Source organism: Oncorhynchus nerka, linkage group LG28 (genome assembly GCF_034236695.1).
Source record: "Oncorhynchus nerka isolate Pitt River linkage group LG28, Oner_Uvic_2.0, whole genome shotgun sequence".
NCBI classification, from domain to species: domain Eukaryota; kingdom Metazoa; phylum Chordata; class Actinopteri; order Salmoniformes; family Salmonidae; genus Oncorhynchus; species Oncorhynchus nerka.
The window spans coordinates 45,931,224-46,041,729 of NC_088423.1; the positions used below are offsets into that span (position 1 = coordinate 45,931,224).

Consider the following 110,506-nt stretch of genomic DNA (forward strand, 5'->3'; position numbering starts at 1 on the left):
AGTTTGACGGAAGTTGCTAATAGAGGTCAACAGATTATGATTTTTTTAAAGCCAATACCAATACCGATTATTGGAGGACCAAAAAAAGCCGATGCCGATTGATCAGCCGATTATTTTAATTTATTTGTAATAATGACAATTACAACAATACTGATTTAGATGCACTATTGTAAAGTGGCTGTTCCACTGGATGTCATAAGGTGAATGCACCAATTTGTAAGTCGCTCTGGATAAGAGCGTCTGCTAAATGACTTAAATGTAAATGTAATGTACTGAATGAACACTTATTTTAACTTAATATAATACATCAATAAAAATCAATTTAGTCTCAAATAAATAATGAAACATGTTCAATTTGGTTTAAATAATGCAAAAACAAAGTGTTGGAGAAGAAAGTAAAAGTGCAATATGTGCCATGTAAAAAAGCTAACATTTAAGTTCCTTGCTCAGAACATGAGAACATATGAAAGCTGGTGGTTCCTTTTAACATGAGTCTTCAATATTCCCAGGTAAGAGGTTTTAGGTTGTAGTTATTATAGTATTTATAAGACTATTTCTCTCTATACCATTTGTATTTCATATACCTTTGACTATTGGATGTTCTTATAGGCACTTTAGTATTGCCAGTGTAACAGTATAGCTTCTATCCCTCTCCTCGCCGCTACCTGGGCTCGAACCAGGAACACATCGACAACAGCCACCCCCGAAGCAGCATTACCCATGCAGAGCAAGGGGAACAACTACTTCAAGTCTCAGAGCGAGTGACGTTTGAAACGCTATTAGCGCGCACCCCGCTAACTAGCTATCCATTTCACATCGCAATGCTTAAAGCATTGTGAAGATCTGCTGGCAAAACGCACGAAAGTGCTGTTTGAATGAATGCTTACGAGCCTGCTGCTGCCTACCATCGCTCAGTAAGACTGCTCTATCAAATATCAAATCATCGACTTAATTATAACATAAAAACACACAGAAATACGAGCCTTTGGTCATTAATATGGTCAAATCCGGAAACTATCATTCCGAAAACAAAACGTTTATTATTTCAGTGAAATACGTAACTGTTCGGTATTTTATCTAACGGGTGGCATCCATAAGTCTAAATATTCCTGGTACATTGTACAACCTTCAATGTTATATCATGATTACGTAAAATTCTGGAAAATTCGTTCGCAATGAGCCAGGCTGCCCAAACTGTTGCATATACCCTGACTCTGCGTGCAATGAACGCAAGAGAAGTGACACAATTTCACCTGGTTAATATTGCCTGCTAACCTGGATTTCTTTTAGCTAAATATGCAGGTTTAAAAATATATACTTCTGTGTATTGATTTTAAGAAAGGCATTGGTGTTTATGGTTAGGTACAGTCGTTCCTAACCCTAACCTTAATCACTGAAACTATACCTAACCTTAACTTTACCCTCATTCTTAAACCTAACCTAAAGTAATTTCGACCCCTGTGCCTAAGCACAATTCTCATTGAATATACACTTTTGAATATACACTTCAGTACCATTTACAATAGTTCCATCTCTCCCTCTGTCTCAGGAAAGGAACACAATCTGTGGATCAGTGGAGAGGAACTGTAGCCTTTCATTCTGATTAATGGGGTCAGTTCATGCACTAGCGACTCATTAGAATAAGTTATTTGCAATTCAGAAAGTGTTGAAGTTAAGTGTTTCTGTTTGACTGAAATTATCATAAGATATTTTTTCAGAGTGGTGTCATAAATGCGGATTGGTGTTGATCTCTGGTCAATGTGGAGAATCGTGATGGTGAGCACATCATGGTGAAGAACTTATACATACAGATGAATTAGAAATATTGCCTTTCATACCAAGGAAGCAGTGAAAAACCTTACATCTGCGGAATATGTGGGAGAGGTTTTGGTCATGCTGCCCATGTGAACCAAGATGTACACCATGAGGAGTTAAGCATTCGGCTGTGGGACTTGTGGGAAGAGATTCTGGGGGAACCCAGTTCTGATCTTTTTCCACTAATTGGTTTTTTGACCAATCACATTTCTATTGACATATCCTCTATTGTCGATGTTGCTTTATCTGATCACCACAATGTATTTTGTACTACCTTGATGCCCATAGCGCAGGGTAATACTGAAAGCATTATTAAGAAACACTATCTTACCTCTGAAGTTGCTACAGATTGTATTGAGTGTATGAACAATACTCCACCAGCTATTCTGCCGTCCTCTTGTGATGATCTAGTTGATGACTTTAATAGCAAATTAAGGGCAACATTGATGCCATAGCTCCAGTAAAGTTGAAAAGGGCCACATCCAAACGGAATTAAATTAAAGAGAAACTGCAGAAAGTCCGAGCGGAAGTGGAGAATGTCAAAGTTGCAGGTCCATTATGATATTCTGATAGAACTTGTCATATATAACAAGGCAATTGTCAGAAGGGCACATTTTTATAACTTGATCACTATAAATCAGAATCATTTTAGAGTACTCTTCTCAACCATTGATGGCCTGATAAATCCTTCCCCCTCAAACCTATGTGAACTTTCCTCCACATCTAAATGTGATGAGTTTGCAACATATTTCAGAGATAAGATAACCAACATTAGGCTGGGTATCAGTCAAGCAAGACCTGATGAGAAGTTTGATGATATGTGCCACAGCCCAGGGGTTCATAAACCTGATTCTTCTAATGGATTTTAAATCAATCCACGATTGTGCACCCCTATACATATCAGATATGCTTTTAAGCTATGTACCCAGTAGGTACCTCAGGTTCTCTGGCACTGGCTTTTTAACAATCCAAAAGCCTAGGACCAAGAGGCATGGAGAAGTAGCCTTTAGTTATTATGCCCCCAGCCTCTGGAATAGCCTGCCAGAGAACCTGAGGGGGGCTGAAACTGTGGATATATTTAAAAGAGATCTTAAAACACATCTTTTTAGCTTTGCTTTTCCTTAGGGTGCTTTTTAGTTGTTCCGTTTTTGTAATTCTTTAGTTTTTTATCTTATGTTTGTTGTGTTTTAAATATTTCAGCTTTTATTTTCATTGTTTTTCAATATTTTTTTTCCTGTGAAGTCCATTCTGTTGCATTCCATGTCTGAAATGTTCTTTATAAATACTGTAATGCTTGATTTGATCAGATGTTGCATTTCTTTTGTCTAAACGCAGCCAAGGAGCACCAGAATATCCACACAGGTGAGAACCCATACAAATGTGGGAACAATTTTGGATCAAGGATGTCTCTCTCCAGGTACAGCAGTTTTCACTGAGGTGAAATGCCCTTTATACAGTGGGGCAAAAAAGTATTTAGTGAGCCACCAATTGTGCAAGTTCTCCCACTTAAAAAGATGAGAGAGGCCTGTAATTTTCATCATAGGTACACTTCAACTATGACAGACAAAATTAGAAAAGAAATCCAGAAAATCACATTGTAGGATTTTTAATGAATTTATTTGCAAATTATGGTGGAAAATAAGTATTTGGTCAATAACAAAAGTTTATCTCAATACTTTGTTATATACCCTTTGTTGGCAATGACAGAGGTCAAATGTTTTCTGTAAGTCTTCACAAGGTTTTTACACACTGTTGCTGGTATTTTGGCCCATTCCTCCATGCAGATCTCCTCTGGAGCAGTGATGTTTTGGGGCTGTTGCTGGGCAACACGGACTTTCAACTCCCTCCAAAGATTTTCTATGGAGTTGAGATCTTGAGACTGGCTAGGCCACTCCAGGACCTTGAAATGCTTCTTACGAAGCCACTCCTTCGTTGCCCGGGTGGTGTGTTTGGGATCATTGTCATGCTGAAAGACCCATCCACGTTTCATCTTCAATGCCCTTGCTGATGGAAGGAGGTTTTCACTCAAAATCTCACGATACATGGCCCCATCACAGTAGGTATGGTGTTCTTTGGATGCAACTCAGCATTCTTTGTCCTCCAAACATGATGAGTTGAGTTTTCACCAAAAAGTTCTATTTTGGTTTCATCTGACCATATGACATTCTCCCAATCTTCTTCTGGATCATCCAAATGCTCTCTAGCAAACTTCAGACGGGCCTGGACATGTACTGGCATAAACAGGGGGACACATCTGGCACTGCAGGATTTGAGTGCCTGGCGGCGTAGTGTGTTACTGATGGTAGGCTTTGTTACTTTGGTCCCTGCTCTCTGCAGGTCATTCACTAGGTCCCCCCGTGTGGTTCTGGGATTTTTGCTCACCGTTCTTGTGATCATTTTGACTCCACGGAGTGAGATCTTGCGTGGAGCCCCAGATCGAGGGAGATTATCAGTGGTCTTGTATGTCTTCCATTTCCTAATAATTGCTCCCACAGTTGATTTCTTCAAACCAAGCTGCTTACCTATTGCAGATTCAGTCTTCCCAGCCTGGTGCAGGTCTTCAATTTTGTTTCTGGTGTCCTTTGACAGCTCTTTGGTCTTGGCCATAGTGGGGTTTGGAGTGTGACTGTTTGAGGTTGTGGACAGGTGTCTTTTATACTGATAACAAGTTCAAACAGGTGACATTAATACAGGTAACGAGTGGAGGACAGAGGAGCCTCTTAAAGAAGAAGTTACAGATCTGTGAGAGCCAGAAATCTTGCTTGTTTGTAGGTGACCAAATACTTATTTTCCACCATAATTTGCAAATAAATTCATAAAAATCCTACAATGTGATTTTCGGGATATTTGTTTTCTAATTTTGTCTGTCATAGTTGAAGTGTACCTATGATGACAATTACAGGCCTCTCTCATCTTTTTAAGTGGGAGAACTTGCACAATTGGTGGCTGACTAAATACTTTTTTTGCCCCACTGTATGTACCACATGTGGAAAGAGATTCTGTCTCATTTCTTGAAGACTCATCAGGAGACACTTAAAACAGAAGATGAGGAAGCTTGAAGTGAACTCACGGGCAGGTCCACAGTTTCAGTAGAATTGATTTAGCTTTTCAGGTGAATATATGTAGGCCTACATTGTAATAGATGGGTTCTGAATATGAATACTGATATTTATTAATCAATACATTACATTACCAAAAGTAAAATGTTTTTTTAATTTAATGCAGCCTCTGTATATTAACTTGGGTATAAGTGCATGTCAATAAACATTTTAATGAATTATTATTATACATACTTAAATTGAGTTTATGTATTTTCAAACAGAATATTTTATTTCAAAATCCTACTTTTAGATATCTGTTATTTGACTTATTTTATTGCTGTTTTCTCACAGAAAAAAGTATCTTGTTGACATTGCTTTGCTTAGCCTATAAGCGTGATGTGATGGCTTGAGTGGGTATTGAAAACCCCAAATACTATCACTGTTGCCCTATTTGGTTTATGGTTCTTAAGATTTCTAATATCTAGTTGTTTTTCATGTCTAGATTAAGCTTTAAAACCCTACTTCATCACATATAATTCCCACTTAATGGTTCACAAATCATATAATTGCTCTCCTGCCTTTCCTTCGTTTTCCACATCATAGTCTAATGGCCTTTAATCTGAAATTGTTTTGAGATTACAATGTTTTGAATAGCCAATAGGCCAGTAGATTTCCAAATGAAATAGTATTTTGATTTGGGTTCACTAATAGTTTATTTATCCTGTAACATCAACAACATCTTTAATATGATACATAACACACATTTCCAAACAATAGTTAAAGCTGCAAGCAGCGTGGCCGGGGTTCGGCTGTGTGCCCACTGTGCCACCATCTGTAACGGCTTTCTTCCTGGGAAGGAGAGGACCAAAGTGCAGCGTGGTAAGTGTCCATGGTTTTTTAATAACAGAAACTCAACATGAACACACTACAAAACAATAAACGTGGCAAAACCCAAAAACAGTCCTATCTGGTGCAGAAAACACAGAGACAGGAAACAATCACCCACAAATCCCAACACAAAACAGGCTACCTAAATATGGTTCCCAATCAGAGACAATGACTAACACCTGCCTCTGATTGAGAACCATATCAGGCCAAACATAGAAATAGACAAACTAGACACACAACATAGAATGCCCACCCAGCTCACGTCCTGACCAACACTAAAACAAGGAAAACACACAAGAACTATGGTCAGAACGTGACACCATCAGGACAAATTGGACACATTTCCCTAGGATGAGCTATTTCTGTACTATTTACAACACTTGCCAAATATCAGAACTCAAAATCAAACTGATCATGTATTATAATAGGCTTTTGAAGTATTTTGAACCATTGTCAATTATGTTACTTTAAACGTCTTCTTCTCCAGAACCGCTGGCCAAATCATCACCAAATTTGGTATATAGCAGCTATGGACATATTTAAACACAGTATTTTCCATGACTCTAGCTGAAACAATATGGCCGCTACGAGCCTATGAACTTTTTTTTGGTTGTTTATTTTTGAGCCTATTAACTTTTTTTTGGTTGTTTATTTTTGAGCCTATGAACTTGCATGAATGTTTTTTCCTGACCTATAGTGCCACAATGTGGCCAAACTCAACCATACTTTACAAGTTAGCTAGACTCATATCCTTGAGCATGTATGCCACATTTCATCACTCTGTCCAACAGATCAAGAGATATGAAATGTTGCCTGTTATAGCGCCACCACGTGGTCGATATGAATGTGCTTGCATAGGCTGAGTCTTCACAGTGATTGGAACATGTGTACCAAATGTTGTTACAATACAGATATCCGTGACTGATTTATATGCATTTGTGACAGACCACGCCCAAATGAATATTTATTAGTCTGTTGTGGCCATCTTGTTTGACATACTAGCCTGGATTATAGTGCGTTTACAGACTTTGGTCAATAGATGCCATATATGCAGTTTCGTACAGATCAGCCATTCGGTGAGTAGCATTTTAAGTGTTTTTCGCAAAATTCAAAATGCTGGAAAATCCATCATGGAGGATGTTATGGGTCATTCAGGTACATTTATTCCTTGTGAGGAAAGAGACATATGTATAACAAAGTTCATGACTAGGTCACACGGTGTGCGGTCATGAGCTTTCAATATTAGCATTTTCAAAAGATTGTTATAGCGCCACAATCTGTCCAGTTGGCATGGCATTGCAGAGGGTGTGGCCCATGGCCCTTTACCATCATGCAAATGTTCATCCTCCTAGGTATTGTTATCTCACAGGTATATGCATGTGAATTTTGGCCTTACGGAGGGATAATGGTCCATCTTTAAATGACGTTCAGCTTATAAAGACTTCATAAAGCCTTCATAATGCCTTCATAAGCACTACATAAATGTGTTACAAAGTATCTATCACCATATGTCATGCAGTATAAAGGGTTCATAAATGTGGAATAACTGTGTGACGTAATCACCAATGTCAAATGTGACAACACACTATGTCGAATATCACATAAATATGTGCTTTATAAAGGGTGACATGTTGTACTGAAGGATGGCATACGCTCTAAAGTGAAGTCATGTTGGTCACATTACACCTAATCTCATTCACAGACACTTCCGCCTAAATGTGTGGAAGTTTTGATGGACCAACTCATCAAACTTGGCCTTCATTAATTAGAGTTGGGTTTAAAATCACATTTTATGAAGAGAAATTGTGGAAATGGGCAAGGTTTAGACTTTGTGGCTGTGATAACCAGTGATGACCAGGGGGAATGTTTTTGCTAGCAATTCTTTACTCAGTAAGGTCACTCCCATAGAATGACATGGTCACTCTCACTAAGGCCAGCTTTGAATGGTTAATATCCCAGGCCTGTATGTGCTGTGTGCGTAAAAGCCTGTGGACGACCTAACACCAACAAAAACACTTTACCTTGATGAAAGTCCCCAAGAAAATTGAACGGGGCTTTCTTCTGGAACCAAGTTACAGTACATGTTCCTCAGTACATAAATACACATCCAACAATATAACCGTGCTGTAGCGGACCCATTCACCCACTCCCACACTGACAGATCAGCAACAAAATGTGGGCACCATTGTAACAGGTTGTAATCAAGCCCTGGTCTCCAGCATTGGGAACAGAAGAGGAATACCTGGTGCGGTAATCTCAGGTTGGACTACTCCAAATCATCTTGGCTCTGACAAATACATTACCGCAAGCTTTGCAGGTCCGTTGCAGGTCCGTTAACCCAGGACAGACACTTTATGTTGTGTCCTGTAATACTTAGTTTGAAGTGACACACCTTGAGTCATATCAAAGACATATTTGTACATTTTTAAAACAACGCAAATACATTAAGTTCAAAAAGTCCAATTACATTGAACATTACACAAGGCTGTGAACAGTGTAGCTTGTTCCTGAGCTCGAGGACAAATGGTTGTTGCCTCTCTGCCTGCTGGAGGTACTGCATGTTGTTTCCAACCTTAAAAGTAACAACAAAGAAAGTTACCAGGTCTGTTAGAAAATGCCTTTGTCTCACAATCTGGATAAGTGCATTTCTGTGCTGCCCCAGAAATATTCTAAATGGGAGATGGGAAACTCCATTCAATTCGTATTATTATATTCCTCTTTCATTTACAAATCTCATGACATGACTAAAGAGACGTGGCTGTATCTAGACTGATTTTTCTTTTCCCTGCTAGTAGCTGGCTAAATTTCAGCTAGCTACCAATTACTGTGGAAGCCACAGAAATAATTTGAAATAATGATTGAGGTAGCTACAGTATGAAATCTAACTAAACACTTAACTACTCCAAAACCATTTAAATTACAATAAATAAAGATTAATTTACATTTTTTTCCGCTGTCCACTGGCACCACAAGTGGCCATTTGATTTGTGATCTGATCATGTGTGCTTACTGTGCTACAGAAACACCACTAACCGAACAACAGTGCAGGACATGTAGATATTTCCTATACCTCAAAGTTATCCCCTGATGTGGTTAAAGCATCGTTGTGAATACAGAAAATCCAATTTTGTTGTTTTCTATTAAAAAAGTGAGAAAAAATGGGGGCAAACAATAAGAAAACCTGGAAAAACAGAAATTGGGAGAAATTTGGCCCAAAAAATTCAGACAGATTTTTAAAGGCCCTAACAACATTTTTTTGTTGCTGTTCATGACTGCACTTTAGTGTGTGTGTCATCCTGCAGCACAGAACTTTGAGGAAAGTTGAATTCACATCCAATATTGGCTATGCTCCCAAGAGGGAAAGAGGTTGGGCCATTCTGGAAATGTTTGAGACTAATATAATATATACAATTTAGCAGACGCTTTTATCCAAAGTGACTTAAAGCAATGACTGAATGCATTTTTATGTATGGGTGGTCCCAGGAATCGAACCCACTATGACAGGGTTATAAATGCCTTGTAAAGCCTCAATTTATTAAGCGGTGATTATGCCTCCCTTTATAAACCACAGGTTTAGGTCATATTAGACATTGTGCGTTATTGCACATTGGTGGTTATGTCACATTTATGAACCCTTTATAACTCATGCATACGGTTATAGATGATTTGCAACACATGTATGTAGTGTTTATGAAGCCTTTATAAGCTCCACGTCATTTAAAGCTGCTGAACCCCTAACAATACCTGAGATTGATCATAGCATGATAATGTGCATGTCAACACATGCTGCTTGTAAGTTAATGGCGCGAATGAATCATTTCACATGCAAATATTTTACAATGATCGCTTGTAAACAAGGTTCTCTTGGAATTAGTGTTGTAGATATGCATAACCAGACTGTGTATCTGTTTCTGTGTACAATCCAACAAGCAGAATAAAATGTTTAATTCAACATAATTTACATTTACATATTAGTAATTTATCCAGAGCGTTCATTTTAGCTAGTTGAGACAACCCCGTATCTCAGTCATAATAATAACATTTTTTCCTCAATAAAATATACCAGCAAAGTCAGTGATCGTACGAAAAAGTCAAGTGTTAGTTCACTTATTATCCAGGGTTCTCCAACCCTGTTCCTGGAGAGCCTGTAGGTTTCCGCTCCAACCCTGTTCCTGGAGAGCCTGTAGGTTTCCACTCCAACCCTGTTCCTGGAGAGCCTCTAGGTTTCCACTCCAACCCTGTTCCTGGAGAGCCTGTAGGTTTCCACTCCAACCCTGTTCCTGGAGAGCCTCTAGGTTTCCACTCCAACCCTGTTCCTGGAGAGCCTGTAGGTTTCCGCTCCAACCCTGTTCCTGGAGAGCCTGTAGGTTTCCGCTCCAACCCTGTTCCTGGAGAGCCTGTAGGTTTCCGCTCCAACCCTGTTCCTGGAGAGCCTGTAGGTTTCCGCTCCAACCCTGTTCCTGGAGAGCCTGTAGGTTTCCACTCCAACCCTGTTCCTGGAGAGCCTGTAGGTTTCCACTCCAACCCTGTTCCTGGAGAGCCTGTAGATTTCCATTCCAACCCTGTTCCCGGAGAGCCTGTAGGTTTCCACTCCAACCCAAGTTTTAACGAACCTGATACATTTTTATCAACCAGCTAATTATTCGAATCAGGTGTGTTAGATTAGGGTTGGAGGGAAGACCTAGAGACACTTCAGACAGAGGCAGTTTTAAGAAGGAGGGTTGTAAAAATGTCACCAATCAGAATTTATCCCACATATCTGTGAGACACTTTCATACCTTTCCATCCCCTCCCCCAAACTACACAACAATTATATGATGGTACTACTTTAGAGCATTATAGATTAACAGAGAAAATAATCTGGCCTTTTGTTGGAATGGTCTCTTAATGGAAAATAGTGTTTGTATAAAGAACGTAATAATATCTGTTGTTGTTTTGTCAAGCAGGAACTGCCTACCAAATGTTTGTTTGACTCAGTTCATGAACATTAATATTTTATGGTGGATAATTCACTAGCATATATATTTATTTATTTATTTATATACATCATTTATTAGGAGGTTATGGGCCTAAAGCTTTTTCAGTAGATATTCAGTGTGTTGATTAAGAATTGATTTCTGTGGAAATTACCAATTTATACTATTCAAGCAAGGGTTGGAAATTACTGTCCTCAGCATAATAGGCCTCTATTAGGCTATTTTAGACATTATGCCCATTGACAAACCCAATATAATGTAAAGTTTCAACTAGGGATTTGAGGGGGAAAAAAGGTCTAAATGTATCACACACTGAAGGGTTAATTGTTGTTGAACAAAGTGTTGGAATGCGTTTGCAGGTTATATTGAAACGATTGCATTTTGTTTTCCACTATTCCAGATGATGGGATTGAGATGTCATTAAATGAGAATATCATTTCACCCTTCTTTATGGCCCTCTAGGAGGCTGCACTTTTCCTGAATATGAGAATACATGTAATAACAGAGTAGCAGCCCATTTAGAGTTTTAATTGCAGTGTTTAACTTATTTAATTAAGGGCCTACACGAGATGACGCTGATGAACAATTCAAAGGAAAATGTATTACCACACATAAGGCTATAGAAAAGGAAATCAGTAGGTTAATCATTAAATATTTAACACAAACATCGTTGTATTAATCTAAGTTTTGATATGTCTTCTAAATACCACAATCTACTTTATAGGACATGTAAATTATTAAAAGTGAAATGGAATGTTGCCCCAGCTGAGTCAGAAATTGCACCCCAAAAGTTATTTGCAGAATTTCACTGTTGCAGCAAAAATATAAAAATGAAAATAATGTAAAATACAGTTGGCTGCTTGTCATAGGCTAAGATACCTGTAACTAACTTTCCTCTGTACGTTTCATCGTAGGATATTTTTGTTCAGTATATACAGTGCATTCGGAAAATATTCAGACCTCCTGACTTTTTCCACATTTTGTTACGTTACAGCCTTATTCTAAAATGGATTCAATAAATTAAAAATCTCATCAAGCTACCGCCAATACCCCATAATGACAAAACAAAAACAAAATGGATTCAAAATAAAAAACAGAAATACCTTATTTACATAATTATTCAGATCCTATGCTATGAGACTTGAAATTGAGCTCAGGTGCATCCTGTTTCCAATGATCACCCTTGAGATGTTTCTACAACTTGATCTGTAGTAGCAAAGCAAAAGCAAAAACAAGTTTTTAGAAATGTGTGCACATATATATAAAAACAACTGAAATATCACATTTACATAAGTATTCAGACCCTGTACTTAGTACTTTGTTGAAGCACCTTTGGCAGCAATTACAGCCGCAAGTCTTCTTGGGAATGATGCTACAAGCTTGACACACATGTATTTGTGGAGTGTCTCTGAATCCTCTATGTAGATCCTCTCAAACTCTGTCAGGTTGGATGGGGAGCGTCGCTGCACAGCTATTTTCAGGTCTCTCCAGAGATGTTTGATTGGGTTCAAGTCCGGGCTCTGGCTGGGCCACTCAATAAACATTGAGACTTGTACCGAAGCCACTTCTGCCTTGTCTTGGCTGTGTGCTTAGGGTTGTTATCCTGTTGGAAGGGGAACCCTCGCCCCAGTCTGAGGCCCTGAGCACTCTGGAGCAGGTTTTCATCAATGATCTCTTAGTACTTTACTCCATTCGTCTTTCCCTCGATCTTGACTAGTCTCCCAGTCCCTGCAGCTGAAAAACATCCCCACAGCATGATGCTACCACCACCATGCTTCACCCTAGGCATGGTGCCTGGTTTCCTCCAGACCTGACGCTTGGCATTCAGGCCAAAGAGTTCAATCTTGGTTTCATCAGACCAGAGAATCTTGTTTCTCTTGGTCTGAGAGTCCTTTAGGTTCCTTTTGGCAAACTCCAAGCGGTCTGTCATGTGCCTTTTACTGAGGAGTCGCTTCCGTCTGGCCACTCTACTATAAAAGGCCTGATTGGTGGAGTGCTGCAGAGTTGGTTGTCCTTCTGGAAGGTTCTCCCTTCTCCACAGAGGAACTCTGGAGCTCTGTCAGAGTGACCATCGGGTTCTTGGTCACCTCCCTGACCAAGGCCCTCATACCTGACCAAGGCCCTCATTGCTCAGTTTGGCCGGGCGGCCAGCTCTTGGAAGAGTCTAAGTAGTTCCAAACTTCTTCCATTTAAGAATGATGGAGGCCACTGTATTCTTGGGGACCTTTAATGCTGCAGAAATGTTTTGGTACCCTTCCCCAGATCTGTGCCTCGACACAATCCTGTCTTGGAGCTCTACAGACAATTCCTTCAATCTCATGGCTTAGTTTTTGCCCTGACATGCACTGTCAACTAGGGGACCTTATATAGAAAGGTGTGTGCCTTTCCAAATCATGTCCAATCAACAGGTGGACTCCAATTTGTAGAAACATCTCAAGGATGATCAATGGAAACAGGATACACCTGAGCTCAATTTCAAGTATTTTTATTTCATTTTCTATAAATTTGCAAACATTTCTAAAAACTTGTTTTCACTTTGTCATTATGAGGTACTGTATGTAGATTGATGAGGGGGAAAAAATAATAATTATTCAATTTTAGAATAAGTCTGTAATGTAACAAAATGTGGAACATTTCAGTGCACCTGAAGATGATTAATTGAGAATCTCCAATGTTCATTTGTAAATATCTCACACATGCCAGTGAATGGCAGTGCCTCAAAGAAGCCACAAAGTCACTAATATAAATCTTCCTATATGGCTTGCAAGGAGTGGGGATTCAAAGTAGTACTCAAAGACCTTATAACAAAACACTTTCATACTGTGTTGTACCCCAAAATCCACCTATTCATTTTCGACACGTCAGATAGTGTTTGACGGAATCAATACAGTACTCATGCTTTTACTAACGTACACATGCAACAACAGTTGAGGTAACTGCTGCTCCAAGTAATAACTTTAGTCTGACCTTGATACGATTGTTCTACAGGGAGCTACTTGAGACTACCTGCCGCTTAGCCAACACCCTGAAGAGGCATGTGGTCAACAAGGGTGACCGGTTGGCCATCTATATGCCAGTGTAGCCCATCGCCGTGGCTGCCATGCGTACGTGTGCTCGTATTGGTGCTGTAGACGCGGTAGTGTTAGCTATGTTCAGCTCAGAGGCCCTGGCTGGGAGGATTCAAGATGGTGAGTGATACTGGGCCTGGACTCATGTTTGACTGAGATGAACTCTTAATTTAGGCTTTTACAAATGTTAGGGGTCAAGTCACACTAGCCAAGGTTGCCAACACTGTTCAACCATAATGGTTGGGGCAGGCTGTCATTCTAGCTAGAAACCTTGGGCATGTCACGAGATCTCATGGTCCAGTTGGTAACCCGAGAATGCATTTCAAGGACGTTTGTGTTTTGTATACAGTTGCTGCCTCCATAAGCCCAAACATAACATTTGAATGGTTGACTGAGCACAAGGGCAATAAAGGGCATTTCAATTGTGCATGCCTGCAGCTATTCAACATTTTGAGATTTTAGAGACTGTAATCATAGAAATCGGGACCTAATATTTAAGCTTTGTGCCTTTAAATAAAGCTCCATCATGTTGAGAGTTTACAGTCATTTCAGATGTTCTGTTCAATGGCACAGGATAAATGACTGATGTTTAAACAGTCTTCGAGGTTCTCAGCACTCCCAGGTGAGTCATTATGCATAGAACATGTTCTCGTCCGTTGTAGCTGGGATACGCCAGTCATTGTGAGTCTCTTCCCCTTTTTTCCCAAAATTAACTCCAGTGGGAAACGGTCCTGTTGAACTCAAATGCTTCTAACATCATGAGATTAGACATGGGTTTGTTCAATTTCAAGCTGAATTTTGCGGTCAGACAGAAACCAGGCCAATTACGAAGGCCTGCAGATTAGGAAACGGACTGAAGGATTGGACAGACAACTAGGAGCAACATGTCACGTCAAACATTTATAACATGTACAGTATATACCTCAAACAGAACCAATAGATAACAGCAATTCGGACAATTGTTATCAGCTTCTTGCATTTTCTCAAAGTGCTTCATATTCTCAATTGGACTGTATAGTGGTGTCAGCACGGTCTCAGATCTCTGACCGTGTTCCCCATCTGCAGCCCAGTGTAAAGCTGTGATCATGTGCAACCGAGGTGTGGGGGAGGTCGGTTCATAGACCTGAAACCTACAGTAGATGCAGCAGTGAAGAACTGCCCCTCTGTCCAACATATGTTTGTGGCCCAGAGGACCACTAACCCAACTTCCATGGGCAAATTAGACATCCCATTAGAGGAGGTAATACTTGTTTCTCACACTTTTTCTTGTGCCAGGTGGAGGTAATGCTGAGTCTGAGTAGGACAAGCCAGTAGCAGTCCTGTAAAGGGATCCGTTTGCATTGTAGTTTAGCTCCACTCACAGACGTAATTCGCTAGGTTATTTTGATCGAATGGCTATCGAAATGGTGTTTTACTGGAATGAAGAAGCCTACCGGTAAGCTGCCGCCGGAGACTCTCATCATATAGGTAGGCCACATGCTGATCGGGGCTTACATTTGATTTGATCTTGATTGTTCAGGTTCACCATTAGCAATAGTTTTGGTAGTTATGCTTGAAATAATCAGTGTATATGGTCATTTTTACATATACAGGGTAAAGTTAACGAGGACAGCAATCACTTTTGCTACCGTCACTGCATGGTCAAAGTGGGAGAAGAAGAGAAGCTCACGCCGAGCAGTCAAAACCTCCACTCGGTCTAAACCAGGGGTGTCAAACTCATTCCATGAAGGGCCTACTGTCTGCTGGTTTTGGGTTTGGGGGTTTTCCTTTCAATTAAGCCCAAGACAACCAGGTGTGGGGAGTTCCTTTTACTAATTAGTGACCTTCATTAATCAATCAAGTACAAGGGAGGAGCGAAAACCTGCAGACCCTCGGCCCTCCGTGGAATGAGTTTGACACCTGTGGACTAAACAATTTGATCATGAGATGGGGGTGAAATACAAAGTTGTGCTACAGTACATATTCCTTGGCTATGAAAGCAAACATTGTCATATAGTATGCAGTATACGCATTTCTCCAGTGTTGAGTGACTCATTCACTGAGTTGACAAGTTTAGTCTTGGTTTACTACCTTGGGTTGTCAACTGAAGAGGTACTTCAGAGTTATCAGTTGATTGTTAAGGTTTGTTGTAACTATGTTGTGGTGGGACATCGGCCATTGAGCTCTGTAGCTTTGGCATAATTGGAAATGTCCTGTTCTTCTCTCTGTGCCCGTATTAAGTGGGTTATAGAGACAGGAAGGATATACTTTATTTCTGATGAGTAATAACTATGTGTATGCATGTAGTGGATGGCTTTGCCACGATGACGATCTGTCTCTGTCCCCTCAGGGCGATACTGGGAGACAGTGGAGTAACTTGGAATTAACCGGCTCTACGGTGCTGCCACTGCCATCAGGCTGCTGCTGAAGTACGGTATTAGGAGCGCTGGGTGAAAAAGTATGACAGGTTCTCCCTCAAGACCCTCGGCTCTGGTGAGCGAACCAATGTTGTCAAACCATCCAGCAGAACGTATTATACTATCAACCAGGTGATTCTACCAGATAGATTAAATGACTGATGAACTGTTCTGTATGTAATTTAGTCGCATAGATGCCAATCCAAATTCAAAGTTAATGGCTTTGCGTATTATGGAAACTTGACTTGATTACAGTGATTCCTGTCAGTATTACAATGACATTAACAAAATATGTGTCTCTCAGTTCTTGGCTATAGCTATCAGCATCACATTTATAGACCAAAATGAGAATGAATCAAAACAGTTTAAAAAAAATCATATCTTTATTATTAGTATCTTATAGCTGAAAAGCCCATCAGTAAAAAGGCAGCCCGGATAATACAGCATTTATATGCCTAGAGTACATTTCACAATTTCTTGAACTATCACAGAGTGTAACTGCACTGAACAGATCTTTCTTCATGCAGTGGGGGAGCCTATCAATCACGAGGCATGGTAATGATTCTACAACGTGTGGTCAAATGGAAGATGCCCTTCAGTGGATACATGGTGACAGGCAGGTAACCTCAGGGCTGCTGACTGTCTCGGCCCAGGTTGCCTGGTGTGGTAAAGGCTTCAGCTTTGATGGTCTTAGCTGAATGGCCGAATGATCAGTCTTTTTAAAGAGGCGTCGTAATTTGTAAAGTCTCTAAAGATTTTTATTGCACCACCATGATGGAACAAGCATCATAATACAGTACATAACATGGCACCAGGGGTTTATCAAACGCTTCTAAAAAATCAGGTCAAGTTAGGTTTGTAAGAAGGAGGAGACAATCATACATAAGCAAGCTTATTTTCTGCATCAAATAAATGCTAACGTTAGTGCCGTTGTGTTGCATGCTGCTGGAGGAGAAAGCTCTGCGTCTAAGGCACATCTTGATTTGCTGTGGTAGTTTCTGTGCTGATCTAGCCAGTAAGTCTGTCTGATACTGTTTATCAGTGGTTTAACACTAATTTCCGATTAGCACAAGGAACATCTGCATGCTCCACTGAAAATGAATTAAAATAACCCCCCCCCCCCATCACCCACAACAGACTTACCCCCTTCTCCCTGACTCCCCACACCCCCCAGCGGGCGAGTGGGGAGGGCCATGACCTAATTCCTCGAAAATCACTTTCTGGGGTTTTCTCCATGAGCATATGTGCGAAGTCTTTCGAGGGGGACTGGAGAGTAGGGTTCTTCCAAAGGCTTAATAAGAAGATGAAGTGCAATTTTCTTGTCCAGTACTACAATTCTTTTTTTTATTAAGGTGATTATCACATATGACTAATTTGCCATAGCCACAGGGGTTCCTTTCAATACACCCCACACCACTCTTCCGCGTCAGGAAAACATAGACAATCTGTAGTGCAGCCAGACTTTGGTCAAATACAGTACATGTCAACTACTCTCAATAAGTCAGCATCACATCCCTTTAACCCTGCTTATTGCACTTTTCCATGCATCTCCTGTCTCTCTCCCTGTCCCCACAGACAGTATGTGTGTGTATTGCCCCTCGGCCAGCTGAGGGGCCATAGCCATGAGGCCCTTCTTCGGCATTCGGCCTTCAGCCTGTTTTCATGGAGGAGAAGGTGATCTGTTCCTTGCTTTTTTTTACATGAATTGTGGAGTCTCTAGTTAGTCCCAGTCTTTTCATCTTCAGAACAGAGACTTTAGAACGGAGATAGATAGCTTTATGTCCACCAATCCCTCAGGCTTGACCCGATGTGACCCTGTGGTAGATGGGTCACACCCGCCTTACTTCCTTTCGCAATTAAAACTGGACAGCATATGCTTCCTTTCCTTATTTAACAGATCTACAGGGCTTTGTTGGAGTGGAAATGTGACCTCCCCACTAAACATCTCCTCCACTTCTTTTACTAGTCATTTCAGTAAATAGTACATCTACATGGAAGTACAGTATAATCTCCATGCACTGAATTTGTCTTAAAATCACATTTTATTGGTCACATACACATGGTTAGCAGATGTTATTGCTAGTGTAGCAAAATGCTTATGCTTCTATATCCGACAGTGCAACAGTATCTAACAGGTAATATCTATCAATTCCACAACAAAACCTAATACACACAATCTAGTAAAGGAATGGGATAAGAATATAGAGTATAAAATATATGGATGAGCAGTGACAGGCGGCTAAGATGCAATAGATAGTATAGAATAGATAGTGAAGGACACAGTATACAGTATATACATATGAGATAAGTAATGCAAGATAAAGTGGCATTATTAAAGTGACTAGTGTTCCATTTATTAAAGTGGCCAATGATATAAAGTCTGTAGGTAGGCAGCTGCCTCTCTGTGCTAGTGATGGCTGTTTAACAATCTGATGGCCTTGAGATAGAAGCTGTTTTTCAATCCCTCTGTCCCAGCTTTGATGCACCTGTACTGACCTCGCCTTCTGGATGGAAGAGGGGTGAACAGGCAAGTGGGGGGTTATTGTCCTTGATGATCTTTTTTGCCTTCCTGTGACATCGAGTGTTGTAGGTGTCCTGGAGGGCAGGTAGTTTGCCCCCGGTGATGCATTGTGAAGACCGCACCACACTATGGAGAGTGTGGTGCGGACTATGGGCGGTACAGTTGCCGTACCAGGCGGTGATACAGCCCAACAGGATGCTCTCGATTGTGCACCTGTAAAAGTTAGTGATGTCTGATTTGCTTAATAGAAAGAATGACATGATTTACAGCATTTACTTTTATCCTTTGATACTTAAGTATATTTAAAACCAAATACTTTTAGACTTGTACTTAAGTAGTATTTTACTGGGTGACTCACTTTTACTTGAGTCATTTTATAATAAGGTATCTTTACTTTTACTCAAGTATGACAATTGGGTACTTTTTCCATCACTAATAAAATACATTTCATGATTATGTTAAAGAGTCACTGTACTGTTGTTTCCTGCATGGTTGTCTTCTGTCTTTTAGGATGAACACCCAGCAGTTCCAGGGACTGCTGTGATTGGCAATTCCCATGATATCAAAGGAGAGGGTAAGAATACAAATACACACCTCCAAATCCAAAACCTCTCTATCATCCCACATTAACACACACTAAATATTTTTTTTTACATTATATAATGCGAATCAGGTATTTCTGAAGCTTTAAAATGGCTTCTAAACCGTTGAATCACGGTACAATGCAACCATGAAATGGAGAGCTTCTTAGCTTTGAGTCAACTGACCAGGATGCATCACTCCTTGGCCATGATAGAGATTCTTAGACTCTAGAGACTCCCCCTGGTTTATCTTTCTCTTCCAGTCCTGTTTGCTATCATGAACGTTACAGACTGTTCACCATGTCCTTATAGTCACTGTTTTCCTTCAGTGGTACAATAGGCACTATTTCTCAGCTGTGTCAATACTGGTGTAATCTACTCTAAACTATAGGGGCAAAACCAACAATATCTTAGTATGGTTTGTCACTGAGGTTAATGATCAACCCTGAGAAAGCCCATAGCAGTTTCCTCCTGGTAAACTCTTGACACCCAGCACCACTGTGTGGCTATAAAGGGGAATAACAAGGAATATGTGGCAGACTGAACATGAATTTAAAGGGCAATTCCACCACTTTTCATTATATTCATATTCATTATCTTCAGCACCAAACCAGTGTCTACATGTGTGGTTAAATAGATAATAAGGTCCTAAAAAATGCTTCTCTGTGACATCACAGGGTAGGATTAAAAGTTGTTTTTTTACAGTCATTTTCAAAACCTGCAACAAGTTTCTAGTCAGAGGGAAGGCATGTGCTTTGCTTCCCAGGTCACTGAATCTTGTGTTTGAAAATCACGTTTTTTGATGATGTCATCAGCTAGAACTTTTTAGTTTCATATTTCTTTCTACAAAATATAGAAATGCACAATTTTCATATATGTACACTACATGACCAAAAGTATGTGGACACCGGCTCATCGAACATCTCCTTCCAAAATCATGGAGCAGTCGGCCTGGCTAGCAGTCAGCGTTCCAATTCCTTCTATACCTTTCGATTTTTGTATGGACCTCGCTTTGTGCATGGTAAACTAATATAATTTGGAAATTTTGCACAGAAAATATTTCCCAGTTTTGGGGGGTTATTGCATTTTCTCCCAGATCCCTAAACGTCTTAGCTCTGCGAAAGAATCAGAGATGACCAGAAAACGTTACCAATATCAACTAGACTGAAGCATTCATTCTACAATTTATGACATTATTCTGGTGGGAAAGGGTTTATCTGGTCTTCTATGGCAACATAATGTCAGAAGAGAAGCTGCATGTATCTAATTATAGACAAACAGAACTACAAATAGCCTACCAAAATGTCGGAAATGATCAGCAGAAACATATCTAAATCAGGCAACAACAAAAAATCCTGCAACCCCTGTCAAAAAAAATTGTTCTGCCTTCTCTGACTGTAGCCTAGAGCGCAGTGCATGTTGAGGGTTAGGGTCGGGAGCAGGTCTCAGATTTTCACTTTATCACATACTGTATAATCGGCGGTTGCGGTTGGTTTATTAGCGGGAGATTGCGGGTTAAAAAACAGCTGACTCGCGCACAATGATTTAACCTCGTTTTTTTCCGAGTTCCCAGATCTCTTGAAAGCACCATTATATCTGGAGTCTCGTTCGATATTGATGACGAGTAGCCTACTTTATTCAGAAAATCCCAGGAGTGGACAGTGCTCATCGCCTGACCAGTATGATAAATGGAAAGAAGGAGAAAAGCCTATCAATACTATTGTTGTTTGAGACTCTAAATGCACATGTGAAGCTTGGATATGTGAGGTGGAGTGTGGGAATTGCAAAAGATATGGCCACATGTCAAATGTTTGCAGATGGAAGTTGTATGTTATTGATGAATCTGTAAATGGAAAATGTTGCAACTGTGGTGGGGATCATACCCCCTCCCCCCCCTCAGTCATTAGTGGAAACATTTACAACCTGCAATTAAGTTACGCTATATTGTTAATGTATTTTACCTCAGACGATCTGGTAGTAAGGTTGCTAGCTAGCACTTCGAGTACGCCAGTTACCCCCTAGTAACGGGGGCGGGTTGCCCCCAACACACTCATCCAACATATTACTACTTTACTCTAAAATTATCTAAATGTTTCTCTCTAAACAAGTGGATTATTAAGGCTTTCCAATTTGTATAGTTACCCCAGGGGGCATAGTCCCCTGGGGACACCATCATCCCAGAAGCCCTAGACCCACTCCAGTTCGCATATCGCCCCAACAGATTCACAGATGACTCAATCTCAATCGCACTCCACAATGCCCTTTCCCACCTGGACAAAAGGAACACCTATGTGAGAATGGTGTTCATTGACTACAGCTTAGCGTTCAACACCATAGTGTCCACAAAGCTCATCACTAAGCTAAGGACCCTGGGACTAAACACCTCCCTCTGCAACTGGATCCTGGACTTCCTGACGGGCCGCCCCCAGGTGGTAAGGGTAGGCAACAATACATCTGCCACGCTGATTCTCAATACTGGGGCCCCTCAGGGGTGCGTGCTTAGTCCCCTCCTATACTCCCTGTTCACCCAGGGAGTATAGGAGGGCAAAACACGAATCCACCACTATCATTAAGTTTGCTGACAACACAACAGTGGTAGGCCTGGTCACTGACAGCGATGAGACAGCCTATAGGGAGGAGGTCAGAGACCTGGCAGTGTGGTGCCAGGACAACAACCTCTCCCTCAATGTGAGCAAAACAAAATAGCTGATTGTGGACTACAGGAAAAGGCAGGCCAAACAGGCCCGCATTAACATTGCATTGGCATGGGTCCCCAGATCCTCAAAAAGTTCTACAGCTGCACCATCGAGAGCATCATGACCGATGGCATCACCGCCTGGTATGGCAACTGCTCGGCATCTGATCGTAAGGCGCTACAGAGGGTAGTATGTACTGCCCAGTACATCACTGGGGCCAAGCTTCCTGCCATCCAGGACCTATATACTAGGCGGTATCAGAGGATGACCCAAAAAAGACTCCAGTCACTCAAGTCATAGACTGTTCTCTCTGCTACTGCACAGCAAACGGTACCTGAGTGCCAAGTCTAGGACCAAAAGACTCCTTAACAGCTTCTACCCTCAAGATGTAAGACTACTGAACAATTAATCAAATGGCCACCCAGACTATTTACATACATTTGTCTTTACACTGCTCTTACACGCTGTCTAACATCTATACATAGTCACTTTACCCATACTTACATGTACATATTACGTTGACTAACCTGTACCCCCACACATTGACTAGGTACCGGTACCGCCTGTATATAGCCTCGTTATTGTTATTTTATTGTATTACTTTTTACTTTAGTTTATTGAGTGAATATTTTCTTAAATCTCGCTTGAACTGCATTGTTGGTTATGGGCATGTAAGTAAGCATTTCACGGTAAGGTCTAAACCTGTTGTATTCGGCTAATATGTGACAAATACAATTCGATTTGATTTGATTTAGTTAGCGCCTATTACCCTGAGTACCCTGTTATGGGGAAAGCGGTCGAGGTGTCAAGGATCAGGGCTGTACGGCAGATCTCGTATGTGGAGGCGGCGAAGAGAGCGGAAGGGGCAAGAGGCCACAATGCTGAAGAAGATACTCGACAACCAGTTGCAAATGTTTTATGCCAATCAAGTGATCTGCATAAACTCATTGTGAAGGTGGGTTTTGTAGCATTTTTTAGCCACATTTATTAATTGTAGCCTACTACACAGTATTGTGTAGAAAAGTTTTTGCTCTATAAGCCAATATGTATTCCATATACAGTGATTCACATTGTGTCCAATAGAATGGGGGGAGGCCAGCAACACTCCGTATTATTCAGTGCCCCATGAAATGACACCATATATACATCCTACAGACCCTACTGAGTACTCCCTACAGAACTTTTACTGTGACACCCAGAATATGTTTTCCATATACAGGGATTCGCATTGGTGGAATTTATTTAACTTTGGAACATATTTTCAAACCCAAATGTGATGCAAATGAATCATTGTTCATGTTTAGACAATTGTTTTCATATATCATGAATAAATAGAGGATATTGACACTTTCCTACTATTACATGTGGGACTTTTTTATTTGGAACATTTCTGAAATTCCGTGACCCAGAAGTATGATGAGTCTGTGACAGTAGGAGTGAGGTTTTTGGAAAAAGTGGACCCTTGCCTTTTGGCTGATCTATTTGGGGTTTCAGGGTGGGTGAAAACAGAAGTGGGTACTGTCGAATCGGTGGGGGGAACCAAAAGTGGTCTTGTGATAATTGTTTGTGTTTCCGCTGGTCAGAGGGAGAAGGCGCTCGGCGTTAAACGAATGGGGGCAGAAATGTGAATGGTTTCGCTCTCAAGAAAAGGGCGCCTTTGAAAGGAGTGATTACTGGGGTAGCAGTAAATGTAAAAGTTGACCAACTGAAGGGGAAGATTCCCGGTGTTTGTGATGCTCGTCATTTGGTGCGATGCAGACAGGGTGGCGAGAGTGGGGAAACAGAAGAGTCATTGTCTGTTCTTTGGGGCTGGGGATCAGAAATGTCCAGTGCGAGAGAAGCAGGTTGAGGTTTCCAGGGATAGAGTAGTGCAGAAGTTGTCATATGCTGAGGCAGTAAAGAAAGTAGAGGAAGTTGGGACAAGGGGAGGGATCCTGAGAGGAGTGGTGTGAGTAGTATATCTGTACCAGTACAGAGTGATAGGCCAACAAGGGATATACAGTTGACATCAGAAGTTTACATACACCTTAGCTAAATATAGTTAAACTCAGTTTCACAATTCCTGACATTTAATCCTAGTAAAAATTCCCTGTTTTAGGTCAGTTAGCATCACCACTTTATTTTAAGAATGATAAATATGATTTATTTCAGCTGTTATTTCTTTCATCACATTCGCAGTGGGTCAGAAGTTTACAAACACTCAATTAGTATTTGGTAGCATTGCCTTTAAATTGTTTAACTTGGGTCAAATTTTTCAGGTAGCCTTCCACAAGCTTCCCACAATACGTTGGGTGAATTTTGGCCCATTCCTCCTGACAGAGCTGGTGTAACTGAGTCAGGTTTGTAGACCTCCTTGCTCGTACACACTTTTTCAGTTCTGCCCACAAATTTTCCATAGGATTGAGGTCAGGGCTTTACGATAATACCTAGACTTTGTTGTCCTTAAATTTTGCCACAACTTTGGAAGTATGCTTGGGGTCATTGTCCATTTGGAAGACCCATTTGTGACCAAGCATTACATTCCTGACTGATGTCTTGAGATGTTGCTTAAATATATCAACAATTTTCATACCTCATGATGGCATCTATTTTGTGAAGTGCACCAGTCCCTCCTGCAGCAAAGCAACCACACAACATGATGCTGCCACCCCCGTGGTTCACATTTGGGATGCTTTTCTTTGGCTTGCAAGCCTCCCCCTTTTCCTCCAAACATAACGATGGTCATTATGGCAAAACAGTTCTATTTTTTTCATCAAACCAGAGGACATTTCTCCAAAAAGTACAATCTTTGTCCCCATTGTCAGGACCCGGTTACGAACCCGGTCTCCGGAGTGAGAAACAGTCACTTAACCAACTGAGCCACGAATAGTCGGCAGAACCCAGAAGATGAGGCAGACACAGCAGTACTTGAGACGGTGTATTTAATGTAGTAAAAAGTGAAGTCCTTCAGGAACACATGTAACTCCACAACCTCAAAAGGAATTCCACAAGAACAAAGGTAATCCTCCAAGACAAAAAAGGTAAATCCACAAGGTGGTAGGTATAGCACAAAAAGCCTCAAAAGATACTCAAAAATAAATAAACAAGAACAAAAAACAGAATTCCACAAGAGCGTCCACCGGGATCAACAAGAGTTAACAGAATACTAGGGCTGGGTGCTAACATACAAACACAGAGCAAAGGACTGAGGAAAACAAAGGGTTTAAATACAATCAGGGGAAACGAGGCACAGGTGCAAATAATAATGGGGATCAAGGGAAAACAAAAGGTCAAAAGGCACAATGGGGGCATCTAGTGACCAAAACCGGAACAACCCTGGCCAAATCCTGACACCCATGTGCAAAATATAGTCTGGCTTTTTTTATGGCGGATTTGGAGCAGTGTCTTCTTCCTTGCTGAGCGGCCTTTCAGATTATGTGAATATAGGACTCATTTTACTGTGGATATAGATACTTTTGTACCTGTTTCCTCCACCATCTTTACAAGGTCCTTTGCTGTTGTTCTGAGATTGATTTGCACTTTTCGCACCAAAGTACATTCATCTCTAGGAGACAGAACGCGTCTCCTTCCTGAGCGGTATGACGACTGTGTGGTCCCATGGTGTTTATACTTGCGTGCTATTGTTTGTACAGATGAACGTGGTACCTTCAGGTTTTTGGAAATTGCTCCCAAGGATCAAATCAAATCAAATTTATTTATATAGCCCTTCGTACATCAGCTGATATCTCAAAGTGCTGTACAGAAACCCAGCCTAAAACCCCAAACAGCAAGCAATGCAGGTGTAGAAGCACGGTGGCTAGGAAAAACTCCCTAGAAAGGCCAAAACCTAGGAAGAAACCTAGAGAGGAACCAGGCTATGTGGGGTGGCCAGTCCTCTTCTGGCTGTGCCGGGTGGAGATTATAACAGAACATAGCCAAGATGTTCAAATGTTCATAAATGACCAGCATGGTCGAATAATAATAAGGCAGAACAGTTGAAACTGGAGCAGCAGCACGGCCAGGTGGACTGGGGACAGCAAGGAGTCATCATGTCAGGTAGTCCTGGGGCATGGTCCTAGGGCTCAGGTCCTCCGAGAGAGAGAAAGAAAGAGAGAATTAGAGAAAGCATATGTGGGGTGGCCAGTCCTCTTCTGGCTGTGCCGGGTGGAGATTATAACAGAACATGGCCAAGATGTTCAAATGTTCATAAATGACCAGCATGGTCGAATAATAATAAGGCAGAACAGTTGAAACTGGAGCAGCAGCACAGCCAGGTGGACTGGGGACAGCAAGGAGTCATCATGTCAGGTAAGTCCTGGGGCATGGTCCTAGGGCTCAGGTCCTCCGAGAGAGAGAAAGAAAGAGAGAAGGAGAGAATTAGAGAACGCACACTTAGATTCACACAGGACACCGAATAGGACAGGAGAAGTACTCCAGATATAACAAACTGACCCTAGCCCCCCGACACATAAACTACTGCAGCATAAATACTGGAGGCTGAGACAGGAGGGGTCAGGAGACACTGTGGCCCCATCCGAGGACACCCCCGGACAGGGCCAAACAGGAAGGATATAACCCCACCCACTTTGCCAAAGCACAGCCCCCACACCACTAGAGGGATAACTTCAACCACCAATTTACCATCCTGAGACAAGGCTGAGTATAGCCCACAAAGATCTCCGTCATGGCACAACCCAAGGGGGGGCGCCAACCCAGACAGGATGGCCACATCAGTGAATCAACCCACTCAGGTGACGCACCCCTTCCAGGGACGGCATGAGAGAGCCCCAGTAAGCCAGTGACTCAGACTTGAGGATGAACCAGACTTGTGAAGGTCTACAATTTCCTTTCTGAGGTCTTGGCTGATTTCTTTTGATTTTCTCATGTCAAGCAAAGAGGCACTGAGTTTGAAGGTTGGCCTTGAAATACATCCTCAGGCACACCACCAATTGACTCAAATTATGTCAATTAGCCTATCAGAAGCTTCTAAAGTCATTTTCTGTAATTTTGCAAGCTGTTTAAAGGGACAGTCAACTTAGTGGATGTAAACTTCTGACCCACTGGAATTGTGATGCAGTGAATTATAAGTGAAATAATCTGTCTGTAAGCAATTGTTGGAAAAATGACTCGTGTTATGCACAAAGTAGATGTCCAAACCTATAGTTTGTTAACAAGAAATGTGTGGAGTGGTTGAAAAGTGAGTTTTAATGACTCCAACCTAAGTGGATGTAAACGTCCGACCTCAACGGTATGTTTCAGGAAAAATTGATTTTTAGCATTTATAGCAATGGTTTTCAACTTTACTACAGGGTTGGAATGTATTTCGCAGAACACTGAGGTTGTGGTGGCAGCTGCAGAGAGGTATTTGGGTATGCGAGACTTGACATCAGAAGAGTTACAGGGTGTGTTAAGTGGTGATGTCCCATCTATTTCAGGTTGGCATGAGGTAGGACTAAATATATTTAAATAGTGGTGTAGGATGGTGTTTTATTGATTTTTTAAACATTTGTTTTGTGACTTTAGTGTTAGATGGTAGGGTATTTATATATATATATATATTTTTTTTTTTGTTTTTTTGTTTTTTTGTTTTATGCCAAAGTATAAGGGAGTTGTACTCCAGTCTAGTAGGTGGCGGTAATGCAACACGTTGGAATTCAACTTCCGTTAACACCATCAAAGAAGAAGAAGACCCGGAAGTACTTTTCTATTGTTGTTGACGAGATGCTGGTGTCATCTTGTTGAATGAAATAGTTAGCCAGTGAACTACAATGTGACAGCATCCACTGCGTAATCATAACGTTATATTTGTCTAAATGTAGGCTTTTAAATCTCAGGGAAAATGTCACGTTTAAAGGATCAACTGGCCACCGTCATGAGGCTTTTAGTAAATGCAGCCGTGGTGGAAATAAGTAAATTGTTGGACGAGTGCACGAGTCAAAACGTTTACACCGAGTCACAGAGGCAGTGCACTGGCCCTGGGACTGAGGTAAGTGGGTCACAAGCAGAGTTTACATTTGCCTAGCTAACCAGCCTGCATTGTGTTGGCACGGACGTGTGTGTTACATAGGATAAATTGTATGGGTAGCTAACCTTAATTGTTTGTTTGACATTATTATGTCATGTCTTGGGTCAGAAAATTGTCATTGAGACTAGCTAGCTCAGAAGTTAAGAAAAGAGTCAGTGTCATATGTTTGTGTCTTCTCCATATACAGCTGTCTGCCACCATGAAGAGATTGTGCAAAGAGGCCATGCAAAAAATCATTAGTCTCATAGATGAGGATACAGCTTCTCTGCGTCTGCAAGTGTCTGTGTGTCAGAGAGATAATCAGGTTCTGAAGGAGAATCTCCAGGTGATGGATGGGGACCTGAGGTCGACTGGAGGGCTTGGAGAGGTGGATGCAGAGGACAGGAAGACCCAAGGAAAAGACCTGACTAAATTTGTGCGCTTGTCTGAAGTCAACAGTGGCACGGTAGGCTCCCATATATCCATATCACTGGTCACCAATATCTTGAATATGAATAGGATGCAAATTAGTTGCTATTCAAGGAATGTAGCTAGCCTATGTTAGAGGTCAGAGAGAGAGAGAGAGAGAGTGTGTTTGGGGAAGGATACTTTCCACTGATTTATTATTTCACGTCTAGTCTTCAGAGACGGAGGAGGAATGTGCTGAATGGATCACGTTGAAGGAGGGTACCCTGCAACAGGACACCCAGACAGGACACACACATGAGCACACAGGTAAGCAGTTATGAAGTCACCTTTTAACACGTTCAGAATAGTCTGAATGTAGACAACTGACTGCATTACATCTTATATTCACAACTTAGAAAGTTGAAATGAAATGCTGAAACTGCAGCACAACAGCAGTGATATTAATATGGAATGTCTACTGCCCAGATGGAGAATCCAGGACAGAGGATGGGGAGGATGCTACTATTGAACACAACTTAGAGGAGGAGATTACTACACCACTCTCACCAGCAAAGGCCCAAGATGACCAAGACTTAGAGCCTGCTGTGCCCACAGACATATCCAATGATGCTAAGATGGCGGCTCCCACAGTACGTCAAATGAGACTGCGTGCAGTGAGACGCACCCAGGGCCAGAAATCTGTCAAAGGAGACAAATGTTTAAGCTGTGTACAGTGTGGGAAGGCTTTTAGTAAACTAAGTAACCTGAAAGCCCACCAGGTTGTCCACACAGGTGAGAGGCCATTTAAGTGTACGCATTGTGGGAAGGGCTTTACAGCAAAGTGCAGTCTCAAAGTACACCACGTTATAGTCCACAAAAGGGAGAAGCGATTCAAGTGCACATACTGCGGGAAGATATTTGGCACCCAGAGCCAGCTTAAAGAACACCAGGTGGTTTTCAAAGGAGAGAAAGAGAAAGTATTAAGATGTACTTTGTGTGCTAAGGCTTTCCCTGCCAAATGTAGCCTCAAAGCTCACAGAATAGCTGTACACAGAGGAGAGAAGAGATTCAAGTGCTCTCAGTGTGGGAAAGTTTTTGCCAGGCAGAGAGATATGATCGTACACCAGGGTGTACACACAGGAGAAAGACCATTTAAGTGTACAGCGTGTGGGAAGTCTTTTACAGCTAGACGAAGTTTAAATGTACACGTGCTGACTGTACACAAAGGAGAGCGACCTTTCAGCTGTGACATATGTGGCAATAGATTCAGCCAGAGAAGTGGCCTCAAGGCTCACCGAAGGACCCACACCGGAGAGAAGCCCTACATGTGTGACCAATGCGGAAAAGGCTTCAGCCTGAAAAGTGCCCTTAATACCCACCACGTAGTTCACACTGGTGAGAAAGCATTTAGCTGTGAGATCTGTGGCAAATGTTTTAGTTTAGCGCCTAACCTCCGCAGACACCAGCAGACTCACTCTGGTGTTAAAGGGTTCACCTGTGACATATGCCAGAAGAGTTTCACTCAAGCTAGTCATCTCAAAGTCCACCAGCGCATTCACACAGGTGAGAAAACGTTTGTATGTGACGTATGTGGAAAGAGCTTCAACCAAAAGAGTTCGCTGATGATCCACCAGAAGATACACAGTGGGGACAAACCCTATGACTGCTTAGAGTGTGGAAAATGCTACCGGTCTGCAAACTATCTGAAAAGGCACCAGGTGACACACACAGAGAAAAAAACTCACTCTTGTGAAGAATGCGGAAAGAATTTCCACACCGCTACCAATCTCAAAACTCATCGTCGGGTCCACACAGGCAAGAAGACGTTTACCTGTGATATATGTGAACAAGGGTACAGTTCCCTGAGTTACTATAACGCTCACCGGCTCATTCACACTGAGGGGAAACCATTCAGCTGCACCATGTGTGAGAAGCAGTTCGCCAAACAGCGTTTCCTCAATCTTCACCTACGCACTCACACTGGAGAGAGGCCACATACCTGTGACCTGTGTGGGAAGAGCTTCAGTTTTGCACAGAACCTTGTTCGCCACAAACGCGTGCACACTGGGGAGAAACCGTTTCTCTGCCTTTTGTGTGGGAAGACTTTCAGCCAAGCGAACAATCTCAAGGCTCACCGGCAAGTGCACACTGGGGAAAAACCATACAACTGCTCCAAATGCAGGAAGAGCTTCTCCTGTATGAGAAATCTGAAGGAACACAAGTGTATTGAAGTTCAAGAACAAATAGTGGAAGTGACTGTTGGGAGACTCTCACAAGTACTGTAATAATGTATGAATAATGGCACAATACCAACACACCTGACTAACTGGAGCTGCTTAGCAAAAAATGCTATGAATGTTGCAAATCCATGTAGCAATTATAATTCTAGAATATCTAGCTATTACACAAGCTGCATAAATGACAATGCAAGCCTTCTACTGTACGTCCATGGTCCTTCCATGGATTCCCCCTGATGTTATATTAGGATGGGTTGAAATCTGCATCACTGTTGCTATCATCATGTCTCTCAGGTAACCTGGGCCTAGTCTAATGATAAGTACTACTATGTTATTATATGTATGTAATATGAATTTAGCATTTCCATATTTCAACCCACATGCACCAGTAATGTTGCAGCATGAGTATTTTACAGTATGTTGCAATACATTTGCTCATTTTACAACTCCGGTAACAGGTGTTTGACTTGTGTTTTGTCCCTGTAAATCTGAATTAAATAAATCTACTTAGAATCCAATTATATATATATATGTGTATGTATATATGTGTGTGTTTATTCGTTACCCATGTCGCTGTTCAGTTGAACCAAAGAAAAGGTGTCCTTTAATGTAGGCTTAACTAATGTTGTGAGTTTAAAGATATTCAGTAAAAAATATTCAGAACTTTGAGTTTTTCAATTGAAATGATTATACAAAATTCTTGCAACCAATGTTTATATATATTTATATATATATATATATATATATATATATATATATAAATATGTCATGTGCCTTTTACTGAGCAGTGGCTTCCGTCTGGCCACTAGCATAAGGCCTGATTGGTGGAGTGCTGCAGAGATGGTTGTCCTTCTGGAAGGTTCTCCCATCTCCACAGAGGAAGTCCAGAGCTCTGAGTGATCATCGGGTTCTTCATCACGTCCCTAACGAAGGCCCTTCTTCCCTGATTGTTCAGTTTGGCCGGGCGGCCAGGTCTAGGAAGAGTCTTGGTGGTTACAAACTTTTTCCATTTCAGAATGATGGAGGCCACTGTGTTCTTAGGGACTTTCAATGCTACAGGATGCACCTGAGCTCACTTTCAAGTCTCATAGCAAAGGGTTTGAATACTTATGTAAATAAGATATTTCTAACAGCCTGTTTTCGCTTTGTCATTATGGGGTATTGTGTGTAGATTGATGATTTAAAAAAAAAATAATGTATTCATCCATTTTAGAATAAGGCTAACTTAAACAACATTTGGAAAAAGTCAGGGGGTCTGAATACTTTCCGAATGCATATTTTATATATTTACAAAAAAATATGCACTATCGTTCAAAAGTTTGGGGTCACTTAGAAATGTCCTTGTTTTTGAAAGAAAAGCACATTTTTTTGTCCATTAAATAACATCAAATTGATCAGAAATACAGTGTAGATATTGTTAATGTTGTAAATGACTATTGTAGCTGGAAATGGCAGATTTTTTAAATAGATTTTTTAATGGAATATCTACATAGGTGTACAGTGGCCCATTATCAACATCCAATGGCAAGTTTATAATTTTAAAAGGCTAATTGATCATTAGAAAACACTTTTGCAATTGTTAGCACAACTGAAAACTGTTCTGATTAAAGAAGCAATAAAACTGGCCTTCTTTAGACTAGTTGAGTATTTGGAGCATCAGAATTTGTGGGTTTGATTACAGGCTCAAAATGGCTAGAAACAAAGAACTTTCTTCTGAAACTCGTCAGTCTATTCTTGTTCTGAGACATGATGGCTTTTCCATGTGAGAAATTGCCAAGAAACTGAAGATCTCGTGCAACGCTGTGTACTACTCCCTTCACAGAACAGCTCAAACTGGCTCTAACCAGAATAGAAAGAGGAGTGGGAGGCCCCGGTGCACAACTGAGCAAGAGGACAAGTACATTAGAGTGTCAAGTTTGAGAAACAGACGCCTCACAAGTCCTCAACTGGCAGCTTCATTAAATAGTACCCGCAAAACACCAGTCTTAACATCAATAGTGAAGAGGCGACTCTGGGATGTTGGCCTTCTAGGCAGAGTTGCAAAGAAAAAGCCATATCTCAGACTGGCCAATAAAAATAAAAGAATAAGATGGGCAAAAGAACACAGACACTGGACAGAGGAAGATTGGAAAAAAATGTTATGGACACACAAATCTAAGTTTGAGGTGAACGGATCAGAAAGAAGAACATTTGTGAGATGCAGAAAAAATGAAAAGATGCTGGAGGAGTGCTTGATGCCATCTGTCAAGCATGGTGGAGGCAGTGTTATGGTCTGGGGGTGCTTTGTTGGTGGTAAAGTGGGAGATATGTACAGGGTAAAATGGATCTTGAAGAAGGAAGGCTATCACTCCATTTTGCAAAGCCATGCTACCCTGTGGACGGTGCTTAATTGGAGCCAATTTCCTCCTACAACAGGACAATGACCCAAAGCACAGCTCCAAACTATGAAATAACTATTTAGGGAAGAAGCAGTCAGCTGGTATTCTGTCTATAACGAAATGGGCAGCACAGTCACCGGATCTCAACCCTATTGAGCTGTTATGGGATCAGCTTGACCGTATGGTAGAAGTGCCCATCAAGCCACTCCAACTTGTGGGAGGTGCTTCAGGAAGCATGGGGTGAAATCTCTTCAGATTACCTCAACATATTGACAACTACAATGCCAAAGGACTGCAAGGCTGGAATTGCTGCAAATGGAGGATTCTTTGACGATAGCAAAGTTCAAATCATTATTTATGACCTTGTCAACGTCTTGACTATATTTCCTATTCATTTTGACACTCATTTCATGTATGTTTTCATGGAAAACAAGAACATTTCTAAGTGACTTCAAACTTTTGAACGGTAGTGTATATGGGGGATTGGAAATGATGCAGACAATTACATTGATGGAAGCCACAATCTATTTGCAATATTAAAGCTGATCTACACCCTAAAAAAAAGGGGGAAAAGGTTATTATGTCATTATGCTATTGTGACGTCAGTTGAAACTGTATAAAAAGAGTCTGAAACAAGGTCATTTAGCTTCATTTGCAACTGAACCAGGACAGATCTGCCCCAGTCACTAATTTCTGGGTGCTTTGAGCAGATTCTGCCCTGCATTTACAGGGAGCAGACAGCAACCGTGGCCTCCCCCTTGGATCAACCAGCCCATCATGGAGGAGACTCGGCTTGAGGCGGCTGAGCTCGTCATAGACGAGACTGCTTGAGGTGGCTGAGGTGGAGACCTTGGCCATGACAAAGAGACTCAATGTTCTCGCGTTGCGAAGCTATCTCAGAGTCAAAGCTGAAGGTCTCTGCCTGGAAGAGGAACTCCAGGGTGGAGGACCGGTCAAGTTGCTGCTTCCCCTACTGGCAATTTAAAATGCTCTGAGGGAACCCCTGTCAGAGCGGAGACTTCTCCTGGCCCTTTGCCCTCTTCCCTAGGTGCAAGGACGGAGTCACCCTGCAGGAGAGAGTTACTGTAGAGCAGCCTACCTCCAGCATCACTCGTTTTAGGGTGCTTAATCAGTGAAGTCAAAGATCTCCACCTGCTGTTGAACTCCAGGGTGGAGAACTAGTCAGACTGCTACTTCCCCTACTGGCAGTTTGAACTGCTCTGCAACAGCAAATAATGGGCACATTCCTCTGCCCAGGTTTTGCTGACACGTGCCAGATCTTACAACACCTGGATAGATATTTTACGTGTCAGCTAATCACATCAAATGTTACAGTAACCTGTCAGTCAATGACACAGTCGATGACATGGCACGCAACCATTGGTTGACGCATGCAAAGTCTGAGGAAGAGAACGCTACCGGAGCCACCCCAGGAGTATGTGCATTGTGACATCACAGTTGCTTAAAGGAGCAATCCGCAGTTGAAACAACAACAAAGTGTTCACAGTTTTGGCAAAAAGCTGAGGGATGGGGATGGAGAAATGTTATCACTCTTAAATTCATAGACAGAGCTATGGATGCGAGGAGTGACCATCCAGAATACCAATATGATAGTTTTAACCATGTTTTGAGGCTATACAGTGTTTGCATTTACTTTGTGTATAAACATAGGAGTAAAAAAAAAGTGTATTTTGGCTCATGAGGCATTTATAATCTATATTCTTCATGAATCAATAGGTACATATCATTAATTTATGAGTCCAAAAATGGATGAAGCAACTGCAGATTGCCCCTTTAACGTTACCATCCACAAAACCTGCGAAAATAAACAAAAATACAAAACACAATGGAATCTAAAGTAGCATACCCCATTCCCTGATGATGCATTTTTCAAAACCAAAATGTAGAAAATCTGCCCAAAATGTGGGAAGTGTGCACTCATTCACTACTCATGAATTTCTTCCCACAAATCTAAATGCATTGGAATTGTAGAGACATGGGTTTCCCCCACATGTGTTATACCAGTCATTTCCTTTCGAATCAGTGAAGGAAAGTGAACAAGTGCCCACTTTGGGAGGGAGAGATATAATTGGGACATTGCCAGTGTCACATGTAAACATTCATGGCCATGCGGCAAGGAAGTTTGCGTCAGGTGATATCAGAGAAGAAGAGGCGAAGCGAAAGGGTTTATTTACTCTGCCCAAAATCTGTTCACGTTAAGCAGATCATTAATTATTAAGAAAGTGGTTTGTTTATGTTTCTACCATTGTGGCTAGATGGAATAGGCCAGGGGTGAAAGTAGATGTGATTTCATCCCGATATGGGACCTCATGCACCAACATTTCTTATGTACCTAATCCTAGAATTACGTATAGAATCCCTATTAATTCAATAGGATCTCTGTAGGCCTAGTCGTAAAGATGTATCATTTAACTTTTAAAATGTAATACCTTTTACTGTTGAATAAACACAACCAGTTTCCATCTGATTGTCAAACAATCACTTCAAAGGGCTCCTTTACTAGGCTACCCGCTCACGTTCATCCACTCACAACATATTTCTAGCCTCCAAACAGTGATGAATGGAAACAGACATCTTTTACACAAAACGCCAAAAAGTGTAGGCCTAATGACATTTGGCGATTGTCAGTTGGCCAGATTTTTTACATTTTTATCTTTATTTTGCAGGGATGCAGTACCAGAAATTCCCTCCTTACGTTCACCCCTGGAGTAGGCCTATAGCTTCATCTAGTGGTCACGTCGGGGAACAAATCATCAGTATCACCACAGGGAATGGGCAATGAGAGAGTGCTGAATTTAGTCAAGGAAAAAATGAATTGCTATTTTGATAGGTGAGGCTCATTTGATCTAATAGAAGTTTCGTAATGCTTAGGTTGTTACGAGTGTACTGATAAGTGTGATGCAAGTCACATTGCGGCAATTTTGAGAAAAGCATCTTATATCAGAGTTCGAAACAGTCTATGCATACCAGTGGAGGCTGCTGAGGGGTTGACGACACATAATAATGGCTGGAACGGAGCAAATGGAATGGCATCATGTATTTGATACCGTTCTGCTCGAGCCTGTCCTCCCCAATTAAGGTGCCACCAACGTCCTGTGATACATATTCATGGAAATAGCATGGCATATCACTCTCCATTGAATACAGGTGGTTGACGTCAACACCCCTCATAGAATATTCAAAAAGTATTTAAATAACGAAATGTATCCACCAATCCAAAGAGAGGAATAGGCGGGAGCTTGACAACCCGCTGTTCTGCTCTACTGTCGACGAATCCGATTGTTAGGGCGGAGACACCAGCATCTCGTAATTATATCCAGTATCTGAAAATATTTGGCATGGGTCCTCAGATCCTCAAAAGGTTTTACAGCTACACCATCGAGAGCATCCTGACGGGTTGCATCACTGCCTCGAATGGCAACTGCTCAGCCTCCGACCGCAAGGCACTACAGAGGGTAGTGAGTACAGCCCAGTACATCACCAGGGTCAAGCTTCCTGCCATCCAGGACCTCTCTACCAGGCGGTGTCATAGGAAGGCCCTAAAAATGGTCAAAGACTCCAGCCACCCTAGTCATAGACTGCCCTCTCTGCTTCCGCACGGCAAGCGGCACCGGAGCGCCAAGTCTAGGTCCAAGAGGCTCCTAAAGAGCTTCTACCCACAAGTCATAAGACTCCTGAACAGCTAATCAAATGGCTACCCAGACTATTTGAACCCCCCACGCTGCTGCTACTCTGTTATTATCTATGCATAGCCACTTTAATAACCCTACATGCATGTACATAATTACCTCAATTACCTCAACACCAGTGCCCCCGCAGATTGACACATTGACTCTGTATGGGTACCCCTGTATATAACCCCGCTATTGATATTTACTGCTGCTCTTTAATTATTTGTTTTTCTTATCTCTTACTTTTTTTGTAGGTATTTTCTTAAAACTGCATTGTTGGTTAAGGGCTTGTAAGTAAGCAATTCACTGTAAGGTCTACACCTATTGTATTCGGCGTATGTGACAAATAACATTTTATTTTATTTATCTCTGGCAATATGACGTTCCAAAAGGGTCTGTAATGCACACTCCACAACAGAAGGTGGCGTTGAACATCAATGATCTAGAGACAGCAGCTGTCGCTGACGTAGAAGAAAAAAATGCGTATTGCGAAAAAGGTGTCCACTCAAGAAAGCTCGTCGTATACTGTAGATATCACTACGATATCCTGTATTTGTCTGTCTTTACAACCAATCAAATGATCAACCTACTCATGTAGCGAGCTTCTTATTTTAAACATCATTCTTGGGTAATAGAGTCATAGTAGAAGAAGTCTCATTTCATTATGAATGAGCCAGAGGGACTGCGGTTCAGGAGACTGAACAGACCACAGATCATCACAGACGAATTACAGGAACCCCAATACAAGGGCACCAGGTAAGCTATATTACTCAGTATTGATATTAACATCAGATTCTGCTTTCCTTGCTACTGTAGTATTGCATTACGCAACGATGCACAATCAACCACTGTGTATCAGACTGCATGATTCTCATTTGCGCTTCCTAGCTGATGGCAGATGCAGAGGTAAACAATTCATATCTAGGTCAGTTGTACACTCACTGACTAAAGGTAAAAGTGGATGGACTGAATGTGCAATTACTTTTCATTATGCATGCATGGTATGAACCAAACAGTCAGTAATAAGTGGAGAGAGCGTTGACCAGCGTGCACTTAGTGTAGGCTACTGATAGTAAGGCCTATTCAGGTTTTTCATAGATGCTTCCCCTCTGAAAATAGATACATGTGCATTCTGTGTGTATGTTTTGAGTACTGTATTATCCACTGTTGACCAGAGTTCACGGATCACTTCAAACACCCAATAACAAATTGATATTAAAGCTATAGTCTGGGATCTGGGAATCGGTTCGATATACCCATTGATTCTTGAAGAATGTAACTTAGGCCTATGCCTGAGGACACAACTATCGCAACTTATAACCCCAAATATAAAGGTTATAGGCCTATGCCATTGTTTAACAACAACGTAAACCGACAATGTATAAATATATATATCATATGAATGTCATAGACTGTCAGTCGTTGCATCTAGTGCCCTGTCTATGAATTTGAGAGAAGAAACATTTCCTCAGCTGTATTTTAAAAAAGTGTTTAATTGATCTGTTTTGTTTTTCCCAGTACCTATAGTGGAAAGGTATTCCGTGTGATCCTGGTGACTCTGGGAGGATGCCTGATCCTTCCAATGCTTGTAGTCTTTTTTCTGCTTGAGTCTCCTATTCACCCTGAGCTGCTTAGGTGAGCTGTCAAGAATTGAAATCCTTCTCTCTTTTTTCTCCTGTTCTTTAGAATCATGTTCACTCTAATGTCTCAGAAACGTATTGACTTCAAGGAATGTTGACATTTACATTTGAGTCATTTAGCAGACGCTGTTATCCAGAGCGACTTACAGGAGCAATTAGGTGGTGTCAATGTAAATTGTCCGGTGGCGATTGTTATGAATTGTTCAGTAGTCTAATGGCTTCGGGGTAGAAGCTGTTGAGGAGCCTTTTAGTCCTAGACTTGACGCTTCGGTACCGCTTGCTGTGTGGTAACAGAGAAAACAGTCTATATCTTGGGTGACTGGAGTCTCTGATAATTTTAGGGATCCAGTTGCAGAGGGAGGTGTTTAGTCCCAGAGTCCTTAGCTTAGTGATGAGCTTAATGGGCACTATGGTGTTGAACGCTGAGCTGTAGTCGATGAACAGCATTCTCACATAGGTGTTCCTTTTGTCCAGGTGAGAAAGGGCGGTGTGGAGTGTGATTGAGATTGCGTCATCTGTGGATCTGTTGGGGCTGTATGAGAATTGGAGTGGGTCTAGAGTGTCCGGGAGGATGCTGTGTATGTGAGCCATGACCAGCCTTTCAAAGCACGTCATGGCTACAGACGTGAGTGCCACCTGGTGGTAATAATTTAGGCAGGTTACCTTCACTTCCTTGGGCACAGGGACTATGGTGGTCAGGGAGAGGTTGAAAATGTCAGTGAAGACACTTGACAGTTGGTCCACGCATGCTTTTAGTACACGTCCTAGTAATCCGTCTGGCCCAGCAGCTTTGTGTTTGATGGTTCGTCTGAGGGCATAGCGAGATTTCTTATAAGCGTCCAGATTAGTCTCCCACTCCTTGAAAGTGGCAGCTCTAGCCTTTAGCTCGATGCAGATGTTGCCTGTAATTTTTGATTTTGATTTTTGATTTTGTTTCCTCATTTCTTTCCTCTTGTCTTTTCAGCCTCAATGAGCCGCCCCTTATGTCTGGCTGTTACGAGCCCAACTTTAAGCTGAGGGAGGCACAGCGGCTGTTTGAGGACCAGCTGGTTGGCCCAGAGTCTATCGCTAACTTTGGAGGTCAGTATGGGACTAGAGTTCTCCAGCTGGAGTCTCGCCACATGACAATGTCTTTCATATCTTTCACCCAGTTTGTTTGGGGCTTGTGTAATTTGTGGTGATTCCACAGTAACAGCAGTCTGATAGTTCAAAGTTGAGGGGGCAATGCTGGGGTAATACTGTCTGGATGGCTGTGTTGACCTATAATAGCAGATGCTTAAGTTTCCAAATCTGCACATACTCTGTGGTCTTAGTGACAGATATATATTTGGCATGACACATTGCCACCTTTGATTTGACTTGTGCATTATTAGTTTACCTCTGCAATGGTTGTTCTATGCTGATGTCCAACATATTGCCTTTGCGTTTGACCAGTTTCAACATACACATTTTGATTGTTTATCTCTCTCTCGCTCTCTCTCTATAGATTTGATTTACACTGGTACGGCTGATGGAAAGATAGTGAAGATTGAGGGCAAGAGCATCACTGTTATAGCCAGACTTGGCAAGCCACCCTGTGGTAAGTGAGAGAGGGGATTTGACTAACTGGTTACTCACACACTGTGTGTCCATCTGATTGTGTGTCCATCTTGTGTGTCCATCTGATTTCTTAAGCTTTCATGACACAATGTTGTCTCTTCCCTCAACATGACATGATTTAGACGAATGACCCAACAGTTCCCATTGCTCAAGACTGGAGTTTCAAATGCTCATTCATAAGCAACTCTTAGCAGGTGCATTTCCCTCATGCCCTTTATGGATTGTTTTTATGCTTACACAACAAGGACAGCTTAATGCACAACAGGCCTAGCATGTTGGCTCAAAACTGAAAAGACCTCAAGAATAGACTCAAGCTCTAACCCAAACATTTGCTTGTATTAATCAGATTAGCCTGTTCAAAATGATTGAAATTATTGCACCCAATAAATGATCAATTACTTTACACACCACATGTCCACTGTGTTATGTGCTTTGTTGTAGATGGATCCCGTGAACAGGAGCCTAGCTGTGGACGACCCCTGGGTATCAGAGTGGGTCCTAACGGCACCCTGTTTGTAGCTGATGCCTACCTGGGGCTGTTCAAGGTCAACCCTGTCACAGGTAAGCAGCACACACAGCAATGGCATCGCAGTTCTCTATTCCTTATAGGATCGATTTTAATATCAATAATGTGACAAATACTTTCTTTTTTTTTTTTTGCAAGGTATTAAATATTTGTTTTAGATTTTCTAACAATTTCACCTTTTACTCAGTTTAATCAATTTTGTTCAATATACTATCCTCAAAATAAAAGTGCTGGATTATGCAAGTCATTTTAGTGTTTCTTTGACTCATTACGAAGGTGAGGTGACCAACCTGGTATCGGCTGGGCAGATGGTTGGGGGCCGGAGGCTCTCCTTTGTCAATGACCTGGATGTAACGCAGGATGGGAGGAAAGTGTACTTCACTGACTCTAGCAGCAGGTGGCAGCGCAGAGACTACCTTCATCTCATCATGGAGGCCACAGCAGATGGACGGTAACTGTTACCACAGAACATATGGAGATCCTTGAGCACATTCTAATAGCAAGGTCTTGTCTACTTTGTCAAGAGTTTCTATTGATATTTGATATGCATATAGGGCAGGGATCTCCAACCTTTTGTAGCATGAGAGCTACTTTTTTTTAAATGAAACATGTTGTGAGCTACTCGTTTTTTTCTAGCTTTCAATAGGCACATTCTTCTCTTCTCCTCTGCAACACTTCCCAGGTCCTTAGTGTATAGGAGAAAGTAGTGCACTGTTTTCTTACAATATACCTGGTACAATAATGGCTAATAAACAACTAAAAAAGCCCTATAAAATATGTAATTTTTTTATCTCCCAAATTATGTACTCTCAGTTTTATTTTTTGGGTTTTAGATATTTTACTTTTTCAATCTCAAAATGATAATTTTGTAGAGAAACAATGAAATGGAATCTTCTGAGTCCATGTCAATGCTTAAATCAAATCAGGAGACAATTTATTTTATGTCTGGGAGGATTTTGGAGTGTAATTCCCCTTTAATTGCTCATCTGGCCCTTTTTAATTTCTCATCTAGCGAGTGAGGAATGTGCCATCTAATGTGCCTGTCTAGCGATGGTTCTGTACTGTTGCTGCTCATTTCATGGCAAAATGGACAAATAACAGATACAAATGATATACTTACTTGTGATATACTTCTGCCAGGTAAGCTTACTTTACAGTTAACATTTAATTGAGAAGGTTTTGGGGAACGTATTTCTGTAAATTAATTGGCAGATATTGTGTTAGGTTTGGCTTTTTAAGCCAATAGTGGCTAACCAGGGGTGGGATAATGTCAATGTTGCGTTGATTAGATAGTAGCTGGGAGCTGGCGGTGTCTGATACTTGTGATATTTGTTTATGACAGTTTGCGGTGGAACACTTGAAAATTGCATGTACTTTCAGAATTGTTTGGCGAGCTACTCATAGGTGGGCTGCGAGCTACTCCTAGGTGGGCTGCGTGCTACTCCTAGGTGGGCTGCGTGCTACTCCTAGGTGGGCTGCGTGCTACTCCTAGGTGGGCTGCGAGCTACTCCTAGGTGGGCTGCGAGCTACTCCTAGGTGGGCTGCGAGCTTTTGGTAGCTCGCGATCGACCTGTTGGAGACCCCTGGTATAGGGCCTTGTCATATTTGAAGATTGAATTTTCTAGAATGAAAGCATTTGTGTTGATACATAATGCGGGTACCTTCTATTTTTAAGAAATTGAACACTTTATTAAGACAACAACCTGACGGCTGAGCGAAGCTGTCCGTATGTAACCCTTTGTCTGTCTTCCAGCGTGTTGGAGTATGACACAGAGACCAAGGAGGTGACCGTGCTGATGGAGAACCTTCGCTTTGCCAACGGGATCCAGCTTTTCCCTGATGAGGAGTCTGTGCTGGTGGCTGAGACCACTATGGCTAGGATACGCAGGTACTGTAGAGTTGATCCTCCTGAGGAACACAACCAACCTTATTTAACTACTGCACCGAGTGACGAAATGCTTCCCAAAGGGGATTGAAACGTTCTTTAGTTATCTCATGTTTCATCAGATGCTAGGTTGTTGTGGTGCCGGCTTTTTGAGCGTGCTCCAAGTGCGCCAACAGGTTTTTAAAATTCTTCTCTGGTTTTCATTATTTTCTCTCTCCCTTATCAAGATTTCATGAATATATGTTGCCTTTGTAATATCAAACTTTTTAGAAATTGCCGGGAGCAGTCAGTTCTCCCACGACTCACATGTATAAATGATGCAAGCTCACTGTTGCCTCGGTAACAGAGCCCCTTCACTGAGCTGCCTGAGCAGAAAGACATTATATTGGCTTGTCCTTACACTAATTTTGGAGGTGAGGGGGAATGAGTGGGAGGGAGGTGTTCATTGTTTGTTCATTTCAGCCCGTATGGTAATGCAGACCGTTAGGGGAAGGTTTTTTATTTGCTGACTGTGCATAATATAAATCAGTAAGTAGATTCCCTGAAAAACGGGGCAGAATTATTTTTTTGATTTTTTAAAAATTGTATTTTAGGTTTCCCCAGCAAGTAGATTGTCTCCCTCCCATAACTGGTTTATAATAGTCATAATTAATGCATTTTCTTTTGGCTTTATCAATGCAGACAAAGTCAAATCCCCTGCTGCTGCTGCTAAGAGATCTGAAGCTGGCTTGTTTTTCAATAACACAGTCTTCAAAGTATTGTGAAGACTGCTCGTACAGGAGTTTTGTCAAATGTTTTTGAATTGTTTCCCATAATACCTCTGTTATCTATCACACATACCATACGCATGAGGCAAGCCATTTTAACCTTAATCTGCATGACAGAATGGACTTTCTTTCCCTCATCTCCTGAATTTCCACGACTTTGTTTCTGACTGTGTCCGTGCAGGGTCCATGTGTCAGGTCTAAATAAGGGAGGAATGGACACGTTTGTTGACAACCTTCCTGGTTTCCCTGACAACATCCGTCGCAGCTCCTCTGGAGGGTACTGGGTGGCCATGTCAGCTGTGCGGCCCAACCCTGGATTCTCCATGCTGGACTTTCTGGCCCAGAAGCCCTGGATAAAGAAGCTAATATTTAAGGTAGATGATATGACATGTGATAGCATATGGTATTATATGATATGTTGTAAAACGATATCTTTATTGTCCATTTACATGGAAGTTCATTTTAATCCACCAAAAGACTAAAGGGAGGATTGACATGTCCTATTTACTGTGACTATAAGTCTGGTATTCATTCCTGTTGGTCTGTTTCTTGGGTGTTTCTGCATACAAGGGTTTGGGATCTTGCAAGCTGGAAATCTGCCTAACAAAAATCGAAGGAATACATACAGTATACCTCATTCATTGTGACCATGAGACCATTTTGTTAGACTGTCTCTGTGTGATCTCTACTTCAGTCTGGTTTTGGTGACAAGACTCATCCCCCTCTCCCATCTCTCTTCATCCCTCCCCCTCTCCCTGCAGCTCTTCAGTCAGGACGTGCTGATGAAGTTTGTGCCTCGCTACAGTCTGGTGATAGAGCTCCAGGAGAGCGGGGCATGCATGCGTAGCTTCCATGACCCCCACGGCATGGTGGCAGCCTACGTCAGCGAGGCACACGAGCACGACGGCCACCTCTACCTAGGCTCCTTCCGCTCCCCTTACCTCTGCAAGCTGGATCTCAGCAAGGTTTGAGCTGGGAGCTGAGCACAACCGCTGTCTCGAAAAAAAAACCCAGTGTTGCTTTCTGATGAAAACCACTCATCTCCAAAACAGGAACTTTTCAGGAAATGGAAAAAATTGCCATATTTTCCCATTAACAAACATACTATTATGAAACTTCAGAAGCTATTTTGAATATATGTTCTTAGTCATAGAGTCATAAAATGTTCAGAGTACATTGAGGGGAGTTACCGCTTTCAATACGTGTTAAAAAAAATGGAGAATAGGTTTTCATCAGACAGCAATATGTTCCACACTGTGAGACTGCGCTCTGCCTACCTAACACCTCCCTACCTAGTCTTTCCCAAAGGAGTGTTTTCCAATAACAGATACATTGGAATTGATCGGAATGGCTTAATGCTTGATGTGCTGCGTTTGCATTGCTTTTCGCCAGCTTCAGGAAAACATGGGCTAGTCTTCATTAAGTAGCTGCACTACTGAGGCACATTTGACTGGGATGCATATCCATCCTTTCTAGTCTTATCAGCCCACGATGAACTATTAACCCTTTAACTTCTGTTGACAGGTATGGTGGTGTGTTTCATTTGGAGCTCAAGTGCTTTTAATTTTTTTTTTTAACCAAGCATTCCTTGGGCCAAATTGTTTGTGCAGAAATCCCCATGTAAGGTACATTGTTTTTCCAGGTTTGGTTTGTTGAAATGAGGTGCCAAATTTGTTACTTTTCTTGTGTGAACCATTCAGTACTGAGCTCTCATCTCACCCCTAAAAATAACTGACAATGTTATTCTTGTACTTCAGACTTAATTTTATCAGTAGAAATAGACGTAAAGAACACTGAATCTGTATTTTAGGAGTGCCACTTTAAACTGATTTATTGTGTGTATATTTAGATATCCTAGACCAACTTGATCATACTGTGGTGAAATAAGTATGAATCATTTCCCTTGACTTTGTATATTGCACAACTGCTTAACGGAATGTCAATTTTTTGCTCAATGTTGAATGCTGCAAGCCTTCAGCTGAGCTTCCTTTGAAATAAAACAGTTTGCCTAATAATAAAAATGAAATTTCTAGTGTTAATACACTACCGCCCCCACTGCATGTCTTCAGAGAAACCAGTTGGACAGGGATAGTTTCATGTCAGTGGACACCTCAAATGTACAGTAGAAATGAGCGCACAGAAACCCTCCCCTGCCTCAGAGCCAGTGGAGCTCATCAGATCAAGGGCCTCATTAAGAGGGTGCACGGAGAGCTGCTTCAAAGATGTTACTGAGAGCTCCGACCCCACTCAGCAAGCCTGATCCCAGGGCTGCCCTCTGTAGGAGGGGCCCCTCCACTGCTGCTGGCTCTCTACTCACTAAGATCAGACGCTGCTGCACTGGTTTCATAAGAGCCTTTGAATGATGGAGGCTGTATCATAGACCAGGCTTTTCAAAGGATATAGGTCACGGAGTGCTGAGGAAGAATCATATCCCAGTCTGTACAAAGGCCCTGTGGAGCAAGCCTTCAGATGGAATCTCTAGAAGTTTAGATAGCACAAACGCAACTCGGAACAGCCGCACAGATTTTCTATTCTTTCCTACGGATATGATGATCCTGTTTGGGATTTAAGGTGTTGTTGATCAGAATTTAGTCTGTGCAGACCCTAACTCATGCCAAAACATGAGTTAAAATTCATTGTATAATTTGCACGGGATAAAGCAGTCCACCATTTTATTTGAGGATAACAAGGTTAGATATGTTAACCTAAAATACATATTGGTACTCAAGACATATAGTAATAACCATTGTTAAACTATACGTTAAGGCTCAATTTTATTTTGAGGAATGAAAATGCTCAGTCATGTATGGAGAGAAACAGCTTAGGAACTTCCTTCAAGATCGGTCAGATGGGATGCACGAAAAATAGGTAGTCTTCATGAAGTGGAGCCAAGGCATTGTCCAAACCTCAAAGACACAGTGGAAGGTCTGAAAGACACAAATGCACTATAATAAGTAGTCACTCCAATGTTATTACTTTTAGCTATGATCCACTTGCCAGCCAAAATTAGTGCTGATATTCACCCAATTGCTATACATACAGCTTCAACATAATGGATCATATTTCTAAACTAAAAACGTACAATACCTGCTGCAACAAACCATCTGGTTGGAACATGCAGTTGGCTAGGTCTGGGTCTTTGTGTCCGTTTTTGCGGCACACGGTCCGTGAGAGGTCTACTTCCAAAATGTATTTGAGTCCCTTTACAATCTGTAACAAAAAGCTACATTGAACTGAAGAAGTTTGTGACTCGCTGGTGTAGTCTAACTATACCAGGGCTGCCCAACCCTCTTCCTGGAGATCTACCGTTCTGTAGGTTCAGTCCAACCCTAATTTGGCATATCTGATTCAGCTAGTTAGTAGAATCAGGTGTGTTAAATTAGGGTTGGACTGAAAACCCACAGGATGGTAGATCTCCAGGAAGAGGGTTGGGCAGCCCTGAACTACACTGCTCAAAAAAATAAAGGGAACACTAAAATAACACATCCTAGATCTGAATGAATGAAATATTCTTATTAAATACTTTTTTCTTTACATAGTTGAATGTGCTGACAACAAAAATCACACAAAAATGATCAATGGAAATCAAATGTATCAACCAATGGAGGTCTGGATTTGGAGTCAAACTCAAAATTAAAGTGGAAAACCACACTACAGGCTGATCCAACTTTGATGTAATGTCCTTAAAACAAGTCCACATGAGGCGCAGTAGTGTGTGTGGCCTCCACGTGCCTGTATGACCTCCCTACAATGCCTGGGCATGCTCCTGATGAGGTGGCGGATGGTCTCCTGAGGGACCTCCTCCCAGACCTGGACTAAAGCATCTGCCAACTCCTGTACAGTCTGTGGTGCAACGGATGGATTGATGGTTGGTGGATGGAGCGAGACATGATGTCCCAGATGTGCTCAATTGGATTCAGGTCTGGGGAACGGGCAGGCCAGTCCATAGCATCAATGCCTTCCTCTTGCATGAACTGCTGACACACTCCAGCCACATGAGGTCTAGCATTGTCTTGCATTAGGAGGAACCCGGGGCCAACCGCACCAGCATATGGTCTCACAAGGGGTCTGAGGATCTCATCTCGGTACCTAATGGCAGTCAGGCTACCTCTGGCGAGCACATGGAGGCCCCCCCAAAGAAATGCCACCCCACACCATGACTGACCCACCGCCAAACCGGTCATGCTGGAGGATGTTGCAGGCAGTAGAACGTTCTCCACGGCGTCTCCAGACTCTGTCACGTCTGTCACGTGCTCAGTGTGAAACTGCTTTCATCTGTGAAGAGCACAGGGCGCCAGTGGCGAATTTGCCAATGTTGGTGTTCTCTGGCATATGCCAAACGTCCTGCACGGTGTTGGGCTGTAAGCACAACCCCCACCTGTGGACGTCGGGCCCTCATACCACCCTCGTGGAGTCTGTTTCTGACCGTTTGAGCAGACATGCACATTTGTGGCCTGCTGGAGGTCATTTTGCAGGGCTCTGGCAGTGCTCCTCCTTTGCACAAAGGTGGAGGTAGCGGTCCTGCTGCAGGGTTGTTGCCCTCCTACGGCCTCCTCCACATAATTTTTTGAGCAGTGTAGTTGGACTATACCAGTGAGGCATGAACTTCAATTAAACACAGCTTTCATCCTTATTTCAACACATTCAATATATGACTACTTCAGTATAACAATGTCAGTCCTCCATACCTGTCTTTCTGCTTTTTCAATTGCAGATGGCTTGAAGAGAAAAGCATCATTGGTCTGATTGTTAAATGAATTGGTCCCATGAAGCGCCGCTTTTAGGACCCCCTTGTCATTTGTGTTGATCTTATATGGAGCGCCAGGCACTAACCTTTGGCAACTGACTGAAGAAAAAAAAAAGCTAATTCAACAAATTCACTAAATGTTTGCGACGTTAGGTTCGACAGGTCTTCCTATGAACACAAAATTAGGTCAGTTTACACAAGACTGTGCTACAACTGACAGTCAGAACTGTAGCCAAAAGGTAAGTTACAATATATTTCTCATACCAATAAAGTCAACCAACATGAGCGGAGAAACCTAACCCACAAAGAAACTGAAATCAAGCCATAAGGGCCTAAAGCTAACAGGATACAGCTGCATTATTTCACAACAATAATCATTAACGTTCATGCACTGCTACTGATCAAAAGACAATTAATTATTCAACATTTTTGTAATTACAGACATTGTGTGGTTATGGTAAAGTAATTAGAATTATTAAATTGTGGACAAAAATCCTCAATCCTAAGAAAACCTAGATAACAAACTGGCTTCACAAACATGCCATGCTACTTCTACTAAACACAGAAAATTTTATCCTATTAAAATAAGATCTTACCAATTGAGCACAAGCCAGAGAAGAGCAGAAGCATGTAACTCAGCCCCATGCCTGTTAGAGATGTCTCAACACTGCTGTTTATTTTACTTCCTGTAAGGCAACACTTCCACCACATGTTGCAGACTAACCAAACCTACCATGGGCCTACTTCCACAAGACAATCAATTAACTAACAGGTGCAGCCAATAGAGAAACCTGAACGAACTAGTTTGATCATTTCAATATCTTTTGATTGACATTCTCTCATCTTTTTGCAACAGAACATTATTTTCATTAATTGTGTGACATGGAAAGGTGGTGCTTTACTTATATTTAATCACTACATAAAATAAAAGAAGCACAACCAATTTTGAATTGGCCTTAAATTGGTTTAAAGCTCCCTTTGAACAGTCTTGTGTAATAACATCATTTTTATGTTTAGACAGGCAGCCCAATTCGGATCTTTTTTTCACACTAATTGATCTTTTGACCAATTTCATCAGATCTTTTTCAGATCTGATTGGTGAAAAGACCAATTAGTTGGCCTCCGGAGTGGCACAGCAGTCAAACGCACTGCAATGCTTGAGGCGTCACTACAAATACGCAACCGCGAGACCCATGCCGGCCGGGATGGCCTTGTCCCATCGCGCTCTAGCGACTCCTGTGGTGGCCCGGGCGCATGCACGCTGCCACTTTGGCCAGATGTATGGTGTCTTCCGACACATCTCATGGCTCTCGACCTTCGCCTCTCCCGATATCCAATATGATATCACAAAAAAAAAAAAAATAAAGAACAGAAGAACAGTGCTGCTTGTGTAAACGTAAAAGTGCTTTTTAAAATAATGGTGTCTATGGAAAGTGGCAATACAAAGTAATAAAACATGAATAATAAAAAGGCGTCTAATCATCCACAAGAAACCAAAGTAGGCTTTGAGAAAACAGTAAAAGTGACGAAATTCATGACATGTAGAGTCATAAAACACTACTTTATGGGCTACTCATACTGTAGATATACTGTACATTGTTTGAAGTACCAATTACCACCAGCAGCTGGTAGACATAGCTCGTGTTTCCAAGAGCTTTGTCTGCATTGAATTGACAAAATAATATCTTATTTTACACAAGGAGGTAAAAATCCAGATGTGAGTGACCTGAATTGAGACATTTTTGGAAACTATACCCTGTGGATAAATCTTTGCATGGAAACTGAACATTTACTCTGTCTTCAGACTAACAACCCTGTTTTGAGAGACCAAACTGCACTCCTCAAAACATCTGATGAACTTTTATTTCACTTTTGTCTTGTCTGGAAAGAAGTGCATTGCACTTTCAGTATGTAGAAGTAAAATCAAGTTAATTATAATGCTCATCTCATAATCATTGGGATAAAGCCAGAAGTGGGAAACTGTACACACTTTGTCATGTCTGTCAAATTTGGTCTTCATTGGCTGTATCCTCATTGTCTCTTTATTTACTGTCACATCACTTGACCATGAATTGCATTCTGGTTTTGACATCTAGCTGCATAAAAAAAATCAGCTCTCTGAAAAAGGTCAGAAGACGTTCTAATTCAGAGGAGAGAGATGGTAGTTCACTGATGCACTAAGGTTGAACCTCTGTCATCAAAGTCCCCCCCACACACACACACACACACACACCATCTGTCGTTGCTCACTCACTGACAGAGAACTTTATCTTATTTGTGTTTTTCCACAGCTTCCCCCCTCTAGGGAAAATCCTGTTTTTCACTCTTCATGTTGGCAGAAACTGGTCTTATGATTTCAATGGCTTACTTAGTATCTCACAATAATAAGTCAATCAGACACATGAAATATCCTCAAATTTAACCATGTAGTTCTGCTAGGCGATCCTTTTAAAAATGTTTTTAAATTGTTTCTTAGAACCCTGTACTAACTCTTAGATGGGACATCTGATGTCCACTGACTGCACTCACTTCCCTGACCAAGGAAATTATGACTTTCGGCAGATTTGTTCTTAATATATTAAAAAAAGCATGAATTATCACTATGAGTTATGTGAGTTGCACTACATTGCCAAAAGTATGTGGACACACCTTCAAATGAGTGTATTTGGTTATTTCAGCCACACCTGTTGCTAACAGGTGTATAAAATTGAGCACACAGCCATGCAATTTCCATTGACAAACATTGGCAGTAGAATGGCCCTTACTGAAGAGCTCAGTGACTTTCAACGTGGCACCGTCATAGGATGCTACCTTTCCAACAACTCAGTTCGTCAAATGTAAGCGCTGTTATTGTGAAGTGGAAACGTCTAGAAGCAACAATGGCAACAGCCGCTAAATGGTAGACCACACAAGCTCACAAAACGGGACAGCCGAGTGCTGAAGCTCGTAGCGAGTAAAAATCAGCTGTCCTCAGTTGCAACACTCACTACCGAGTTCAACCTGCCTCTGGAATCAACATCAGCACAAGAACTGTTCGTTGGGAGCTTCAAGAATTGGGTTTCCATGGCCGAGCAGCCTCACACAAGCCTAAGATCACCATGCGTAATGCCAAGCGTTGACTAGAGTGGTGTAAAACTCACCACCATTGGACTCTGGAGCAGTGGAAACGCGTTCTCTGGAGTGAGGAATCACGCTTCACCATCTGGCAGTCCGACGAACGAATCTGGATTTGGCGGATGCCAGGAGAATGCTACCGGCAACATTTTGGGGAAGCCCCTTTCCTGTTTCAGCATGACAATTCCCCTGTGCACAATGCAAGGTCCATACAGAAATGGTTTTTCGAGATTGGTGTGGAAGAACTTGACTTACCTGCACAGAGCCCTGACCTCAACCCCAGAGAACACCTTTGGGATGAATTGGAACGCCGACTGCGAGCCAGGCCTAATCGCCCACATATTTTTGGCCATGTAGTGTATGTCTCCAACATGAAATAGATTTTTGTAATTCAGATCTATAAAAAACAAGGTGAGAAACCATGATAAAGAAACATTACTGTGCAGCCGTATTCATTGATCTGGCCAAGGCTTTCGACTCTGTCAATCACCACATCCTCATCGGCAGACTCGACAGCCTTGGTTTCTCAAATGATTGCCTCGCCTGGTTCACCAACTACTTCTCTGATAGAGTTCAGTGTGTCAAATCGGAGGGTCTGTTGTCTGGACCTCTGGCAGTCTCTATGGGGGTGCCACAGGGTTCAATTCTTGGACCGACTCTCTTCTCTGTATACATCAATGAGGTCGCTCTTGCTGCTGGTGAGTCTCTGATCCACCTCTACGCAGACGACACCATTCTGTATACTTCTGGCCCTTCTTTGGACACTGTGTTAACAACCCTCCAGGCAAGCTTCAATGCCATACAACTCTCCTTCCGTGGCCTCCAATTGCTCTTAAATACAAGTAAAACTAAATGCATGCTCTTCAACCGATCGCTACCTGCACCTACCCGCCTGTCCAACATCACTACTCTGGACGGCTCTGACTTAGAATACGTGGACAACTACAAATACTTAGGTGTCTGGTTAGACTGTAAACTCTCCTTCCAGACCCATATCAAACATCTCCATTCCAAAGTTAAATCTAGAATTGGCTTCCTATTTCGCAACAAAGCATCCTTCACTCATGCTGCCAAACATACCCTTGTAAAACTGACCATCCTACCAATCCTCGACTTTGGCGATGTCATTTACAAAATAGCCTCCAATACCCTACTCAACAAATTGGATGCAGTCTATCACAGTGCAATCCGTTTTGTCACCAAAGCCCCATATACTACCCACCATTGCGACCTGTACGCTCTCGTTGGCTGGCCCTCACTTCATACTCGTCGCCAAACCCACTGGCTCCATGTCATCTACAATGAAGTCCCCCCTTATCTCAGCTCGCTGGTCACCATAGCATCTCCCACCTGTAGCACACGCTCCAGCAGGTATATCTCTCTAGTCACCCCCAAAACCAATTCTTTCTTTGGCCGCCTCTCCTTCCAGTTCTCTGCTGCCAATGACTGGAACGAACTACAAAAATCTCTGAAACTGGAAACACTTATCTCCCTCACTAGCTTTAAGCACCAACTGTCAGAGCAGCTCACAGATTACTGCACCTGTACATAGCCCACCTATAATTTAGCCCAAACAACTACCTCTTTCCCAACTGTATTTAATTTATTTATTTATTTTGCTCCTTTGCACCCCATTATTTTTATTTCTACTTTGCACATTCTTCCATTGCAAAACTACCATTCCAGTGTTTTACTTGCTATATTGTATTTACTTTGCCACCATGGCCTTTTTTGCCTTTACCTCCCTTCTCACCTCATTTGCTCACATTGTATATAGACTTGTTTATACTGTATTATTGACTGTATGTTTGTTTTACTCCATGTGTAACTCTGTGTCGTTGTATCTGTCGAACTGCTTTGCTTTATCTTGGCCAGGTCGCAATTGTAAATGAGAACTTGTTCTCAACTTGCCTACCTGGTTAAATAAAGGTGAAATAAATAAAATAAATATTGACTTTGAAATGTTTACTTTGATGTGTGATAGAATATACAGTCAGGTCCAGAAGTATTGGCACCCTTAATAAAGATGAGCCAGAAATACTGTATGAAATAAATAATACAAACACTGAGCTAATGTATACTGTATGCAAAAAAAATGTTTTATTATATTATTTTATACTAATACAATTGCTCAGAGTAAGAGATTTTTAAAAATCAAGTAATCATCTCTTTTCCCCAAAAGACAGGGGTCAAAATTATTTGCGTCCCTGTTTCCAATACCTTTCAATACCTCACCTTGCGAAAATAACAGCACTGAGCCTTTAAAATAATTATTTATGAGATTGGAGAACACATTTGGAGGGATCTTAGACCATTACTGCGTACAGAATCTTTCCAGATTCTTGATATCCTTCGTCTGCGCTTATGGACTGCCTTCTTCAATTCAAACCACAGGTTTTCAATGGGGTTCAAGTCCGGGGAATGAGATGACCATTGCTAAATGTTGATTTTATGGTCAATTAACCATTTCTTTGTAGATTTTGATGTGTGCTTTGGGTTATTGTCTTGCTGGAAGATCCACTTGCGGCCTAGTTTCAGCCTCCTGGCAGAGGCAACCAGTTTTTGGGCTAAAATGGTCTGTTACTGGGTAAAGTTGATGATGCTGTCAACCTTAAAAACTGCTACAGTAACATGATGCAAATGGGTTTGTCAAGTATACTGTATTGATTTGTGGGCCTTTTAGAGGCCAATCTTGTTGCAAGAGGTAAGAAATCAAATAGACTGAGTGGTTCCTGCCATTTTGATGGAGTGCTCTAAATTGATCTTAGCCCAACAATGTGAGCATTCGTTCTGAGCTCATGTTGCTCTTGCAGGAGGATTCCCTTTGAAAGGGAGAGGTTGTTTTTATATCTCAAAGTGTCTGTTGTTTAATTATTACTTGATTTCCTCGGTAGCCAGAGAGCCATGTGCAGCTTGAGGATGTACATTTCTAGGTCCCACTTTATATTTAGCTCTCTTCATAAAACGTTTATAAAAAGTTTGTAAAGAGTTTACTTGCCATTTATTAATCATTGTTCCTATGTTTGTAAATGTCAATAAGCGATCTTTAAATATTTCCGCATTTATGAACACTATTTAAAATCATTTATTAATGATTTATAAGATAATGAATAAGGTGTTTGATCATAGTAGGTTCAAAATTTGTGTAAATGATAAATTAATAATAATGTATTACTAATGTACTTACAAACCAGTGATAAAGGAGTTATTGTCAACTCATAAGATTATTTATAAGGCATTTGTTAATGGTTGATTAATGGTTTGACCATATGCATATTTATCAATATATTTATATACGCCATGAATGGGATATTTAATACTTGTTAATGAGTGCATTTGTAAATGTGAGTAAATGCACATACTAATACATCAGTTGATGATTAATGTAGCACCTTATCAACCATTTACTGATTATTTTTAAGAAATATGGCCTTGTGTCTTGTCATTCTGTTACCCAAAACCCACATATCTTTAAGATATTTTCTTATTTCACAGAAGTAATAGTAAAGGTAGACCTACCAGTTAGTTATAGTGTTTTAACTGTATTTTGTTGTTTCTGAATTATTAAGTGGTTAAAATTCAGAATTCTGTTGCCAAATTGGTAACAGAATGACTGCAATTGAATTGGCTACAATGGGAAATCATAGTAGTGACAAGCCACAGTTGGGTCACTTGCTACTGTCCTCATCTTCTACTGGCACACTGTTATGTTCAGCTCATAACTGTTTTCTTTCTCTTTCTGTCATCTGGTGGTCAATGGGAAAACCATTTAGACAACCCCTAACTCTCTCACTCGCTCTGCCTTCTCTATATCTAGTTAATGTTACCTCTCCCGGCTCAGGGGTATTACTGACACATACCCATAAGACCCTCTCTTTCCATTTACTGTAACCAGCATCCTTACCCCTGAGCCCCGACCGACACTGGACATCCATGAACGTTGAAAAGTAGTTGAAATTCAGTCTGCCCTGGCCTTGATTGTCAAAGTGCATAGGCGTAGTTTTTGGGTCCGGTCCGGACCAGCCATGATTTGGCCTAAACATAGACGTCCATGATTGGTTCAGATTTGGTCCAGTCCAGACAGTAGAGTACAGTACTGTAGAGCACACTAGAGTAGAAGAGAGTAGTATAATGTACTGTTTTGCACTATACTGTACTAAACTCTACTTTACTGTACTGTTACTGTACTGTACTGTATTCTACTCTACTGTGATGTACTGTGATATCCAAACTTGAAACATACACATCTGTGATTGGTTCAGGTTTGGTCCAAACAAATTTAGTCTTGTTTGGGGGTGGAGATTATTTAAATAATAGCCAGTGTGTAGGATAATACCCAAATATGAAAAGAAGGATATTGCACCATAAAGAGAATGACAATCATATCCATAATTATGCATTTCCAAAGGATAATGTGTGAGTGATATAGACTCAGACTCTCCAGCATTGCGCACTCCTGCCACCATCATTACGCACACCTGCTTTTTCCACTCATGCACATCAGCATATTATTGGAATCACCTGGATTCAATCACCTGTTTATTTCCTCCCCTATATTTGTCAGTTCCCCATCTCTGTTCCCCGCTGCTGCATTGATTGTCATATGTCCTTGTATAGTGTGCTGATGTTGTGCCTGTCTTGTTTCATGTCTGTTCCTTATTACATGGTGACTCCCCTTACCTGCTTCTCATCTCCGGTGTTGGTCCTTACACAGTGTTACATTACAGCCTTGTGTTTTTCATTCATGTTTTTTAAATTTAGTTTAAATTAGCAAGAAATTCTAAAAACAAGTTTTTGTTTTGTCATTATGGGGTATTGTGTGCAGATTGATGAAGGATTTTTTTAAAGTTTGGAATAAGGCTGTAATGTAACAAAATGTGGAAAAAGTCAAGGGGTCTAAATACTTTCTGAATGCACTGTATATAATGTCCCACAGCTGACAGGCGATTCCCTGATCCACCTCTATGCAGACGACACCATTCTATATACTTCCGTCCCGTCCTTGGACACTGTGCTATCTAACCTCCAAACGAGCTTCAATGCCATACAACACTCCTTCCGTGGCCTCCAACTGCTCTTAAACGCTAGTAAAACCAAATGCATGCTTTTCAACCGTTCGCTGCCTGCAACCCGCATGCCCGACTAGCATCACCACCCTGGATGGTTCCGACCTTGAATATATGGACATCTATAAGTACCTAGGTGTCTGGCTAGACTGTAAACTCTCCTTCCAGACTCATATCAAACATCTCCAATCGAAAATCAAATCTAGAGTCGGCTTTCTATTCCGCAACAAAGCCTCCTTCACTCACGCCGCCAAACTTACCCTAGTAAAACTGACTATCCTACCGATCCTCGACTTCGGCGATGTCATCTACAAAATTGCTTCCAACACTCTACTCAGCAAACTGGATGCAGTTTATCACAGTGCCATCCGTTTTGTCACTAAAGCACCTTATACCACCCACCACTGCGACCTGTATGCTCTAGTCGGCTGGCCCTCGCTACATATTCGTCGCCAGACCCACTGGCTCCAGGTCATCTACAAGTCCATGCTAGGTAAAGCTCCGCCTTATCTCAGTTCACTGGTCACGATGGCAACACCCACCCGTAGCACGCGCTCCAGCAGGTGTATCTCACTGATCATCCCTAAAGCCAACACCTCATTTGGCCGCCTTTCGTTCCAGTTCTCTGCTGCCTGTGACTGGAACGAATTGCAAAAATCGCTGAAGTTGGAGACTTTTATCTCCCTCACCAACTTCAAACATCTGCTATCTGAGCAGCTAAACGATCGCTGCAGCTGTACATAGTCTATCGGTAAATAGCCCACCCATTTTTACCTACCTCATCCCCATACTGTTTTTATTTATTTACTTTTCTGCTCTTTTGCACACCAATATTTCTACCTGTACATGACCATCTGATCATTTATCACTCCAGTGTTAATCTGCAAAATTGTAATTATTCGCCTACCTCCTCATGCCTTTTGCACACAATGTATATAGACTCTCTTTTTTTCTACTGTGTTATTGACTTGTTAATTGTTTACCTCTGTGTTGTCTGTTCACACTGCTATGCTTTATCTTGGCCAGGTCGCAGTTGCAAATGAGAACTTGTTCTCAACTAGCCTACCTGGTTAAATAAAGGTGGGAAAAAAAACATGTCAGAGCAAAACCCAAGCCATGAGGTCGAAGGTGTCACACCCTGATCTGTGTCACCTTCGACCTTATGGCCTTCCAACAGGACAACGACCCTAAGCACACAGCCAAGACAACGCAGGAGTGACATTGAATGTCTTTGAGTGGCCCAGCCAGAGCCCGGACTTCAAATAGCCATCTTAAAACAATGTCATGTTAGCTTAGACCCCCCCCCCACGGCTGAGACTTTTAAAGGTTAAAAGTAGGGCCGTGTTTTTTTTCTACCTTAAAATGAATCACATGAAATAAATAATAATCTTCAGAAATTACTTTGTCAAAGCAACAAAATAACTAAGGCTTTACAATGATGGCGTAAACGTAGATACATTTCTAGAAGTTGCAGAGGATGCACTGAGGGACATGGAAAAATGATGGATTTTGGCACTTTAGCAAGTCTTTATTCATTTAAAAAATCTGATGTATTGAATTTTCTATGTGGTCTATATTAAAGGGCACTTCATTCAATATAACAGGCTTTTAACCCTTGTGTAGTCTTAACATTCAGTATACTCCCCTTGTGTAGTCTTAACATTCGGTATACTCCCCTTGTGTAGTCTTAACATTCGGTATACTCCCCTTGTGTAGTCTTAACATTCATTCCCTTGTGTAGTCTTAACATATATTCCCTTGTGTAGTCTTAACATTCGGTATACTCCCCTTGTGTAGTCTTAACATTCTGTATACTCCCCTTGTGTAGTCTTAACATTCGGTATACTCCCCTTGTGTAGTCTTAACATTCTGTTTACTCCCTTGTGTAGTCTTAACATTCTGTATACTCCCCTTGTGTAGTCTTAACATTCGGTATACTCCCCTTGTGTAGTCTTAACATTCGGTATACTCCCCTTGTGTAGTCTTAACATTCAGTATACTCCCCTTGTGTAGTCTTAACATTCGGTATACTCCCCTTGTCCTAAGGGTAAAAAATGACCCGCTTTCACTTAACCCCTAATATAAAGCAGCTTAGTTGAATTTTAAACCCCAAATATTTTTTGAATGAAGAAACAACCTGTCATTCATCACTAACTGTGTGAATATCTGGGTTTTCCCTCTTCACCATGCAGAAAGAATGCATTTAATCAGTGGACCACTCGTTTTATTACAACACACCTTTTCTTTACTAAAGTAGAGGTTTATTATTATTTGTATTATTGCTAAAGGTACTGCATAGGTGTAAACATAATTTTTTTAGCAAGAGATAGCACTTATATATACTGTACAATGAGGAACTCAACTACAAAATACTAGTCTTCTCCAATTTTTTGAACCATTAAATCAAATCAAATCAAATTTTATTTGTCACATACACATGGCTAGCAGATGTTAATGCGAGTGTAGCGAAATGCTTGTGCTTCTAGTTCCGACAATGCAGTAATAACCAACAAGTAATCTAGCTAACAATTCCAAAACTACTACCTTATAGACACAAGTGTAAGGGGATAAAGAATATGTACATAAAGATATATGAATGAGTGATGGTACAGAGCGGCATAGGCAAGATACAGTAGATGGTATTGAGTGCAGTATATACATATGAGATGAGTATGTAAACAAAGTGGCATAGTTAAAGTGGCTAGTGATACATGTATTACATAAAGATGCAGTAGATGATATAGAGTACAGTATATACGTATACATATGAGATGAATAATGTAGGGTATGTAAACATTATATTAGGTAGCATTGTTTAAAGTGGCTAGTGATATATTTTACATCATTTCCCATCAATTCCTATTATTAAAGTGGCTGGAGTTGAGTCAGTGTGTTGGCAGCAGCCACTCAATGTTAGTGGTGGCTGTTTAACAGTCTGATGGCCTTGAGATAGAAGCTGTTTTTCAGTCTCTCGGTCCCAGCTTTGATGCACCTGTACTGACCTCGCCTTCTGGATGATAGCGGGGTGAACAGGCAGTGGCTCGGGTGGTTGTTGTCCTTGATGATCTTTATGGCCTTCCTGTAACATCGGGTGGTGTAGGTGTCCTGGAGGGCAGGTAGTTTGCCCCCGGTGATGCGTTGTGCAGACCTCACTACCCTCTGGAGAGCCTTACGGTTGTGGGCGGAGCAGTTGCCGTACCAGGCGGTGATACAGCCCGACAGGATGCTCTCGATTGTGCATTACCCCCACACAGTAAGGTGTGTAAACAACAACAATAAATAAGAATAAAATACGATAATAGATACGAAACAAAAACGTGAAGAACATAAATCATTCAACTCTAATTAGCACATGTAGGACAGTATGCAAGTGTGTGCATGGACTTTGCAGATGTACGTATTTTGCACATGTGCAGCACATAGTATTTGTTTTTACAGTCCTTCTTTGGGGGGTAGAATTGGCATCTCCTCCTCTTACCTGCCCCAGCTGCAGCCTCAGGTGGATCAGGACAAGATTCAGCCCCCTGAACAGCTTTCAGTAGCTCTGCAGAGGCTGCTGTGCAGGGAAGGCGCTCCTTGCGTTGAATGTTTTGGGTTACAAGTGCCTTTCCCAGCTGCTCCAGAAACATCCTCCTCTTGTTCCGCTTATCAGGCATCCAGGTAGGATTGATCTTGTTCCATATCACAAAGACATTCACACGTGACATTGTGCCCCCTGGTTCTTCTCCAGGCTTCCACTGGTCAGCTTCGCTGTGTAGACTTGCATCTTACAAGTTTAGCTGGATTGTGCGTCACAGCCACCCATATCTTGATGCCACACTTTGCTGGCTTGCTGGGCATATACTGCCGGAAAGGACAGCAACCTTTTGACAAAAGAGATTACTATCAGTAATTAGTATCAGCGTCACAGAAAACAATCACATAAATCAATGATATTACAGCAATACATAATAAAATGAACAGTGAAAATCACTTACATTACAGATATGAAAATAAAAATGTACCTCTGAATGGAACCAGTTGCTCATCCACTGTTACTTCAGGCTCAGGGTTGTAGAGGTATGGCAGACGCTCCATCTACTTCTCCCAGACCTCTCTTATGGCCGCCAGTTTGTCTCTCACACGTCTTGACTCACGGTTATCAAATTGTAGCATTCTTGAGAAAGCGTGAAAGACTTTCAGTTGCATCGTGGCACGGAAAATCGCCCTTCCACTCTCTGCATCCCAGAGACGACATGTAGCCTCGCCTCGGGACTTATACACACCCGCTAAGATTAGCAGCCCTATGTAGGCACACAGGTCACTCTACTCATAGGTCTGATTTTATAACTGCCAGGTGAAAAATGACCCTAAGACAATCTTTGTACCCTGGTGGTGTACAGCTTTCATGGAAATATGAACAAAGGCAATGTTTCACTTTTTCTAATGTTGGCGTCACTCTAGGAAAAGACATCACATTTCATGTTTGAAAAATATAATTTAGGTGGTTTTATCCAAGGGTTAAAATTCAATATTTGTGCACAATTTCTACTTAAATTATTAAAGGGACGCAAAAGGCACTCATTTCGTGGAATGACCCTTTTCTTGAGCATATCAAGTGGATGGGGATGTAACTGTATGTAGTTTTATTTGGTTTGTGTACTCTATTGTCTATCCTTGGTGTGAACGTCTCCAGGTACTTTCCATATGTTGAATTACATAACCTAATTGCAAGGGCTTTTTCAACCCTTCAGTGTTGACATTTTTACTTTCAAAGTGTGTTGTATGATGACCCACAACAGGTCATCATACAGTGCTAAATGGCAACTATCTGGCTGACTATTATAAAGTAATAAAGAGTGTTTGTGGTTTTCCAGCTAGATATGAGCATTACACAGTACAGCTAGTCATCCAGTCTGGAGGCGTGTAATGCATTTAGTTATGAATTACCTCTCGCTCCCATCCTGCTTTTCCAAGGACATCTGTCCACAGGTATAATGTGATGTTCAGAGATAAGGGGATGCTCTCTGAGTAACGTTTATTCAGTCACTTCCAGTCATTTGACATGCCCGGTGGTAGAAACTCATGCAGGCACAAATCAAAACAAGGCTTTAGCCCAACTAATGTTATGTATATACCCATTAAAACAGAAAGCATCTGTCACTCTTGGCCCTGTCTTTGCTTTGCCTTGCAATACGACAGCTTGGAGGAGGCGAGGAAGACATACAAATTCCTGTATTTTTTTCCGTCTTTAGTGGATATGTATTTTATATAATGAGTTTTTGCCACATCTTCACAACTTTTAAAAATAGAAATAGCAGAGGCATGTTTCTCAACAATTTAAACCAGGTCATGTCATTATTCTGTTAAACTGAATGTAACCTAGCAACAGCTCCCAAAGTGGATGCATTTTTATTCCCCAGTCTAGGTCCTCCAAACTCAAACCTGTTCATCACCACATCACCAATGACAGCAGTGCTGTGTGATTGTTAACTGCACACAAATTTAAATCAGATTTAGTTCAATATAAACCTATACAATATGTAATGTATGCAAAGAGGGAAGGATGAAAAGCAAGAGTGGTCTTAACCGAAGTAGACTCATAGTCGTACATACAGTCGATCAAGTGAAAACAGGTAAGGTATATAGAGGCATTAGTGCAGAATGGAATGCCTGCATTGCTCTTCCAGTAGACTGAGGCTGGTGACAGATGACTGCCAGGCATGGATCATTGCAACCGGTTTAGGGAACAGAGCTGAAAAAGAACAACATTTTTCGAGGAACAGAATCAGAACTGGGAACGAAAGTGATCTATACTGTTCCAGAAAATAACTGTTCTTTAAAAAGCTTGGGAACTGGTAAATAATGCTCTTTTACATTCTGGGCATTTTTTCTCCATGTAAACAACTAGCTATATCCTGCCTACTCCAAGGCATGTTGCTCTATCCACACTGATTGGTGAAGTAATTTAATGTCGAGCTAAATGTTTTTAAAAAATCTATACTAAACAAAAATATAAATGCAACATGCAACAATTACAAATATTTTACTGAGTTACAGTTCATATAAGGAAGTCAGTCAATTGAAATAAATTCATTAGGTCCAATCTATGGATTTCACATGACTGGGATTACAGATATGCATCTGTTGGTCACAGATACTGTCGCTTAAAAAAGGTAGGGGGCATGGATCAGAAAACCAGTCATTTTCTGGTGTGACTACCATTTGCCACATGCGTTGCCACACATCTCCTTTGCATAGATTTCATTGTGGCCTGTGGAATGTGGTTCCACTCCTCTTCAATGGCTGTGCAAAGCTGCTGGATATTGGCAGGAACTGGAACATGCTGTCGTTCAGCAAGATGACATTTTCAGTTTCCAGGAATTGTTTACAGATCCTTGCGACATGAGGCCATGCATTATGATGTTGAAACATGAGCTGATGGCGGGGGATGAATGGCACGACAATTTAACCTTTATTTAACAATGACGGCCTACCCCGGCCAAACCCTAACCCAGACAGCACTGGGCCAAATGTGCGCTGCCCAATGGGAGTCCTAATCATGGTTGGTTGTGATACAGCCTGGGATCGAACCAGAGTCTGTAGTGACGCCTCTAGCACTGAGATGCAGTGCCTTAGGCCGCTTTGCCACTCTGGAGCCCCAATGGGCTCAGGATCTGGTCACGGTATCTCAGTGCATTCATAGTGCCATCAATAAAATGGAATTGTGTTTGTTGTCCATAGTTTATGGCTGCCCATACCATAACCCCACCACCACCATGGGGAACTTTGTTCACAACATTGACATCACCAAACCTCTCACCCACACAATGCCATACACCCGGTCTGCGGTTGTGAGGCCGGTTGGACGTACGGCCAAATTCTCTAAAACGAGGTTGGAGGCGGCTTATGGAAGGGAAATTAACATAAAATGATCTGGCAACAGCTCTGGTGGACATTCCTGCAGTCAGCATGTCAATTGCACGCTTCTTCAAAACTTGAGACATCTCTGGCATTGTGTTGTGTGACAAAACTGCTCATTTTAAAGTGCCCTTTAGTGTCCCAAGTACAAGATGCACCTTGTAATGATCCTGCTGTTTAATCAGCTTCTTAATATGTGACACCTGTCAGGTGGCTGGATTATCTTGGCAAAGGATAAATGCTCACTAACAGGGATGTAATGTCATTTGAGAACACAATTTGAGAAAAACAAGTTTTTTGTGCGTATGGAACATTTCAGGGATCTTTGATTTCAGCTCATGAAACATGGGACCAACACTTTACATGTTGCATTTATGTTTTTGTGAATTTCAGAGGTTTCACAAGGAACTGAAAGGAACAATATGAACCGTTACTTTTTTTTGGAGTTCGAACCGATTCAGAACTTTATTTTGCTGTTCAGAACAGTGAAATGGAACGGAGAAAAATTATGGTTCTGTTCGGAACAAAACAATTGGAAAATAATTTCGGTTCCAACTGCTGCGGCTCAATTCTCCCTCCCCTGCAGCCTCTCTTAGAGAACACAGACAAGTTACACCCCAAAACATCTTCTCACAGCCATAGCCAGTACATGTAGTTAAAGCAACGTTTTGAAAATGTTTTATTGGCTTTGATACTGTGATTGGTTAGAAATGATCCAATCGCTGATGACTTTGTTTTGCAGTGACATCCTTTTGACGCCACCACAAATGACTTCAAAGATGGCAGTCTCAGACTGAAGTATGTAGCGAACATAGAGCAAGCGGAATAATTCAGTTTGAGTCGTCAAGCTAATCCTGACATGACTCTGACATCAATGATTTGGACCTAATGGGCACCAGTTTGGACTTCGTACCCTGCTGCTATGAATGGGAAGATATCCTGAAAATATATCCACTCCATATCCTGATGGTCAGGGTACACGGGTCATGCTTTAATTGTTCAGTAGCCTCAGCGTAGTGTGAACAAATAGGCTACTGCTTCACATGTTATTCGAATGCTGCGGATGTAATTTTAGACATTGATATTCACCATAGCTTTGAGTAATGCATGCATGTCACCCCATACATACAGGAAAGTGCATAAGCCACTGTCTGGGTTGCATCACCACCATAAGAAGCACTCTAAACTCTGTAACCCATGGCTCTGCCTTTGGAATATATACTTGTTTAATTTACTAAATGGCAGAACTATGTTCAGCAAACACAATTGTTAGAAGCTTGAGATTTTAAAAGTATTACTGAGAGTTGAATTAAGAATGCTAGGGATTGAAATTGCACATTTGGATTTAATTGTATGATTGTACTTCATTTTCCAAAACGTTTCTGTATTTTCCACTTCTTCCTCTTCTCTTAGGTGGGGCAGCTGTAATCTGGGATATGGATTTGCTGTCACCTGACTTCACTGATACAGAACATCACTTCCTGGTCTTGGCTGCTTCCTCTTGCTTGCTTGATGGATGGCTGCCATTCCATGCACAAAGACGACTTCCTCAAAAACAAATAGATATGCAACACACTAACTGCATTACCACTGCTCAATGAAGTTATCTGGCTTTTTAGAGGGCACTTTCATTAAATGCTCTTATAGAAGAACCATGTCTCTGTATTGTATAGCGTCTCCTGTGGGATAGCTGACAGAGTTGTTTGTAATAGAGTAATAAATTAGCAATTTATATAGCTTTACATAGCTTTTCCACCAGGAGCTCAAAATGCTTCACATTGTATGGGAAAACTCACCTCATCCACAATCAATGTCTTAGCGCCCTCCTGAGTGATGCCTGTGCAGGCATGTCTGTCCCAGAGCTCATCATCACACATCAGCTATCACAGTGGAGAGGTGAGGAGCGACAAATGCCAATTAATCAGGGGATGATTAGGTGGCCATGATATGAGGGCTAGATTGGGAATGTAGCCAGGACACTTGCAATAAGTGCAATAGATCCCAAGTGTTTGGGATCTATAGTCAGGAGGACCTCGGTTTAACATGTCATCCCAAATGACGGGACCAGCGAAAATGATGACGTCAATGTGTCGGACGCAGTAATAGCAACACAGTGGTTTAATGAAGGGGGTGTCTGCTTAGCCCATTCATAGATGCTAACTAACTTTAGAACCTATTGATAAAGGTATCTTCTTCGTCGCTTGCGGTTTTGGACACATAAGGAACGTATCTGTCATATCAGCGAGAATACATTTTCAAAAAAACAAAAGGTTCAATTACTACACACCGTCATAGGATTAGTGTTCCCACACTGCCATATCTCCATGTTACAGCGCTTATTTACGGAAGACAGAGAAAACAGAGGCGACCACCTGTGCTAATTAGCTATCTAGCGTGCTCAGTACACCGATGTGTCAGCATAACTGGGGAGGAAGTGTGGTTCGTCAACTGGAGACACACACAGCATATGGATGCAAATCTCCTACAGTAATTGTATATTTTTTATTTGAAAGATCATTTTTTGCTGATATGAAAGCCATGTTTCGAAAACGTATTTTAAGCGATGATTATTGACGTTAGTAAACGGTAAAACACAGTGTCAGGATTGTAGTTCACATGGAGCCAAGCGTGGGCGAAGCTAACCACTCTGAACTCTAGGGAGAAAGCAGAATTCTGCCTAGAGTTTAAGAGAGCTTGTGTCTGCTCTGCTGTGGTGTGATTGGAGCAGTGAGAAGCGGGGCCCACATACCGAGCCTCAGGAGGCATAGACAGCATTTGCATAGCAATTAAAACTCCATTGCTGGGTGATTTCCATTTGACTGCATTACATTTCCTTTTTAAAGGTTGATTTATTATACAGTACTCTCTACGTTAATAAGCCTTCCTCTTCCCACCTCTTTCTCCTTCCATTTGTTTTCTGCTTCATCCCTCCATCTGAAGTCCATTTGGTTTGTGGTTGCTTCTGCCTGGTCTCTCCTCAGACTCCAGTGGCTAATGGCAGTGGATATTAGCAGAGCGCTACTGTTGTCTCCCTCTTAACCAGATGACATTGTCTGCATCACTGATCAGAAATCCTCATTATTGTGTCTGAAGTTTCCGTTTAACCTGTGGTCGGTTGCATTCATATTGCTGATTCATTTAATAATCAAATACAGTACATTATAATGTAATCCAAACATCCAAGTGAAATTATTGCATCAGTACACACAAGTAACTGCATTTCCACCAAAGAGTTTTCATTCAGGCATTGTTCAGACTCTCACTAAAGGGTCAAGCTAGAATTGCAGAATACAGTACGTAGCTACAACAATGGTGTGGTATGCTGAGTGTCTCAAGCATGGTCTCCGCTGTGCAGACATGCCTGACTAGACCCCAACCTCCCTAAAGGCAGGGCTTGGTCTCCAATGTGCAGACATGCCTGACTAGACCCCTACCCCCTCCCTAAAGGCAGGGCTTGATCAAAAGCATTTGGGTCTGCTGCTCTGATCCTCAGTGAGGCAGGGCCGTGATTCCTTTCTCTCTGTGTACAGTATGACGGAACCGCCCAGAAGAGCTTGGTGTCTGTGATCTCACAGGAACTCTCTACGGCATAAGCGTGGAACACAACAGTGGAGGAGAGAAAGTAACGCTCTGTGTATGTGAGGTGACCCAACTCTGATTGTTAATTTCAGGCTAACATCTGATTAGCCACAGTGCCTGTATTGTTCATGAGATAATATGACACTAGCCATGATGACCCAGTTGGAACACAAGTGTCCGATTCTGTATCAGAGTACACAACAACCTCCTGTTGACTTGCCTTGCTCCCCGACCACTTCTCACAACTACTGGCCCATCGAGAGAGTTGTTGGCCTCGGAGAAGACTGGATGAACAAATCATTCAAAGATGAGAGAAGTGGGTTGAGTTATCACTGCTCCGTGCCACAGCAGTGGGCTCTTGTACATTGATGCACCACTTGCACATTCATTAACATTTGCAGCTGTCATGGAAACCCGAGAGCGAACCCTTTAGAATTAATTGAAAAGGGTAAAGCCAGGACCTTTTTCTTTGCTACTTATGCTGTATTATGAATAGCTTAATCTCAGAAATCTTTAATTGACCCATATGATGATTATATTGAATTTTGGGTGAAGCATCTGAGTGGAGGGTTGAGATGCACACCTGGCTCAGTATCATATAGATAATGTATTTATTTGTGCAATTATTTATGTGTTGTCCTTTGCAGGTAGTTATGCACAATATACCTGTGTGTGTGTGTGTGTGTGTGTGTGCGTGTGTGCGTGCGTGCATGCGCCTGTATACATTCGTGCCCATTATTCATACCTTATTCATGTGGCAGATATTCTATGTGACTCTAAAATGGATCTTAGGGACAATATGTCTATTTCATCATAATTAACCCTTTAGCTCAAGGGAGAGGATGCACACACTACAGATCTAGGTTGACGTTTCTTCTTAATTAACGGCAGCCCAAACCAGTGTTGCATCAATGGAAAAGAACTCAGACCTCCCGTAATGTAATGTACATTATTAGGGGCAGTGTATAATGATAAACACTATACATTTCCAGTTACCCACAGCATTGGTTCTCGTTTGCATACATTTCCCATTACAAAATATTATAACGTATAATTAATTTACAAAATAATGCTCTTTCTCATCCTTTCCTTGCCTTATTCCTTCTTGAACATAAACAGGTGTAAATGTGACCTACCAGATCGATTCGGTCTTATGTTACAAAATTTGAAATTGTATTTTTTACATTGGATAAAAGTAAAGACTCAGAGCTAGAAAATGGTATATCATACACTACAGTTGAGGAACAATGGGAAAGTAATTCTGGTAATTAAGTCATTCTGGTTTGAAAGTTGATAAACGTGTAACCTCACTTTGAGAAAATGGCCCTTGAATATTTTGGTGAACCAACTGGAGAGCGCTTCTTTGTCTACACCCATTCAGCATCGTTCACACCCTCTTAAGCCTTAGCCCCACCCATCTTTTTAAGGATTCACATGTGATGCCATGTAATGTACTAACCAACCAAAGATTTCAAGAATAAAGGTTGGTTTATACTACATCTACGGACAGTTGTTGCAGTGACACCATAAACATTCTATTGTCATCCGACATCAAACTTGTCGTTATGAAAAAGTATAAACACAAAAACTACAGGCTGCATGACATCAGCCTGGTGTTTCAAAATATCATAACTAGTGTATTTTAACACCAATAAACCCACCTGTTTAAAAATTAAATGAGTATATGTCAAACCAGGCTACTAAAATAAACTTTCTAAACAATGTTTTGGTTAGTTTCTAGCTTGTTAACTAACTAGCTAATGTTAAGTTAGCTGGCTAGCCAGTTCAAATAATTATCATATAGCTGACAACGTCTTCACTTTAGCTAATTTGTTTTCATTATTACAGGAAAATAAACTCACAACAAAATCATTATTTACAAATTAATGTCGAGCCAATTACAGAAAATACTAGTGAGTGTGACGAAATAAAAGCAGGGCATTCTACCGGATAATTTTTGCACTTGGACACTTGGACATTGTCTCATTGGCCTAACGTTATATCCTAATTTGACTTTGGTGCAGGTCATGTTCTTCACATTACCGTCTCTAGTAAACACATACTATGATTTCATTTGATAAACTTTATTTGTCACATGCACAGGATACAGACAGTGTAGTGAAATAGTTACTTGCATAGTGGAGTCTTTTGTTTAGACATGTAGCTACCTAGCTAAACAATGAACCATAATCCCAACTCATAACATTACTACCCTGCATGAATCTGCAGGTAGCTAACCAACCAGGTTCAGTGTTAGCTAGCTAGCTAACATTAGGCTATAACTAGCAATGTAAATGGCTCTGAGAAACAATTAATATTACTACACAGATCATACATGTAATGTAACGTTAGCTAGCAAGCCAGCAAGCTAACATTAGCTAGCTAGCTAACAGTAAGTTTGAACTTTAAATGAAAACGTATAGGAACGTATAATATCTGAAAATTTAGCTAGCTAGACTATCTTACCCGTATACATGGATGGACGCTTCTCCCTCTCTGTCACGGATGCCATGGTTGCCCTTAGTTTGAAGATGTTATCCGGAGACAAGTGTTTTTTACAACAGCCTTCTGTGTTCTCTTTTCGACCCCTCTGCATATTTGCATTTAAACGTGAGATTTTTCTCCATCTCCTTAGCTATCATACTCTTAATTGCACCAGGCATTCCACTGATTTCAAAACTGGGTCTTCCAGAAAGTGGAGAGCAGCACTTTTGTAGTTCTACTATGTGATATATTTAAAAAAAGCAGCATTACAAAGGAAATTACATACACGTACTGACCAGCTCATGTTATAGACAGAAGCGTGCTACAAACTCATCTCTCTGCATGTTCAGCCTTTCTCTCAGCCAATCATGGCTAGTGGAAAGGTTCCTGTCTTTTTCGGTGGCTAAACCAACTATTTGTATTTATTCGTATTTACAGATGGCATACAAGTTTGTTATTAAGGCACGTGAAAGTTCACATGTTCCAAAAGGCAATTCTGCCCAAAAATGATATATATATTTTTTAAAGTTTATGTTCAAATGGCTCTCCTGTGAAGTAGTGACACGCGACATACACCTAGTTTCATAAAACGAGTCACAAATGTCAAACTGCTGCAAAAGCTAATGTAAACCTGTCTGTCCCTCTGTGTCTCCTACTCAACAGAGCCCAGCCAGACCCAGTTTTTCTGTGGAAGAAAACTCAATCACTGTTCATTTACAATTAATGAGCCTTGGGAGAAAAACAGCTGCTGTCATTCATCGACTAGATTCCTCCTCGCCACAAGAACCACACCATGTGATGAATGGTAGCAACTTCTCATTTCATTCACTTTTTGTTGCTACCAGCAATGATATGTATTGTAGCTAGTGCTACTATACATCTTTTGTCTAACCTATCAAATCTCTGGAGCCGAACACTGTATTTGACTCAATGATTGACATTGAGAGTTAAGTGTCAAATGGGGGTGTTGTGCTAATCGACATTTGAATTAAAACATATCTCCTTTTAGATCTTACCCTGCCAACTCTGCCTCAAAGAGCAGTCTTACAGTACACAACCATAATCAATGCCCTTCACATGTTTTAGAGGATACGACAATGCAGATATGAATAGACTGCACAATCATCATCTCTGCTTTTCAAATCAGATGTCCTGCTAGTTAACAAAAACATTGTTGAAGCCACTGTGCATTAAGCTAATTACCCATCTTCCCCCACTCCTTCAGTCCCCCGCTCTCCAACCCTCCACCATTTCACCCCTTATTAGATAGGGTTGTGGGCTGCTCTTAGCACACAGATGTTCGCAGCAGGCGTTTATCCCTATTGGCAGCTCATTGCCTTGGAGTTGCTTGTTAGTTTTCTGGTGATAAGGGGCCCTCTGTTTAACAATGAGAGCTCTAATGCATTGTTCCAGTGCTGTCAATAGATGTTAAAAGTCTGTGTATGGTCGAGTCCAATACTTTGATGGCCAAAATGCAAAAGAGTGTCTCATCTGCTTCTTTATCGTATCGTAACACATGTTGGAGGTCTAGACAATACCGATATTGGAATAGGCTATTGATTTCCATGGTTATTGTTGCAATCCAATTTCCCCGTGCCTTCTAAAAAAAGGGTATCTTAACCATTCCAGTCTATAGCCATAAACGCTAGGTGGTAGGTGTCTTCTTTACCATCAATCCTCCTTGCATTTACAGAATGGCTGTTGTTATTACCTCTGCTGGGTTTCCAGCCCCTGTGACTCAACCAGAGTCTGATAGCCTATTGGTATTATTTTTATGGTTACGTATTTTACTTCTCTATTGTCTTTCTCTCTGCGTTGTTGGGACGGGCCATGTAAGTAAGCATTTCACTGTTAGTCTACAATCTGTTGTTTAGGAAGCATGTGACGAATACAGGTTGTTTTGAGTACAATACCACTGAGTCTCTCTCATGTCACATATAGTTATGATACAACTATAGCCCCCCCGACATTGAAGTCTTGGCAAGCACAAAGAGACGCGTTAATTACAGCCAGCGGAACATCCGCTCTGAGCTGAATTACGTTTTCATTAATTAGAGAGAAACCCGGCCTCCCTCTGATCGTGTCCACAGGGTCCCACTCACCAAACCTCCAATCACCCAATCCCACACTCTCATATCATATAGGAGGGACAGAAGAAGAGGGGTTGGAGCAATTAAGGTGCCCGCAATGTCATGTAAAATGTATAAATCATCTGGGCGCCTGGCAAGCTAATATTTCTGACAGGCAGTGAGATGTTTCTGCTGCCATGAAATATGCACAGTGCGTGCAGGTGATTAGTCATTCTTGGGTGCAAGGCTGGGTGTAATAGAGTTGCAATAGTGTGTGTGCAGTGGAGGAGAGGATAGGGAGTTAGGGGAGTGAGTGGAGAAACCTGATGCTTGAGCAGGGTCCATAATGTAGGTCTATATTGACCTCAATAAACACTCAGTAATCTTTTGGTGTGTTCAAGTAATATTTTTGTTTGTTAGAAGCCTTTACATTGCACATAGTATTTTTTAAAAAAAGTATTTTATACTGTACAGTATATGCAAAAAAATAGCCTAACCTGCAAGACCATATTACTTAATGTGGTAATACTGTGTGCATGAAGGGAAAAAACTATAATTTTAGCAGCTGAACTAACCCAAGTCAGACTGTGAAATCAGCCATTTTTTTTATGGAAATACATTTAATTTGCAAGCACTTTTATGTCAAACACTGAGTCCAATGAGTTTCCCCCAAAAATTGACAGTTTTGACATAATAATAATTACATTTGTCCTACTTCACACATGTACAAGTGTGTATTATACATATGTGTGAATTGGAAATGTGTTTTTTGCATAACTCACTCCCCCTGAGACACCCTAGGAAAGTGGGGTCACAGCCAGAGATCAGCCATTATTGATGGCAATTCTGGAGCAATTAGGGTGAAGTGCCTTGCTCAAGGGCACATAGACAGATTTTCCCACCTAGTCGTCTCGGGGATTCGAACCAGCAACCTTTTTGGTTACCGCCCCAACGCTCTTAACTGCTAGGCTACGTGCCGCCCATACATAGTAGCAGTATACAACAGGAAAATAAATAGTATTGCAAAAAAAAATATTGCAGTTAGGCATGTATCGAGGTATTTACAGCATGGCTTCTGCCTCCAAAGACTTGTCTGCTTTCTCTTCCTTAGTGGTTTGTGCCTATCAACATGGAGGTATCTCTGTGTAAGCAGGTTCTGTCAGAGAGCTGCAAGCCTGTGCACTTGATGTCCCTGACGAAACACAAAAGCATGTTGTCGTAGGGTTACAACAAAGCTCCACATTTCAGGTGTGTGGCATGTGTTAAAAAATATTGTGCCGTGAGGACACATCAGTTCTCCCTTGAGATAATAGGACCACCAAGATACTGTATTAGAGTGCAGTATATAGACCATCACCTTACTTAATAAGTGAGCTGCAGTGTCTACTATGCGACTTCCACAGATCAATTCAATGTGATGTAGATTACATGTATACAGGTTGAATGTATGGATGAGTGACAGCTTTAAAAGCACTTTTATCCACCCTCTTTATACTCAACAGGAGCTGCCAAATGTGACTGATAGTGTGGTAAATGTAGCTGAACATAAAGCAACCCACTCCACAACTCACTGTTAACCGAGCAGAGAGCATGCCCCGTAAACGAACACTACGCCCTTGGTACAGGTAATATTTAGTGCAGGTTGGTCTGAACTCTCAAAGGATGTGTCTTGCCTTGGTAAAACTCACACACCAATTTTAGACATCTGAAGAACAAAATATTCAGTTGCGTATGGAACGACTAAGAGTTTCCAGTTTTTCTTTGTCAAAATGAGAGAATGACTTGACCATTACAAGACTATTTTCCATATCATAACCCTCTTATGTTACATCCCATGAATTGAGTCAACCATATGGCCAGGTTCTGTTCATCCTGATAGTCCCATAGTTTGCAGGCCTAAATTCCATTGTTAAACTGCCCCCAAGTGAACCACTCCCCCAGCGCAATCAGTCCTGTAGTGCAGGGGGTGGGGCCAGGGCAAGGCTACAAGTGGTGGTTCTTGGAGAGGTATGCGATGAGCGCTACAGCCAGGCCCACATATATGCCTGTCCCGATGGTGATTGACAGCACAGCCAGGAAGAGGGCACGTCTGGAGCTGGAGCTGGCCAAGTGGAAGTCCCCCTTAGACACTGCCTTGTTCGTCTGAGAGAGAGACAAAGAGAGGGGGAGACAGAGAGGCAAGGCGGGGAGAGATAGACAGACAGAATTACTCAATTAATAGGAGGAAATGAAACAGTAGATTGGCCATTTTCCAGTGAGATGTCTGGGGGATCTTGTGGGGTCTCTCAGCAAAACATGGCAACACACAAAGGATAATAATGAAATCACCTGTGACTCAACCCACCAATAGGGCCTGTAGCCTTTTAAAGTGCACAAGATGTTACCAAGATTAACGAGGGATATTCTGATTAATACATTTCTGTCTCAACAACCTAGAGTTATTCCTTATCATTTCATCTACATTGTACATATCTTCCCTGACACACTTCTCTGTGAACTATTAGCCCTTAGTACCTTGCTGAGGATCATTCTGATGTATTATGTAAAGGGGAGGGGGAGTTGGATTGTTAGCAAGCAGACCTTGATCTTTTATCTTCAGCATTATGGGTGGCCATCAAAAGATTGTCTCCAGACAGGCTCTCTCTAACATTGTTAATTGTGCACATTTGAACTCAAAGACATTTATTAATGAACCAGTCCTTATTTAAAGATTCCAGACGAAGTTCATCACGAGGTGGGTAGGGGCTGAAAGCTGATTACCCCACCGGTGCATGGCCCGAGGTTTCAAAGAACTGTTCTGTGGTCACTGGAGGGTGAAGACAGGAGATGAGAGGATTGTGATGTTTTAATCTTGTAATTTTTATATTCAGACAGGTGCATAAATGGAGACTCATATTTTTATGTACAGTGAACACAATGTAACAGCGAAATAACGAAGGGCTCTATTCAATCTATAAAGCGTTCACAGATTCTGTCATTTCCAATTGAGCCGAAATATGGAGTGTTTACCGTGAATGCAGTCTCCGCTGAAGCAGAAACATTGCTTCTAAATTTCAATGACGCTGTAACGCTGAACTTCTGCGATGCGGATCGAATAGAGCCCTAATTACATTTTTTTTAATAAGAACTTCCACCACAACTACTGTCTCTACCGCTGTTGTCTGTCAAATGTTTTGTTCCTTCTCAAATACCTTTCCAATTTAACTAAGAATTTGCCTAATTATATCATTCTGAGTGGAGATATTAGATTAATTTCTAATTCTTTTTAGGGGGGAGGGAAATCTACAACCCTTATGAAGCTTGCAATATATTTGTTCATATACAGTGCAGTACAAAACTGCTTCTCACTGAAGAAACAAACCTCTGCTGCTGCAGGAAAAGAGTCAGAGGAAGTGAAATGGTTCCTTGGAAGTTGTGGGAACGTACGTTTTTTGTTTCCCAAAAACAACAACTCCATAAGTGTCCTGACCGGTAAAACGTAACGTTTTTTTAACGTTCTGAGAACATTTAGTCTGTCCTGGGAAAGTTGTTTTTTAGGTTGCAAGGAGGTTCTGATAATGTTTTACTATGATTCCTTGAAAGTTTTATTAATGTTCTGAGAATGGAAATAAAATTACTTTCTGAGAACACTACTAGCTTAGTTATGATTAACTGTTTTTTAACTCCGAGCACAGATAGGACACATGTAAATTCATTTGCTTTAGCGGCAGTGTCAGTGAGATTCAAACCTATGATACTTTGATCTCTAGCCATGGAATTAGTCCAATGCATCACCAGGATGGAGTTGTTTTTCCAAACTCATACAAAGCTGCTCATTTTAGTCTATTCAAACAGATGAAATTCCAAAGGAAACAAAGGACGTATTAATATCACAGATAGAGTATAGAGTTTTCTTGATGCTGAAAACCGAATGTATGTTTTTAAATCATGTTAGAACGTTCTCTGAATGTTACTAAAGTTTGCTTGTGGTTTTTATGGAATGTTTTCTTAACATTCTCTGTACAATTTCCTAACCCTAGGAAGCTCTTTGCAACCTTCTCCTCCCTCCTGAATCCTCCTCCCCCCCCCCCCCTCCTCCCTCTCTGCAGATGACTTCGTCAACCATTTTGAAAAGAAGGTCGACGACATCCGATCCTCGTTTGCTAAGTCAAACGACACCGCTGGTTCTGCTCACACTGCCCTACCCTGTGCTCTGACCTCTTTCTCCCCTCTCTCTCCAGATGAAATCTCGCGTCTTGTGACGGCCGGCCGCCCAACAACCTGCCCGCTTGACCCTATCCCCTCCTCTCTTCTCCAGACCATTTCCGGAGACCTTCTCCCTTACCTCACCTCGCTCATCAACTCATCCCTGACCGCTGGCTACGTCCCTTCCGTCTTCAAGAGAGCGAGAGTTGCACCCCTTCTGAAAAAACCTACACTCGATCCCTCCGATGTCAACAACTACAGACCAGTATCCCTTCTTTCTTTTCTCTCCAAAACTCTTGAACGTGCCGTCCTTGGCCAGCTCTCCCGCTATCTCTCTCAGAATGACCTTCTTGATCCAAATCAGTCAGGTTTCAAGACTAGTCATTCAACTGAGACTGCTCTTCTCTGTATCACGGAGGCGCTCCGCACTGCTAAAGCTAACTCTCTCTCCCTCTGCTCTCATCCTTCTAGACCTATCGGCTGCCTTCGATACTGTGAACCATCAGATCCTCCTCTCCACCCTCTCCGAGTTGGGCATCTCCGGCGCGGCCCACGCTTGGATTGCGTCCTACCTGACAGGTCGCTCCTACCAGGTGGCGTGGCGAGAATCCGTCTCCACACCACGTGCTCTCACCACTGGTGTCCCCCAGGGCTCTGTTCTAGGCCCTCTCCTATTCTCGCTATACACCAAGTCACTTGGCTCTGTCATAACCTCACATGGTCTCTCCTATCATTGCTATGCAGACGACACACAATTAATCTTCTCCTTTCCCCCTTCTGATGACCAGGTGGCGAATCGCATCTCTGCATGTCTGGCAGACATATCCGTGTGGATGACGGATCACCACCTCAAGCTGAACCTCGGCAAGACGGAGCTGCTCTTCCTCCCGGGAAGGACTGCCCGTTCCATGATCTCGCCATCACGGTTGACAACTCCATTGTGTCCTCCTCCCAGAGCGCTAAGAACCTTGGCGTGATCCTGGACAACACCCTGTCGTTCTCAACTAACATCAAGGCGGTGGCCCGTTCCTGTAGGTTCATGCTCTACAACATCCGCAGAGTACGACCCTGCCTCACACAGGAAGCGGCGCAGGTCCTAATCCAGGCACTTGTCATCTCCCGTCTGGATTACTGCAACTCGCTGTTGGCTGGGCTCCCTGCCTGTGCCATTAAACCCCTACAACTCATCCAGAACGCCGCAGCCCGTCTGGTGTTCAACCTTCCCAAGTTCTCTCACGTCACCCCGCTCCTCCGCTCCTCCACTGGCTTCCAGTTGAAGCTCGCATCCGCTACAAGACCATGGTGCTTGCCTACGGAGCTGTGAGGGGAACGGCACCTCAGTACCTCCAGGCTCTGATCAGGCCCTACACCCAAACAAGGGCACTGCGTTCATCCACCTCTGGCCTGCTCGCCTCCCTACCACTGAGGAAGTACAGTTCCCGCTCAGCCCAGTCAAAACTGTTCGCTGCTCTGGCCCCCCAATGGTGGAACAAACTCCCTCACGACGCCAGGACAGCGGAGTCAATCACCACCTTCCGGAGACACCTGAAACCCCACCTCTTTAAGGAATACCTAGGATAGGATAAAGTAATCCCTCTCACCCCCCCTCCCCCTGAAAATATTTAGATGCACTACTGTTCCACTGGAGGTCATAAGGTGAATGCACCAATTTGTAAGTCGCTCTGGATAAGAGCGTCTGCTAAATGACTTAAATGTAAATGTAAATGTAAATAGAACCATAAGGAAACATTACACTGCAGTACTGAAATTCCCACAGAGGAACGTTGTTTCTTAATGTTCTCTGAACTATTTGAGAACATTCCCAATGTTAAACCAGTTGGAGAACCTCCCTAGAACATTACCAAAATTGTATGAAATGTAACCATGTTTGAACTTTTAGGAAACGTTCTGTTAGAGTAATGAAATACCAAGAAAGTAACATTATTTTGTTCCTTAAAATGTGCTGAGAATATTCCAAAACCAAGCAACTATCCTGCACCGTTCCCAGAATGTTGTGGGAAGGTTGTATGCTAAATAACCATAGAACCACACTCTCACCAAACTCTAAGAAACATATGGTTCTCAGCATGTTATGTGTTTGCTGGAATGTCATTCTGTGCAACAGGTCCATCGTTGTCATGGCAATTTAATTTTCACACAAAACAGTGCCAAAGAACAGCAATGTTGGAATCATTGACATATGGTTTAATCTTACCAGTGTACGAAGAGACCATAACAAATGATATTCAATCACAGGAAGGGATATAACACCTCTGTCTTAGGATCTGTGTAACTTTTGGGATCTTTCATAAAAGCAAGGCTTTTAATTCTCAACAAAACCAGGTTTCTATTCTTGCACAATCATCTAAACTAACTAATACCCAATAGGCTAACTGAACATGCATTCTCTCATACAGTTCCCTTTTTAACACCAAACACATCACTGGTGTGTGTGGCTAAAGCGCTAAGGCAGCAGCTACTCTTCTAGACAAATGTAGGCAGTTACCATATATATATATATATATGTATAAAAGTATGTGGACACCCCTTCAAATTAGTAGATACAGCTATTTCAGCCACACCCATTGCTGACAGGTGTATAAAATCGGGCACACAGCCATGCAATCTCCATAGACAAACATTGGCAGTGGAATGGCCTTACTGAAGGGCTCAGTGACTTTCAAACTGTCCCTGTCATAGGATGCCACCTTTCCAACAAGTCAGTTAGTGAAATTTCTGTCCTGCTAAAGCTGCCCCGGTCAACTGTAAGTGCTGTTATTGGAGCAACAACGGCTCAGCTGCAATGTGGTAGGCCACAAAAGCCCACAAAACGGGACCGCCGAGTGCTGAAGATTGTAAAATTCGTCTGTCCTTGGTTAAAACACTCACTACCGAGTTCCAAACTGCCCCTGGAAGTAAAGTCAGCACAAAAACTGATTATTGGGAGCTTTCCATGGCCAAGAGTCGGCTGGTGTGGTGTAAAGCTTGCTGCCATTGGACTCTGGAGCAGTGGAAATGTGTTCTATGGAGTGGTGAATCACGCTTCACCATCTGGCAGTCAGACGGACGAATCTGGAATTTGGCAGATGCCAGGAGAACGCTACCTGCCAAAATGCATAGTGGCAACTGTAAAGTTTGGTAAAGGAGGAATAATTGTCTGGGGTGTCTTTCATGGTTCGGGATAGTCCCCTTAGTTCCAGTGAAGGGAAATCCTTTATTTTTATTTATCAATCTTTTCTTGGGGGTGGAACAGCATTAATATTGCATATACAGTACTTCTATCAATGTAATTGTCTGTATAATTTCCATATACTTTTTTATAAATATGTTATTTTAAATATATACAGTGCATTTGGAAAGTATTCAGACACCTGGACTTTTTCCACATTTTGTTACGTTACAGCCTTATTCTAAAATGGAAAAAAGAAATACAAATCTTCATCAATCTACACACAGTACCCCACAATGACAAAGCAAAAAGAGGCTTTTGGAGAAAAAAAACGGAAATATCACATTTACATAAGTAGACCCTTTACTTAGTACTTTGTTGAAGCACCTTTAGCAGCAATTACAGCCTTGAGTCTTCTTGGGTATGATGCTACAATCTTGGCACACCAGTATTTGGGAGTTTCTCCCATTCTCCTCTGCAGATCCTCTCAAGGTTGGATGGGGAACGTCACTGCACAGCCATTTTCAGGTCTCTCCGGAGATGTTCGATCAGGTTTAAGTCCGAGCTCTGGCTGGGCCGCTCAAGGACATTCCGAGACTTGTCCCGAAGCCACTCCAGCGTGGTCTTGGCTGTGTGCTTAGGATCGTTGTCCTGTTGGAAGGTGAACCTTCGCCCCCAGTCTGAGGTTCCGAGCGCTCTGGAGCAGGTTTTCATCAAGGATCTCTCTGTACTATGCTCTGTTCATCTTTCTCTAGATCCTAACTTGTCTCCCAGTCCCTGCCGCTGAAAAACATGGTCTGAGTGTCCTTTAGGTGCCTTTTGGTAAACTCCAAGCAGGCTGTCATCAACATTTTATTGAGGAGTGGCTTGCGTCTGGCCAATCTACCATAAAGGCCTGATTGGTGGAATGCTGCAGAGATGGTTGTCCTTCTGGAAGGTTCTCCCATCTCCACAGAGGAACTCTGGAATTCTGTCAGTCACCATCGGGTTCTTGGTCACCTCCTTGACCAAGGCCCTTCTCCCCCGATTGCTCAGTTTGGCCGGGCGACCAGCTGTAGGAAGTCTTGGTGGTTCCAAACATCTTCCATTTAAGAATGATGGAGGCCAATGTGTTCTTGGGGACCATAAAATACTACAGAAATATTTTGGTACCCTTCAACAGATCTGTCCCCCAACACAATCGTGTCTCAGAGCTCTACGGACAATTCCTTCCGACCTCATGGCTTGGTTTTTCGACATTTTTGAAAATGTATTAAAACAAAAAACAGAAATACCTTATTTATATAAGTAATCAGACCCTTTGCTATGAGACTCGAAATTGATCTCATGTGCATCCTGTTTCCATTGATCATCCTTGAGATGTTTCTACAACTTGATTGGAGTCCACCTGTAGTAAATCCAGTTGATTGGACATGATTTTGAAAGGCACACAACTGTCTATATAATGTCCCATAGTTGACGGTTCATGTCAGAGCAAAAACCAAGCCATGTGGTTTAAATAAGTGTCTGACCGCATTCTGTCCTCTATCAACACTTTTTAAACTTTTGGTGCCAGCGAAAATGACATACGAAAGTAGTCAAGAAGACAGGCTTGATTGAGCCTTGTATATCTCACTAATATAATATAGAGCTGGCTGGATTTTCCATACACGGGCAGAACAGAGAAGAAGCTACGTCTGGTAAGACGAGGGGTGGGGTGTGTGTTTCTTTTTCAATAACAGCTGGTGCGCAATGTTTAATATTAAAGAAGTCTCGAGGTATTGCTCGCCTGAGGTAGAGTACCTTATGATAAGTTGTAGACCACACTATCTACCAAGAGAGTTCTCATCTATATTATTCGTAGCTGTAAGACCACACTAAAACAACTCTATAAGGCCATAAGCAAACAAGAAAATGCTCATCCAGAAGCTTGCTCGTAGTGGCCGGGGACTTTAATAATGCAGGCCAACTTAAATCAGTTTTACCAAATTTTTACCAGCATGTCACATCCGCAACCAGAGGGAAAAAAACTCTAGACCACCTTTACTCCACACACAGAGATGTATGCAAAGCTCTCCCCCGCCCTCCATTTGGCAAATCTGACCATAATTCTGTCTCGATTCCTGCTTACTAGCAAAAACTAAAGCAGGAAGTACCAGTATGTTCTGGGATTCATTAAATAGCATTGAGGAATATACCACCTCAGTCATCGGCTTCATCAATAAGTGCATCGACGACGTTGTCTCCACAGTGACCATACATACATATCCCAACCAGAAACCATGGATTACAGGCAGCATCCGCATCGAGCTAAAGGCTAGAGCTGCCGCTTTCAAGGAGCGGGACACTAATCTGAGCGCTTTTAGAAATCCCGCTATGCCCTCAGACTAACCATCAAACAAGCAAAGCGTCAATACAGGATTAAAATTGAATCCTACTACACCGGCTCTGACACTCGTTGGATGTGGCAGGGCTTGAAAACTATTACGGACTACAAAGGGAACCCCAGACGCAAGCTGCCCAGTGACAAAAGCCTACCAGACGAGCTAAATGCCCTTTTTGCTCACTTTGAGGCAAGCAACACTGAAGCATGCATGAGAGCCTCAGACGAACCATCAAACAAGCAAAGATACCCACTCCAATTTGCATACCGCCCCAACAGATCCACAGATCTCAATCGACACTGCCCTTTCCCACCTGGACAAAACTAACACCTATGTGAGAATGCTGTTCATTGACTACAGCTCAGCATTCAACTCCATAGTTCCCACGAAGCTCATCACTAAGCTAAGGACTAAACACCTCCCTCTGCAACTGGATCCTGGACTTCCTGACGAGCTGCTCCCAGGTGGTAAGGGTAGGCAACAACACGTCTGCCACGCTGATCCTCAACACTGGAGCCCCTCAGGGTTGTGTACTTAGTACCCTCCTGTACTCCCTGTTCACCCACGACTGCGTGGCCAAACAATACTCCAACACCATCATTAAGCTTGCTGATGACACAACAGTGGTAGGCCTGATCACCGACATACTATGAGACAGCCTATAGGGAGGTCAGAGAACTGGCAGTGTAGTGCCTGGACAACAACTTCTGTGAGCAAGACAACGGAGCTGATCGTGGACTACAGGAAATATCGACATCACCAACAAACTATCATGGTCCGAACACACCAAGACAGTCGTGAAGAGGGCACGACAAAACCTTTTCCCCCACAGGAGACTGAAAAGATTTGGAATGGGTCCCCAGATCCTCACAAAGTTCTACAGCTGCACCATCGAGAGCATCCTGACCGGTTGCACATATATATATATATATATACATATACATGACCGGTTGCATATATATATATATATATATATATATATACTCTAGACGGTGTCAGAAGAAGGCCCAAAACATTGTCAAAGACTCCAGTCACCCAAGTCATAGACTGTTTTCTCTGTTACCGCATGGCAAGCAGTACCGGAGCACCAAGTATGGGACCAAAAGGCTACTTAACAGCTTCTACCCCAAGCCATGGGACTGCTGAACAACTAATCAAATGGCCACCAGACATTGACACCCCTGCACCCCCCTCCATTTGTTTTGTACACTGCTGCTACTCGCTGTTTATTATCTATGCATAGTCACTTCAATCCTACCTACATGTACAAATTACCTCAACTAACCTGTACCCCCGCACAGTGACTCAGTACCGGTACCCCCTTTATATAGCCTCGCTATTGTTATGTTGTTATTTTTTACTTTAGTTTATTTAGTAAATATTTTCTTAACTCTTCTTGAACTGCATTGTTGGTTAAGGGCTTGTAAGTAAGCATTTTGCGTTAAGGTCTACACTTGTCGTATTCGGAGCCTGTGACAAATAAAGTTTGATTTGGCTAGTTCAGGATATTTACGCCTCCATATATCCACTAGTGATTTCCTTTACGACCCATGAAGGTATTTAAAACCGTATTATAATCTCCCACCATAGTAATAGAGTCTTGTATTGTTTGTAGGCTTGATCAATTATTTTATATATTTTCAAAGAAGCGTGGATCATCATCATTTAGACCCTTTAGATTAATGAGCCTCTTAAAGAAGAAGTTACAGGTCTGTGAGAGCCAGAAATCTTGCTTGTTTGTAGGTGACCAAGTACTTATTTTCCACCATCATTTGCAAATAAATTCATTAAAAATCCTACAATGTGATTTTCTGGATTTTTTTTCTCATTTTGTCTGTCATAGTTGAAGTGTACCTATGATGAAAATTACAGGCCTCTCTCATCTTTTTAAGTGGGAGAACTTGCACAATTGGTGGCTGACTAAATACTTTTTTGCCCCACTGTACATGCTGGTACCCCGTTGTGACCATTTTCCCAAGCATCTCTGAGGAGTCAGACCTTTTGATTATTTTGTGCCGCCAGGGTCACAATCCTTTGCCCCCTATCTGATTGTCAGAGTGTGACCCCCTCTCCATGGGTTACTGCAGCTAGTGTTGCCAGCACTGCCACTACCTGGTTGGTAGTCTCCACCAGAATTCCCACCGGCTAGGAACAAGGTCATAAAAGTTATCATTAGAAAATTCCTTGTATATTATGCTCACCCACCCGGGGCTTTGGCTTTGTTGGACCAACCCTGCCAGGCAGGCTCAGATCTTGAGGGGCGGTGCTGCTTAGTGGGTCTCTGACCGCGTTCATCTTTCTGCCTTGGCTGCGTATAGGCTACTTGCAGTAGGCCTAAAAAACAGATGAGGACTCCTCCTTAGTCTGTGGGTCGCTCAGGTGGGTGTCTAGGTATAGGGTTGGGGACCGTTCCATCATGATAGGACAATAAATAAATATACTATATTTGTAATTTATTAAAACATTTACTGTGTATCGCATAACTGCACAAAATTTAAAACTCTCTCTGTCACAACTTCTGCTCGCAGACACACATGGGCTCCATTTTCCTTTTTCACTCAACTCACCACACTTTCTCAATCACAAAAACACACACCCCATCTTCCATCACAACAACACCCCCCCCCACATATACACCCACACATACCCACATACTGTTCCTTCTATGTCCTCTGTTTTTATCTCTACCATGTTGATTCCTACCTATTTTCGGGCTTTTGAGTACTTTTGTGTTCCAGTTCTTTATATTTTAAGATGTATTATTTCAATAATTGTCCTTTCGTCTAATGCTGTCTTTTATCCATTTATAAATATTATTTTACAACATTCTCTATCTTGAATGGTATAGTGTATTTGTAGTTTATTTCTTTATCAATTATTGTATTTTATTGTATTCCTGTTTTTATAACAATCCCTACCATGGATAGTATTCGACTCCTCTATGGGAACTATTATCGAGAATAGCCATGCAGTAGTCTTGGTGTCTCAGAACAGTTGGTTATCAATGTACAGTTTATCAACTACGAGAGCTACACGTTTCTATCACTTTGAAGAGTGGGTAGAGAACTTAGTGCCGTTCTGAAATTTCCTTCAGGAACTGATCATTCATGCGCCTGAAGGGAAATCTTAACGCTACAGCACACAATGACATTCTAGACGATTCTGTGCTTCCAACCTTGTAGCAACAATTTTGGCAAGGCCGTTTCCTGTTTCAGCATGACAATGCCCTTGTGCACAAAGCGAGTTCCATACAGAAATGGTTTGTTGAGTTCTGTGTGGAAGAATTTGACTGGCCTGTACAGAGCCCTGACCTCAACAACAGCCCTGACCTCATCAAACACCTTTGGGATGAATTGTAATTCCAACTTCGAGCCAAGCCTAATCGCCCAACATCTGTGCCTGACCTCACTAATGCTCTTGTGGCTGAATGGAAGCAGGTCCCTGCAGCAATGTTCCAACATCTAGTAGAAAGCCTTCCCAGAAGAGTTGAAGCTGTTATAGCAGCAAATGGGGGACCAATTCCATATTAATGCCCATGATTTTGGAATGAGATATTCAACGAGCAGTTGTCCACATACTTTTGGTAATGTAGTGTATATAGAATTAAAAACATTACATTACATTTCGCAACAGATTTCGCTACACATTAGACCACTACTCTACTGCTACATATCTACAACACAAAATCTGTGTGTATGTGTGTGTATAGTGCGTATGTTATTATGTGTGTGTGTGCGTGCGTGCGTGTGTGTGTGTGTATATGCGTGTGTCTGTGCCTGTGTGTGTCTCTTCACAGTCCCCGCTGTTCCATAAGGTGTATTTTTTTATAGTTTTATTTTAAATCTTATTTTACTGCATGCATGAGTTACTTGATGTGAAATAGAGTTCCATGTAGTAATGGCTCTATGGAGTACTGTGTTCTCAAGTCTGTTCTGGACTTGAGAAGAGACCTCTGGTGGCATGTTGTGTGGGGTATGCATGGGTGTCTGAGCTGTGTGCTAATAGTTTAAACAGACAGCACGGTACATTCAACATGTCAAAACTACTCACAAATACAAGTAGTGATGAAGTCAATCTCTCCTCTACTTTGAGCCAGGAGAGATTGACATACTGATGTTAGCTCTCCGTGTACAATACTGGGTTACTCCAAGCAGTTTAGTCTCCTTGCTCAATTTCCACAATATTCATTACAAAATGTAGTTGAGGTTTAGGGTTTAGTGACTGATTTGTCCCAAATACAATGCTTTTATTTAAAAAAAATATTAATGACTAACTTATTTCTTGCCGCCCATTCTGAAACTGACTGCAGCTCTTTGTTATGTGTTGCAGTGATTTCACTTGCTGTGGTATCTGACGTGTATAGTCAGCATACATAGAAACACAGGCTTTACTCAGAGCCAGTGGCAGGTCATTAGTAAAGATTTTAAAAAGTAAGGGGTCTAGATAGCTGCCCTGGGGAGTGCCGGATTCTACCTGGATTATGTTGTAGAGCCTTCTATTAAATAACACACTCTGTTCTGTTAGACAGGTAACTCTCAATCCACAATATAACAGGCAATGTGCCCTAACACATACATTTTCCAGCACCAGATTATGATCAATAATGTGAAAAGCTGCACTGAAGTCTAACAAAACAGCTCCCACAATCTTTTTAATTATCAATTTCTCCTAGCCAATCATCAGTTATTTGTGTAAGTACCGTCCATGTTGAATGCGCTTCCCTATAAGGGTGCTGAAAATCTGATGTTAAATTTGTTTACTGTGAAATAGCATTGTATCTGGTCAAACACCATTTTTTCCAAAAGTTTACTTAGGGTTGGTAATAGGCTGATTGGTTGGCTGTTTGAGCCAGGAAAGGGTGCTTTGCTATTCTTGGATAGCAGAATAACATAAGGCTCCTCCACACACTTTCCCCCATGGCCCTGCAATACAAACTCAATTCAAAAGGATTTATGTAATGCTTTTTGTCAGTACATATATTTCAGTCATTGAGCCCAGGCAGCATGGCAGCAAGTTGTTTTCTCCTGTTCTGTGATCCATTTATATATTACTGACATATAGCTACCTCAGCCATGTCCAGACCTGAGGAACAGAGAATGTGGTTTAGCCACACACATCGTCTGGATTCACAAACTGCAGCCTCAGTTATAAGCTTTCGTGAAAGGCTAAGTACAGTATGTTCAAAAACATGAGTGAACCACGGTTCAAATGTGCTTGAATCATTTAGGACATTACCTAATTGCTCACTATATCAACAAGACTAACCCTAGCTCTTGTGAACTTAATGATACTCCAAACCGTAACAGGTTTTTATAGAAGATTCACTCTCTTGCACACATTTCTGACTGACAAATATACTAAAGAGGCACTTACAAGACAGACCAGGAAGAAGACTAATAACATGCAATGTAATAATCACTTCATTTTCAGATCGATTAAAAAGCCTCCTACTTTATGAAATTAAACATTGGTAATATGAGTTTAAACCTAGTACTCATTACAGATAAGGAGATATACAAAACGAGGTAATCTTTGAAAAGAAATGAGGCATGATGATTTCTCCAATTAGTCAAAAAGCATTGTTCACGGAAGCAAAGGATTAAGTTAATTAAAATAATGATTTTCTGCTTTTGCTGCTGCTTTGTATTGAGAGGTCAAATTTATTCTCTAATATAATAGATTACATTTACAGTGTCTGGGCGGACAACCCACCCCTAACACACACACATTCTCTGTCCAACTCCAAACAATGCTGCCATGAGGTCCAAAGGCTGATTATTATCCCCTACGTGGGGATCCCTAATCCATGGTTAATCTGGGCTTGATGGTATTATTAAAAAAAAGAGAGAACTCCCACCCACTGCCCCCACCATCCTCCAAAATATAAGCCTCCACAGAGACCTTAAAGATCAATAGCAGACCTGAGCAGAGTAACTGCAGGCCATGTTTACAGATTTAGTGTGCATCGAGCTGAAAGATGTGGGCCTTGGTCCCAGTATCAGGTAGCATTCTGCCCCGCTGCCCAAGTGACATCTAAAATCGGAAGTTTTTTTGATTACTCTCTGTGTTTGATGTAACACACATTCCCCCAGGGGGAGGGGAAGCCGGGCATAGACACAAAAATGGACCTTCACTACCTTTAAAAAATATATATTTAACCTTTATTTAACTAGGCAAGTCAGTTAAGAACAAATTATTATTTACAATGACGGCCTACCCCGGCCAAACCCTAACCCGGACAACGCTGGGCCAATTGTGCGCCGCCCTATGGGACTCCCAATCACGGCCGGTTGTGATACAGCCTGGAATCGAACCAAGGGTCTGTAGTGACACCTCTAGCACTGAGATGCAGTACCTTCGACCACTGCGCCACTCGGGAGCCCGTCTGTCTTCATCACATAGTGAGGACACATGCACAGTTGAACCATTCGCAGAGCTATGCGACGGTAATAGCCTTTGTTAACAATTGATCTGTGTTGTTATGTCTATGATGTTACATACAGTATTTGAAACAAAAGACGAGTAATTTCTGCATGCTTAGAAAGGTCAGCAGGACATGGTTGTTTTGGCTGCAGTCGACCGAATTGTAATGAGGACAATGAAACATTCCGTTGGGCCTGAAAATGACTGTTTATGAATATACAGTATGAGAGACATCTCTATAGAATGGCTTCGATGTTGTTGTATAAAGTATAAGACAGTGAGATCAAGATTCCTCAGTAACTCTCAGGAGCCCTTCAAAAATACAGACTGTTTCAGATGACTGACAAATGCATGAAAATGAGCCACAGTGCTCCCAGTTTGTGTCTCATCATTCTAACTATCATCTGTTTGAACTAGAGGATGCCACACAGGGTGTTGTTGAGTCTTGGGAAAATCTTACAGACACAGTCCCATTTTCCACCCAGCCCTCCATAAATTGAACGAGCATACTAAGTATGCAAATACGATTAACAATCCTATTGTTCTGCGCAGGCGAGAATCAGTTATTTTGTAACAACTGGTTCAATTCAAGTCAGCATAATGAGTTCAAATCAAATCAAAGCAAAAAGGAATGAACCACGGAGCAACTGCAGTTCTTCAGATGCAGTACGGAGAAGGAGAGGAAGAGAAACCGCAACATCATTTTGCGACTGAGGATGAACGTTTTTTTTCTTTTTTTCTTACAAACACATTACACAATTATCTTCTACTCTTGTGATCTGAAGGTGTTTCCTTCAAAAAAACTTTTGCATTTCAAAAACAAACTTAAATACAGTACTCCTACACTATTGTCCACAGGGACATAAATGTACTGTATACACTACGTGAAAGTATAGAGAAGTAGGTCATTGTGGATAAGAGGAAAGGACATACAAGCCCATCCATGGTATACAGTAAATAAAGAATCTGTGCTTTGTGGATCATCACCATCATCGCCCAGGAAAGGTATTTGTTCCCAGCTTATTCCATACAAGGCCCACTCTCACACTCTCTCTAGCCAAAATATTATATAAAAAGCTTACTCCATTTGTATGGAGTAAACTCTAAAAGCAGTGAATCAGATTATGCACACTGGTTTACTAAAACAGATTGTTGCAGTTTGGTATCGGAAACAGTGAGAGACCTCCTCTCTAGGGAGTCGCGACCTATTCAACTTTGCCCATGTGATAGTATGGAGCTTAATTAAAATAAGATCTACAGTATTAATGTCTCACGGTGACCAAAGAAAACAGGGGAATTATTCAGCTGCACATAATGTGTTTTTCCATCACACCATTTGTATACACAAACACCTTATTCAGAGAATAACAATGACCTGGTATGCTCAGGAAAATAGATAAATAACAATTCCAATACAATAATCCTTGGCACAACCAATGACTCAAATCACAAAATCTGCCAATAACAGAAGAAATGTTTGAGAGGTACAGGTAATAGTAAAATACTATTCCTATTTGTTTGTGTCTGTGGCTTTGACAACGGTAATCCTGTGGAGAAGCACGATACCTGTCTCAACCAAAACTAAATGAGGTATTACTTGTTCTTATACAGCAGCTAAATGACCATGTTTCATTTCCAGCAGATCTCATTCTAGTCTCTTGTATTCAGGCCGTTCAATCTGTATTTGGCCAGTGCGCCCCCAGCTTAATGAATCTGTGAGCCGGTAAATGGGCACATGCATAAAGATGAAGCTGTCCATTTAACCACAGCGATTGAAGTGGGTTATGTGATAATAGTCGTGGACACACATGTTGTTTGCTCTTGCTGGGTAGAAAGACGGAACACCATGCACCAATTTGGTCTTGTCGATGCACAGTTGCAATATATCAGCGACAGCTGTTGATTAAAACTGTCTGGGTCCAACCATGTAATGTGTCACTAGAATGATGGTGAGGGCCTAGAGAGGGATCCTCATGAAAACAACACTTTCATTAGTAAACCAGAGTTATATATTGCCCTGGAGAAAGTAAATAAACACCTTAAGGCTTATTCAAACCAGGGAAATACCCTCAAAGCAAAGCACTTGAAATATTCAAAGAGTTATGCATGTCCATTTACACAGCAGTATTTCTCTGTGGATCAATGGAGCATGCAGTTCTGATTTATGCTCTGTGTAATGGCTTTTAGTTAGCCTGGTTGCAGAGTTATTTGTACTTTTTAGCATGGTTTGATTGGTTTGACAAAAATAAGTCTGAAAAGTTTGCTAATGCACAAACAACTTTGGCAACCAGGCAGGCACTTCAGGCAGTAGAAGGTGGCAATTACAATAACAACGCTCTCAGCCAGACATATTAACTAGAGAGATACATGGACAGATTGGCCCTTGTTCTCCACCAGGTTGCTCTTGAATTGGTGCACATCTATAGAAGAGACCAACCCCTGCTTGAATATGTATTTCACAATCTACCCTCTCTGATAGTTCCTCCTAAGACTTAGAACAGATGGGAAGTAGTGTGGTGGTGGTTGCAATATGCATGATGACCAGAGCTCTTCCACTCTGCCAGATGAGTCAGAGGGACATAGTCATCATCAACGGTTTCACTGTTGGTGTCATAATAATGAAAGTGGAAAGAAAGTGTACCAAAACACGCCTCAGCCCAGCTTGATCGAAAAAAAAGGGAATTGGGAGCTTGACTGAGGGACTCGAAAATCCCCCAAAAACATTCCTAACCCCAGGAAACTTCAACGGGTGATTATTCAGGAAAATAAAGAAAAATGGTCACTCTGTCTGTATTGATTGGAGTATAGATTGAAGGGACATACAAACAGGCTTATGTTTCGGCATAATGACCTTAGATTCAGCCTGAATCAGTCTGGGAGTTTCCACTTCGATAAAAGCCAATCCATGCATGTCCTTTGAGTTTGAGACAGTAACATAAGAGTAAGGAGTAAGGATGCTGGGAGCTGTTGATCGATATAATAACATATAGTAGTAACACTTAACTGCTCTCAGAAAATGGCATCATTACCACATAAGACGTAAAAACTATCAGGGGTACCAATGCAATAATGATGAAGAACGGGAGGAAGAAAGACAAGACGACAACGATCATGATGATGATGATGTCCTGTATCTCATTCAGTACAATAACTGCAGCTAACAATGTGCAGAAATCAGTTGCTAAAATCAAAGTCATTCTGACAGATTGGTTTAGGGGGTGGGGGGTCCCCTGCAATCTCACCCATGAAATCTAGATTTGTTGTGGTTAAAGCTTTTTTTTCCTACACCCTGTCGCCCCAAAGAGCTGTGTATTGATTGCTTTGTTCCTCCTCAAATGAGGAAATGAATTGGAGTGTTGAGCAGTACAAAAGGTAAAGGCAACCAATTAAAATGGCTACGGCCTGTAACCAAAGTGCAATACTCAAAACACAGCTCTTACTGACGTCCTACCATTGACACAGAAGTTGCTTTCTGGTCTGCTTTGCTTTGAGAGTAAGATTGAGGCACATTTTCACAGAACGAGCCCATAAGCAGTAACCTGATCTTGATTAAAGTGCACTTAACCTATTTAATCCCATGGGTCACAAAAGTGAGAGCTTTACAAGCTCTAAAGAAGTTAAAGTTGTACCTCTAAACAAATGTATCATATTATGCATTATTAAGGTGTCTAGTATGATTCACAGAAGTTTCATATGATTTCTCAAAATCGTCACAATTTCTCCAAGGTGTACGTTTACAGATGAATTTGCCACCAGAAGTCTATATTCCACAACTTTTAAAAAATTGTTGAAATGTTTTAATATTTTCTTTGCAAAAATAATGTAGTTGACATACAGTATGTGCCTTCATTTTCAATGTTTTGTTAATGCCCGTTCAATACGTTGTTTTGTTAATGTCAGTATTGCTTTGTAACCTAAGCTTTGTGCCTTGTATGTGATTTCATTCATTTTACAATGATATGGTATAGAATATATTTATTCCATTATTCCATTAAGATGACTGATATCTGAAACACAAACTCCTGAGGGAGGTGTTGAAAGAGAACCTATGCTATGGCAGAAACCCTGTATGTGTGGGCGGTAGACAACATGGTTTATCTAGAGTACACATAAATACAGACTGTAGCAGAAAATTGAGCCGTACTGCAGCAGTTCCTTGCTTTAAGATTATCGATCTATGCCTGGTTATCCATTCAATTATCACATTGTCACATTTACATAAATGTAAATACTAACAATGTTCTTAATTATAAGGTTCTGGCTTCTAACTCTTTAGATCCAATAAACACACGTATATCCGTGCCTATCCATTCTGCACACACAGTAAATTGTGTCTATAGTATTTTTTTAAATGATGAAGTGAAGATTTCGACATTTTGTGTACGTGGGTTGCTTTCTCAAGGCTGCATTTTCCTTCATTATGTTTTGCAGACCACCTTTGATTTTCCTAAATCCCAAAGTGTCAGTATCAATTGAGGACAACTCAAAGAAGGAAGATGATCAGAAGAGATTTACTTAACATGAGTTTGTGCATGTGTTTTCAAATCACTGAGGCTCAAAATGTTTTCCTGTCCTGCTCCTTTCAGGATCTTTCAATGGCTGCTTTGAATAGCTTATCTTTGATAATACCCTAAAGCTTTTCAAAACCTCCCACCATGGCGATGTTGTTTTAAATCCAGCCTGCTAAATTTTTTATTCTGCGTCTGCTAGGCTTTGTAGTTGGATTTTAGGGAATTGATTTTAGTGTGGGCTGTGTTGCCCATGCCAACCGAGCAGAGTTTTTTTTAAAGCTGGGGAATGAGAGAGAGATGTAGGTGTGAGTCGTGATGTGCAGTCAGACCAGAGTGATGCAGTGTGGGTAGCAGGCCTCTGCCAGAGGCTTCGAGCAGCTCACAGATATATGAGATCGTTACACACACAGGGAAAACAACTACCTACCATCTTCATCAGGTACACTCTTCCTCTCAAGGTTAATTAATGTTGTTTTTATATGGGATTTTAAGAAACATTTGTGTGTTGAAAATGCCTAACCACTTGTATAATCTATTTGCATACACTTCAAACAGACATAAACTAAGTGTACAAAACATTAAGGACACTTTCCTAATATTGAGTTGCACCCCCACAGTTGTGTCAAGTTGGATGGATGTCCTTTGGGTGCTGGACCATTCTTGATACACACGGAAACTGTTGAGCATGAAAAACACAGCAGGGTTGCAGTTCTTGACACAAACCGGTGCGCCTGGCACCTACTGTACAACCATACCCTGTTCAAAGGCACTTCAATATTTTGTCTTGCCCATTGACCCTCTGTATGGCACACATACACAAACCATGTCTCAAGGCTTAACATTTTTTAACCCCCAGCCCTTCATCTACACTGATTGAAGTGGATTTAATAAGTAACATCAATAAGGTATCATGGCTTTCACCTGGATTCACCTGGTTAGTCTATGTCACGAAAAGAGCAGGCGTCCTTAATGTTTTGTACACTCAGTGTACATACCCCACCAGGCATGCCACTATGGGTTTCTTTACGGTACCAAACCAAAAACAGATTTAACGTTACTCACCACATTTTATGCTCTGCAGTGCTAGCTAGCTGTAACTTATGCTTTCAGTACTAGATTCATTCTCTGGTGCTTTGACTGGGTGGACAACATTGGGTGGTCAGTTCATGCGGCAAGAGCTCTGATAGGTTGAAGGATGTCCTCCGGAAGTTGTCATAATTACTATGTAAGTCTATGGAAGGGCATGAGAACCACGAGCCTCCTAAGTTTTGTATTGAAATCAATGTACCCAGAAGAGGACGGAAACTAGCTGTCCTCCAGCTACACCATGGTGCTACAATACAGATTGTTGTTGAGGCTACTGTAGACCTTCATTGCAAAACAGTGTGTTTTAATCAATTATTTGGTGACTGGAAAACATGTAGTATAGTTTTATCTAGAAAGAATAGCTTTTTTAATGTTTCACTATTTGTATTTTTATGAAATTCACTGAGGATGGTCTTCCCTTTCCTCCTCTGAGGAGCCTCCAGTGGCATAGAGCCATGTCATTGTGGAATGCTCTGCCTCCAGAGGTTACTCGGGCAAAAAGCAAGTCGAGCTTTAAAAAACAGATACCAAATCTTCTTGTATCCCAGCGCCTCACCTCTTTTCTAAATATCCAATTTAACGGTACTGTATATGAATATGTACAGTGCCTTGCAAAAGTATTTATCCCCCTTGGTGTTTTTCCTATTTTGTTGCATTACAACCTGTCATTTAAATATATAATTTTATTTGAATTTCATGTAATGGACATATACAAAATAGTCCAAATTGGTGAAGTGAAATGAAAAAAATAACTTGTTTCAAAACATTCTAAAAAAGTGTTGAGTCCATATGTATTCACCCCCTTTGCTATGAAGCCCCTAAATAAAATCTGGTGCAACCAATTACCTTCAAAGTCACATAATACGTTTAATTAATGCCACCTGTGTGCAATGAAAGTGTTAGATGATCTCAGTATATATAAATCTGTTTTGAAAGGACCCAGAGTCTGCAACACCACTAAGCAAGGGGCACCACCAAGCAAGCGACACCATGAAGACCAAGGAGCTCTCCAAACAGGTCAGGGACAACATTGTGGAGAAGTACAGATCGGGGTTGGGTTATAAAAACATATCCAAAACATCCCACAGAGCACCATAGAATCCATTATTAAAAAATGGAAAGAATATGGCACCAAAACAAACCTCCCAAGAGAGGGCCGCTCACCAAAACGTACGGACCAGGCAAGGAGGGCATTAATCAGAGAGGCAACAAAGAGACCAAAGATAACCCCGAAGGAGCTGCAAAGCTCCATAGTGGAGATTGGAGTATCTGTCCATAGGACCACTTCAAGCCGTAGACTCCACAGAGCTGGGCTTTATGGAAGAGTGGCCAGAAAAAAGCCATTGTTTAAAGAAAAAAATAAGCAAACACATTTGGTGTTCGCCAAAAGGCATGTGGGAGACTTCCCAACATATGGAAGAAAGTACTCTAGTCAGATGAGACTAAAATGTAGCTTTTTGTCCATCAAGGAAAAGGCTATGTCTGGCGCAAACCCAACTCCTTTCATCACCCCGAGAACACCATCCCCACAGTGAAGCATGGTGGTGGCAGCATCATGCTGTGGGGATGTTTTTCATCGGCAGACACTGGGGAGATTTGAGATGGGGACATTTGAGACTTGAATGGAGGTTCACCTTCCAGCAGGACAATGACCCGAAGCATACTGCTAAAGCAACACTCGAGTGGTTTAAGGGGAAACATTTAAGTGTCTTGGAATGGCCTAGTCAAAGCCCAGACCTCAATCCAATTGAGAATCTGTGGTATGACATAAAGATTTCTGTACACCAGCAGAACCCATCCAACTTGAAGGAGCTGGATCAGTTTTGCCTTGAAGAATGGGCAAAAATCCCAGTACCGGGATGTGCCAAGCTTGTAGAGACATACCCCAAGAGACTTGCAGCTTTAATTGCTGCAAAAGGTGGCTCTACAATGTATTGACCTTGGGGGGGTCGGGGGGGAGTGAATACTTACGCTCAAGTTTTCAGTTTTTTTGTCTTATTTCTTGTTTGTTTCACAATAAAAAAATATTTTGCATCTTCAAAGTGGTAGGCATATTGTGTAAATCAAATGATACAAACCCCAAAAAATCTATTTTAATTCCAGGTTGTAAGACAAAAAAATAGGAAATATTCCAAGGAGGTAAATACTTTCGCAAGCCACTGTATATATGAATAATGTGAAAGTATTTTTGTTGTCTCTTGGTGTCTTTCTAATATATAACTCTTGTTAGAATTTAATGTCACATCTTCTGTTATTGTCTCTATCTGTTCTGTACTTTTGTCATCTATTTTTACGTTTAATGTGGACCTCGGGAAGAGTAGCTGCAGCATGTGCAGTAGCTAATGAGGGTCCTAATAAACAAAACGTAAATCTAGAAATTATGGACTTATTTCGGTTAGTTATTGTCTGATGTTATACACATTTTCCTAAGACTGCCTTGATATTTACTGTAAATGCTTGCGGTGACCATGCCGTGGTGTAGAGTCATTGACAGTACAGTAGTACTTACCTCGTGGGACAGGTAGAAGGCAGCGATCCCCAGGGGCCAGAAGCAGCACACCATGGAGAAGACGCTCAGGCCCAAGTGGTCTCTTGGTGGCATCATGAGGAAGTTGTCCTCACTCTCCGAGTCGCTCGAGTACTCGCTCTGTGAAAGCACAGAGTGAATACTTTGAGTGAATACTGCATGTCAAGAAAGGAGAGAGGTCTACAGAAGACTGCACTGTAGCGCATCATAGGGTGGCCTTGCTAATGTTTCGTTGAAATGATTTTCTGTCTTTATAGACTACAGATGACCTCTTGTTTTCCTCACCTCAGCACAGGTTTGTAAATACACTGACAGCTTGCACAGTTGGGCTCTCTAGCAGTCGATTTGCACCGGGAGGGCCCTGTACATATGTTCACCCAGACAGGGGCACGACTAGCCATGCCAGCTGGACAATGATGGGCAAAAAACAACCCACCACCTCGCTCTCTCTCTCTGCTTCCTCTCTCTCTCTTAGACACAGTGCCTTCAGAAAGTATTCACACCCCTTGACTTTTTCCTAATTTTTTTGTGTTACAGCCTGAATTCAATAATAATAATAATAATCAGGTTTAACATTATTTTTTAATGACTACCTCATCTCTGTACCCCACACATACAATTATCTCTAAGGTCCCTCAGACGAGCAGTGAAGTTGAACCACAGATTGAACCACAAAGACTAGAGAGGTTTTCCAATCCCTCTCAAAGAAGGTCAGCTATTGGTACATCAGACATTGAGTATCCTTTTGAGCATGGTGAAGTTATTAATTATGCTTTGGATGGTGTATCAATAAACCCAGTTACTACAAAGATACAGGCGTCCTTCCTAACTCAGTTGCCAGAGTGGAAGGAAATCGCTCAGGGATTTCACCATGAGGCCAATGGTGAATTTAAAACAGTTTAATGGCTGTGGCAGGTGAAAACTGAGGATGGATCAACAACATAAACCTAAATAACAGAGTGAAAAGGAAGTCTGTACAGAGTAAAAAATATTTCAAAACATGCATCCTGTTTGCAATAAGGCACTAAATGAAAACTGCAAAAAATGTACTTTATGTCCTGAATACAAAGTGTTATGTTTGGGGGAAATCCAACACATCACTCACTGAGCATCACTCTTTATATTTTCAAGCATTGTGGTGACTGCATATTGTTATGAGTATGCTTGTCATCGGCAAGGAATAGGGAGTTTTTTTAGGATAAAAAAAAAAGAAATAGATCTAAGCACAGGCAAAATCCTAGAGGAAAACCTTTTTCAGTTTGCTTTCCAACAGACATTGGAAGACAAATTCACCCTTCAGCATGACAATAACCTAAAACAAGGCAAATGTACACTGAAGTTGCTTACCAAGATGACATTGAATGTTCCTGAGTGGCCTAGTTAAATTTGACTTAAATCGCCTTTAAAATATATGGCAAGGTGGTCTCCTGAGTGGTGCAGTGGTCTAAGGCACTGCATCGCAGAGACTGGTGGCACAGTCGGCCGCGACTCACCGCGATCGGGAGGTCCATGGGGCGAAGCACAACTGGCCTAGGGCGTCGTCCGGGTTAGGGAAGGTTTGGCCGGTAGGGATGTCCTTGACTCCTGTGGCGGGCCGGGCGCAGTGCACGCTAACCAGGTCGCTAGGTGTACGGTGTTTCCTCCGACACATTGGTGCGGCTGGCTTCCGGGTTGGATGCGCACTGTGTTAAGAAGCAGTGCGGCTTGGTTGGGTTGTGTTTCGGAGGACGCATCGCTTTCGACCTTTGTCTCTCCCGAGCACGTATGGGAGTTGTAGCGATGAGACAAGACAGTAACTACTAATAATTGGATACCACGAAATTGGGGAGAAAAGGGGGTAAAAAAAAAAAAACATTTGAAAATGGCTGTCTAGCGATGATCAACAACCAACTTGACAGTGCTTGAATAATTTTTTTAATAATAATATGCAAATATTGTACAATCCAGGTGTTCAAAGTTCTTTCAGGCTTACCCAGAAAGACTCACAATTGTAATCGCTGCCAAAGGTGATTCTAAAATGTATTGACTCAGGGGTGTGAATAGTTATGTAAATTAAATATTTAATGTATTTCACTCTGAAGAAATCTGAGAGAAAAAAAATCTAAAAACATGTTTCAACTTTTTCATTATGGGGTATCGTGTGTAGATTGAATCCATTTTGAATTCAGGCTGTAGGGCCATGCTTTATGGCCTTTAAAAAAAAAAGAGCTGCTTTTACCTTAATTTCCAGCATGATCCACTGGGTTTGCTGCAGGTTGAACGTTCTAGGAAATGTTATTTTAATTGTCTCCAGTCAATCAATCAATCAATGTCTGGTTGTGCATGTGTGTTTGGTTGGGGAATCGCCTAAGTCAGCGGCGGCGTACCTCTGTGACCTTAATTGCACAAAGCCTATTATTTGTCAGGGAATACTATTTGTAGTTCAGTGATTCTAAACCTCACTTTGCACAAGCTGATCCTTTCCAACGGACTTGTAAATTGTAGCTAAAAATGGGTCAGTTAGGCGCAGTTAAAGGGGAGAGTCAATCAAACCAACTGCAATATACTTCCATGGTTGGTTTCATTGACTCATGCTGGAAATACTGGTGAAAGCAAAGTGCCCCCCAGAAAAAGCCAAAAAAGCATTGCCCTAATTATGAGGACATTCTTGTCCTGGGGGTGGATTAGCAGGAATCCTTGCACCTCTTCAGAACTCTAGCTAATTAACTTCAGATGGTTTCTGAGCAAGACGCCAAAGAAATGTAATTCACAAATCTCATTCCAGACACAGTGCCTAAATCCGACGGTAATGGAGTCAGAAATGTGGCTGCATAATAGAAGAGTCAGATGCTCCATTAACTAGATTCTGAGACAGACTTCAACATTCTATGAAAAATACCAGAGTACCCAGTAAATGATATATGATAATTGAAGGGACTTAGATAGTAACTTAGACAGCCTATGTAAATTTGGAAGGATTAGACATGTTTTACTCCACAAGTACTGTAAGAACATTGTGAAGGGCAGTCCAATAACAGAAACCCACGGGAATCGTGTTAAGTGTGCGGTACCGTATTTGTTATTCATTTTAAGGATAGTAATCCACAATAATTATTCTGTGGGTACCTCATACAGTTGAAGTAGGAAGTTTACAAACACCTTAGCAAAATACATTTAAACTCAGTTTTTCACAATTCCTCACATTTAATCTGAGTAAATATTCCCTGTCTTAGGTCAGTTAGGATCACCACTTTATTTTAAGAATGTGAAAATGTCAGAATAATAGTAGAGAGAATGATTTATTTCAGATTTGATTTCTTTCATTATATTCCCAGGAGGTCAGAAGTTTACATGAACTCAATTATTATTTAGTAGCATTGCTTTTAAATTGTTTCACTTGGGTCAAACGTTTCGGGTAGCCTTCCACAAGCTTCCCTCAATAAGTTGGGTGAATTTTGGCCCATTTCCTCCTTACAGAGCTGGTGTAACTGAGTCAGGTTTGTAGGCCTCTTTGCTCGCACACACTTTTTCAGTTCTGCTCACAAATGTTCTATAGGATTGAGGTCAGGCCTTTCTGATGGCCACTCCAATACCTTGACGTTGTTGTCCTTAAGCCATTTTGCCACAACTTTGGAAGTATGCTTGGGGTCATTGTCCATTTGGAAGACCCATTTGCGACCAAGCTTTAACTTCCTGACTGATGTCTTGAGATGTTGCTTCAATATATGCACATAATTTTCTCCTCATGATGCCATCTATTTTGTGAAGTGCACCAGTCCCTCCTGCAGCAAAGTACCCCCACAACATGATGCTGCCACCCCCTGTGCTTCACGGTTGAGAAGGTGTTCTTCAGCTAGCAAGCCACCCCCTTTTTCCTCCAAACATAATGATGGTCATTATGGCCAAATAGTTCTATTTTTGTTTCATCAGACCACATGTCCCCATGTGCAGTTGCAAACCATAGTCTGGAGTTTTATGGCGGTTTTGGAGCAGTGGCTTCTTTCTTGCTGCGCGGCCTCTCAGGTTATGTTGATATAGGACTTGTTTTACTGTGGATATAGATACTTTTGTACCTGTTTCCTTCCAGCATCTTCACAAGATCCTTTGCTGTTGTTCTGGGATTGATTTGCACTTTTCGCACTAAAGTACGTTCATCTCTAGGAGACAGAACGCGTCTCCTTCCTGAGCGGTATGACGGCTGCGTGGTCCCATTGTCTCGTTCTGACCTTAGTTCCTTTGTTTTGTCTTTGTTTTAGTATGGTCAGGGCGTGAGTTGGGGTGGGCAGTCTGTTTGTTTTTCTATGTTGTATTTTGCGCTTGGCCTGGTATGGTTCTCAATCAGAGGCAGGTGTCATTAGTTGTCTCTGATTGAGAATCATACTTAGGTAGCCTTTTCACACCAGTGTTTCATGGGTGAATGTTTTCTGTGTCTGTGTGTTCCACACGAAACTGTTTTGGTTTTCGTTTCTGTCTTTCACTTTGTTATTTTGTATTTGTATAGTGTTCAGTTTGTATTATTAAAATGGACACATACCACGCTGCAAATTGGTCCGACCTCTCTTACTCCTCATCAGAGGAAGGACGAACGTTACACCCATTGTGTTTATACTTGCGTACTATTGTTTGTACAGATTTTTTTTGCTCCCAAGGATGAATCAGACTTGTGGAGGTCTACAATGTTTTTCTGAGGTCTTGGCTAATTTCTTTTGATTTTCCCATGATGTCAAGCAAAGAGGCACTGAGTTTGAAGGTAGGCCTTGAAATACATCCACAGGTACACCTCCGATTGACTCAAATGATGTCAACTAGCCTATCAGAACCTTCTAAAGCCATGACATCATTTTCTGGATTTTGCAAGCTGTTTAAAGGCACAGTCAACTTAGTATATGTAAACTTTTGACCCACTGGAATTGTGATGCAGTGAATTATAAGTGAAATAATCTGTCTGTAAACAATAGTTGGAAAAATTACTTGTGTCGTGCACAAAGTAGATGTCCTAACCGACTTGCCAAAACTATAATTTGTTAATTAACAAGAAATTGTGGAGTGGTTGAAAAATGAGTTTTAATGACTCCAACCTAAGTGTATGTAACCTTCCGACTTCAACTGTACATTATTACATTGCTGTGTATTTCAAAGAACCCACGTTGAGAATCCACTGAGCTAATTTTGTACTGAATAAGGGCCAAATGAAGAAGGGGAGTTTTTTGTTGTTGCTTTCTCTAAAGTATTACAACATACCGTAATAAAGATCTTATTAACTCTAATTAAGAATGCGCTATAAAAAGGGTGTTCACCTTGACTGCTCCAGTGACAACCACCAGAAACCATGGCAATACCAGAAACCAACAGTTTAGTATTGCCCGGCAAACATTTAGTATATAAATAACTAGTCTTTGAAGGTCACATAAACACAGGGATAGGGAAATGATATATCCACAAGATAGCCATCTGAGCCCACATACAGTACATGTCTTCTCCTGCCTGGTCTGTCCAGAAGCCTCCTGAGCAGGGTAATGCCTGGGCTGTGCTACACCTGAATCAGAACAGTTGGCAGAGACAGTCAGACGCAGTGGATACCCAGTGGTCCAGACTGCCTCTCCCTTTTCCTCCTATTTCTCTTCTTCTCCCATCTCCTCCGTTCTCCTCTATCATCTCTCCTCCCCTGTCTCCTTTCACCATATCATCTCCTTTCTCCTCTCTCCATTCTAACCTCTCTGAATTCTCAACAGAGCCTCTTTCATGCTGAGGCAGCCTATGAAAAGCCTGATATTTATCAGATGTCAAGCATAAAACGTTGCTCTCTGTGAACAGCTTCAAGGACCCAAGTGATCTTTGTCCTTCAGACAAAAACTTCCGTAATCCATCTGGTCCATTTGTATTTGGCTCTAAATGCAATAATAGAAACATATAATAGAAACTTCTAACCATACAGAAATACATTAATGTGTTTCATACATATAGCCATCCCTTAAAATGTTTACATTCTAATGTATTATGATAAAAGACAGAGCCCACAAGCCTTACCTCCAGCTCTTGGAACTCATCATCATCGTCAATGTCATAAGACAGGGTCTGGATCTTTGCATCATCCACAGACAGTTCCAGGAACTTTCCATCGGCAAACATCAGCCCGTCCGTGGAGGCAGCAGAGGAGCCGGATGCCAAGTCCTCTATGAAGGTGGTCTCACAGCAATCCCCGACTCCTCCATCCCCCCAGGCCCGCAGCATGTTTTCAGAGTACAGGATCAGGTTGGGCCTGAAGCGGGGGTCCATGCCCTGGGGCAGAGCGCTGGGGTTGAGCAGCTGTGGGGGTCCCCCTCCTCCGCCCACCCCCTGACCATTCTGCTCCTGCTGAGGGGACAGGTTGACCACCATGTGACCCTGGTACTGGGGGGCCGAGTACACCGACACCAGCCCTTCTTTAGTCTCTACCATCAAGCTGCGGGTGTTGATCAGACCGTTGTGCTTGCAGGAGGCCAGCCCTGCATTCCTTCCTCTCCCGATTGGAGAAGTCATCCGCTGGGTGGGGGGCTCAGCCTCCACAGCCTGGCTCGAGCCTGACCCCGCTCCCTGTCCTGGTCCACTCTCCATACTGGCTTAGAGAGCTGGATTGTTTGATCAAATCCCCTCCTCTTTAAAGGCCTCTCTCATAGGGGCCTTGGGTTGGGGAAGGCATGGGATGGCAGGCTGCACTCTCCTGTGGGAGGTCATATTATAATAGTTTAGCAGATAAAAAGGTATTTTGTATTCAATTTGCCTTGTTGTTCTTTTCATCAAAAGCAGTATAAACCCCGACAAAGCTTTAAACCCTTCATACTTCCTCTATTTAGGTTACTGAATTGGTATTTCAAATGAGAAAATAATAATTTTTAAATCAGTGTTGGGCTTTCTGCCTATTTTCATGTAGTCTTGCACATGTTGACTTATTTTGGTGAATCCAGCTCAGTCAGAAACATGGCCAGGTAGAGGGTTTAAGAAAAAGTGAAGAGGAGTGTTTTGTCAATTAACATCCACCATCTCTGTGAAGATTTAATGGCACAGCTGCTAGTCACAAAACATAAACCCTGCCAAGCATTAAATCCCAAGGTGTTCGTTGCTGCCTAAGGCACTTCTAACTCCCAACCTATTTCACTTTGCCTTTTATCTGGTGGGGTATGTACCAACAAATACATTTTGTTGGCAAACACCCGCATGCACATACACACACAAAAACACACACATGCACAGCACACACGCCTCACCCTCGATCCCTCTCTCAGCCTGCAAGATTTTGGTTCTCAACCATGCAAATGTAGTCCCTGCATATGCAGTAACGTTTCATGTCAGAGCCATTGATCATCTATCGGCATGCTCTACCTTGCCAAGGCCTGGAATGAAAAGGCCATTTTTGCTAGGTTCAGCAGTAAACTGTGTGTGCAGGATGAGAAACGGGCCACTGCAGGGGAGGCTCTAATGGACAAGACATCCTGGGCAGTTTTTGAGTGTATTGCCACAGACTGTGAGAACAGATTCCCGTGCAGAACCCTGTGACCAATTAAACGCCTCACTGAATGTGGGAGGTATTGGGACTCCCTTGGCTTAATTTCAAGCCTTCATTTGTTTGCTTTTCGTCTTTTGCTGAAGAGTTCAATGACCTGCTTTGCATTCATGGCCTCGGGGAAAGTTAACCAACAGCTTTAAAGCATGTTCTTGCTTTAATTAGCTAATTAAAGGCTCCAGTGGAATTAAAATGGACTGCCACTGTTCCCTTTCTATCACCTTCAATGCTCAAAGCCAATGTCAAAGCTAAAGCCTATTGGAAGGAGAGTCCTTCAACTGTTCAACATTGCAATCTCTATTTACATTATGAGAATATCTAGCAGGTCACGTTTTGGCTCAGTGGCAGTCACAACACAGTGCTATCTCTGAGCATATGACCACAATTGGCCCTCACAAGACCAAGCTTTTAAAGGCTTGACTCGGCACTGAGCCTCTGAAACCATTGGTATATATAACTAGCCTTGCAATACAGACAATAATGGGAGTCATTATTCTGAAAAGATACTAGATGGGCCACTTTGAAAGGGACTATAGCTCCCTGTTGACAAGAAGTCAATGAATTGAGAATGTGAAATGAAGTGACAATTGGTACCCCTTGCAACACTAAAATACAATGGAAACAGTGAAGATCATGTTTCCATACAGTCCAATGACCTCTATTGACATTTTTTTTTAAATACAGAAAAGTACATGTTTGGAAGCTATCAATCAGGCCAGATAATGTTAACGTTTTCAAATAATGAGTGTTAGGGTAGCCTACCAGTCGACAATTTAACTTTCCATGAAAGCAATGTACAGTATCTCAGTTTGCGGGTTATAGCCAGGCTAAGGGTTGACCAATTTCCTTGAATTTTCATAGTATACATAGTGCATGCAATACTGGTTCAGTAAAATAGCCTAGTCCATTTGAATGAATTAGAGTGTAAACTAATCCAAGTGTAGGACATGACACATGTGAATGGAGAAGTAGGCTAAAACATGGTCAGCACCGGATCAAAATAGCCGCACGAAGTCTCCTCCGGTGAATGGAGGAGCTATCCATGGTGCTGTCATTCAAGGTCCTTTGTTTACCTTGTTTGTAATGAGCACCGGACCGTCGTCAGGGCCCAGACATCCATCACTCATCTTGAAACAAAATCAGCCTTATATGATATACAGCCCACGCGGAAATGCGGCAATATCGTTGATGTTATTGTGAAGCATATGTATCAAAAAAGCTAGTAGCCTACCCTTTTGGTCAATTTATCTGCATCGCCCAAAAAAACGAATCATTGAAAATACCAACTGGGCAAAAACTGGTTGAATCAACGTTTTTTCCACGTCATTTCAACAACCACAAAAATACATCTGATGACGTTGAATCAACGTGGGAAACTGATTGGATTTGCAAAAAGTAATCAACATAAGGGAATTTCGTCTTTTTTTCACCCAACCTTTAACCTAAATCCAGTGACATAGTGACATTTTGTTGAATTCACATTAGTTTACATCTCAACCTAATGTAAATCAAAACTAGACGTTTAAATGACGTATTTTCCCAGTGGCTAACTAACATTTATAGGCTTGCTTGTGTTCTTCGCACACTCCTCAATTCTTTAAAACCCAATGTCGTGAATAAAATTGACAAATGTAGGTTACGCTTATATTTGAATTGTGAATCATTTACGAAGACAGTGTTATTTGGTTATGCGCTGGTGTCATCTTGGTGCAATCATTCATTGCTGTAACCTACTTGTTCGTGATCTGACTGGCAAGGCATTCACACACACACTTACCTTCCAAGGTGAAAGGGCGTTCTGCGGCGAATAGGCTGGATCCCGTGGGAAACATAAGTGGACAGAGGGTTTATCAATCCGTCAGGGCTCGTTCCCTTTCTCTGGTAATTATCTACAAGCTATCCCAAATACATCTAGCCAGAACTCCGAGTCTCCGCCTAATCTGCCCAAAAGTGTTAAACCCAAGCCCCAACAGTCCGATTTCCACCCTCCAAAAAGCAGAGCAAAAAACATCAGTCAATTACACTTTTCTTTTGTGTGCCTGCAATGGGGGTGTTGCAGTTGGCTTCTGCTCAGATTGGATGAATCCAGCGGGGAACAGATGCAGCAGCATGCAAGCAACACAAGCTACAGACATACCACAAGAAGAGCATCTTACTTGTGAAGCGAAGGCAGCTGCACTGTGCTTTGTATGTGAATGTGTCGAATAGAAACCTTTCAGACCTTACCTAGGCTATCAGTTTAGTGTTGGATGAAGGTCCCAAGCAAAATGGGACAGTTTACCCCATGGTCCTAAAGAATGCGGGTTCTTTCAACTCGTTTTCATACTTTTTCATGCTGAAATATAGGGGTTTTGAAGAGGATTACATTATCAATGAACCATCAATATCAATGAACCATGGTTAAGTAACCCATCTGCTACTATTATATTAGGTAAATCCTTTACCTCATTTTATATTTACAAATATGACAATGTAATGTTGTGGTTGTTGAAGGAGGCATTAATTGAGTTTCTTGCTTGCTGTTGCTTGTCATATCAAATAATCGGATGCTGCCCCCAGGTGTATCTGTGCTTGAACAACAAGAGGTGCTACTTTAAATCTTACTGAATGTCTTGTTGAACAGAAATTAAATTCAAAGAATGAATCATTTTTTGCATATATTTGCATAGTCTTTTGATCTAAAAGACAATATATTTCAGCACTAGACAGCTCCAATTTACAGATAAAATAGATTATGAACTAAGCTAAGCAAAAAAGACAAATCCTCATGAGTGATTATGAAATTGTGTAAACATCCTGATTGAAGTGTGACCAATCAGTTTCAAATATAAGTTTGCTTGATTTTGCTGATTTATTCTAATCAAATGCTTTCCTTCAAGATCTACATGCATGCATGAGCTTGTTGTAATGTATTCATGTTTTCCAAATGTTGTTGTGTTAGAGCCTGAATTTAAAATGGATTGATTACATTTAGTTTTTTTTTGTCACTGGCCTACACACAATACCCCATAATGTCAAAGTGGAATGATATTGTTATGGCAAGCCTAAATAAAAAATGTCTTAACAAGTCTCAAAAGTTGCATGGACTCACTGTGTGCAATAATAGTGTTTAACATGATTTTTGAATGACTACCTCTTCTCTGTACCCCTGCTTAGCTCCATTCCATTTATTTATTATCCTCCCCAGTCCTTACCGATGACAAGCATACCCATAACATGATGCAGCCACCACTATGCTTGAAAATATGGAGAGTGGTACTCAGTAATGTGTTGTATTGAATTTGCCCCAAACATAACACTTTGTATTCAGGACAAAAAGGTCATTGCTTGGCCATGTGTTTTGCAGTATTACTTTAGTGCCTTGTTGCAAACAGGGTGCATGTTTTGGAATATTTGTATTCTGTACATACTTCCTTCTTTTCACTTTGTCAATAAGGTTAGTATTGTGGAGTAATTACAATGTTTTTGATCCATCCTCAGTTTTCTTCTATCACAGCCATTACACTCTGTAACTGTTTTAAACTCACCATTGGCCTCATGGTGAAATCCCTGAGCATTTTCCTTCCTCTCTGGCAACTGAGTTAGGAAGGACGCCTGTATCTTTGTAGTGACTGGGTGTATTGATACACCATCCAAAGTGTAATTTATAACTTCACCATGCTCAAATGATATATCTACCAACAGATGCCCTTCTTTGTGAGGCACTATAAATCTGTTTGAATTTCGCTGCTCGACTGAGGGACCTTACAGATAATTGTATGTGACAGGTAAAATCCTGGAGGAAAATCTAGTTTGGTCTGCTTTCCACCAGACACTGGGAGAGGAATTCACCTATCAGCAGGACAATAACCTAAAACACAAGGCCTAATCTACACTGGAGTTGCTTACCAAGAAGAAAGTGAATGTTCTTGAGTGGCCAAGTTACAATTTTGCCTTAAATCTACTTTAAAATCTATGGCAAGACCTGAAAATTGTTGTCTACCAATGATCAACAAACAATTTGACAGAGCTTGAAGAATTTTGAAAATAATAATGAGCAACTGTTGCACAATCCAGGTGTGGAAAGCTCTTAGAGACTTACCCTGAGACTCACAGCTGTAATCGCTGCCAAAGGTGCTTCTACAACGTATTGACACAGGGTGTGAATACTTATGTCAATTCGATATTTCTATATTTCATTTTCAATAAATTAGCAAACTTTCTAAAAACATGTTTTCACTTTGCCATTATGTAGTATTTTGTGTAGATGGGTGAGAAAACAAATATATTTAATACATTTTGAATTCAGGCTGAAACAACAAAATGTGGAATTAGTCAAGGAGTGTGAATACTTTCTGAAGGCACTGTACAGTACATAAATAGATCCCCACCTACCTACATGTACTTCTTACCATTGAGCTATTCCCTAACCCAAATCCCCTTTAGAGTATGTCTGGGTGACTCTCCATATTCTGACATGACAAAAAGGTCTTAGTGCCACCAGAAATTGATCATCACTCTTATTGGTACTACATAACAATTGTTATTGTTGCTAGTGAATTTATTGTAGAGGTTGTGTACACCCATAAAGGGCAGCAAGTGCTAGGGAAGCTATGTACATCACCATTAACTAATAGAACAAGAGATCAGAAATTTTGGGATGCATCAAGCTGCAGATTATGTGCACTGAAGGCATGTGTGTGTGTCTCAGGTGTGTTTATATTTTTGTGAACAATTGTTTTAATTGGGTCACATCAGAGGATGGTTGCCAAGATGTTGCTGACAGACACGGTTGCACTGTTTCGAGCTCCTACCCAACATTACAGGATTTTTTTTTTTTGTGATACTTTTTACATTATTTGCTCAGAACGTTTCTAGTATTATTACCTACAGCCAAAAATAACTTTGGGATATTAGATCGGTGTTCACTCACCAGAAATTCAACTAGAAATTTGACTTCCCTGGCCTGGATCCTTTGTTTGAACATCCAGAGGCTCCATTCATCCCGGGTGCAAAACCAAAACGTTGACAAAGGAGAAGAGGGAGGAGAAGTGGGGTTCTAGTCATACTCAGGTGGCGAACAAACCATCCACCACTTCCGAGTATATTACTCACTAATGTTCAGTCCCTGGGCATTAAGTAGACTAGGTCAAGGCGAGGATCTCCTTCCAGAGAGACATAAAGGACTGTAACAAACTCTGTTTTACGGAATCATGGCTCTCTCCATGAAACTCTCTGTGAAACACCCCTATACCTACAGAGGTAGAGGGGTGTTTGTAATGATTAACAACTCATGGTGTGATTGTGGTAATGTACAGGAAGTCCTTGTTCTCCTGATCTAAAATACCTCACCATCAAATACCGACCCATTACGTGTATATCCCCCCCAAGCCGACACCGCAATGGCTCTCAAGGAACTACACTGCACTTTGTGCAAACTGGAAACAGCATATCCATTTATTGTAGCTGGGGAATTTCATTTAAAACACATCTTCTGTGCTACACGCAGAGAGAATACGCTTGAAAAAATACCTTCCAGGACAGACTAAATGTCCCTCCCTCCCTCCCCCGCCCTCCCTTTGCAAGTCAGCAAAACTGAAAGCGTGAACCACCGCATTTAACCATGGTGACTGGGAACATGGACGTGTACAAAAAGACCAGCTATGACCTCCGTAAGGCAATCAAAGAAGCAAAACGACAGTACAGGGACCAAGTGGAGTCACAATTCAACGGCTCAGACACGAGACGCATGTGGCAGGGGCTCCAGACAATCACAGATTATAAAGAGAAAGCCAGCCACGTCTCGGACGTAGACACCTCGCTCCAGGACAGGCTATGAGCCTTAACTAGCCTCTCAAAGCACTTAATGATGACAGAAGTGAGTGCTACATAGTGATAGTCATTTAATGCAGTTATGTTTGCTTTCTTGGGTACATGAACAATGGTGGACATTTTGAAGCAAGTGGAGACAATGGATTGGGATAGGGAGAGATTGAATTGGTTTGTAAACACTCCAGCCAGCTGGTCTGCACATGCTCTGAGGACGCGGCTTGGGATGCCATCTGGGCCGGCAGCCTTGTGAGGTTTAACACACTTAAATGTCTTACTCACGTCGGCCTCGAAGATCAGGAGCACTCATCCTATATAACTACTGCTATACATACCTTTTCTATTCACATACTGTCCATATTATCTGTACACACCATTCACAAACATATATACTGCATTAGTATTCCAGACTCTAGACCAGAAGCTAATTTCCTGCAATTCTATTCATTTTGCAATGGGGTTTGTACTGTGTATTTAAATTCTGTATTCTCAACAGCTCATTCTAATTTTTCTACGACTGTACATTGCATTTTAGTTACAGTTTTTTGCGAAAGTATTCACCACCTTGGCATTTTTTCTATTTTGTTGCCTTACAACCTGGAATTAAAATGGATTTTTGGGGGGTTTGTATCATTTGATTTACACAACATGCCTACCACTTTGAAGATGCTAAAACATTTTTTTTGTGGAAACAAACAAGAAATAAGACAAAAAAACTGAAAACTTGAGTGTGCATAACTATTCACCCCCCAAAGTCAATACTTTGTAGAGGCACCTTTTGCAGCAATTACAGCTGCAAGTCTCTTGGGGTATGTCTCTATAAGCTTGGTACATCTAGTAATTGGGATTTTTGCACATTCTTCAAGGCAAAACTGCTCCAACTCCTTCAAGTTGGATGGGCTCTGCTGGTGTACAGCAATCTTTATGTCATACCACAGATTCTCAATTGTTTTGAGGTTTGGGATTTGACTAGGCCATTCCAAGACATTTACATGTTTCCCCTTAAACCACTTGTGTTGCTTTAGCAGTATGCTTCGGGTCATTGTCCTGCTGGAAGGTGAACCTCCATTCCAGTCTCAAATCTCTGGAAGACTGAAACAGGTTTGCCTCAAGAATTTCCCTGTATTTAGTGTCATCCATCAATTCTGACCTGTTTCCCAGTCTCTGCCGATGAAAAACATCCCCCCAGCATGATGCTGTCACCACCATGTTTCGTTGTGGGGATGGTATTCTCAGGGTGATGAGAGGTGTTGGATTTGCACCAGACATAGCATTTTCCTTGATGGCCAGAAAGCTACATTTTAGTCTCATCTGACCAGAGTACCTTCTCCCATATGTTGGGAAGTCTCCCACATGCCTTATGGCAAACAGAAACGTGTTTGCTTGTTTTTTTCTTTAAACATTGGCTTTTTTCTAGCCACCCTTCCGTAAAGCCCAGCTCTGTGGAGCGTATGGCTTAAAGTGGTCCTATAGACAGATACTCCAATCTCCGCTGTGGAGCTTTGCAGCTCCTTCAGGGTTATCTTTGGTCTCTTTGTTGCCTCTCTGATGAATGCCCTCCTTACCTGGTCTGTGAGTTTTGGTGGACAGCCCTCTCTTGGCAGGTTTATTGTGGTGCCATATTCTTTCCATTTTTTAATAATGGATTTATGGGTGCTCAGTGGGATGCTCAAAGTTTTGGATATTTTTTTATAACCCAACCCTGATCTGTACTCTCCTACAACTTTGTCCCTGACCTGTTTGGAGAGCTCCTTGGTCTTCATGGTGTAGCTTGCTTGGTGGTGCCCCTTGCTTAGTGGTGTTGCAGACTCTGGGTCGCCAGTAGACAATGGACCTGATCGGACAGCTCAGAGCTTCTG

At 41.6% G+C, this 110,506-nt stretch overlaps 4 protein-coding genes and 1 long non-coding RNA gene across 6 annotated transcripts; 3 read left to right on the forward strand and 2 right to left on the reverse strand.

Moving 5' to 3' along the window:
• Positions 1–27,587: 27,587 nt before the first annotated feature.
• LOC115113297 (oocyte zinc finger protein XlCOF6-like) lies at positions 27,588–31,128 on the forward strand. Its single transcript, XM_029640808.2, has 4 exons — positions 27,588–27,947; positions 28,174–28,431; positions 28,604–28,700; positions 28,860–31,128. The coding sequence occupies exons 1-4, from the start codon at positions 27,801–27,803 to the stop codon at positions 30,656–30,658; spliced, it is 2,301 nt and encodes a 766-aa protein (XP_029496668.1). The 5' UTR covers positions 27,588–27,800; the 3' UTR covers positions 30,659–31,128.
• Positions 31,129–37,148: 6,020 nt separating this feature from the next.
• Positions 37,149–45,138, forward strand: LOC115113298 (adipocyte plasma membrane-associated protein). 2 transcript variants are annotated; one of them, XM_029640810.2, is made up of 9 exons: positions 37,149–37,436; positions 38,199–38,315; positions 39,285–39,400; positions 39,807–39,899; positions 40,361–40,480; positions 40,722–40,896; positions 42,199–42,333; positions 43,279–43,471; positions 43,859–45,138. In XM_029640810.2, the coding sequence occupies exons 1-9, from the start codon at positions 37,345–37,347 to the stop codon at positions 44,066–44,068; spliced, it is 1,251 nt and encodes a 416-aa protein (XP_029496670.1). In that variant the 5' UTR covers positions 37,149–37,344; the 3' UTR covers positions 44,069–45,138. The 2 variants fall into 2 exon arrangements, with proteins under 2 accessions (XP_029496670.1, XP_029496671.1); XM_029640811.2 differs by lacking the exon at positions 38,199–38,315.
• A 614-nt stretch (positions 45,139–45,752) lies between these two features.
• On the reverse strand, positions 45,753–48,556 carry LOC115113299 (cystatin-F-like). The gene is made up of 4 exons (XM_029640812.2): positions 48,441–48,556; positions 47,786–47,943; positions 46,185–46,307; positions 45,753–46,024 (listed from the first exon to the last, which is right to left on the reverse strand). Exons 1-4 carry the CDS (start codon positions 48,553–48,555, stop codon positions 45,932–45,934), a joined length of 489 nt encoding a protein of 162 aa, XP_029496672.1. The 5' UTR covers position 48,556; the 3' UTR covers positions 45,753–45,931.
• A 15,120-nt stretch (positions 48,557–63,676) lies between these two features.
• Positions 63,677–64,576, forward strand: LOC115113300 (uncharacterized). Its single transcript, XR_003861093.2, has 2 exons — positions 63,677–63,899; positions 64,338–64,576. It is a non-coding gene; the product is annotated as an uncharacterized LOC115113300 (long non-coding RNA).
• Positions 64,577–68,571: 3,995 nt separating this feature from the next.
• On the reverse strand, positions 68,572–105,737 carry LOC115113301 (synapse differentiation-inducing gene protein 1-like). The gene is made up of 4 exons (XM_029640813.2): positions 104,617–105,737; positions 101,327–101,999; positions 95,303–95,440; positions 68,572–73,198 (listed from the first exon to the last, which is right to left on the reverse strand). Exons 2-4 carry the CDS (start codon positions 101,891–101,893, stop codon positions 73,040–73,042), a joined length of 864 nt encoding a protein of 287 aa, XP_029496673.2. The 5' UTR covers positions 101,894–101,999; positions 104,617–105,737; the 3' UTR covers positions 68,572–73,039.
• Positions 105,738–110,506: the final 4,769 nt, after the last annotated feature.

Coding starts and splice junctions, on each gene's coding strand:
- LOC115113301 (XM_029640813.2), bottom strand. CDS start 101,893: ATGGAGAGTGGACCAGGACAGGGAGCGGGGTCAGGCTCGAGCCAGGCT. Junction 95,441..101,326: donor ATGAGTTCCAAGAGCTGGAG/GTAAGGCTTGTG, acceptor GTGCTTTCACAG/AGCGAGTACTCGAGCGACTC. Junction 73,199..95,302: donor CCTTCTACCTGTCCCACGAG/GTAAGTACTACT, acceptor TCTCTCTCTCAG/ACGAACAAGGCAGTGTCTAA.
- LOC115113297 (XM_029640808.2), top strand. CDS start 27,801: ATGTCACGTTTAAAGGATCAACTGGCCACCGTCATGAGGCTTTTAGTA. Junction 28,432..28,603: donor CTGAAGTCAACAGTGGCACG/GTAGGCTCCCAT, acceptor TTTCACGTCTAG/TCTTCAGAGACGGAGGAGGA. Junction 28,701..28,859: donor ACACACACATGAGCACACAG/GTAAGCAGTTAT, acceptor TCTACTGCCCAG/ATGGAGAATCCAGGACAGAG.
- LOC115113299 (XM_029640812.2), bottom strand. CDS start 48,555: ATGTGGTGGAAGTGTTGCCTTACAGGAAGTAAAATAAACAGCAGTGTT. Junction 47,944..48,440: donor CTCTGGCTTGTGCTCAATTG/GTAAGATCTTAT, acceptor TTTTTTCTTCAG/TCAGTTGCCAAAGGTTAGTG. Junction 46,025..46,184: donor CAGATGGTTTGTTGCAGCAG/GTATTGTACGTT, acceptor TGTGTCTTTCAG/ACCTTCCACTGTGTCTTTGA.
- LOC115113298 (XM_029640810.2), top strand. CDS start 37,345: ATGAATGAGCCAGAGGGACTGCGGTTCAGGAGACTGAACAGACCACAG. Junction 37,437..38,198: donor CCCCAATACAAGGGCACCAG/GTAAGCTATATT, acceptor TGTTTTTCCCAG/TACCTATAGTGGAAAGGTAT. Junction 43,472..43,858: donor TAAAGAAGCTAATATTTAAG/GTAGATGATATG, acceptor CTCTCCCTGCAG/CTCTTCAGTCAGGACGTGCT.